Source organism: Jaculus jaculus, chromosome 14 (assembly GCF_020740685.1).
Source record: "Jaculus jaculus isolate mJacJac1 chromosome 14, mJacJac1.mat.Y.cur, whole genome shotgun sequence".
Taxonomy (NCBI): Eukaryota; Metazoa; Chordata; class Mammalia; order Rodentia; family Dipodidae; genus Jaculus; species Jaculus jaculus.
This window is the reverse complement of record NC_059115.1, coordinates 47,344,769-47,488,947: the sequence shown is the minus strand read 5'-3', so window position 1 is coordinate 47,488,947 and position 144,179 is coordinate 47,344,769. Positions and strand designations below refer to the sequence as shown.

Sequence of the window (144,179 nt, the reverse complement as noted above, 5' to 3'; positions counted from 1 at the left end):
TGGCCGTGTCTGACTGCAAGAGAATCTGACAATGGGACAATGACTGGCTGACTGAGATTGGCTGTCCTGCTGACTGACCAGGTATGATTGACAGTGACCGAGTGTCCCTGATTAATGTAGCCAAGACCGGTTATAAGGCAACAGCTAAGTGCCTTCCTGGCTGGGTGTGTTAACGGGCTAACTGGCTGATGTTGGCCAGGCTTCTGACTGACTGACTGACTGACTCATGGTATATATAAGTCGCCATGACTTGCTGTGTGGGCCCTGTGGACCTGGCTGTATCCTGGAGTCTGTCTGAGAGGCAATGACAGACTGACTGACTTTCCTGGCTGACTGCCTCCTGGTTGGCCTTTAAACACAATCCCTACCTTTCCCAGAACCAAGTGGGAGCTGGCCCCACCTGAGGGGACAGAGCTGCTTCTGTGGAAGGAAGAGGGAGGCAGGAGCCACCAGAAAGAGAACTGGATCAGGCCCTGCCCAGGGCTGGGCCCACATGGAAAGTTCTCCACCTCGCCCTCGCAGGGGCTGGGTCGCTGACACATTCTCTGGGCTGTGTTTTTGGCTCCAGTCTTGCAGGGCCTCTGTTTGGGGGCAAAGTGGAGAGGGAGCTGGGGGAACCTATAAAAATCTTGAGCCAATAACTCACCAACAAGACTCCAATTATAGGGGTTTGGGGTGGGGAGTGGGGCAGGCTGGCTGACTGCCGTTTATGGTGCTTGGACTGGAGCCAAATGGTGCCCTTGAAAATCCAGGCCTTGCAATGCAGGGCTGCGGAAGCCTTGGGGAGGTGCAACATGTCAGCCAGGCATGCCTCCGTTGCCATTGCCATTTTATAGCTGAGGAAGCATAGGCCCAAGGCTGCCCTCAAGTTCCCAGAGCTTTGCCAGGGGCCGGGTCTGCCCCTCCAGAGCCCTAGAAAACAATGGCCAGCTCCAGCCCGCTCTGCCTTTCCCCAGAGACACTGGGCGGCAGGCTTTCAGGAGGCAGTTAAACATCTCGAGTAAGTCACCTCACCTGCTAGCCTCAGTTTCTTCATCTTCCAAAGGGTGATTTTTTTTAGGAAGCCATTGGCAGAGACAAGATTACGTATACGGTCTCCTCACTCACAAAAGGGAGCGTCACTTATGATGCTTCTCCCTCCAGCTGGTTGTGAGAAGCAAGCCTAACCCTCAAGCGTGAGCTACTTTTCTTACTGCTTTGGCAGAGGAAGAAGGACTGAATCGGGTTCACAGTTCAGGAGATACAAGCCATGAGAGTGGGAAAAGGGTGTCAGTAGAAGCACAGAGTGACTGGTCACATTGTGGCTATCATCAGGAACAGAGAGATGAATGTGGCTGCCCATCTGGCTTTCTCCTCTTCTCCTTTTTTCCACTCCCTGAGACAAGGTCTCACGTAGCCCAGACTGCCCTGAAACAGGTATGTAGCTGAGGATGACCTTGAACTCCTGATATTCCCACCTCCACCTCCCAAGTGGTGGGATTATAGGCATGGGCCACTGCTCTAGAGAGACCTAATGAAGATCCCATGCAAATGTGGCTGGGAAACTATGGCACTTATCCCCACAGAGCCAGCTGTACAGTCTGGTGACAGTGCCATCAGCCACCCCAGCCGAGCCCTCCCTGGCCACTCTGGGATGCCACCTGGTCCTGCCCTCTGGTGACACCAGATGCCCTGATGCTATAACCACTGGTTCTGGTTGCTGGAAATAGGAAGGAAGGCAAGAGGACATTCTCTGGGGTTCCTTCAGGAAAAGCCAAAGGCCCATGGTCATGAGTAGGCGGGAGTGAAGGAGGAACAGGAAGTGCAAGGTCTCAGACTCTTCAGGCCAGATAGAAAGGTAAGACTTTCCTCAGTAGCTAAGGGGATCTAGGGCATAAGAGGCAGGATTCTACCAGAAAATGCAAGCTTGGGTGTGGGCCTAGAACATTCCCTCCAGCACTAGCACTGCCATATTGCTCTCAGAGGATGTTAGGAAGGTGAGCTCACAGAACCTTCACAGCCAATAGCATGTAACCAACTACAAGACCAGGTCAAAAACCATCCTCTCTAACCCAGGCCCAGAAAGCCAAACGTCACATGTTCTCTCTCATATGTGGATCCTAGCTACAAATGATTGGACTTCTGTGTGAGTAGGAAGAAAACTCAGTAGCAGAGAACAGTAAACTAGAAAGAAGATATAAAGGGAATAGAAAGGGAGGGAGGAGGGACTTAATAGGATGGTATTTATATGTGTAAGTAAAAGAACAGATTAATGGGGGTGAAAAGGCCTAAGTGAGGTCAGGGGAAGATATTGAGTAGAAGAAAGGTGTGGAGGGAGGGCTAATCAAAATCTAAGAGGATATAAATAAGTCATATGGAAACCTACTATTTTGGATGATGGAACATTCAGAAGCCATAGATTGTTACTAGAAAATTTTTGGTGCCAGGGCTGGGATACCTTCCAGTGAGTTGTTGGCCATGGAGGTCCCTGATGCCCTCAAGACATTATAGGCCATTGCCGAGGCCATGTCCTGGTTTCCCACCAGGAATAGATGGTAAGACCCTATTGCTGAAGACTTCATATACTTGTGCTATAAAGTCACTGAGAAATCCTACTGGAACTGAGCTGATAGCCTCTTCCATGTGGGAAAAAACCATTCTGCATGCAGTTCAATGGGAGAGAGAGAAATCACCAGTAAAGATACTCAACAGTGGACACTGCAAACATTAGATTTGGCCAGCCAGGCCAAATGAGCCAATGGGTGCAATAGTGGTGCATCTGTTGTAGGGGAAACCAACCGCCCTCTAATCTGACTGGAGGCCTGCTCCATGGGCGGGAATACATCCCTGATACTGAAAACCTACAACAGGGGTAGTCATGAGCCCTAGGGGTGTAACATCTGCTGGTGTCTGGCTAAATGTATATACTATGCTCACCAAACTGCCCAGTAAGCACTTCTCTTAATGTTCATACCCATATATTAATGCTACTCTCACTTTTGGTGAGAGAATCTTCTCTTTTCAGATGGCAGTGACCTTGGGATGACTCAGAAGGCACCATGGTGCTGAGAAGAAGTCACAGAGGAGTGCTCTGCACTGAAATATATTAATTACACCTTCCATGGCTCAGGATCCATTAAGGAAGAGGTGGTGGAAAGAATGTAAGAGCCAAAGGAAGGATACTCCTTACAACGTGCTCCTCCAGACACAAAATGGCCTGGATATCCATAACCTCACCATGCCTGACACTACCTACACAAGACCATCATAAGAGGAGGAAATGAGGACTGGAGAGATGGCTTAGTGGCTAAGCGCTTGCCTGTGAAGCCTAAGGACCCCGGATCAAGGCTCAATTCCCCAGGACCCATGTGAGCCAGATGCACAGGGGGCTCACACATCTGGGGTTTGTTTGCAGTGACTGTAGGCCCCGGCGTGCCCATTCTCTCTCTATCTCCCTCTTTCTCTCTGTCTGTCACTCTCAAATAAATAAGTAAAAATAAACAAAAAAAATTTTAAAAGAAGAGGAGGAAATAATGATGACATCAAAATAAAAGAGAGACTGATTGAGAGGGGGAGGGGATTAGATGGAGAGTGGAGTTTTAAAGGGGAATGTGGAGGGAAGGAGGGAATTACCATGGGATATTGTTTACAATCATGGAAGTTGTCAATAAAAAAATAAATAAAAATAACATCCTCTCCTGAAATAGCATTGTGAATTCCAGGTCAGCCTGGACTAGAGTGAGACCCTATCTCAAAAAAATCATATATATATATATATATCCTCTACAGCTGGAGAGATGGCTTAGTGGTTATGACTTTTGCCTGCAAAGCCAAAGGACCCAGGTTTGTCAATTCCTAGGACCCTTGTAAGCCAGATGCACAAGGTGGTGTGTGTGTCTGGAGTTTGCAATGGCTGAATGCCCTGGCCTGCCCATATTCACTCTTTCTCTCTCTGTCTCTCTGTCTTTCAAATAAATTTAAAAGGGGGAGGAGGCTGGAGCAATGGCTTAGCTGTTAAGGCACTTGCCTGCAAAGCCAAAAGACCCAGGTTCGACTCCCCAGGACCCACATAAGCCAGATGCACAAGGAGGTGCACGTGTCTGGAGTTCCTTTGCAGTGGCTGGAGGCCCTGGCGTGCCCCTTCACACTCTCTCCCTCTCTCTCTACCTGCATATTTCTATATCTCACTCTCCTCCTTTCATGTTAATAAATAAAAATAATATATTTAAAATAAAAATAAATAAAGTTTAAAACAAATGAGACCATCCTCTAAGTCACAGGCAGGGAATGGCAAGGTCACTTCTGACTCCTTCATTTCACACTAATTTTTTCCTTCCACAAATTCTCACTGAAGACTTGTCTTCTGCACTAGGAGGATGCCACTGGGGAGAGAGCTATGCTCCACCACAGGGGCGGTGTGGCCTGCAGGGGACTCAGAGGCTGGACAGAGCAGGTTAACTGATGACTGGAACTATGACTTTGAGCTAAGGACTTGGCCTCTCTGAGACCCCAGAAGATCAAATCCCAGACCGTGGGAGCCTGAGAACAGGGCAGGAGGCCAGAAGCAGGTGAGTCACAAGGATCGGAGTGATCAGAGGCACTTGGGCATGAGAGTGCCCTGGGCTAGGAAATGAGGCTTGGGCAGAGGCTGGGGCAGGAGAAAGGAACAGAAAAAGATGCCCAGGCCCGTGACTGGTATAGGTGGCAGAGCTGAGGTCCTTAGGCAGCTGATAAACCAGCTGTCTATCTTGCCCCAGTTCTGAGGTTCAGAGCAGAAACTGGTTTCTTGTCTTTTCCAAAGGTTGCCCTCCTCTTGTGCTGGTCTCCTGCTCGCTTCAATATCTGGCTTCCATTGTCTCATTGCCTGCGGTCCCTCTAATCACCTCCCTCCTGCTCCCGAGGACCCTAGGGACTACTGCATTGCTCCCTGATAATCTTCTGGTCGTCAGATCCCTAACACACCTGCCAAGCTGCTCTGGCCTCCGGGCCTTTGCGCCTGTAGTCTCTCCACAATCAAGATTTTTTCATCCAGATATTCACGTAGCTTTCAGGGAGCTACTCAAAAAAGACCCCTTGCCCGTTCCAGTACTCTGTATTCCTCCTGTACTGTCTTCGTTTTCTCTGCTCCACTCATTGCTAACAGGTGTGTGTGTGTTTGCTGATTGTCTGTTTCCCCAATTGCATGATAACTATCCCAAGACTGGGACTTCTGTCACATTCACTTTGTATCCCTATCACCTAGAACAATCTGTAATCCTTGAAAAAATGCAAAATTGATCATGAATAAACAAGTGGGGCCACTGAAGCTCAGAGAAATGTAGTGATTTATCTAAGATCACGCAACTAGTAAGTGACAAAACTCAGCCTTTGAATTCAGGTGACCCTTTTTGGCTCAATGGTATCTGTCAGTTTCTTAAAAATCACTTGTGAGCTGGGTGTGGTGGTGCTATAAGGTCAAGGCCAGCCTCTGAGACTACGTAGTGAATTCCAGGTCAGCCTGGGCTAGAGTGAGACCCTATCTCAAAAAAAAAAAAAAAAAAAAATTACTTGTACAGTCATTAGGTTCTGAGATCCTGTCCTCCAGCAGGCTGCTGTGTGACACGCCCTAAGACTTAACAAGAATAAGGACAGGTCTTGGCTCAGGACTTCAGATGTTACAACACGCCAAGGGTGCTGGGCGCAGGGCCTGCCTGCTTCCCTGGACGTTGCAGGGGCAGTGGCAAACCTCTTTCTCTCCATAGGTCCATCCATCCATGTATCTGTTCACCCATTCACTTATTTCCTGATTTATTTAGGTTTTTCGAGGTAGGGTCTCACTCTGGTCCAGGCTGACCTGGAATAAACTGATGTAGTCTCAGGGTGGCCTTGAACACACAGCCAAATGCTGGGATTAAAGGTGTACACCACCACTCCCGGCTTGTCTATTTATTTTACTTTTTTTGAGACAAGGTCTCAAGGCCCAGATTTTCCTGGAACTCACTATGCAGCTGAGGAGGACCTTGACCTTCGGATCCTGCTGACTCCATCTGCCTCCACCATTACTGCACACTTTTGTTTTTGTTTTTTGTTTCATCTTGGTTTTGGAGGTAGGGTTTCACTCTAGTCCAGGTTTACCTGGAATTCACTGTGTAGTATCATGGTGGCCTCAAATCCATGGCGGCCCTCCTGGGATTAAAGGCATGCGCCACCACGCCTGGCTCACTTCACCTTTGTCTTGCCATCATTTTGTTGAAGTGAGGCACGCCTGGCTCATGGAGAGGAAAGTGGGGTGCAGAGAGAGTCCATCGCCTGCTGAGGCTTTCAGGGTTGTTATTTCCACATCTGTCCCTCAGTGAGTCACAGCCCCAGGGTAGGCCAGTGCTGTCTGAGCTCCCAGCAGTGGCTGCCCGCAGCTATGGCCTGCTGGGCCCACACTGCTTCTACTGCTCTTGGGAAGGACAGAATGGATGAGTTGGAACCACAGAGATGATTTGATTCCTGTGCCAAAAATATTTACCACCAACCCAGACCTTAGGCTAACATTGCCTGTCCTGTCATTTATCCTCTGTCCCACCTCCCAAGGGACCATTTTGTTTGTTTTGATTTTGAGACAGGGTCTCACTTTGAAGCCCAAAAGATAAAGAGGGTTGTCAAGGTGAGCTATTTTTAATTACCTGGGCAAGTCAATAAAAATAAATTTATTTATTTGAGATTGAGAGAGAGAGAGAGAGAGAGAGAGAGAGAGAGAGGGAGAGAATATGGGCATGCCAGGGACTCTTGCCTCTGCAAACAAATTCCAGACATCCGTGCTTTACTGCAGACATTGTGCATCTGGTTTTACATGGGTGCTGGGGAACTGAACCTGGGCCGACAGGCTATGAAAGCAAGCACCTTTAACCACTGAGCCAGCTCACTGGGCTTCCTGGGTGAATCTAAAATGCAGGTGGGCTGCCTATGAGTGGCAGGTGGTTTGGAGGAAGCTCACAGTGTGTCTTCTACCCATGGTGGTGGGTGTGGGGTCTGGATTTCCCTGTGAACAGAACAGCCAACTGTCCCTGTAAAGCAGGAAAGAGGTTTCTGAAAGTTCTTGCTTCATGTGGCTTGAACCACTAGGCCTCTGCCGGTCACTATCAGACATTTTGCGGGAGCTGAGGAGATATCTCAGTCAAACAAGTGTGTGTCACTCAAGTATGAGGACCTGAGTTCAATCTCCAGAATCCATGTGGGAAAAGTAGGACTGGGTTGGTGGGGACAGGACAGGAGGGTCCTGGGGGCTAGCTGGCCAGCCAGTCTAGCCTACATGGCAAGTCTCAGGCCAATGAGAGAAACTGCCTCCAAAAAGGTGGATGGGGGCTGGAGAGATGGCTTAGCGGTTAAGGTGCTTCCCTATGAAGCGCTCTCTCTCTCTATCAAATAAATAAATAAAAATAAAAGACGAACAGCACCTGAGGAACAATACCTGAGGTCACCCGCTAATATTCACATGTACATATGTGCAAATGCATCCTGCACACACAAACACCTGAACATGTAAACATGCATACATGTGTGCATACACACACACACAGAGAGAGAGAGAGAGAGAAAGAAACAGCACGAGGAACATTCCTGATCATAAACCTGAACCCTAGGGCAAGACAACTTCATGCAGGTGTCACGTAAGCCCTGAGATCATGACAGGGCTTTTCACACAGCATTATCACGGCTCCGTGTCTGCCTGACACACGTGGAAAGGTGAGGAGTTCTGACGATGTTGAAGGCCACCCCCACTGTACAGTAAGTTGTCTTTGTGGGAGTTCACAAGATTCCCTGGAAAGCACAGCTACCACATTCACCACAGCGGTCGTATTTCAACTCCCGTGGGGGGGAAGTCTCTGGAAGGACTTTCAGCCTACTCCCTGGGGTCCTCCTCCGCAGGGTGCTGGGCTGCGTGGCCTTAGGCAAGTCATTTGCCCTCATTCCACCTTAGTTCCTTCCCCTACAAAAAGTGGTCATGCTCATCTTCCAGTCCCTGTGAAGTGGTAACACAGCTGTAGCGCCTGGCACTCAATAAACAATGAGTACATGTAGCTCTATATTTACCTTTTACAATCTTGGAGGAGCAAAGATGCATTGAATATTCAGTGGGCTCAGTTGAGCCTTAGAAAATGCACACAAAAAGCACCCCAGGGCAAAGTAAGCCCCTGGCGTACCTAGACCTGGGTAACAAGGGTCTTGGTCCAATGTAGAAGCAAGCTTTTTTTTTTTTTTAATGTTTTATTTATTTAAGACAGGGGAGGGGGAGGCCAACAGAAAGAGAAAATACCGTGGTCCAGATTGCTTCAGGCTCTTTCCAGGGCTCAAGAACCCCACGTTGACCTCAAGTTCATGATGTAGCCAAGGAGGACCGTGAGCTTCTGCCTCCCCCTCTCAGGCGCTGGGCCGACAGGCAGGCACCGCCGCGTCTGGACTGTGCAGTGCTCGAGCTGGGTAGACAGGCAAGCATGCTAGCAATCAAGCCACATCCCCAGCCTGATTGCTGAGCCCCAGCTTCTGGAACGTACCGCAGAGGCCACCACACAGCTGTGCTAAGGGGCAGGAAACTGAGGCTCAGACGTCACATAGCTGCTTTGACTGGATCTGGGTCTTGAACTCAACTGCAATTCCAAAGCATGAGACCCACGGTCCCAAAGAGGCTGTCCCACTCAGTCCCCGATACTGTCCGCCCCAGAGGGTCAAGGGAACTGCATCCTTTATTGGACCCCAGAAAGAACCTCAGCTTCAGGGCCTGCCTGTCCTCCGAGCCCCATAGCTCCTTCCTTCCGCTGGGGATGTTGGCAAAGTGACCACTCCTTTTGGGCCCGATAGCCATGTCTAGGACAGGCATCTAGGAGGAGATACAGACTTTCCATGCCGCCTACTCCCCAGCCCACTGCCCAAACCCAGCATGGGAGCAGGTGTCTTCACTGCAAAGGACCCTGAGCAAGGAGCTGCAGACCCCCCACCTCCATGCCTGACTTGACAGCTTCCCAGCTCAGGACCTGGTCTGTCTGGGCCTCAATAGCAGACCCCATCACACTCCTGCTTAAGGTCTTCTTAAATGGCTTTGCACGCCTCTGGAGAAAGAGGGTCTGTCTTCCTTTAGCCTGTAAGCTCCTGCTTGACCCGATTCACGTCAACTTCATTGGGAACCTGTCTCTCTCTCTCTTTCTCTCTCGCCTACCTCTGCGCCTTTTCACACACTGCCCTTGCCTGGTATGCTCCCCCTACACTCTTCCACAGCCAGCTTGTAACAGGGTGTTCAGTGTTGAGGAAAGTCCTTGATCTCCAAACCCTAGGTTTATTCTAATTTTTTTTTTGTAATTTTAAAAATTTAATTGTAAGAGAGAGAAAGCAAAAATGGGCTCGCCAGGGCCTCTAGCCACTGCAAGTGAACTCCAGGCACATGTACCATCTTGTGCATCTGGCTTATGTGGGTAGTGGGAATTAAACCTGGGTCCTTAGGCTTCATAGGCAAGTGCCTTAACTGCTAAGGCATCTTTCCAGCCCTCATTTCTTTCTTTCTTTCTTTTTTTGTTTTTTGTTTTTTTTCAAGGTAGGGTCTCACTCTAGCCCAGGCTGACCTGGAATTCACTATGGGAATCTCAGAGTGGCCTCAAACTCATGGCGCTCCTCCTACCTGTGCCTCCCAAGTGCGCCCAGCTTTTATTCAATCTTTGATTAAAATTAGAAAGGAGAGCCGGGTGTGGTGGCGCATGCCTTTAATCCCAGCACTCGGGAGGCAGAGGTAGGAGGAGCGCCGTGAGTTCGAGGCCACCCTGAGACTCCATAGTGAATTCCAGGTCAGCCTGGGCTAGAGTGAGACCCTACCTCGAAAACAAGGGCTGGAGGGATGGCTTAGCAGTTAAGGCACTTGCCTGCAAAGCCAAAAGACCCAGGTTCAATTCCCCAGGACCCACGTTAGCCAACTGCAAAAGAGGGCGTACATGTCTGGAGTTCGTTTACAGTGGCTGGAGGCCCTGGCGTGCCCATTCGTGCCCTCTCTCTCTCTCTCTCTCTCTCTCTCTCTCTCTCTCTCTCTCTGCCTCTTTCTCTCTCTGTCACTCTCAAATAAATAAAAATTAAAATTAAAAAAGATTGAATTTTTAAGTCTGAGGATAATTATTAAATTATTAATTATTATATTTATTGAGGAAAGTACAGAGCCAAGGAAAGCTACCTATGTGGCTAGAGATCCCATGTGGAGGGCCTGAAAAAAACTGTGGGAAGAAAAGAGAAAAGGGAAATTCAAAGAGCTTCTGCCATGTGGGAAGCTGGAGGGGATAAAGAGCCCATGTGGAGAGTAAGGGCTAGGGGGCGCTCCCCTCTGCTCTGCCTGGCTAAGCTTGAGCTGTGCCAAGGGGAAACTCACCTGTAGCTTGAAGTTCCCAAGTGGTCAGGCAGCTCAGAGAGCTTGCAAAGGTATTTATAACTTTATGGTAGTGGGCCTTGTCTTCCTGCTCAGGTGGACCACAGGGACGGCTGATCTGTTAGGGGCTGTCTCAGGAAGAGGTTAGCCAAGTTCTGGAGTCTAAGCTTGACCAAACACAGTGTAAAGACCTCCCTCCCAAAAGGGGCCCACCCACGTGACTTGTGGAAAAACAGGCCTAGGGAACTGGGCAAGCGATAAGAATCCAGATCATCCATCCTTTGGTCTGTAGAAAGTACAGATTTTCCCGTCTTTCTTACTTTCAGGGGCCCAATCACTCTAACTGCCTACTCCCTCTCAAGCTGATCTCACCACTCGGGTTCCAGCATGGCGCATATGTCTTCTGAGAGACTTTGGTGGTCCACTCCAATGTAAGTAACCTACCCTCCCCAAGCACATTCCCTGTCCAGCACCCTGTTTTCTCGCTGTCTGTCATGAGTGGACTCTCTTGTTTGATGTCTAGGCCCTCATCAGGACATCCGTGGTGTCATGGGAAACTTGTCCCCCGGGAGGACGCCAATACACGTTCTCACCCCAGACAGGGCTCAGATGACAGCCCAAAGTACAATTGCACCAATACCGGTTTGGAGAACCAATGAGCTTATTGGGGTTACTTACAGAGCAGCGTGAGAGGTTGCTTACAGGAATGCGGAGCCCCCACAGCAGCCATACTACCAAAAACATTCATCCTAGCGCAGATGACAACCTCCCTGTGGCTGCCTGGAGCGCCCTGTTGGGATTATCCTGGGGATGCTCTTCCCTCAGCCTCAGGATGAGGGCTCACCTACGAGCATGCGACCCCTGAAGCAGGGCTTTGGTGGGCCTCTCCGTCTCTTGATCTTCCACCCTCTATACACTTGATCTCTCCCTGAGGCCACGAGACCTCATACAGCTGGCACAGGGGACACCCGAGATCTCAGGTGGGCAGCTGATGACCCTCTCCACGCCTTTCTTTCTATGGGGGAACGTCAACCGGCCCAATTTCAAAAATCTCTCATAAGTTAGTACAGTTCTTAATTAACAAGCTCTGCATTCTAGCTCCTAAAAAAAAAAAATCTACCAAACAATTAAAATGACAGTTGAAGAGCTGGGCACGGTGGCACACACCTTTAGTCTCAGCACTTGGGAGGCAGAGGTAGGGGATCACCATGAGCTCAAGTCCACCCTGAGATGGCATTGTGAATTATTCCAGGTCAGCCAGGACTAGAGCGAGACCCTACCTCCAAAAACAAACAAACAAGCAAAAAACAAACAAACAGAAAATCAGAGCTGGAGAAATGGTTCAGTGGTCAAGGCACTTGCCTACAAAGCCAAAAGACCCAGGTTCAATTCCTCAAGACCCACGTAAGCCAGATGTACAAGGTGGTACATATTTCTGGAGTTTGTTTCCAGTGGCTAGAGAGCCTGCCCACCCATTCTGTCTCTCTCTCTCTCTCTCCAAAAAATCATTTTAAAAAGTCAGATGTGGTGGCACATGCTTTTAATCCCAGAACTTGGGAGGCAGAGGTAGGAGAATTGCCATGTGTTCAAGGCTACCCTGAGACTACATAGTTAATTTCAGGTTAGCCTGGGCTAGAGCAGGACCCTACCTCAAAAAGCCAAACCAATCCCCCCTCCAAAAAGCAAAATACCAAGAACAGTCAGACATGGTGGCACATGCCTTAAATCCCAGCAATTGGGAAACAAAGGTAGGAAGATCACTGTGAAGCTTAAGGCCAGCCTGGGACTACAAAGTGAGTTCAGGTCAGCCTGGACTAGAGTTAAACCCTATCTCAAAAAAGGATATCAGGGCTGGAGAGATTGCTTAGTGGTTAAGGTGCTTGCCTGAAATGCATAAGTACCCAGGCTCAATTCCCCAAGACCCACATAAGCCAGATACACAAGGTGGCATATGTGTCTGGAGTTTGTTTCTCTCTCTCACTCTCTCTATCTGTCTGCCTTTCTCTCTCTCACATACATGCTCTCAAATAAATAATAATAAGAAGAAATCTTTTTTTAAAAAAAGCAAAACAAAAAACAAAAAAAGTTGGGGGACTTGAGAGATGACTCAGTGGTTAAAGGCATTTTCTTGCAAAACCTGGTAGCCAGAGGTTCATTTCTCCAGCATCCACATAAAGCCAGATGCACAAGGTGGTGCATGCACCTGGAGTTCATTTGCAGAAGCAGGACACCATGGTGCATCTATTCTCTTTCTCTCTCTCACAAATTATGTGTATGTGTTTGTTTTGTTTTTACAAAAGAGATGGATGGAACCAGAGGAATAATACCAGAGCTTATTCCCTCACCTACACACACACACACACACACACACACACACACACACACACACACACACATGCACCTGAGCACACACAAACAGGCATTAAAAAAAAAAATGGAGGGATGGAGAGAGGGCTTAGTGGTTAAGGCACTTGCCCACAAATCCAAAGGACCCAGGTTTGATTATCCAGGACCCACTTAAGCCAGAAGCACAAGATGGCCTATGCATCGAGTTCATTTGCAGTGGCTAAAGGCCCTGGCATGCCATTCTCTCTCTCTCTCTCTCTCTCTCTCTCTCACAAAAATTTTTGTAGAATATATTAAAAAGAAAAAGATGGAGAACGAACAAATTAATGCAGTAATGTCTATTAGGTGCCAGAGTTAACCATGTAAACACTTTCCCATTTCATTGTGGAGTGGGTACTATGCTTTCTGGACGAGGTTCTAAACAAGGGAGAAATCCCATTCCAAAGCACATGGAGGCCAGGAGGGCATGTGGAAAGGTACCCAATGCCAGCCAACGCTAAATGGAAGAAGCAGCCATCTTGCGTCCCATTCAGAAGAGCAAGTTCCAATCCCAGAACCTCCAAATTGATTTTATTTGGAAACAGGGTCTTTAGATAGGGAATCATGTTAAAATCAGGGAAGGCATCCATCCACTATGACTGGAGCCTTATAAAAAGGGAGCATTAGCCAGGTGTGATGGCACATGCCTTTAATCCCAGCGCTAGGAGGCAGAGGTAGGTGGATTGCCCTAAATTCAAGGACCCCCCCCCCCGAGACTACATAGTGAATTCCAGGTCATCCTCTAAGAGAGCAAGACCTTACCTCAAAAAAAAAAAAAAAAAAAAAAAAGGACCATTTGTGGGCATAGCGGCGCACTCAGGAGGCAGAGGTAGGAGGATCTTTACGAGTTCGAGGCCAGCCTGAGACTACGTACTGAATTCCAGGTCAGCCTGGGCTAGAACAAGACCCTGCCTAGAAAAAAAAGAAAAAGCAAGGGACATTTAAAGCCCAATGAGGTGATTTATACCTATAATCCCAGCACTTGGGAAGCTGAGGTAGAAGGATAGTCGTGTGTCCGAGGGTAGCCTGGGCTTGAGTGAGTTCCAGGTCAGCTTGAGACCCTGCCTCAGAAAGACAAAAAGGCAGCAGCAACAACAAAAAGTGAGGGAACACTTGGACACGGGAGATGATGGGTGACAATATAGGGACAAGACATCTCATCTATCTCCTGAGCGACAGGAGAGCCCAAGAGGGATCTTTTCCATAGCTCTCAGACTTCAACTTCCACAGCCTGGGGCAAATTATGCCAGCTATTTAAGCCACCCAGGTTTTAGAGTCCTCTTAGCCATTCACATCTGAAAACCTTTTCAACCTCAGATAGGCCGAAGGAGACTCGCCTGAGGCTGCTTTGCGCCCTGGAGGGCAGGTGGCTGCCCCCGGCTGATTCTCAGGCTCCTGGAGTCCTGCTCTGTCCACCAGGGACTCTTGGAAAGCTGAGGTTGAGTCAATCAAAGGGGAATTCAATTATGGCTTGGAGAGGAGTCTATGAGGTCACAGATTAAATGAGGGCAGGGGCAGGGGCCAGGACCTCGCTGTGACACTGGGACTGTAGAGGCTGTATGTTACCTCTAGACAGGGCCCAGCCTGCATGCCACACACAGGGAAATTCAGAGTTAACAAAAGCCACAGAGGGCCTGGGCATGCCTTTCAGTTGATAGAGTGCTGGCCTCGCATGCACTAAACTCTAGGTTCAAACCCCAGCACTTCATAAAAACTGGTGTGGAGCCATTTGCCTATAATTTCAGCACTAGGGAGGCTGACGCGGGGTGGGGGGCGGTGAGGGGCACAGGGGGTGTGAGGGCAAGGGAGTAGGATCAGAAAATCAGGGTCATACCTGGTTACATAGGGAATTTGAGGCCAGGTAAGGTGGTTAATGCCTGTTATCTGAAGGGAAGGGAGATGTGGTGGTTTGATTCAGGTGTCTCCCATAAACTTAGGTGTTCTGAATGCTAGGTTCCCAGCTGATGGAGATTTGGGATTCATACCTTCTGGAGGCGGTGTATTGTTGGGGGTGGGCTTATGGGTGCTAAAACCAGTTTCCTCTTGCCAGTGTTTGACACACTCTCCTATTGCTGTTGTCCACCTGATGTTGGCCAGGGGGTGATGTCCACCCTCTGCTCATGCCATCATTTTCCCTGTCATCGTGAAGCTTCCCCCTTGAGCCTATAAGATAAAATAAACCGTTTTTCTCACAAGCTGCTCTTGGTTGGGTGATTTCTACCAGCAATGCAAGCCTGACTGCACCAAGAGGGGAAAGGAGGAGAGGGATAGAAACAGATTTAGAGAGGGTGCAGTTAGGGTGACTGGACCCTTGAAGGTAAAAAGGGCAGGAAAGTATGCACATACTAGAAATCCAGGATGATCTGACTTATCTCTTGCCTGGTTCTCTAGACCTGTTTATCCGCAAACAACCATCACCCCTCCTAGGAGGGAGGTCTTTCATAGGATTTAAACACTGTGGTTGGTCAAGTTCAGCCCCTGGAACTTGGTGTCAGGGCTAGCCTCTTCCTGAGACAGCCCCTAGCCCTAACCCACCAGCTGTCCCTCGGGTTCCCCTGAGCTGGGACAGCCCACCTCCACTAGAAGGTTATAAATATCTTTGCAAGGGGAGGGCAGGCTCTCTGACTACTTGGGAACTTCTAGCTGTGAGTGAGTTTTTCCCTTGGCTGGGCCTGGGCCACCACGCCACTGTGCCACCATGCTTGGCTCTGGCTTTTTTTTATTCAATTCTTTGATTAAAATTAGAAATGGGGCTGGAGAGATGGCTTAGCGGTTAAGCGCTTGCCTGTGAAGCCTAAGGACCCCGGTTCGAGGCCCGATTCCCCAGGACCCACGTTAGCCAGATGCACAAGAGGGTGCACGCGTCTGGAGTTCGTTTGCAGTGGCTGGAGGCCCTGGTGCGCCCATCCTCTCTCTCTCTATCTGCCTCTTTCTCTCTCTGTCTGTCACTCTCAAATAAATAAATAAAAATGAACAAAAGAATATTAGAAACAAATCTAGGGTTTGGGGTTAAAGGACTTTCCTAGACACAAGATATGCCTATAATCCTACCACTAGGGAGGCTGAGGCAGGAACACTGCCACAAGTTCAAGGCCAGCCTGGGCTACACAGTGAATCTGAGGCCAGCCTGGACTACAGGATAAGAGCCTGCGGGAAAGGGGAGCCTCCCCCATGCTGCCCCTCTCCCTACACACGTGGCAGCCAACACTTTGGGAAGCATGCTGGGACAGACACATACAAATCTACTCATTATTGCCGGGTGTGGTGGTGCATGCCTTTAATCCCAGTACTCGGGAGGCAGAGGTAGGAGGATTGCCGTGAGTTCAAGGCCACCCTAAGACTACAGAGTTAATTCCAGGTCAGCCTGGACCAGAGTGAGACCCTACCTCGAAAAAAAAAAAAAAATCTACTCATTGTTAACAATGCATCGATTTTCTCATCCATCTAGCTGAGGAAGCTCATGTTACACAGACGGGTTAATGGCCAAGCAACTTCCAAAAACCCTTTGCTGGCTGCTTCAGTTTCATTCTGTCTAAGAGGATGCTGTGAACTCCATATCTGGGCACACACACAGACTAGGTCTGGCTTAGTGAAATCACTCCCAGGTTCGGGAGATCCCAGATGCAGCACCCTGGCTTGCAGGACCTCCTGCAAATGAGTGCCAGGCACTTACGTCACTCAATGCAGCAAGATTAACCAAAACCACTTCTAACCCATCCAAGCAGTCCAAAATGAGAGCTTGGTGTCCCCCCCACCACCACCATTTAGATTTAAAAAGAAAGACCATCTTTTCAGCATGTCCTGGTAACAAAAGTGAAAGGTCTCAAATTCTGGGACCACAAGGAGAGACAGCATGCTCAAAGCTACCCCACTAGGTCCTGTTTGCACCCTCCTCCGCAGAAGGTAAATTATTTCTTAGAGAGTAATGTCCAGACCTTGGCCTTAAGGCAACCTGTGAGACCTCGCATTTCCAGGGATAACGGGAAAGGCATGGTGCAGAATGGGCCTCCAGCATCCCTTCGCCTCCAGGGGATCTGCCACCGTTCCCTGCTTGCCCTAGCCCGACTTCTACCTGCCCAGAGTTCAGCACTCAGCAGAGACCTAATTCATTCCTTTTGTTTGTTTGAGCGGCTTATTTTGTGGTCTGGCTATTACAATCAGTGGAGTCCAGCTGAACACATGCCCCAGCAGGTTCTTGAGTGGGAAAGAGGCCAGAGCATCTCAGGGCTTCCTAGGGTCGGTTTAGGATCTCTGTCTAGGAACAGAACTTCCCCTCCTGGGCTTCTATTGCTTGTCTCATTCTACAGACTGTGAAGTGGAGGCTGTGGTGATCAAGCCACTACTCCAAGTCTCGGCTGGGAACAGCAGGTGGGACGCACAGAGGTCACTCACAGTGGCCTGATCCCAGTGTGCTTGTCCAGAGACACCCAAATCAACACTATCATGATGCTGATTTATAATGCATAACTCAGTGACTTCCCAAATCACCATGCAGGATTGCAAAGAAGCACAAAATCTGGACAGTTAAAGGGAGACTTAAAAAAAAAAAACAGTAGATTTGAAGCTGGATGTGGAGCAAAGTATTAGAGTACTTGCCAAGAACCCTTGAGGTACCAGCACTGCAAAATTAATTAATTAATTTAATTTAATAAAAAATAAACTAACTTAAAGCCGGGCGTGGTGGCACACGCCTTTAATCCCAGCACTCGGGAGGCAGAGGTAGGAGGATCGCCCATGAGTTCAAGGCCACCCTAAGACTCCATAGTGAATTTCAGGCCAGCCTGGGCTACAGAGAGACCCTACCTCAAGAAACAAAAACAAAAACAAAATAAAAATAAACTAACTTATATGCAATTCACATAGCATGCAATTCAGTCACTTGAAGTGTATGGCTCAGTGGGGTTTAGTGCAGTCAGAGAAGAACCACCACCACCAAAACCGCTTCAGAGCATCTCCTGAGCCTCATCTAGCTGCCTGCTCTGGATGGACGGCTCATGGCAGTAAAAGTCTGTAACAACATGAGCTTTGTGTCTGCTCTGGGTCTTTCACGTGGGGCATGCTTTCTTCTTGTAAGATAGGTATTGTTTATATTATATATGTGCTCCATGGGCTCCTGCAAATGAATGCCAGACACTTGAGCCACTTACATGGATGGCTTCAGGAATTGAATAGGGGCCAAGAGACCGTGCAAGCAAGTGTGTCTAACTGCTGAGCCATCTCCCCAGCCCTCACTTAGAGCATTTTTAAGGTTCATCCATTCATATTGCAGCATGTTTCAGTACGATGTTCCTTTTGGGGGGGGTGAGTGTTGAGGTAGGGTCTTACTCTAGCTTAGGTGACCTGGAATTCACTATATAGCCTCAGGGTGGCCGCGAACTCATAGCGATCCTCCTACCTCTGCCTCCTGAGTGCTGGGATGAAAGGCATGTGCCACCATGCCTGGTTTTCTTTTTCTTTCTTTTTTTTAAAAATATTTTTATTTATTTGAGACAGAGAGAGAGAATGGGCATGCCAGGGCCCCCAGCCACTGATAATGAACTCCAAGAGGCATGCACCACCACCTTGTGCATCTGGCTTACATGGATCCTGGGGAATCAAAATCTGGGTCCTTAGGCTTCACATGCAAGCGCCTTAACTGCACCAGCCAATATGTTCCTTTTTCGTGTGGACATTGGAAACTGTATGATGTATTGCATTTTATCCACTCATAAGTCAGGAACTATCTGAGTTTTTGCTTGTTAGTTATCATAAACAATGTCTCCATGAGTTTATTTATTATTTATTGGATTTATTTATTTATTATTTTTATTATTTATCTGCAGAGATAGAAAGACAGAGTTAATAGGTGCACTAGGACCTCCATCCAACTGCAAACGAACTCCAGATGCATGCACCTCCCTGTATATCCAGCTCTGTGTGGGTACTGGAGAATGGAACCCTGTCATTGGGTTTTTCAGGCAAATGCCTTAACCACTGAGCAATCTCTCCAACCCCATTTTTTTTAAATAATTTTTTATTAACAACTTCCATGATTGCAAACAATATCCCATGGTAATGCCCTCCCTCCCCCCATTTTCCCCTTTAAAACTCCATTCTCCATCCTATCCCCTCTCCCTCTCAATCAGTCTCTCTTTTATTTTGATGGCATGATCTTTTCCTCCTATTATGATGGTCTTGTATAGGTAGTGTCAGGCACTGTGACAACCCCATTTTTTAAAGATTTATTTATTTGTTAAAGACAGAGAGAGAGTGTGTGAGAATGGGCACACCAGGGCCTCTAGCCACTGAAAACAAACTCCAGACACATGCGCTACCATGTGCATCTGGCTTATGTAGGACCTGGAGAATCGAACCTGGGTCCTTAGGCTTCCTAAGCCATTTCTCCAGCTCCCCATGTTTTTGTTTTTGTTTTTCTTTTTTGCTTGAGTGTGTGATGTGGTGTGGTGCCCCATACACTTGGGATGTCCAGTGCCCCGCTCCACTGGTCTTCTACCCAGTCTTGTTTAGTGCCAGGTCTCCTCACTAGATCTGGGACTCGGGGGGCTCCCATGATTCTTGTTCTGGTCTCCTGTAGGAGTAGGTTACAGGCCACATCCAGCTGCCTACCTGGGGTCTGGAGATTCAAACTTTGGCGGTTTCTGGCATAGGAAGCAAGCTGAATTGCTGAGCCATCTCGCCAGCCGTCCATGAATTTGTTTACTTTGGTGGCCTCAGGCTCTTGGGAAGCCCCTTGCCTCACTCTCCCAAGCGGAAGGACGTCAGGCGTAAGTCACCACCCCTGGCACCCCATGAATACTTATGCAACTTTTTGTTTTCATTTCTCAGGTCATCTAGTAATACTGGTTAGCCCTTTGAGAAATTTTCATGTTATTTTCCAAAAGTGACTACACTGTTTTCTGCTCCATTGCTGATTTCTGCTTGCCAACACTTGTAATTGTCTATCTTTCCTGTAGCACTCTAATGTGTCAAGTACATGTCAATATGGTTTTGACTTGAATTTCTCTGATGGTTCATGATATTGAGCATCTCTTTCATATGATTACTGGCCATTTGTGTATGTTTTTCACAGAAATGTCTGTTCAGGCCACTTGCCAATATTTATTATTATTATTTATTTATTATTTTGGGTTTTCTTGAGGTAGGGTCTCACTCTAGCCCAGGCTGTCCTGGAACTCACTCTTTAATCCCAAGGTGGCCTCCAACTCATAGTGATCCTCCAAGTGTGGGGATTAAAGGTGTGCACTACCACGCCTGGCTTTTGCCATTTTTTTAAATTTAATTTTTAATTGGATTGTCCTTTTTGTTATCAAATTGTAAGAGTTCTATATAAAACCAAGAGGCAGAGGATCTCTCCAAGTTCAAGGCCAGCCTGGTCTTCATAGTGTTTGTTCTGTATGCATATGATATTTAAGTCCTTTCTCAGATAAATTAATTCAAAAATGTTTTCTCCTATTCTGTTGGTTGTCTTTTTACTTTGCTAAAAACTCAAAGTTTCTAATTACTATGTAGTCCTTTGAAACTCAAAAGTTCTTTTTTTATATTTTATTTGTTTGTTTATTTATCTAAGAGAGAGAGAGAGAGAGAGAGAGAGAGAGAGAGAATGGGTGTGCCAGGGCTTCCAGTCACTGCAAAGGAACTCCACACGCATGCACCACCACATGCATCTGGCTTACGTGGGCACTCGGGAATCAAACCTGGGACCTTGGGCTTTTCATGCGAGTGCCTTAACTGCCAAGCCATCTCTCCAGCCACCTCTTTTTCTTCTCCTTCTTCTTCTTTCTTCTTTCTTTCTTTCTTTTTTTTTTTTTTTTTGTATTTCAAAGTTCTTAGTTACTATGAAGTCCAATTTATTAATATTTCTATGGTAGTGTTTGGTGTAACATAAACCATTTCCAACCCAAGGTCCTGAGGATATATCCCTATATTTCTTTTAAAAGTTTTATAATTTTAGCTCTTATATTTAAATTTTTGCTTCATTTTGAATCATTTTGCATATGGTGTGAAATAGGGGTTGATTTTCACTTTTTTTTCTTGCAGAACTTTTTATTTTTCTAGGCAAAATCTTATTTTCTTTTTGTTTTTGTGATGTAGGGTCTCACTGTAGCCCAGGCTGACCTGGAATTCACTATGTTGTCTCAGGTTGGCCTTGAACTCACAGTGATCCTCCTACCTCTGCCTCCTGAGTGCTGAAATTAATGGCATGTGCCACCATGCCCAGCTTAGACATAAATCTTTTAATGATACAAAATAAATTTTGTGACACAAATAACACTTTTGACAATGAAATAAGGATACTTACTGAATGACATGTTACCTTCATTTTTCTCTTCATTGGGGAGTATGAGTAACTAACTTAAAAATAATCATTGTACCTTGTTTTAACAACATTGCACATAAAATTTGAAGCAAGAGAAGCAGAAGTATGTTTACTATATTGAAAACAGGCACATGAGGGTTGGAGAGATGGCATAGCAGTTAAAGCACTTGCCTGCAAAGCCCAAGGACCCCAGTTCAAATCTCCAGGACCCAAGTAAGCCCAATGCACAAGGTGGTACATGCATCTGGAGTTTGTTTGCAGCAGCTGGAAGCCCTGGTGTGTCCATTCTCTTTCTCTCTATCTGTCTTTCACTCTCTCTCTCTCAAATAAATAAGTTAAAAAAAAAAAAACAAACAGACACATGAGTTACTATGACTACTGGTTATCTACTCTGTGCTTGGAACCATTCTGAGAATTTTACTTGTGTCATCTATACATAAAATGCTGTTGTGAGGTAGGTTTCATTTTATTATTATAATCATCTGTTTTAAGATGAGGAAATTAAAGTATAAAGAGATTATATAGTTTGCCCAAGGTCATACAGTTGAGAGTCAAGATAAAGTTGAAATTCAAACCTAGACAGTATGACAAGACATATGAGATTCAATTAAAGGAGAAAGATCAGGAATTAAAACTCTTATAATTTATATAATCATAGATATACAGGATAAAAATCAGTATCACTGTAATCTAAAGTTCATGGTTCTGAACCTCTGTCTTGATATTTGTACCAACAGTTAAGATAATCTTTACAAATGAACGTAGAAACAAATCAAGGATAAGATGTGGAAGAGACAGTCCTCCCATGCTTGCTTAAGGATTTTCTTCTGCATAGAACCATTCATCAGTTAAGTAAGGTCTAAATGTGAGGTTTTGGCTTCATCATCTAACTTCGGTTTTATTCCGAATTATTTTTCCAAACAGGAGAGAAGCTATTTCTTTATACTTACATTTTTTAAAATTTATTTTAATTTTTATTAACATTTTCCATGATTACAAAATATATCCCATGGTAATTCCCTCCCTCCCCACCCCCACACTTTCCCATTTGAAATTCCATTCTCCATCATATTACCTCCCCATTACAATCATTGTAATTACATATATACAATATCAACCTATTAAGTATCCTCCTCCCTTCCTTTCTCTTCCCTTTATGTCTCCTTTTCAACTTACTGGCCTCTGCTACTATATACTTACATTTTTTAAGGTGGGGTATGTAATAAAAGATAAAAGAAATAAAATAAATAAAAGATTCCTAAGAAGTTATTTTTAAGTTTCACATATATGCTTTATATCCCCTTTGGAAGTTCTAACTAGATAATTATCCAAATTTTGAGGACCCATCTAGAACTATTTGTTAAAAAATAAATAAAATCTCTTCCTCTCCCATGTAATTGTCTTGTATCTTTGTTAAAACCAATTGATTGGCTGGAGAGATGGCTCAGCAGTTAAAGGCCCTTGCTTGCAAAGTCTGTTGGCTGGGTTCAATTCCCCAGTTCCCATGCAAAGCCAGACACACACAGGGGTGCGGCAGGAACAGGCAACAGGCCTTGGTGTACCTCTTCTCTCTCTCTCTCAGTTTCCTAACAGTATACACCACCACAAATGGCAATTTTGTATTTATCTCTCTCTCTCAAATAAATAGAAAAAATTTTGACTAAGTACCTGTATTTTTATTTGCTGAATTTTGTACACAAATCATAAGTCAGGTTAAAAAAAACATAAAAAAATAATAATAATTGAGCTGGACGTGGTGGTATATGCCTTTAATCCCAGCACTAGGGAGGTAGAGGTAGGAGGATTGCCATGAGTTTGAGGCCACTCTGAGACTACATAGTGAATTTCAGATCAGCCTGAGCTAGAGTGAGACCCTACCTCAAAAAAAAAGAGCGCTGGAGAGATGGCTTGGTGGTTAAAGGCACTTGCTTCCAAAGCCGGACAGCCTGGGTTCAATTCTCCATTATTCATGTATTGCCAGATATACAAAATGGCACATGCATCTGGAGTGTGTTTGCAGTTGCAGGAGACTCTGGTGCATCCATTTTCACTGTCTCAAATAATTTTTTATTTTTGGTTTTTTGAGATAGGGTCTTGCTCTTGCCCAGGCTGACCTGGAAGTCACTATGTAGTCTCAGGCTGGCCTCAAATTCACAGTGATCCTCCTACGTCTGCCTCCCGAGTGCTTGGATTAAAGGCGTGCATCACCACTCCTAGCTATATGTACCTTTTTCTTTTTTAAAGAGTGAGGTTGTATTTCTGTTCTGTGCTATTGATCAGTGTTTGTCCTCATGGTAGCAGTACAAATATCTTAATGCCCTTGCTCTGTAGTGAGTTTTCTTCTTTTTTACACTTTTATTTGCATATGTTCATGTGTGTGTGTGCGCGTGTGTGCACAAGCACACACGCATGTATATGCCAGAGCCCATGGAGAAGTCAGATGCAGAGTGCTGCTCCTCCCCTTCCAGTTTGCTTGAGACAAGCTTTCTCTTGTTTATGACTGAGGTTCTCCTAACTGTCAGCGCCATGAGTGTCTGTCTTTATGTGGTGCTGGCACTGAACTCTGATGGCAGGTTTGAGGAGCAAGTGCCTTTAACCACTTCGCTGTCTCATTGACCCTTGTAGTAATTATTTATTTATTTATTCATTCATTTATTTATTTTCAAGCAGAGAGAGAAACAGAGAGAAGAGAGACAGAGGAAGAATGAGTGCGCCAGGGCCTCTAGCCACTGCAAATGAACTCCAGATGCATGTACTACTGTGTATCTGGCTTTATGTGGATACTGAGGAATTGAACCTGGGTCATTAGGCTTTGCAGACAAGTGCCTCTCTAGCCCATTGTAGTTTTGTGAATTTTTTTTTAAATCTTTTTTATTTATTTGAGAGAGAGAAAGAGGGAGAGGGAGAGAGAGAATGAGCAAGCTAGAGCCTTTGGCCACTACAGATGAAGTCCAAATGCATGCTCCACCTTATGCATCTGGCTTATGTGGGTCCTGAGGAATGGAACCTTTGGCTTTGCAGGCAAGTGCCTTAACCACTAAGCCACCTCTCCAGCCCTGTAGTTAAATTTTTATTTTATTTTATTTTTTTATGTAGTTACATTTTTAAATCAGGAAGTGTGGATGTTTAATATTAATGTTTTTTTTGCAAGACTATTTTTCATGGGGTGGGGGAGATGACTCAGCAGTTGAAAGAGCCTGCTTGTAAAGCCTGCTGCTGAGGTTCAATTCCCAGGCACCCACGTAAAGCCAGGTGCAAAGTCGAGCACAGGTCTGGCCTTCATCTGCAGTGGCAAAAGACACTGGTGTGCATCACCCACACACTTGTAAGTAAGTAAACAGATGTAAAAGATTATTATTGACCCTTCTGCGTCCCTCATATTCCCATATGACTGTGAGGATGGTTTGTTAGTTTCTGCAGAGAAGTCAGCTGCAGTTGCACAAGGAAGGCTCTGCACACGCAGATCTACAGCTTCCAGAAAACGTGTCAGCTCCCTTCCAGCCACAGGCTTTCAGCTCCATGGACACAGGACGCTTCCCAGGTTTCTAGGCTGTCTTTCGTTTCTTTCAATAATTTTCAGAGCATGGATTATACGTTTCTTTTTCCTATTTTATTTTCATGTAAAGTGACACTGGTTTCTGAGTATCATTTTCAAAGTATTCCCTGAAAGTATGTACAACAGAAACACAATAGAATTTTGCCCATTGATCATCTATCATGCAGTCTTACTGAACTTTCATTAGTACAATAGTTTTGTGTTTTCTTTTTCTTTTTTTTTTTTTTTAGCAGAATGGTTTCAATTTTGTATATGCAAAATGATGTCATCTGGAAATAGAGACAGCCTTACTTCCTCCTCTCTAATCCTCATGCCTTTAATTGCATTTTCTTGCCTAATTCCTGGCAAGAAGCCCAGGACAGAAATGAACAGAAGCAGCAGAAACTGACAACCTTGTCTTGCTTCTGATCTTGTGGGGGAAACATGTTGTCTTTCACCCCAGTGTATGACTTTACCTGTGGGTTTCACAGAGATATCCATCAAGCTAAGGAAGTCCCTTTCTATTTATAGCGCATTGCAAGGAAGGTAAACATTAGTTTTGAAATGAGAATTTAGTACTTTCAGATAAGGATTTTTTTTTTTTTTTTTAAGAAAAACAAAAACCCCACAGGTCTGGGAAAAAGGAGGGGGAGGCAACAAGAAAATATCTGACGAAAACAGATGGGCAGTCACCTGCCTTAAAAAATGCCAAATACTGAGCTAGGTTGGGAAGATCAAGGCCAACTGGCTACTCCAAAGGACCAGCAATCTGTGGGTCACGTAATTATAGAAGTGGAAGTGAAGAATGGGAAGGACTGGCTACAGGTTATTAAAGTAGATGACTTTCAGGTCAATTTCTCCTGCAGCCTGCAGGCACCGGCCCTTCTACTGTGTGCAGGTACACATCACCCCCACCCCAAGAGGCTGGGAAGCCAATGTGTGGGACCCATCTGTCCTGTCCTAGCAGGAGATTGGAAAATGGGGGTTCCCAAAGATGTGTGCATTCCGGGTTCCCCCCAAAAGCCCACTACATCCCCTTGCATGAACTACTCTCGGCTAGGTGTTTCCAGCTTTTTCTATCCTCAACCCTGAAATGGGAGATTTAGAGACACTTAATGTAACAGGGTTTCCCAGAGTCCTGCAACTCCAGACCCTGAATTAGTGTCTGTTTTACCAAAGAAAACAAAACTGAGGATAATTATTAAATTATGACATTTATTCCGGGAAGGACGGAGCCAAGGGAAGGGAAATGGATGCACCCACGTGGTCCGACAGCCCACGTGGGAAGTGAGCGTGAGTCTGAACAATGAAAAGGGACTGAGAGAGGAAAGAGAAGAAAGTGCAGAGGCTCCCGCCATGTAGGGGGCAGGAGGGGGGGAGAGAGCCCATGGGGGTCTCCCTGAGACCAGGGGAGGCTTACCAGAACAGGAACCTGGAAGTTGAGGAGGGATGAACAACCAACAGAGAGGGCCTGCCCACTGCTAAGTGTCTGTTCATAACAGTGTTGTGGTGGGCTCTACGTTCAGGCGGAGGTGAGCCAGAGGGAGGGCTGATTGGTCTGGGCTAGGGTTGGCTCAGGAAGAGGCCAGCCATGAAGCCAAGTTTAAGGCTGAGTTTAACCAACCAGAATTCCAGGAAAAGGGAACTCCTTCCCAGAGAGGAGCTCAGGTTGTTGATGGAAAAAAAAGACTAAGCAAGAGATAAGTAGAGGGCTGGAGAGATGGCTTAGTGGTTAAGTGCTTGCCTGTGAAGGCTAAGGATCCCGGTTCGAGGCTCGATTAGCCAGATGCACAAGGTGGTGCACGCGTCTGGAGTTCGTTTGCAGTGGTACCCATTCTCTCTCTATCTGCCTCTTTCTGTCTGTTGCTCTAAAATAAATAAATAAGCAAGAGAGAGAGAGAGAGAGAGAGAGAGAGAGAGAGAGAGAGAGAGAAGGAGAAGCCAGATTCTTCTCTAGCAAAGTGCAGACTACAGGGCAGGCCCCCAAACATTCCTGCTGTTTCCTTTCAGGACCCAGTCACCATAACTGCCTCCCTGAGAAAAACCTCCAACAGGAAGTAAAACTAGGCACTGTGCAAGGATGGAGAGGAGCCAGGAAAAGAATGTCTCAGATAAATCTTTGACTTCCTCAGGAAAGAGAGAGAACTGGCATGAAAGAGGCAATTACAAAAGAAAGAGGGCTGGAGAGGTGGCTTAGTGCAAAACCAAAGGACCTAAATTCAATTCCCCCGGTCCCGCATTAGCCAGAAGCACAAAGGGGCGCAGGCATCTGGAGTTCGTTTGCAGTGGCTGGAGGCCCTGCCGTGTCCATTCATTCTCTCTCTCCCTCCCTCTTTCTCTATCAAATGAATAAATAAGTTCAATGTTAAAAAAATTTTTTTAAAAAGAGAGATCAAGAAGGAAGGAAGGAAGGAAGGAATAGAGAGATGGCTTAGCAGTTAAGGCACTTGCCTGTGAAGCCTAAGGACCCAGGTTAGATTTCCCAGTACCCAATTAAGCCAGGTGCACACAATTAAGCCAGGTGGCAAATGCATCTGGAGTTTACCATGGCTAGAGGCCCTGGCCCGCCTTTTCTCTCTCTCTCTCTAATAAATAAATCAAATATTTTAAAAAGAAGAAGAAAGAAAGAAAGAGCCAGGCGTGATGGCACATGCCTTTAATCAAGCAATTTGGAGGCAGAGGTAGGAGGATTGCTGTGAGTTTGAGGTCACCCTGAGAATACATACTGAATTCCAAGTCAGCCTGGGCTACAGCGAGACCCTATCTCAAAAAAACCAAAACAAAAAACAAAATTGAGAGAGAGAAAGGGTGAGGAGTGAGGGAAGGAGGGAGAGAGGAAGGGAAAGGAAAAAGCAAGGACAGAAGGTAGATAGGTGCTTGGAAGTTAGAAACATGATGGCAGCTGAGGTACTCCAGAGAACCACAGTAAAATACCGTCATCCCCACATTCTGTGACTAAGCTGAATTTCCACCCCACCCAGATCTTGCTTAGGTCCAAGGACAGGAGGTCAGGAAGCTTCTGGCTTCGGGTTGGGTGTGGCTAACTAACTGGAGACTCTGGCCAGAGATGGGGGAGGGAAGGAGGAGGAGACAGGGCAGGTGCATCCCGTACCTATCCCCCCTCACCCCCACCCCCCCATGTTTCTGCAACACCAAGGCTGCGCGGCTCCTGCCCACCCACTGTTCTGCAGGGGAGCCCCTCCAGGGCTCTAGTAACACCACTTTGTCCCTTTCCTCCGGGACCTGGTGCTGACTATTGCTCCCAATGTGACTGAAGTCACAGGCACCTCTCCATCTGTCGCTCATACTGGTTCCAGTGGCCCCTGACCCCATTTACAGTTTCTTGGGTCAAACTTCTGAGCAAGCAAGCTGCTCCCAAAAGCCAGAGCCCGGATGGGACCTGTGTGTGGTTGCACTGGGGATAAGTATAGAGAACTTGTCAGATTTCGGAGTTCACTATGGAGACCGACGTCTTCTAGGATCTAAGACTGTTGTAATGGGGTCGGGGGAGAGGGAGAAGAGGAAGAGAGAGAGAAAGAGGGTGAGAAAAGGAGGAGGCACATAACTGTAGCAGGAGAGCTGGAAAGAGACCAGGGGCAGGTCAGGGAGGGGGGTTTATGGGAAGAGGTGGTAAAGAAGTGCCCGTGAGGGAGGGGCCTTGGTGGTGTGCACAGGAAGGGCTGCGGAAGTAGCCTTTCCTCCTCTGTGCCCAGAGTCTCAGGGTTAATTAACATGGCCAGGTGGTCGGGGAGCGCTTAGACTCTACCAGAAGTAACCATTAGCTCCAAGAACATGACAAGTTGTCAGGGAAAGAAGTCATCATGATTTCACCACAACGCTCCATCGTGATTCACTGTACGGAGGACCTCCATCCACACTGATCCAAGCACACATGGAGGGCTGGGCAGGGCTTGAGGGGAGTGTCCACCAAGCAAAGGACGGGCTAAGGCCTCCTCTTCCACTATGGAAGGCGGGAGAGCACCAAAGAGGGAAGAGGGCTGGGCCGGTTCTGAAGAGGTGAGGAGAGACAGAATGAATAAAAGGATTTCCTGTGAAGAAAGAAATGGGGGGCTGGAAGGGACCTCCTTCCTCCCTTCCTTCATCTCTCCCTCCCTTCTTCCTCCTTCCCTTTCTTTCCCCTTTTCTTTTTTTCCTTCTCCCTCCCTCTTATTTTCCCTCTCCTTCCCTCCCTTCTCTTCTCTTCTTCCTCTCCCTCTATTTCTTGTTCCTTCTTGTGTTCTCTCTCCCCCTTTTTAATTTTCTTCTTTCTTCTCTTCCCCTCCCATTTCTCTCCCAGACATCATGTCCCAGGCTGGCCTTGAACTCATGATCCTCCTGCTTCCACCTCCTGCACGCTAGGGTTACAGGCGTGTGTACCATACTCCTGGAATTTTCTTGCGGTACTGATCTTCTCTGGACGCTACAGCCTAATTGCCATCAACACCTGGAATTTATGTCGTCACAGTTCTGAGTACTGAAAGTTTGAGGTCAGAGTGTTTCCTCTGAGGTCTCTGTCCTTGCTGTGTCTTTATGTGGTCGCTCCTCCGTCTCTTTTTAAGGACACCTGTCTTATTGGTTTAGGGCCCCACCCTTATAACCCCACTAATCTTTAAACTTTAATTTTTTTCTTTATTTATTTGAGAGAGAGAGAATGGGCGCACCAGGGCCTTCAGCCACTGCAAACAAACTCCAGATGCATGTGCCCCCTTGTGCATCTGGCTTATGTGGGGAATTGAACCTGGGTCCTTTGGCTTTGTAGGCAAGTGCCTTAACCACTAAGCCAACTCTCCAGCCCAACTTTAAATTCTTTAAAGGCCCTGTGTTTGAGGTTAGAGATTTATTATATGAATTTGGTGGCAGGGTGGAGGAAGGTGGGGAGGCACAGTTCAGGGTATAACACTTTGCATGCCTTGTTGATCTGGAAAGTTCTTCACACTCAGCCTGTTGAGCAAAGGTGGGGCCCAGGAGCATTCTGACCAAGGCCAGTGCAAGGGACAGGAAAGGGCCTGTCATGGCTCTACTGTGAGTCCTACCTCTGTCTATCATGACAGATGCTCGTCGAGGGCTCCAGAGGGGGACTAGAGTCCAGCAAAGGTCTTCTGGGACAGAGACCAGTAAGTAGGGGCCTGAAATGTCCTCTTTGCCAGCCTTTTGTGACCTCACCTCTGCTGGCAGTAGTCCTGGGCTGGACTTCCTCATTGTCCCTCAAGGGTTCCAGGAGAAAGCACTGAGAGCCTGTGCCCAAAAGGTATGCAGAGTGGGAGGCCTATTGAGAGGGAGTAGGCAACTCGGGTGACTGGGCCCTACAAGTCAAAAGGCGGGCAGGATGGTCTGCCCTTGCTAGAATTCTCATCTTTTACCTACATCTGTTTTCCCACAAGCAACCTGGGCCCCTCTTGGGAGGGAAGTCTTTGATTTAAACATTGTGGTTGGTCAAGTTCAGCCCCCAGAACTTGGTGTCAGGGCTAGTCTCTTCCTGAAACAGCCCCTAGTCCTAACCTAGCCCTGTCCCTCTGGTTCACCTGAGCCGGGAGACAGCCCACCACCGTAAGGATGTAAATACCTTTGTGAGTGGAGGGTGCACTCTGAGCTGCCTGATCACTTGGGAACTTACAGCTCTAGGCTGAGCCAAGAGGAGGGTCCCCTAGCCCTTACTCTCCCCCTCTCCCAGCTCCCCACAAGGCAGGAGCTCTGTGAACTTTCTTTTCTCTCCTTTCTTGATTTTTTGTTTTTATTTCTGTTATTTTGTTTTGTTTTGTTTTCTGAGGTAGGGTCTTACTCTAGCCCAGGCTGACCTGGAATTCACTATGTAGTCTCAGGCTGGCCTCAAACTCATGTCAATCCTCCTACCTCTGCTAGGATTAAAGATGTGTGCTACCACGCCCAGCTTCTCTTTCTTTCCATGGTTTTCCCAGACCTTCCACGTGGGATCTCTAGCCATGTGGGTGCCTTTCCTTGGCTCTGTACTTCCCCAATAAATATAATAATTTAATAATTATCCTTCTCAGTCTTCCTTTTCATCAAATCTTTGATTAAAAATTAGGGGGAAGCAGGGTATGTTAGCACATACCTTTAATCCCCGCACTCAGGAGGCAGAGGTATGAGGATCGCCCTGAGTTCAAAAAGCTTAAGAGCAAACAAACAAAAAAGTTAGGGGGGAGGTGGAAAAAATAGATATGAACATAGAGTTTAGAGTTCAAGGATTTGCCTGAACCCTGAGCACCCCATTACACCATCACGCTGTCTTTAAATCTAGGGACCAAGGCTTCAGAGTGGCAGAAGGGGAGGTAAATGTGACCATATATGACACACACAGGCCATGGAGGCAGACAGTGGGAGCGAAGAGAAGCACTTAGCCTTCCTTCTCAGCCACAGTGGGAGGCTAACTGTTCTGGGCCCCTCCCCAGGGCTGTAGTCTCTACCACACAAACCCCTAGTAGGACCCTGGTTCCTTCTCCTAGGGACGTAGATGGGACAAGTGAGAATCTCCAGCCTGAGAGAGCAAGGGTGGTGAGGAGGGGCTCTGTCGAAGGCTAAGTGGTGAGAGGGACTGGCTGTTATGGGGGACACAAACTAGGAAATGTGAGCATTGCCAGACAGCTTCCCACATTTTATTTGATTTTTTTGTTTTCTTTGTTTTTCGAGACAGGGTCTCACTCTAGCCCAGGTGGACCTGTAATTCACTATGTAGTTCTCAGGCTGGCCCCAAATTCATGGTGATCCTCCCACCTCTTTAGTGCTGGGATTGAAGGTGTGCACCACCACGGCCAGTTCCCAATTTATTTTATTTTCCATACATTTTATTTTATTTATGTGTCTGTAGCTTTAGTTCTTTTTAAATTTTTTAAGTTTTTATTTATTTATTTGAGAGCGACAGGCACAAAGAGAGGCAGAGAGAGAGAATGGGTGCACCAGGGCCTCCAGCCACTGCAAACAAACTCCAGATGCATGTGCCCCCTTTTGCATCTGGCTAACGTGGGTCCTGGGGAATTGAACCTCAAACTGGGATCCTTAGGCTTCACAGGCAAGTGCTAAGTGCTAAGCTATCTCTTCAGCCCTTTTAGTTTTAATTAATTAATTTTTTATTAATAACTCTCATAATTGTAAGCAATATCCCATGGTAATTCCCTCCTTCCCCCCACTTTCCCCTTTGAAACTCCACTCTCCATCATATCCCCTCCCCTTCTCAATCAGTCTCTCTTCTGTTTTGATATCATTATCTTTTCTTCCTATTATGATGGTCTTGTGTAGGTAGTGTCAGGCACTGTGAGGTCATGGAAATCCAGGCCATTTTGTGTCTGGAGGAGCATGTTGTAAGGAGTCCTACCCTTTCTTTGGCTCTTACATTCTTTCCACCACCTCTTCCTCAATGGACCCTGAGCTATGGAAGGTGTAACTGAGATATTTCAGTGCAGAGCACTCCTCTGCCACTTCTCAGCACCATGATGCCTTCTGAGTTATCCCAAGGTCACTGAGATCTGAAAAGAGAAGGTTCTCTAACCAAGAGTGAGAGTAACATTAATATATGGGTATAAATAGTAAGAGAAGTGCTTACTGGGCAGTTTGGTGAGCATAGTATACATATTTAGCCAGACACCTGCAGACGTTAGACTCTAGAGCTCATGACTACCCCTGTTGTAGGTTTTCAGTATCAAGGATGTATTCCCTCCCAGGGAGCAGGCCTCCAGTCACATTAGAGGACGGTTGGTTTCCCCTATAACAGACATGCCACTATTGCACCTGTTGGCTCATTTGGCCTTGCTGGCCTAATATAAGGCTTGCAGTGTCCACTGCTGGGTATCTTCACTGATGATTTCTCTCTCCCCCATTGAACAGCATGCAGCATAGCTTTTCCCAGCTTTTTGTCAGCTGGTCTACATGGAGGAGGTTTTCACCTCAGCTCCAGCAGAATTTCTCTTTTTTTGTTTGTTTTTGAGATAGGATATCACTCTAGTCTAGGCTGACCTGGAATTCAGTATGTAGTCTCAGGGTGGCCTCGAACTCACAGCAATCCTACCTCTGTCTCCTCAGGGCTGGGATTAAAGGCATGCGTCACCAAGCCCGGCTCCAGCAGAATTTCTCAATGACCTTGCAGCCAATGTTTTGGGGGCATCAGGGACCTCCCTGGCCAACAACTCACTGGAAGCATCAAAAATTTTCTAGTAACAATCTATGTCTCCTGAGTGTTCCATTGTCCACAAAAGTAGGTTTCCATATGACTTACCTCACTTAGGCCTTTTCACACCCATTAATCTGTCCAGTCATTAGCAGCTATCATTATCTGTTCAAGACCTGCACAATATGCTCATCAGTAGGGTCTCGCTCTAGCCCAGGCTGACCTGGAATTCACTATGTAGTCTCAGGGTGGCCTAGAACTCACAGCGATCCTCCTACCTCTGCCTCCTGAGTGCTGGGATTAAAGGCGTGCGCCACCACGCCCAGCTGTAACTTTAGTTTTTAAAAATTGTTTTATTTATTGGCTGTGTGTGTGTGCATGCCATGGCGTGTGTGATCAGATAACTTCAAGGTGTCTGGGCCCCATGTTCTTTGAGACAGAGTCTCTTGCTGCTGCAAAAGAACTGCCAAAGAAACATCAGACTAGCCGGCCCTTAAGCTTTGGATCCCTCTGGCTCCACCTCCCATTGTCATGTTAGCATGCTGGGGTCACAGGTTCATGCGCCATTTTGCATTGGGCTTTGCATGGGTGCTGGGGAACTGAACCCTGGCCATCAGGCTTTATAAGCAAGTGCCTTTAACAACTGAGCCACCTCCCCAGACCTACGTTATTTTTTTTTTTTTTGAGACAGGATATGTGTGTAATCCAAGCTGGCATCAAACTTGTGATCCTCCTGCCTCAGTCTCCTAAGTGCTGGGGCAACAGGCATGTGACACCACATCCAGATCATCCAGATCTCAAGCTTTTCAAAGACCTTCAAAGTGAAGCTCTACCTGCCAATCACCAGAAACTAGCAAACTCATTGGAGGCTGGATGCTCATTCTTGGGATTCAGAAAATAATACCTACCACCACCACCACCATCTGTCCTGCTGAGCATACGGGATGACAGAGCCAAGCAATATCTCTTATGCCCTGTGAGGAATGCCACTGTGCCTTGATGGTCTAGGCAGTGTTCCCACCCCAGGGAGGTCTTGCTCTGAATCTACCCTTATTCACTTGCGGACAGTCTTCAAAACAAGATTTTGTGACTAGTCGCCCTCCCTGGGAATCCCAGATGACAGGCCAAAAACTCAGTCAACATCATAGATGCTTGCAAGATATCATTTATTCTTTTTTAAAAAAGATTTTATTTTCATTTATTATTTGTTAGTGGAAGAGAGAAAGAGAATGGATGTGCCATGACCTGTAGCCACTGCTGACGAACCCCAGATGCATGTGCCACCATGCGCATCTGGCTTACGTGGGACCTGAAGATGGAACCTGGGTCCTTAGGCATGCGCCTTAACCAGTAAGCCATCTCTCCAGGCCTGTCATTTATTCTTCTAAGGGACTTTTGGTTGTTTCCTGTAGAGACAGTCTTATGTAGTCTAGACAGCTTGCTTGCCTTGGACCCCTTGATGCTCCTATCTCCACTGCTTTCACCTGCCCAGCCCCATGTACTGGGATTACAGGCATGCACCACTGCCCCTGACCCAAGGGACAATTTCTGTGGCCTGGTTGACTTTATCAGTATTAGGAACCCCTATTTATTTGCTCACCTGTGTTCTTTCCATCTTCCCACAATGGTCTCGCAACTCCCAGAAATCCTAAGCCTGCTCCTTATAGCTTAGGGTGCTGTATTGCCTTCGGTCACCCAGCCCTTCTTGAGTGTCATGTTTATGTGACCCTCCCATGCACACTTGTTTTCGGGCTGAAGAGATTGCTCAGTGGTTAAGGCACTTGCCTACAAAACGACCTGGGTTTAATTCCCTCAGTACCCACATAAATAAAGCCAGATGCACAAGGTGGTGCATGCATCTGGAGTTTGTTTGTGGTGGCTGGAGATAATTCTCTCTTCTTGCAAATTAAAAAAAAAAAAAAAAGTGTAGGTTGGAGAAGTGGCTTAGTGGTTAAGGAGTTTGCCTGCAAAGCCAAAGGACCCAGATTCAATTCCCCACGTAAGCCAGATGCACAAGAGGGTGCATGCATCTGGAGTTAGTTTGCAGCAGCTAGAGGCCCTAGCATGCCCTTTCTCTCTCTGTCTCCGTGCCTATTTCTCTCTCTCGCTCAGATAAATAAAGAAAAATAAAAAGTAAAGTGTTTTTCCTCTTATTTATGTGGTTACTGCCAGTTTTATAAACTTAAAGATCTAGCGGAGAAAGGAAGTTTTCCTTTCCCTTCCTTACACATTGGCAGGCATAGATCTCCCTCTCCTAAAACTAGGCACCCTGCAGTAGAGATACAAAAGCAGCAGGCATTCTGGAACCTTCTACCCAACCACCCACAGAGACAAACAACAGGGGATTTCTGAGGCCTTGGGTTTTGACACCTTCTTCCAGCAGCACTCTATTAAGACAGCTGTCAGATGTCAGGTCACAGGTGGCCAGGGATTTCCACAGGCACTGAGGTGGATGGTCGTGGGCCAGCGTCTCATCTCACCTGCTGTCGGGGAGAAGTGTCGAGAAGGACTCACTCAAGCAGCAGCATGACGAAGATGAGAGCTCCTCCACGGGCTTAGCTGCCAGCCAGACCATGCAGGGAACTAGTGTTTTTTGAGCTTCTGCCAGGAACCAGGAATGGAGCAGGTCGTAAAGCCTCACAACGGTCTAACTAGTATACAGAGCAACACAGGGGTTCACAGTGGCTCAATGAGCTCCTCAAGGGAAAGAAGCAATCCTATCTGGTGCAACTGCTAGTCCCGTTATAGGTACTCAAGCCTTCCCAAAGTCGTATTAGCTGGTATTCTTTTTAAGTATTCTTATTCATTTATTAGAGAAAGAGAGAGAAAGAATGGGCATGCCAGGGCTTCTGGCCAGTACAAATGAACTCTAGACACATGTGCTACCTTGTGCATCTGGCTTACGTGGGAACTGGAAGATTGAACCTGGATCCTTAAGCTTTGCAGGCAAGCACCTTAACCGTTAAGCCATCTTTCCAGCCCTAGCTGGTAGTTGTGATTAATGTTTTTGAAATGCCAGAGTAAACAAAGTTAAACAGATTTCTTTCTTGCAGGACTTCTCAAAAAAATTTTTTTAAGAGTCTTTTTTTTTTTTCCCCCAGATACTTTATTTACTAGAGACAGAGGGTAAGACAGAGAAAGAATACACACACCAGGGACCGTAGCCACTGCAAATGAACTTCGGATGCATGTACTACTATGTGCATCTGACTTACATGGGATGTGGGGAAAGGAACCTCGGTCCTTAGGTTTCACAGGAAAGTGCCTTAACTGCTAAGCCATCTCTCCAGCCCTCTTAGAACTTTTGATAGAATATTGGTTACTGTTCTAATAAAACTTTGTTTGTACATGCCTAAATTTGATTTTCATACATCACAAATATTATTGGTTTAAGATTGCATTATTGGTTTATTGAGACAGGGTCTTATACAGCTGGCCTTGAACTCACCAAGAAGCAGAGCTCACAGGCTATACAAAAACAGAGAGAGGGGTTCAGACCACAGGCTCCCCTGTGTTTGTGGAGACATAATAAAATAAGCTGTCATAGGATACAAAAGATAGAGTGAGCTGCTGCCCAGCCTCCATGGGAGAACTCTGCTTTAGTGGGCAAGTGTACTCAGTCTCAGTCTGGCCTGAGGGTCACCAATGCCCTGTCCAGCAGTTCTTCAAAGCTGGTGCCATCTCCTGCTGGCTGTTTGCATCTGGCAGCTGCTGGCTGCTCCAGGAAGCATGGGATAGCTGGTAATTCTGGCTCTTATGACCTGTTTTGTCTGTAGGCGTTGTCCCCACTGTCACCATGAGCTAGCTCTGTAAGCTGGAAGTCATCCTGTGGAACTCTGCACTGTCTTAGTGGAGGGTCTTGCCTCTTGGGATGTCTCAAAGTCCTGCATCTTGAAGGTGGCTGTAATTCTAGCCAATGAGAAACACACCTGTGGACCTCTCCAAGAGGGCAGAAAAATCCCTTCAAGTGCAAGGTTGCAGGTAGGCCAAATGTGTCACCCTTGATCCAGGGGCATGCTATAGGAAGTGCAGGGAGGGTTGGAGGCTACTCTGAAGGATGAATAGTTGGGCTGAAAAAAATGATTCTCAGGCTGGAGAGATGTCTCCGTGGTAAGGTGCTTGCCTGCAAAGCCAAAGGACCCAGGTTCGATTCCCCAGGACCCACATTAACCAGATGCACAAGGGAGCACACGCATCTGGAGTTTGTTTGTAGTGGCTGGAGGCTCTGGTGTGCCCATTCTCTCTCTCTCAAATAAATAAAAATTAAATATTAAAAAATGATTCTCATGTAGTGTGGTGGTTTGATTCAGGTGTCCCCCATAAACTTAGGTGTTCTGAATACTAGGTTCCCAGCTGATGGATATTTGGGAATTAACGCCTCCTGGAGGGAGTGTATTGTTGGGGGCGGGTTTATGGGCTTTATAGCCAGTTTCCCCATGCCAGTGTTTGGCACACTCTCCTGTTGCTATGGTCCATCTTATGTTGGCCAGGGGGTGATGTCCACCCTCTGCTCATGTCATCGTTTTCCCCTGCCATCGTGAAGCTTCCCCTCGAGCCTGTAAGCCAAAATAAACCTCTTTTTCCCAGAAGCTGCTCTTGGTTGGGTGATTTCTACCAGCAATGCGAACCGGACTGCAACATGTAGTCTCATGGAGAAGCTGCTGTCTATGAGGGTGTGATGGATAAAATTTAAATTTCTTCCCTGTTCTAGGTTGTGGATTTATGCATGAATGGAGGAAAACCCTATTAAGAATGAAATGGGGTGTTAGGGGTTCAGGAAAGTCTTCGAATACCAAAATGTGGGTTGGTGTTTGCATTTAACCCAAGAATTGGGCAAACCAAACTGAGAAGGATAATTATTACATTATGTTTATTGAGGGAAGTGCAAAATCAAGGGTCTGAGAGACCACGTGGTGGGCCTGGAAGAAACATAAAAAGAGTTAGAGAGGAAAGAAAAGAAAGTAAAAAGAGCTCTTGCCATGTGGAGGGTAGGAGGAGGTGAAGAACCCATGTGGGTTAGGGGGAGACTCACCAGAACTTGGAGGTTCACAAATGATGAACGCGCTGCCAAGAAAGGTTGCCCTTCCCTGGGAAACATTTATAACCTTAAGGTGGAGGCCCTACCTTCTGGCTCAGCTTGACCAATCACGATGGTGGGATTAAATCCTAGCAAAGAAAACCAACCTCCCTCCCTTCCTCCCAGGAGGTGCCCAGGTTGTTTGTGGAAAACCAGATCTATGGAAGTGTTAAGTCAGACCAGACTTTGATCTCTAGCAAAGTGGAGACTGCAAGGATACTTTCAGGGGCCCAGTCACCTCATTGCCTAACAAAGCTACCTGACTCCCTCTGAAGAATGTATGTTCTGCTGGTGGCGCTTTAATCCCAGCACTCAGGAGGCAGAGGTATGAGAATCGCTGTGAGTTTGAGGCCACCCTGAGATTACATAGTGAATGTCCGGTCAGCCTGGACTAGAGTTAGACCCTACCTGGAAAAAAAAAAGAAAAGAATGTATGTGAATGTGTGTTCTGTCTTAGTATAGTCACTTGTAAACCAACAACTAATTCAAGTTAAGCAGTGATGGAAGGTACTCTGTAAATTGCTAATCTCCTCCTGATTCTAGAAGGCTAAAAAATAACATGGACAGTGGAGATGGCCCAGTGGGTAAAGTATTTGCCGCAGAAGCATGAGGACCCAAGTTCAGATCCCCAGCACCCACATGAAATGCTGGGTGTGGCAATAGCCACCTGTAACCCCAGCACCGGAAGACAGAGACAAGAAGAACCCTAGGGTTTACTCACCAGCACTTCAGCACAATCAGTGAGTCCCATGTTCAGTGAGCGACCTCGTCTCAACAAGTGGCGAGCAAGCAAGGAAGCCACCCAATGCCAATCTCTGTTGCATATGCACGTGCTCCGCTGCATGTGTGTGCACACCGACCCCCACCATACCCATGCAAAAAATAATGAGATGGAAGCCGGGCGTGGTGGCGCACACCTTTAATCCCAGCACTCAGGAGGCAGAGGTAGGAGGATTGCCGTGAGTTCGAAGCCACCCTGAGAATACAGAGTAAATTCCAGGTCAACCTGGACTACAGTGAAACCCTACTTTGAAAAACAAACAAACAAACAAAAGACAAATGGAATTAGATCATTATATTAAGGAGAAAGAAGGGAACTAGTAGGGCCAGGGGAGGACGGGACAGAGTTCTACAGAGTGAATATGGTCAAAGTTCATGACATGCTCGAACAAAAGTGTCACTATGAAACCCACTGCTCTGTCCAACTTAGAACACTCACAAAACAATTCAAAACCACAAACCCAAACCCTCACCCTTGACAAGTAATCCAAGAAAGTAGGACAGGGAATTTCCCTGGAAACTCTAGTTTTAATGATAAAAAGTCACAGAAACACAAGCAGCTGTCAAACATACCAATGCAGTCCCTCAATTCACATGTGGCCTTTAACTCACTGCTCCTGCCTCTGGGCCAGGAAAAACAGTAGTTATTAGAAAGCATGATAAACCAATCATAAAATAAACTCTCTTATCACTGGTGTTATCAGTGAAGCATTAGATTGTAACTAGAATGCAAGTGTGAAAAAAAGAATTTTTCTCGTTATTAAAAACACAGGAAAACAGATAACTTCCAGGACATCAGCCATTGACTCTTGGGGTGGGGCTGGGAGCAAGACAGAACACATGCTCCCTGTCCCTTTCAGCAGTGAGGACAGGTGGTCTGGGAGCCTGTCTTGCCCAACGGCACCCAGTCTGGGGAGGTGATGGTTGCTCAGGTCTGTCACTTCCCTACATGACATCCATCCTGTGTTCTGCTGGTAAGAGTGGCTGAGGTAGAGAACTGGTGTGTTGTCACAACCTGGGTAGAGGCTGGTCTGGTCCATTCAGTGACACTCAGGAGAGAGGGTCCTTAGATCTTGAGTTTGGGGCTGCTCTTTAATGTGCAGGGCTCAACACTGGCCTCGCTAGGAACCCAACAGGAAGCTAAGCTGTTGGAAGAGTGAGGTGAGGCACTGGCTTGTTTCTTTTTTTCTGGACTCTTACAAGACTCTCAGGCAGCTTCGGTGGATCTGTAGTTGTGTGTGGCTGCTGTTACTTCAACACTGCTTTGGGTGGGTTTCATTCTGAGCAGCAATAGCAAATGGGTTTTATTTTAAGAAAACATGGGCTGAAACCCCAGCTACTCAGGAGACTGAGGCAGGAGAATGAAGTTTAAGGAAAACTTACAAGACCTGCTCAAACATGAAAAATTAAGAGTTGGGATAATACCTCACTGGTAGAGAATTTATCAGCATGCAAGGCCCTAGGTTGAATCCCTTGAAAATATATAAGCACCCGAAGGGTAGGTCAATTTCAGTGTGTTGTCCATTCCACTACTGTGTGTTTTTCCTGTTTGTGTTGCTGAACCCTCGGGGCTTGGGTACCTTAGACAGCTGGCCCTTGGCCAGTGGACAGATCACCTATATATTTAACTCGAGGGCATGCCTGGGGCCTAATCACATTTCCAGATGTGTTCTATGCTCTTCTAGAAAAATCAGGGCCATTTCTGTAGTACTGTCATCCACTTCCACTGGACAGCCAAATTGTAGCTCCTTTCAGTGATCAGCCAACAGGACTGCCAAAATGTCAATCCTGCCACAAGGACAGTTCTGAAATCTGTCCTTGGTGTGATTTTCAGGGCTCCAAGAAACTGCTGAGATCTGGTGAGATGCCAATAACTTCCCTGTCCAAAGGGCTCCCCTGCCTTGGCTACTTTCTTTCCCATGCCACCCAAGACTTAGGGAGCACAAGCCGGGGCAGCAGCCACCTTACAGTATCACTCTAACCCCACACACCACCTGGCTCGTAGTACACACCTCAGCATGAGGTCACGATGCATGGTTACCGCCATTTAAGTACTTGGACTCAACATTTTTCTTCCCTCAGAGATCCCTGTGCTTCCAAGTGTCACATGGATAGAGAACCCCCCAAGTGCTCCTGGTCCCACCACCAGTGGAGACGCCCCACAAAGGAGACTCAGGCATAAAAGCTGGTAGGGTATCTACATCTAAGGTATTCTATAGGAGATAGTGGCACTATTCTGTGCCCTTCAACCCTTCCAGATCCTTTCCAAAACTTACTGAAGATAAACTTGGGTCACCACATCAATGTAGACAAGAGGGGACCATTTGTTTAGTTCCCTTCTACCGGAACACATTTCTAAGCCACCGTTCTCCACCCTGTTCCTGCAGGGCTAGCTCCAGCAGAGCTGGGCCACCAACAGTCCTGGAGATGAATCCTGGAGGGGCAGGTAAATCTGTCCCTGCTGGAGGTGAGAAGCCAGTCCCAGGGGTGAAGCATACAGGCTAGACACGACGCTTCATCATTCAGGTCAAGGCTGACTTACTGGCCTCTGGCTGCCTTTTGAAGGTTGTTTTACAGTCAACACTGAAGTTATTTCCACTTCTTCCTTCAAGTCTCTGGAACCCGTTGTCAAGGGTGCACAACATGTTTTCTTCTTCCACAATGTGGCCATTCTTTTGTTCTATTCTATCTTCTATGATATGGGGCGCACATACTATGACACCCAAAAGCAACATCAGCTTCTGCAATCCAAGTTCTTGAAAAATGAAATGTGCTTCTTATTAAAACTGTAATCACCATGAATGGGAAAAACAAATCTGGGTTCAAAAAGTAACTCTTTGTCTAAAGGGCTGAAATCCAAGCAACACGAAAATGATTTGCAATTGCAATGTAAATTTTACTATTTTATTTGTGAAAAAACTACAAGCAGAATTCATAAATAGACATTTCTATTTAAAGCAGGAAATGATAAAGTGGCCTCTAATAACATAGTCGTGCACATGCCAGTAACAGGAATATATTAACATCTTTTATTTGCTAGACAAAGCAGTGTCCAATATAAATCTCCCCCAAACATTTAAGACCTGTGAATTTCTGACCAGTTCACAAAACCACCAACTGACACTTTAGCATGAAGAGAAAACAAACCTAACAGACTGCCAGCTCTAAAGACGTTACGGAGCAGAAACTTCCAAAAGCGTTATACAAGCTGTCTTTCTGGGCAAATGGAAAATAGAGCTCGTATAATACATTAACAAAAATTCACAAGATGAGATTATGTTTTGACATACTTAACAAGCATTCTCTATTTGTCTCCAACAAACAAAGCTAAGGAAATAATGTAACCATCTTTACACAGTAAATTAAGGTTACAAGTCATACACAAGAACAGAACTGCTTGCGCATTAAAACTGTTCAGCTCCATTGTCATACTCTAATGTTGGCTCTTAAACCATTTTCGGTTACATACAAGCAAAGGTTACTATATATTCAGCAATTAATAAATCTTCAATAATTTAAGATACGGTAGCTTAAAAAAGTAGACTGAGAATGGTCTTGGTAAGGCAGGTGAAACATCTTAGTGGAACTACGCTCACAGAAGCGTCTACCAATGTTTGTAAATACCCAGATTGAAACTGAAAGGTTTTGATTAAAATATTTATTTTGTGGGTGTCAAGGTGTCCTTAACTTTCTTTTTCAACTGCATGACTCAGGCAGAGTAAGTCAGGTAAGCTGTGTGTGTGCGCGCACACGTACATACGTGCACACGAGTGTGAAAGGCTGTGTACTGAAATGGAAACTTGCAAGTGTGAACACTGTGCTTGTCTTTAACCTGCTTCCTGTGCCACGGATACCAGGTCTTCCTGGTCCTCTCTTCTTAATACACAGCTTCAGAGTCCACACCAGCGCGTGACACGCTGCCTACACTGTACGGCAAACTGCCAAGGCAGGATAGGAATTCCATTTCCACAGCACATGCCTGAGGTGCCATCAACTTGAGGGCTTGAGTGTTCAGCACCACCACCTCTCCACCTCAAGAGTACAGGCCAGCTTGACAGGGCTGTTTCTGGGACTTCTGATTGCTTACATACCTACAGCCCTCTGTTAAGTTGTGGTTGCCACCAAAAGGCAAGTACGCCCCACTTGTTCCAGCGCAGCCCTCCCCTTCCTTCCCCTCTCCCCATTCTTTAATTATCACGGAGGCAAAACTGAAAAACCAAGACACTGGCAATGAGAGAATGAGCAGCCTACGAGTAGCTGGTTCATCAGCTTTTCCCACTAGTCTAGGGGGTCCAATCACTTTACATGAAACTAATTTTGAAAAGTACACAGTGTTTCTAACAAAGTGCATACCAACACTTACTGGTTCAAATAGCAGTGCAACCCACATGAGTTTGGTGGCATTTAAATTTTTTTAAAAAGTTAATTAAAAAACTTAGCAATCCCTTACACCTCTGGAAAATAAATATGGCTGACTAATTAACCCTCCCTGAGACCCTTAATAAAAGGAATATTAAAACTTTAGAAGGAATGTCTTTGCAATACCCCACCGATATTAAAATGTGGATTTTAAAAGTCATAGTCAAATCACTATGTATTATATATTCTGATGCTTACAGAAAGCACCTGATTTCCTTTGGTTCATTATTAAATACTTTAAAAAGGTATTTAAAAAGGTAAGCACAGCTTGCATCCCAGATACAAGCCTAGTTTTAAAAAGAGGGGAACATTGTCCATGCATTTGAGAATAGGACCACAGCAACAAATGGCACTGCTTTATAATCTATACCTTCGAGAACAGAATTTAAGTTATGGTACATTTAACAACTACATAGTTTGAATGTAAATGTGAAAGGAACCTTTCCTGTTGGCTACTCAATTCAAGCTGTTAAGTTTTAACTTGTTGCCTCCACAGATAGAAATTAGTTCGATTATTAAACAAACCAGATTCTTAACACCACATTTTGGTGTTTCATTACATGCCCTCCCGTGAGTTCTTAAAGTATGATCAAATAAAGGAAGGTTAACATCAAGTTCTCATGGCTTGAAATGACTCTGAAGCGCTGTACTACAAACTTGGTAGATGTGAAGGGAAGTCAGATAGAAGAGACCCTGAATCAAAATAAAAGCAAAGCAGAACAAAGTTTTTAATGAGATGGGGTTGAGTCGTGTTCATGGGCTTTGATCTTTTTTTTTTTTTTTTTTTTTTTTTGCAAGATAACAGAGAGAGTAAAAAGAAGAACATTTAGTCAAACTGTCTCTGCCAAGGAGGACAGAGCACCTGGGGTGGGTTCACTTGCCTGGGAAGTCTATGCACTTCCCTAAAACCTAAAAGTCAGCCCAACATTGGAGTCCTTCCCCAGACAGGGAACTGAGAAATGTCTTCAGACACCAAAGACTTCCTTATCAGGCATGGATGTGTGGTGAATAACTTGTTTAGTAAAACGCACCACAGTAGGTTTTAAGAAAGAAAAACAATTTCTCACAACTGCATCGGTAGGGTAAGGGCTCAAAGGGAGAGAGCCTTGTGATTGCAAAAATCATAACTGCAATGTCCCATGGAAAGTGGAAACAAGGTACCTTCCCTGGATAGTGTGGGTTAAAACCATAGCTTTAAACTATTTCAATCCTAAAACTAAACAAGAGCTTCCAGATTTACCTCAGACATGAGCAGAGGTATGGACCACGAATGAAGTTCGAGTTACAGAACACCGTCTTCTCATGAGTGCTTGTGTAAGAACATCAATGTTAACATGTAACCGTAATTTACACCAATGCTTGGCATCCTGGAGCTAGTTATGTTACTGCCGAATGGTCATAGCCCTCCCCAACTAAGCCGCTTGTGATTTGTCTGTTATCCCATCGCTAATGCAGGCTATCTGAAGCAGTCTTTAAATTTTGAGATCACATTGTTTAAAAAATATATTTTTTATATCATCCAGTACTCTTTAGACAGATGAGAGAATCAAGTTCCCACGTGGGTTGGAACACACTTCATGTAAGACTGATTGAATTCAATGTCAGTACTTTCCTAGAAGGGACTGTCCCGGACTGTGACTGTTCCATGTTGTGTTCACTTCACAGTGTATCAAGCACCAGCATTGCCATGGATTGGTTTCAAATAACCCTTTATATATAATTTTATATTTATATATATAGTTATATCAAAACTGATAGTACATAGTGTAACTGGAAGAAAGAACTAAAGAGGATATGCTGAAAGGATGGAGTCTGTGAACACAATAAATAAAAGTTCCCGCCCCCCCCCACCCTACTCCCCTCAACAAAACAATAACAGAAAACCAGTTGTAATGTACATGGAAAATTGTGCACAGCAGATTTTTTTTTTATATAAAAAGTAGATTCAGGAGCACATCCAATTATAAATGATTGTTAGGAAAATCATATAAAACAATGGAATACATAAAAGTGTCAAGAGTAACTGTCAGGGTGCGAAATTCCTTGGTGGCCAGATGCCCACGGCAAGCAGCACTCTCCTGGCAGCATCACTGAGAGGGCGATGTCCACAGAAGACTCCCCAGGGTGCAGCTTGGGCAGGTGGAGGACTTGAATTTCATACCCTGATTCATAGTTTTCACAATTCCATGTGCAATTTCAGAAAGATTCATCATTTACTGCCGACATGTCGCCCTTTGGCGTGGAGGAGCGGGAGGAGCCCTTGTCTGTGCTCTCTGACCCCGAGCTGCTCTGGTTCTGCTGTTCTGACCCTGCACTGGAGGTCACTGTGGAGGAGGAGGTCGAGGAGGAGCGAGTCTTTTCCTTAAAGTCTGTGATAATGACGGTGACATTGCCCACAGTCACTGCCAACTGCTGTGCGGTGCTCCTGTCCACATTTTTCAGCCGGGGCCTGAAACACCATGGGGGAGGGGTGGTGTGTGTGTGGAGCCAATTAGGCAAATTACTCCACATCAACATAAAAGATTTCATAACATTGAGCCCATGGGCCTAAACTGTCTACCACACAAGAAAGGCTGCCTATAAGGAGTACTGACTAGCAGTAACAGACATGATCATCAGCTAGCAAAACTTTTGGACTGCGGGCCACAATTTTTCCTGTTCAGCCACAAGATCATCACCCCTTCTCCCCCCACTGCTCTTAACCTAACATCCCACAGGTGAGCAATCACCCTGGGTACTTCACTATTAAACCACCACAGTAACTTAGCATTTCATTTGGTTTCCAAGTACCTTGAGGTGTGGTTCGTCTCGCTTGTCTTCGTTGTGACGTTGGTAGACTGGAGACTGTTAGCTTCACTGGGAGGATCTTTTAGAATATCAGACTTTGGTCTGAGTGGGCAAGATGGACAGAATAAAAAGTTAATCACCTTAAACCTCCAATTCAAGTGCAAAATAAGACACTGTATTTAGTTACCCAAGGACTTACTTTGTTTTCTTGTTGGTATTTTTCTTGGTAACACTAGGGCTAATTTCCTTGTCTTTCTCAGGTTTTTCTTTGTCTTGCTTTTCGACCTTCTCCTTCTTTTCCTTCTTCGGGGGTGGTGGGGTGGCATACTGCTGTGCCACTTGCTGTGCCACCAGCTGAGAATTGATCCGAGGTTTCCTGAAACAGTCAACAGAGGACACATCATTAGTGGTTTTGTATTTTTTTTTCCTTTTAATTTTGATTTGATCTCCTAAGCTCTTGGGCATTGTAGCATCTTGCAATTCAAAATGAAATTAGTGTTACTTGCACTATATTTCACTGTAGCATGCTGGAATGCATAGAGCCTTTCCTTCTTCTAAGGAGGTACACTGACTCGTGCTGACACACACAGCCCGTGCAACCATACAACAGAACACTTTGTAGAGTGCTGAGAATATGTCTTTTGAGCTGTCAAGATAATACTGACTGACAGCTTTCAAATATTTCTGCTGCAGAGGGTTAATCTCATTTTATTAAATGGACACTGGTAATCCCTTGAAAAGAGAATGAAATTAGTGTGACATTCACTCCTCAATCTAATTATTCTAACTCAGCCTGCTCCCCTGCAGCTCTGTGATTGGCATGGACAATATATACAGGGCAATCAAAGGTAACTGTGGTTCATTCGTCTCTCAAGGGGGTGAGGACTGAAAGTCACTGTGAGAAAACCTTAGACAAATGATACATTCACTATGTCCTCAGCTGTTATATCTGCACCAGTCTCCAACTGACACTGGCTCTCAGCATACACTACTGTGTGTGGCTTCTAAGTGGTGCCAAGCAAGTTCACAATGCAGGACCATACAGAGCCCCAGAGAAGGGAGGAATGCTGAGGCATTGGTTCTACATACAGCCCATTCCTTATCTGTAGGGCTCTGGCCAAGACCCCAGTGGATACCTAGAACCAAGGACAGCCCAAAATGCAAGCACTGTCAAATCGTAACTGATCTGCTAACTGAGATGTCCCCAAGTGATTACAGTTCCTTTTGCTGGACAAAAGGATGATTAGTGATAAAGTCAAAATGGAGTGGAGTGGATGATGGTACACAATTTTTTGACACAACTCAGAAAATGCACAATTTAAAATTCAAATATCTTGGCCATGAAATCGATCAAAGGTACTTGAATGGCCAGGTGCTCATTATCTGTGGAGCCCACAATGTTAGAAGCTGGTGGGAGGCCCAGATAAAGACAAAGGAGGATGTGGACTGAGAAGAGCCCCCCGCACCCCCCCCCCCGCCTTGCTGACTTCCAGGAGTGCTACTCCCATAGGATCAGGGAAACAAAGATGAAGGGACTGAAAGCAGTGGAGAGCGGCCCTTCCTGGCACGTAGTGCTATGACAGAACCGGGGTTAAGGTTGTGGCTGTTCACACTTGAGAACATGGCAGTGGTGTCTGTTTTGGTGTGCAGCTTGAGCTTTAACAGTCTTACGGAGGGAGAACCTAAGATGTTGAGAGACAGGGGTAGCTGTTATACCTCACACATAAACCTTAATGGCCTAAGTGAGATGCTGTGCTGAACAGCATCAGCTCCCAGCAGCTCAAGACTTCCACTTCTCTAGGATGTGTGACTCCTGGCAAGGCCGATCCATGTATCTATTCACATGCTACAGTCAACAGGAGTCTCAATGCTGTCACGATTCTCCAGCACCACATGTTCAAAAAGTAAATAAATGACAGCTCTCAGCCCCTACCATGGAGATTGAAGCTTGTAAAACAAGTGTGGGTGACAGGAATGGTAACGTGTCCCACCATGGTTTGATAAGCCACAATTGAAAAGAAGCTTAGTTGAGGAAAAGAAGCTTAGTTGAGATCTGATTATTAACAAGAAAAATGACTTACCTTCCAATAGCAACATGTTTGAAAAGATTTCTAAATTTTAAATGTCATGTGTACATCCCATAGGACAACTATCTTGTAAACCACTGCTCTGCTCATCCTCAAACAAAACCCTTTCAGCAGATAACAACCTTATAAAACAAACAAACAAAAAACCTGGATCTTCCAACAAGTGCCACAGCACTTCTGAGGATAAGGAACAATTTTAGGACTTAAGGAAACTCACTATTCCAAACACAGTGGTCACTCTCCCACCAAAAAATGGTCCCTGTAAGATACCTTCCACTGAGTTGTTGGCCAGGGAGGCCCCTGTCATTGCCAAGGGCCTTGGTTTCCCATGAGAAAGAGATAGTAAAACCCTATTGCTGAAGACTTCACATGCCTGAGCGGCAAAGTCACTGAGAAATCCAGCTGGAGTTGAGCAGAAGAACTTCTCCCTGTAGCCCAACCAACTGAAAGCTGGAAAAAGCTGCATTTATGGAAGATGGAAGTCATCAGTGGTGAAAACAGTGGACACTGGAAGCCTCAAGTTTGGCCAGATAGGCCAAATGACTGAACAAGAGCAATAGTGGCATGTCTGCTCTAGGGAAAACCAATGGCTCTCTAATTGGACTGAAGGCCCACAATGTGGGAGGGAATACATGCCTAGTACTGAAAACCTAATCAAAAGCCTATGACAAGGGAGGTCATGAGCCTTAAGGGTACAAAGCCTGCTCTTGTCTGGATGAATGTATTTATTACTCTCACCAAATTGCTCTGAAAGCACTACACTTAATGTTCATATTCATATATTAATGCTACTCTTACTTCTGGTTAGAGAAGCTTCTCTTTTCAGATGGTGATGACCACTGGGATGATACCAAAGGCAACACAGTACTGAGAAGAAGGGACGGAGGAGTGCCCAGCACTGAAACACCTCACACCCTCCAAGACTCAGGGTCCATTGTGGAAGAGGTGGCAGAAAGAATGTAAGAGGCAAAGAAAGGGGTACCACTCCTTACTTAAAACTGTCTGGACAGAAATTGGCCTCAATATTCAAGACCTCACAGTGCCTAAGCAATACTTACACAAGACTCTCATGATAGGAGAAAAAGATGATGACATCAAATTAAGACAGAGACTGGGGGGACCTTCCAGTTAAGATGGTGGCGTAGGAACCACACCAAAGCAGCCTAGGAGTGAAAAAGCCAAAAAAATCCAGCAAAATATACACTTCTACTAAAAAGTGAGGTGTATAAGAAATTACCAATGGCAGCAGAGAAGTAGGAGATCTAGAGTACCCAGAGTGTGCACAGGCAGGGAGAAGCGGCTCCAGCAGTGGCGGCACCACCAGGTCCACGGGGCAGCAGCTGCAAGGCTTGGCTAGAGCCAAAGGAAAAGCCAGTTGAGGGGATTTTCCACTCACACCAGGAGATGATCATGAGGTAGAGGATCATATGGACCAGTAGGAGAACTAGAGCCTGCATCCACAGCCAGTGCCAGCACAAGCAAGCACCAGAAACCAGGGGAAGGGAGCTCAAAGCACCCAGCACCAGGAACCAGAGCAGCGATCTAACGACCTAGCCAGCCTACTTGAACCCACAGTGCACCAAAGAAGGACCCAAGCAAGAGTGCAGCATAACTGAGACCAAAATCATCCCAAAAGGTAACTGGGATTATACCAGGTCAGAATCCATCTAATAAACCTGGTATACAGGCCTGAACCAGAAGTGCTAATTGCACCTTACGTTATCAGGATAAATTATATGTCAAACCTGATGGATGGTCGGATTTACCATTCTTAAGCTATATTTTGGGCTTGTTATTTGTTGCTTCTTAATTTATAGTGGCTTTGTTTCCTCTTCTGTTGTACATTAGGGAAGGGTCTCACTTGGTCACAAGCTGACTTGGAACCCTCAATAGACCAAAAATCTTAACCTCCCTGTTGACAGGATTAAGGGTGTGTGGACATCACACACCCTAAGAGACTGATTTTGTTAGACAAACTAGTTGTCATAATTACTATTGCATAATTACTCTGTTTTTCATTGAAAGTGTTCATTGTTTAAATTTTAGAATATGCCTGTATTTTGCTCCACTCAGCCTACTTGAATACTCTCATAGCAGGCAAACCCAACACCTAGGTTCACTTCTGTACATACTCCAAGAGTCTTGAGAGCCACACCTGGCACCTTAAGCTCCTACCCTGAAGATAAATAACATCATATTGATGGATACATTTAATAATACTGCAGCTAACTAGAAAATCTAAGCATTAAATTAATCCAAGATGCAAAAATATATACATTATAAGACAAACACCAAAAATCAAGACAATATAAACCCACCAAAAAGTATTATGCATCATAAATGACCTCCAGTGAGAATGAGTTAGAGGAAATGCCTGAGAAAGATTTCCAAAGAATAATTCTAAATATGCTCAAAGAAGTCAAAGAGGAAATCAAAGGAATGAAAGAGGAAATAAAAGGAACCAAAAAAGACACAGGACACCAATTTAATGAAATAAAGAGGTCAATACAAGACATAAAAACTCTAGAAAATCTCAGTACAATGGATGAAGGAGAGGACATAATATCTAAACTACAGGACCAAGGGCAGATCTAATACAGTCCAATAAAGAGAAATACAAACTACAGGTAAGTATGAATGGGAATTTCAAAATATTCAGGACACTATGAAAAGATCAAACATAAGAACTCAGGGTATAGTAGAAGGGGAAGAATTTCACTCCAAAGGCATAGTAGGCATTTTCAACAAAATCACAGAAGAAAATTTACCCCAAATTGGGAAAGAGGTGCCAATACAGGAATCCTTTAGAACACCAACCAGACAAAACCTGGAAAGAACCTCTCCTTGTCATATTATAATTAAACTACCAAACATACAAACTAAACAAAAATTATTGAAAGCAGTTAAGAGAGAAAAATCATGTTACCTACAAAGGCAAACCCATCAGGATCACAGCAGATTACTCAACACAAGCTTTAAAAGCCATAAGGGCTTGGAGTGATATATTCCAAGTTCTGTCAACCAAGGTTACTTTATTCTGTAAAGCTATCCATTCAAATAGATGAAGAAATAAGGACATTCCACAACAAAAGCAAGCTAAAGGAATATTTGAAGACAAAACCAGCTCTAGAGAAAATACTTGAAAGAATCCTCCATGCAGAAGAGAAAGAAAAGCACACATATAAGGAACCTGGAAAAAAAAAAATAAAGAACCTGGAAAAAACAAACAATACTCAAATACTAGTTAACACAAGAGAGCAAAGGTAAAACCGGAAGAACTACAAAAAAACGGCAAAAATAAATACACGCCTTTCAATAATATCTCTTAATATAAATGGCCTCAATGCCCCAACCAAAAGACATAGGTTTGCAGACTGGGTTAAAAAGCAGGATCCTTCAATTTGTTGCCTCCAAGAAACTTGGGCTGGAGAGATGGCTTAATGGTTAAGGCCTATGCCTGTGAAGCCTAAGGACCCAGGTTTGATTCTCCAGGTCCCACGTAAGCCAGATGCACATGGTGGCTCATGCATCTGGAGTTCATTTGCAGTGGCTAGAGGCCCTGGCATGTCCATTCTCACTTTCTCTATCTCTCTCTCCTTCTTTCTGTCTCTAATAAATAAAAAAGGAACTCACCTTTCTGCAAAGGATGGACACTGTCTTAGGGATAAAGGTTGGAAAATGGTGTTTCAAGCAAATGGGCCTAGAAAACAAGCAGGGGTTGCTATCCTAATATCTGACAAGGAAGTTTCAGTCCAACATTAGTTAGGAAAGATAAGGAAGGTCACTTTATATTGATTAAAAGCACACTGCAACAGGAGGACATTACAATCCTACACATATATGCACCTAACATGGTGGCTCCCAACTTCATCAAACACAGTGATAGTGGGTGACTTCAACACCCCACTCTCATCAATTGACAGGTCATCCCAGGAAAAATAAACAGAGAGGCATCTGGACTAAATGAGGTCACAGAAGGAATGGACTAATAGATATCTACAGGACATTTCATCCAAATGCTGCAAAATATACATTCTTTTCAGCAGCACATGGAACATTCTCTAAAATAGACCATATATTAGGACCCAAAGCAAATCTTAACAAATATAGGAAAATTTAAATAATTCCTTGCATTCTATCTGACCACAATGGAATCAAACTACAAAGCAACAGCAAGAAATGCTATAGAGCATACACAAAATCATGGAAACTATAAACAATACACTACTAAATGATGAATGGGTCAATGAAGAAATCAAGAACAAAATCAAAAAATTCATAGAGTCAAATGATAGTGAGAACAAAACATACCAAAACCTGTGGGACACAATGAAGGCAGTCCTAAGAGGGAGATTTACAGCTTTAAGTGCCTATATTAAGAAATTAGACCCAGCACTTGGGAGGCAAAGGAAGGAGGATCGCCATGAGTTCAAGGCCACCCTGAGACTACAGAGTTAATTCCAGGTCAGCCTGGACCAGAGTGAGACCCTACCTCAAAAAACTAAATAAATAAATAAATAAAATAAAATTAGAAAGGTCTCAAGTAAATGACTTAATGCTTCACCTTAAAGCCTTGGAAAAAGAAGAACAAGGCAAACCTAAAATCAGAAGACGGGAAGAAATATAAAGATTAAGGCAGAAATTAATGAAATAGAAACAAAACAAAACAAAACAAAAAAACCAATCCAAAGAATCAATGAAACAAAGAGTTGGTTCTTTGAAAGGATAAACAAGATTGATAAATCCCTAAGCAAATCTGAGCAAAAGAAAAAAAGAGACACAAATTAATAAAATTAGAGATGAAAAAGGGAACAGCACAACAGATACCACAGAAATTTTAAAAAATCATAGGGAATACTATAAAAACATATACTCCAGTAAGTATGAAAATCTGAAAGAAATGGATGATTTCCTTGATTTATATGACCTACCTATACTATATCAAGATGAGATTAATAACTTAAATAGACCTATAATAAGTATGGAGTTCTAAGCAGTTATCCAAAATCTCCCAACTAAAAAAAGTCCAGGCCCACATGGATTCACTGCTGAATTTTACCAGACCTTCAGAGAAGAACACCATTGCCTCTTAAGCTTTTCCAGGAAATAGAAAAAGAAGGAATTCTACCAAACTCCTTCTATGAAGCCAGCATCACCCTGATACCAAAACCAGGCAAAGATAGAACAAAAAAAGAAAATTACAGACCAATCTCCCTCATGAACATAGATGCAAAAATTCTCAACAAAATATTGGCAAACAGAATACAAGATATCAAAAAGATCATTCACCCTGAGCAAGTAGGCTTTATCCCAGAGATGCAGGGATGGCTCAACATGCACGAATTGATAAATGTAATACATTATATGAATGGACTAAAAGACAAAAATCACATGATCATCTTATTAGATTAAGAACAAGCATTTGACCAAATCCAACATCCCTTTCAAGTCCTACAGAGACTGGGAATAGAAGGCACATATCTCAATATAATAAAGGCTATTTATGACAAGCCCACAGTCAACATTATTACTAAATGGGGAAAAACGAAGCTTTTCCACTAATATCAGGAACAAGATAAGGGTGTCCACTGTCACTTTTCTTTAATATAGTAATGGAAGTCTTACCCATAGCAATCAGGCAAAGAAACACACATAAAAGGGATACAAATTGGAAAGGAAGAGATCAAGTTATCATTATTTGCAGATGACATGATTCTACACATAAAGAACCCTAAAGACTCTACTAAGCAAACTGTTACAGCTCATAAACACCTATAGCCATGTAGCAAGATACAAAATAAATACACAGAAATCAGTAGCTTTCCTATATGATGCTAACAACACACACAGGATGAAATCAGAGAATCACTCCTATTCACAAGTGAATCGAAAATAAGTAAATAAATAAATAAAGTACACCTTGGAATAAACCTAACCCAGGACGTGAAGAATCTCTACAATGAAAATATTGAAACACTCAGGAAATTACAAAAGACACTAGGAAATGGAAAAAACATCCCTTGTTCCTGGATTGGGAGAATCAATATTGTGGAAATGGCAATCTTGCCAAAAACAATGTACACATTTAATGCAATCCCCATCAAAATTCCAACGACATTCTTCACAGAACTAGAAAAAACAATCCAAAAATTCATTTGGAATCACAAAAAACCTCGAATACCTAAAAATACTGAGCAACAAAAATAAGGCTGGTAGTTATCACCATACCTGATTTTAACCTATACAACAGAGCAATAGTAACAAAAACAGCATGGGACTGACCCAGGAGCAGACATGTAGATCAATGGAACAGAATCAAGGACCCAGATGTAAGTCCAGGTAGCTATAGCCAGATGATATTTGATAAAAATGCCAAAAATACTCATTGGAGAAAAGATAGCCTCTTCAGCAAATGGTGCTGGGAAAACTGGGTATGTATCTGCAGAAGGATGAAAATAGATTCTTCTCTCTCTCCATGCACAAGAATTAAGTCCAAATGGATTAAAGACCTTACTTAACATCATACCTGGAACTCTTAAACTGCTAAAGGAAAAAGTAGGGAAACCCCTTCAACATATTGGTCTTGGCAAAGACTTTCTGAATACAACCCCAACTGCTCAGGCAATAAACCCACAGATTAACCACTGGGACCTCATGAAATTACAAAGATTTTGTACAGCAAAGGACACTGTGAATAAAGCAAAGAGGCAACCTACAGATTAATATCTAGGATATACGAAGAACTCAAAAAATTAAATAAGAAATCATCAAGCATCCAATATCTAGCCATGCAAATTGATTACCTGAACCATAGTACTGGAAAGTAGAATAGCATGAAAAACTTAATTTTTCAGACATCACCGTTTTTTGTAATCCACTACTGTATATTTTAGATCTTTTGGTTTAGGTGGGTTTTCTGCTCTGGAGGTATATGCACTGACAAAGCATTTTCCTCCTTTTTTTGCATGTTAATTAGCAATGTGAGCAATATTTCCTACCATACTTCCTTCCCAATATTTTTGAGATGTTTGTATAAAATGGAACTTAAAGTTCACTTATAATTGCATATGAACCACATAGGAGTCCATTTGTTAATAAAAATCTTTTTTAATAGTTAAATGTAGAGGGAAAAAAATTTTTTAATTGGGGGAAAAAAATCAAACAAGCCAATTAAAAATGGGCTATGTAGGGCTGGAGAGATAGATGGCTTAGCAGTTAAGTGCTTGCCTGTGAAGCCTAAGGACCCCGGTTCGAGGCTCAGTTCCCCGGGTCCCACATTAGCCAGATGCACAAGGGGGCGCACGTGTCTGGAGTTCGTTTGCAGAGGCTGGAAGCCCTGGCGCACCCATTCTCTCTCTCTCTCTCTCTCTCTCTGTCTTTCTCTCTGTGTCTGTCACTCTCAAATAAATAAACAAAATTTAAAGAAAAAGGGCTATGTGGGCTGGAGAGATGGCTTAGAGGTTAAGCACTTGCCTGTGAAGCCTAAGAACCCCTGGTTCAAAGCTCGATTCTCCAGGACCCATGTTAGCCAGATGCACAAGGGGCACACGTGTCTGGAGTTCATTTGCATTGGCTGGAGGCCCTGGCATACCCATTCTCCCCCCCCCCCTCTGTCGCTTTCAAATAAATAAAACTAAACAACAAAAAAAAAGGGCTATGGAGCTAAATAGAGTTCTCAAAAGAAGAAATATGGATGGCATATAAGCATCTAAAAAATGTTCTACATCTCTAGTCATCAAGGAAATGCAGATTAAAACTGTCAAGACAGATTACCATCATGAAAACGAATGACCATAAATGCTAGCAAGGATGGTCCAGCCATTGTGGAAATCAGTGTGGAGGTTCCTAAAACAGCTAAAGATTGATCTTCCATATCACCCAGCTATAGCACTCCTAGGCATATATCCTAAGGACTCATCTCATTACCTTAGAGATACTTGCTCAACCATGTTTACTGCCACTCAATTCACAACAGCTGAGATATGGAACCAGCCTAGATATCTCTCAACTGATGAGTGGATAATGAAGATGTGGCACATTTATACAATGGAGTTCTACTCAGCGGTAAAGAAAAATGAAGTTATGAAATTTGCAGAAAAATGGGTGGATCTGGAAAGGATTATACTAAGTGAGGTAACCCAGGCCCAGAAAGCCAAGTGCCACATGTTCTCCCTCACATGTGGATCCTAGCCGCAGATGGGACTTCTGTGTGAGTAGGAAGAAAACTCAGTAGCAAAGGTCAGTAAGCAAGAAAAGAGATATAAAGGGATGAGAAAGGAAGGGAGGGGGTATTTAATAGGATGGTATTATATATGTAAGAAGATGATTAATGGAGGTGAAAAGGCCCAAAGTGAGGTCAGGGGAAGAGATTGAGTAAAGGTGGAGGGAGGGCTAATCAAAATCTAAGAGGATATAAATAAATCCTCCGTTTTTGGACAATGGAACACTCAGGAGCCATAGATTGTTGCTAGACAGTTTTCAGTGCCAGGGACAGGATACCTTCCAGAGAGTTGTTGTCTAGGGAGGTCCCTGGTGCCCCCAAAACATTATGGGCCAATACTTGGACTATAAGGCCACTGAGAAATCCTGCTGGCACTGAGTTGATAACCTCTGCCATGTAGACCAGCTAACAGAACACTGGAAGAAGCCATTCTACATGCAGTTCAAGGGGAGAAAGAGAAATCACCAGGGAAGATACTCAACAGTGGACACTGCAAGCCTTATTTTTGGCCAGCCAGGCCAAATGAGCCAATGGGTGCAATAGTGCCACATCTGTCATGGTGGAAACCAACTGCCCTCTAATTGGACACATCCCTGATACTGAAACGAGCCCCAGGGGTGTAACATCTGCTGCTGTCTGGCTAAATGCATATACTATGTTTATTAAATTGCCCAATAAGCACCTCTCTTAATGTTCACATCCTTATATTAATGCTCCTCTCACTTCTGGTAGAGAATCTTCTCTTTTCAGATGGCAGTGACCTTAGGATGAGTCAGAAGGCATCATGGTGCTAAGAAAAAGTGCCAGGAATGCTCAGTACTGCAATATCTCTATCATACCTTCCAAGGATCAGGGTGTATTGCAGAAGAGGTGGTGGGAAAAATGTGCTCTCCCTAGACACAAAATGGCTTGGGTATCCATGACCTCACAGTGCCTGACACTACCTACACAAGATCATTATAACAGGAGGAAAAGGTCATGACATCAAAATAAAAAAGAGACTGATGGAGAGAGGGAGGGGAAATGATGGAGAATGCAGTTTCAAAGGGGAAAATGGGGGAGGGAGGGCACTGCCATGGGATATTTTTATAATCAAGGGAGCTGTTTATTAAAAAAAACCAAACCAAACCAAACAAAACAATATCAAGCAACAGGCTTCAAGAAGTGGAAATCTGTCCTAGATGTGTTCAAGAAGGAACTGCTGTAAAAGAGAAACTCTTCCTTAGATTCTCATGTTAAATTAGCTAAAGTAGGAATCAACTTGCTAGTACGTTGTGGGACTAACTCTAGTTTCCTCCTGTATGTACTAAAGCTACAAAATACAAAACACTAAATAAAAATACTTGATGCAGTTTGAAAAAATATATATTATTTATTTGGGTGTTGGAGAGATGGCTTGTCTGTGAAGTCTAAGAAACTATGGTGACATCTAATTGGATGTCTGCCCCATATGTAGTCTCTCTTGGCTATATTCTCCTGGCACCTAACTCTCCTGATTCCCAATTTGGTAAGCTTTCCCCCTTACAAGCCTGGCTGAAAAGGAAAAAGGGAATTTCTTCTCATTTGGGCCCTTTCTTGCCTTGATTTTGGCTGCTCTCTCACTTTGATACACATATGATTTTCTACTGAGTATTGAGCCCTTGCTGTCCAGTCTGCTTTGATGTGAAGGTGAGAGCTTGCACTTTCCTGCTATACCTTGTAAATCATTGGCCCGGGTTCTCAGGCTTTGCTCCCACGTGTGTATGTAGGCTTTTCCCCTGCAGGTTTTCCTCTCTCCATTCTCCCCTACCCTTTTCCAGCCAGGCAAGGAGGGAAATTCCTTCTGGCTTGAGAGTTTTTTTAGCCCTCCTTTGGATACCAACTCTCCCCCTAAATAAACCTCCTAATTCATAATTTTAAAAGGGAGGGAGGGAGGGAGGGAGGGAGGGAGGGAGGGAGGGAGGGAGGAGAGAGAGACAGAGAGACAGAGACAGACTAATGAAGACAGGGAGAAGATATGACAGAGAGCAGAGTTACAAAGGGAAAAGGTGGGGGAGGGAAATACCATGGTTTATTGTCTGTAAGTGTAGATGTTGTCAAAAATACACACACACACACACACATACATACATACATATGTATGTATTTTTAAAAATGTCCTTGTAAGAGGCACTGAGCTGAGCACACTCCAGGACAGGCATGCTTTGGAGTCAGATTCAGCAAAGCAGAAAGGGAAGGGGAAGGAGGAAGTCACCTCTATTTTACAAAACAAGACAGGACAAAAGATGAAGCATTTGTCTAAGTTTCAGTTAGGTGCAGAGCTTGGACTGAAACCCAGCTCCACCTGGTTTCTGCATGGATTCCAAAAGCCTTGTTTGCATTTCTGTTAAAATGGGAAGGGTGAAAGAGTGTCAGGACTTGAGCATAAGGTAACTATAGGGATGAACATCTCAGGTTATACACCTTGCCAAGAACCGAAGGCTCCCATTAGCCTTACTACACAGCACTTTGGCAAGAGGACTGCTTGGCTGTTTCTGGTGGAAAAGGGCATGGGGCGTGGGATGGGGAGGAGATGCTTTCCTCTTTCCTTGGAATGTTGTCAGCAGGGAATGACTCCTTACCATGGCAGGTAATACTTCCGCTCAATGAGAACTGACTTCCCACAAACTCATACTGCTTAATGAAGTCTAAGTGTCTGATAACATACAATGTCTGCATGTCCTATAGTCAATCATGATTTCCGACTCTCAAAGTTTAAATAATCATGACATAAACAGCCTTCACAATGCTGAGGAGTATCAATTCAAAGTATGTGGCTTATAGCGTTCATATCTGAACTTCAAAATGAAACCCATCCTCTAACCACCACCCAGTAAAACCCCAACAACCACTTAACCAAAGCTATAATATAGTAAACAGGGGCACTGCTTCCCTCAGAGGTAAGGAGCCCAAGAAGTTCAAGTATTTTATATGTTTCTTATTGGTATTCCAATAGTTTTCAAATTAAAATGTGCTATGAAACTTAAACACCAGGAAAACCATCTATTTATTTGCATTTTAAAATGCAAAAAAAAGGGCAAACTTTATTCCTAAAGAGAAAGTGCCATAAAAAGAAACACGTCTTGCCAACGGTGTGGTGGCACACAACCTTTAATACCAGCACTTGGGAGGCAGTGGTAGGTGGATTGCTGTGAGTTCAAGGATACTCTGGGGCACAGTGAAACCCTACCTAGAAAAGCAAAACAAAACAAAAGAAAAAAGGATAGCTTTAATTTTGTGTGTGGGGGGAGGGGTATTCACAGGCTAGAGGACAAGTTCTGATGTCACATCTCAGGAATGCTATCCACCATTTTTGAGACTGACCTGCAAACCCCTGAGGACCGGTCTTCACCTCCCCAGTGCTGAGATTACACACACTGCCATATCTGACTTTTACATGAATACTGGGTGTCTAACTCAGGTCCTCATGCTTATAAACCAAGAACCATTTCTGCAGCCAGCCTCAATTTTAAAGACACTTCAGAGAGTGTACATGAACACTTCTTTGCATTGCTAGGTTATGTGTGTTTATCCCACTTTGGCAAGACTGTACCTCTAGAAGGAATGTTTTCCTTTTCCTGTGTGCCCGGGAAACCTGTGGTCTTACCCTCATTTCTCAAGTTTCTCTCTATGGCTCTGCTATCACCAGAAGTGACAGGAAGAACCAAGTCTACTTCCTGTGGTCAAGCACCTATAGCAAATAGAATTGTAAGTGATTGTTCATAAAAAACTGGAAATAGTCATTGAAGAATTTTACTCAGACATTCCACCTTTCAACCAGAGTACTACCAAAGCTCTGAAATCAGTCAACCAAACTCCCCCAAATAACAGTTTCTTCACCAAAGCAGCTTACACTGTCCTTGAGTTGTTTGTAAATTGCTCTTACATTCCCTCCCCCCCGCAAAAAAATTTCTTCCTTGCCTTGGCAATGTTAGCTGACAAATTAGCAACTTCTTAGACTGAGTTCTATCCTTGGCATCTATGTGAAAATCCGAGCATGGCTGGTACTTGCCTGTAACCCGAGTCCTGAAGTAGGCATAGACAAGAGAATCACTGGGGCTAGCAGGCTACAGCAATGTGACAGAGACAGCAGCTCTAGGTTCAGTGACAGGCCCCATTCCCCCTCGCACCCCCAGGCTGACTTGGAATTTACTATGTAGTCTCAGGGTGATCCTACCTCTTGCCTGAGTGCTGGGATTAAATGCATGTGCCACCACACCCACGTAAGACTCCTTTTTCTTTTTCTTAAAACAAACAAAAAACCTTTTTTTTTCCTGGGGGTGGGGGTTCTGAGGTAGGGTCTCACTCTAGCCCAGATGGACCTGGAATTCACTAATGTAGTCTCAGGGTGACCCTCCTACCTCTGCCTTCCAAGTGCTGGGATTAAAGGCATGTGCCACAACACCTGGCTTAAAAAAACAACCTTTTAAATGACAGCCTGCTTCCATATAGACAATATATCATAATCACAATTCCTGCCTTTCCCCCTTCCAAACACCTCCTCCACTGACTAATTCCCTTTCCTTCCCAACTAGTCTCTCTCTATTTTGATGTCATCATTTTTTCCCTCCCAGTATGCAGGTCTGTGTAGGCAGCACCAGCCACTGTAAGGTTATGAACCATGGCCACTTTGTGTCTGCAGGAACAGTATTACAAAACACTTCTCCCCTTCCTTTGGCCCTTACATTCTTTCTACTCCCTTGATGGTCTACTCTGGCCTCCACACATGTGCACACACAAGAATACACAGGCACTGGGGAATCAAACCCAAACTGTCAGGCTTTACAACCAAGTGCCTTTAACCACTGAGACATCTCTCCAGCACATAGATAATTTATTTGCTTATTTATTTATTTATTTATTTATTTGAGAGAAAGAAATAAAGAGGCAGATAAGAGAATGGGTGCACCAGGGCTTTTAGCTACTGCAAAGGAACTCCAGATGCATGTGCCACCTTGTGCATCTGGCTCATATGGGTACTGCAGTCCTTAGGCTTCACAGGCAAGTGCCTTAACCACTAAACCACCTTTCCAGCCCCACAAATATATATATATATATATATATATATTTTTTTTTTTTTTTTAAAGGAAAAAGCCACATGTGAAGAGCAGTGCGTCCACTCACAGGGAACTGAGCAGGGCAAGTGTGCGATCAAATATGCTTTTACAAACTTTCACAATTGTATTTCTTTGTACAAGTGCCTTGTTAAAGCCACATAGAAGATAAACATCTTTATTTAAATTAGTATGAATAAGAAAACATTCTAGCTGAGTGTGGTGGTGCATGCCTTTAGTCCCAGCACTGGGGAGGCAGAGGTGGGAGGATCACCGTGAGTTCAAGGGCATCCTGAGATTCCATAGTGAACTTCAGGTCAGCCTGACATAGGGTGAGACCCTACCTCAAAACAAACAAACAAACAAACAAACAAACAAACAAACAAACAAAACACATTCTAGGCTGTAAACAAGCAAACTGACTATATTTTTTTGGATAATTTCTACATTTACCTCCAAGACCGTGAATGTTAAACATGAGTTTGTCCATCCCAAAGGCATGAAACACAGAAGGCTCTCATGACTAATACAACTTGTTTTTTCCACCAATTTAATCCTCTTAGCTCCTGATGCATTATAAGTTTTAGATTCCAATGAACCCTACATGACCTCATGACTTCATTTTAAAGCCAGCTACCATCACACTACAGATCATTTAAAAACTCCTACTGTCCCTTATGTGGAGTCAGGTGCACCAAATGGCACATGCATCTGGAGTTTGTTTGCAGCAACTACAGCCATAGATGCCCAATTCTGTCTCACTTCTCTCTCTGCTTGCAAATAAATAGATAAAAGTATGTTTTTAGGGCTAGAGGGATGGCTTAGCAATCTGCCTGCAAAGCCTAAGGACCCAGGTTCGATTCTCCAGGACCCACGTTAGCCAGATGCACAAGGGGGTGCATGCATCTGGAGTTCATTTGCAGTGGCTGGAGGCTCCAGTGTGCCCATTCTCTCCCTCCCTGCCTCCCTCCTTTTCTGTCAAATAAATGACTAAAATATTTAAAAAATGAGTTTAAAAAAAAAACTAGATCATCCCTATTCTCCTATTACTTCTGCTGTCTTTGCAGTAATGGGGTATAAAAGTGTAGTGTAAAAGAGTAAAGAATTTAGGGTGAAAGTCCCTGGACTATCTAGACCATCCAATGGAGCCTCAGTAAATTACTTTAGAAGAGAATGGCATTACAACCAGTTCAGCTGAAATCAGGATGAAATGAGATAAAACACCTATCAACAGTCACAGTATATATGTAGTAAAAGAATTCCTGGTGAAAACAATACACACATTTCCATGACCCAGCATACAGATGGGCTTGCCTTCCACCGTTGCTCAATTACAGCGAGGCAAAGGGAAAGCCACATATACAGAAGTAGTAGCTTGTCCTGGATCAGGATGTACAAGCCCTTCCTTGCCCATGCACTTCTGAAGCTCACCATGCTGTGCAGTGACAACACATTAGGAGCCCTATCAGCACAGCTGCCAGTTTGCCTGCACATCAAACAGAAGACTCCTGTCTCAAAAACTAGGATGTGGGGCTTAGCAGTTAAGCACTTGCCTGTGAAACCTAAGCATGCCGGTTTGAGGCTCAATTCCCCAGGATCCACATAAACCAGATGCACAAGATGGCACATGCATCTGGAGTTTGCAGTGGCTGGAAGCCCTGTTGTGCCCATTCCCTCTCTGTTGCTCTCAAATAAATCAATAAAAATAATCAAACAAAAAAAGAAAAACTAGGAGGATGTGGGCTGTAGTATGGCTTAGTGGTTAAGGTGCGTGACTGCAAAGCCTAAGGACTCAGGTTCAAATCCCCAGTACCCATGTAAAGCCAGATGTACAAGGCGACACATGTATCTAGAGTTCGTTTGCTGTGGCTAGAGACCCTTGCTGCACCAATCCCCTCCCCCAATACCTATGTATGCCTTCAGGGGAGGCCACCGACTCCAATTGCACACATACACAGCATTACAAACTCATCAGATACCACTTGGTCACAACAGCTGACACTTCCTTTCCATACTGGCAACATGAAGTTCATTCTGCACTTAGGGACTCTAGTCGAGTAGTGTTAGGATCATGTCCCACTTGAAGCAGTCTGAGAACCATAACAACAATGGGTCCTGAAACTCCAGACTAGGGAGAGGACAAATTTCACTCTTCACCTGCCCATCTGAAGGAGAAGTAAAGCTTGCAGGAGCTTCAAGGCCAACTCTGTGGGCCAGTAGCATTCCAGGTGTTTCAAATCCTATGTGGGTGAAAGAGCAGAACCCTAACAGCTTATCCCAGCTTCTGTCGCCATCTTATTGTTACCTCTGGCATTTCTGGCTAGGTTAAATATAGTATGTATGTATGTAGGTATGTTTGTTTGTACGTATGTACGTACAAACACACATTTGTGAGAATGAGAGAGGGAGGGGAGGAAGAGAAAATGAAAATGAATGATAAAATGCCAGGGCCTCTTGCAGCTGCCAACAAACTCCAGACTCATGTGCCACCTTTTTGCTTTATGTGGGCAGTGGGGAATTGAACCTGAACTTTGCAAGCAAGTGCCTTTAGCCACTGAGATACCTCCCAGTCTTTGCCTAGTTTACAAATTCACAAGAAAACAAACACTCTTTTGAAGGCTTAGCCACCTACTATCTGCCACGGCGAAGTGTTATACATTCTGCATGTGTATTGACATATGCTCAATTCCTAAGGGATATATTTATAGACAGAACCAAGACATGCAAAAGGTCCTTGGGGACCTCAATCTTGAAGAGTCTTAGGTATGCTCTTTTGTATAAGAGCCACCCCTGTCACGCAAACTGGGACAGAGGGCTTTAACAGGTAAAATGCCTAAACTGTCTTTTGGAACTCTTAATTCAATAACTGGGTAAGTTACATCATGTCTTCAGACCCATTTCCTCACAGGTAAGATAACAGTGGAGCTGGGGAGATGGCTCAAGGCTTAAGTATGAGGGTCTTTTGGAAAGCCAGAGAAACCAGGTTGGACTGCAAAAACAACCCAGTAAAAAGATGGGTACGGGCATCACACATGTAACCCCCATCTGAGGCTGGGGTCAGGGGAAGATGACAAGGAACCACAGAATCAGAGGTTTGCTGATGCTGATGGACCAATGCTATAATGGATAGAGCACAAAGAAAATACGCAGGTGAGCAGTAAGAGAAGGATACCTGTCATTCTCTTTGGTCCTACACACACACATCACTAACGTTGTTGTAGCTCAGACACTTGTATTCAGTATTTAATAAACATATCTAAATAAAGCATTTGCTGTCAAGAGTATAGGAAGGTTTGGCCAGGAGTGGTGGCGCACGCCTTTAATCCCAGCACTTGGGAGGCAGAGGTAGAAGGACTGCTGTGAGTTTAAGGCCACCCTGAGACACAGAGTGAATTCCAGGTCAGCCTAAGCTAGAGTAAGACCCTACCTCAGAAAGAAAGGAAAAAGAAAGGAAAGAAAGGAAGGAAAGGAAGGAAAGGAAAGGAAAGGAAAGGAAAGGAAAGGAAAGGAAAGGAAAGGAAAGGAAAGGAAAGGAAAGGAAAGGAAAGGAAAGGAGGGAGGAAGGGGGAAGGGAGGGAGGGAGGGAGGAAGGAAGGAAAGAAAGAAAAAAAGAGTATAGGAAGGTTTGGAGTGTACATGGTTGGCAAGCTTGTTCTGAGCAGCCAGATATAAAGGTCACATGTTACAAACATCCCACAGACTAAACAGGGTTAGTTTACTGTGTCCTGGGCATGAACAGTCTCCTTCTCCCCTCAAAAGATGTACAAAAATCATCTTACAAGCCATGTGTAGATGTAGCCTGGATGACATACCTCCATGCTAATACAGTTTCAAATGCAAATAAAATCAATAAATCAAATCTCCCTCCCAAGAAATACATTAAAGCAATCCAATCTGTTGTGCAAATTACTTCATACCTGTCAGAGATCCTATTTTAAAATGTATGTAACCATTTTGAAATTATAGCTCATGTCACAAAATTGAGTACTTATGAAACACACGTGAATCTGTAAATCTTCAAACAAACAAAAAAGCTACGGGAAATTCAAAGAAATTCAATTCCAGGTCCAAGACATATTTAATCAACTACCCTGCCAAGGTGCTGGTTTTCTCATCTGTTAAGAATTGAAAGAAATCTCCACTTTCTACATTTTCCTCAACTCTATTCCTTAAAATAACCCCCAAATGTAGGCTAGAAAACAACTGCAAACAAGCCAATTCATGATCACTCATGTTATCACTGGTAATTTACTTTGTGGTTGGGAAGAACCAACATCACTGGTTAGTATAGTGCAGTGCAGCCTTAGTACAGGCTACTCTGGGCCCATTAATCTCAGTGCAGTGCACTGCAGTTACATTTAGTGGCCTAACATCTATCCATCACTTAACATTTTACATTATAATTAATCACTTTGTGTGTCTCTGTACTAGATTATGAATTTCAACAGCAGGACTGACCTTTTCAATGTTATACTACACTTCCCCAAACTTGCTTCCAAATAACTGGTCCTGAGAATAACTTAGATAACACTTGCTTCAAGAATATATTGATGAGGGGCTGGAAAGATGGCCTAGCAGTTAAGGCATTTGAATGCAAAGCCAAAGGACCTTGGTTCAATTCCCCAGGAGCCACGTAAGCCAGATGCAACAGGGGGCACATGTCTGGAGGCCCTGGCGCACCCATTCTCTCTCTCCCTCTCTTTGCCTCTCTCTCTCTTTTTAATTTAGATTACTTTTTTATTTTATTTTTTACTTTCACAATTTTTATTAACATTTTCCATAATTATAAAAAAAATCCCATGGTAATACCTCCCTGGCCCCTGGCATTTTCCCCTTTGAAATTCCATTCTTCATCATATTACCTCCCCATCTCAATCACTGTATACACATATATACAAGACCAACCTATTAAGTACCCTCCTCCCTTCCTTTCTCTTCCCTTTATATCTCCTTTTTAACTTACTGGCCTCTGCTACTAAGTATTTTCCTTCTCACACAGAAGCCCAATCATCTGTAGCTAGTATCCACATATGAGGGAGAACATGTGGCGCTTGGCTTTCTGGGCCTGGGTTACCTCACTTAGTATAATCCATTCCAGGTGCATCCATTTTTCTGCAAATTTTATAACTTCATTTTTCTTTACCACTGAGTTGAACTCCATTGTATAAATGGGCCACATCTTCATTATCCACTCATCAGTTGAGGGACATCTAGGCTGGTTCCATTTCCCAGCTATTATAAACTGAGCAGCAATAAACATGGTTGAGCACAAACTTCTAAGGAAATGAGATGAGTCCTTAGGAGATATGCCTAGAGTGCTATAGCTGGGTCATATGGAAGATCAATCTTTAGCTGTTTTAGGAACCTCCACAATGATTTCCACAATGGCTGGACCAGACTGCATTCCCACCAGCAGTGTAGAAGGGTTCCTCTTTTTCCACATCCCTGCCAGCATTTATGATCATTTGTTTTCATGATGGTTGCCAATCTGACAGGAGTGAGATGGAATCTCATTGTAGTTTTAATCAGCATTTCCCTGATGACTAGTGACGTAGAACATCTTTTTAGATGCTTATATGTCATTTGTATTTCTTCCTTTGAGAATGCTATTTAGCTCCATAGCCCATTTTTTGATTGGCTTGTTTGATTCCTTATTATTTAACTTTTTGAGTTCTTTGTATATCCTAGATATTAATCCTCTATCAGATATATAGCTAGCAAAGATTTTTCCCATTCTGTAGGTTGCCTCTTTGCTTTTTTCACTGTGTCCTTTGCAGTGCAAAATCTTTGTAATTTCATGGCCTTTCTTTTAAATAAATAAATACAAATAAAGTTTTTTAAAAAAGACACAGATGGGTGTGGTGTGGTGGTGCACTCTTTTAATCCCAGCACTCGGGAGGCAGAGGTGTGAAGACTGCCATGGGTTTGAGGCCAGTCTGAGACCATACAGTGAATTCCAGGTCAGCCTGGGCTAGAAGAAGACCCTAACCTTGGGAGAAAAAATAAATAAATAAATATAAGAATATACAGATGGCCGGGCGTGGTGGCGCACGCCTTTAATCCCAGCACTCGGGAGGCAGAGGTAGGAGGATCGCCGTGAGTTCAAGGCCTGAGACTACAGAGTTAATTCCAGGTCAGCCTGGACCAGAGTAAGACCCTACCTCGGGGGGAAAAAAAAAAAAAGAATATATAAATGCCCTCTGCAGAATATATGCTGATAGCAGATGCTATCCATAACATGGCCTGATACTGCATCAAAAAGCTTCATGTAACTGTTGCCTGGGTCTCCTCTGGGACACAGTGGATCCTCAATGAATATCTTATCAACACTAAGAGAATAAAAAATATATATAAAGCCAGGTATGATGGCACATGCCTTTAATCCCAGCACATGGGAGGCAGAGAGAGGTGGGAGGATTACCATGAGGAGTTTGAGGCACCCTGAGTTACAGTGAAACTATATCTTGAAAAACCAAAAAACAGGGGGCTGGAGAGATGGTTTAGTGGTTAAAGGCACATGTAAAGGCCTGATGGCCTGGGTTCAATTCCCCATGTAAAGGCAGATGCCCTCGGTGGTGCATGCATCTATAGTTCATTTGCAGTGGCACCCATATTCACTCTGCTTCTCTACCTCTCATTCTTTCAAATAAATAAAAAATACTTAAGAAAAAGGCAATGAGTCCTTATTAATTCCCACCTACCTCAAATATGCCAAGTACTCAAACACATTACTACTCCTACTTGCAATAATCCAGGTTCAAAAGGGGAAGGGGTCAATACTCATGGACCAAGGAACCAGGACAAAACCTTTAGGAGTGTAAATCCTTTAGGAGTGCTTGTACTATTTTGTTTCTCTATTAAAGTAAAAAAGATGTACAGGTGTAGTAAAAAATGAGTTCCCAGAGTATGGCACAATTAATAAGCCTGCTGAGTTAATCTTGTTTTATTTATTTATTTATTTATTTGAGAGGGACAGAAAGAGAAAGAGGCAGACAGATAAAGAATGGGCACGCTGGGGCCTCTAGCCACTGCAAAGTAACTCCAGACACATGCACCCCTTGTGCATTTGTCTAATGTGGGTCCTGGGGAATCAAGCCTCGAATTGGGGTCCTTAGGCTTGACAGGCAAGCGCTTAACTGCTAAGCCATCTCTCCAGCCCATGCTGTGTTAATCTTAATGAGTACTGTGGCATCAGGTGGGATTCCCACACCACCAGTATGGTCTTCAATTACACAGATCTATCTAGTTTATAAAAAGAGGTATGTGAATAAGCTGGGTGATCTTACATTGTATATATAAATGTATCTGTGTCTGTGACCATCCAGACACAGGATGGTTTCAACTGGGTTCTCTTCATGCTAAGTATCTTTCTGTGCATCAAGCAGTTCAATAGTTAACTCCTGATATGGTATCTACCAAGGTCAGGATTATATATATTCCACAAAGGACTGAAAGGTCTGGGTGAAAAAATCAAACAAACAAACAAACAAAAACACCTTTTCGCTTTCTCTAAAATTAAGGTACTTTCTGCACATATTTGCTAAAAATTTTATTTGCTAACTTACAAAGGCCAAGTAGAGATTAAAAAAAAAAAAACCAACCCAGAAGTATTAATTTTAATGTTTTATTTCTAAGTAGTTTAGACTCACCATAACTCCTATCTCTTCATGCTGACATTTTGTATGGACATAGCACAATGGCCAAAATAATAATACTAATGCCTGAACAGTACTGGTCACCCAACCACAGACCACTAGTTTCTCACTTGTTCCCCCTTTGTTTCAAGCCCTTACATAACTTTTTTTTTCCCCATTTCTTCATCTTCTGCTAACTGTGAGAGCTTTTCCTAGAGTCTTTCATGGCCTTGACACTTAACTGTTTATTTTTGTGGGATGGGTTTGTGTGTTCTATTTTTATTTATTTGACAGAGAAAGTGGAGGGAGAGAAAATAGGCAAGTCAGGGCCTCCAGCCATTGCAAATGAACTCTACAGACATGTGTCCCCTTGTGCATCTGGCTTACGTGGGTCCTGGGGAATCAAACCTGGGTCCTTTGACTTTGCAAGCAAGCCCCTTAACTGCTAAGCCATTCCTCCAGCCTGTCTGTGAGTTTTATACATGTATGTGCAGATAAATGCACCTTGTACACAGGCCAGGAGGGCGAAGCTCTAAATTTTTTCCTTAGACGGGCAGACCAGCCAGCTCTAGCAATCTTCCTGTATCTGTTACCCTCAGTTTGGCCATGCCTGGTTTTATGTAGGTGCTGGGGACTGAACTCAAGTCCTTGTACTCAAGTAGCATTCTGACACACTCTAGCCCCTAACTGGAATTCTCTTTATTATCAGTATTAATCTGTGGATGTTTAGTTTATCCTTTGGTTTAAAATCTCATACTATTATCATATGTTTCTTCCCTACCACTGTTCCAAGCTTTGGCCATGGGGAACTTCCTTTCTCAGGTTGACAAACCCCATCCTTATCAATGTACTTAGAAGCTTACATTTTTTGGTTTTGGTTTTTCGAGGTAGAGCTTCACTATAGCCCAGGCTGACCTAGAATTCACTATGTAATCTCAAGGTGGCCTTGAATTCATGGCAATTCTCCTACCTCTGCTGCCTATGTTCTGGGATTAAAGGTGTGCACCACCACAATCGGCTAGAAGTTTCATTCTTAAGCACTACATTCAAAATATCATTACAAATCAACCGGGAGGGGGGAGATACTCTTTTTTTAAAGATTTTTATTTATATTTGTTTGAGAGTGACAGAAAGAGAAAGAGGCAGATAGAGAGCGAGAGAGAGAATGGGCATGCCAGGGCCTCCAGCTACTGCAAATGAACTCCAGACACATGTGCCCCCTTGTGCATCTGGCTAACGTGGGTCCTGGGGAATCGAGCCTTGAACCAGGGTCCTTAGGCTTCACAGGCAAGCGCTTAACCGCTACGCCATCTCTCCAGCCCAAAAATACTCTTTTTAAAAATACTTTTTTTGTGTGTGAGCAAGGAAAGAAAATGAATGGGTACACATCAGGGCCTCTTCCACCATAAACCCAATCCAGATGCATGTGTCACTTTGTGCATATGGCTTTATGTGGGTACCAGGGAATCAAACCTGGGCCAGTAGACTTTGCAAGAAAGTGTCTTTAACCACTGAGTCATCTCCACAGCACTAAAAACTAAAATACTCAACTAGTCAGGGTTACAGAGTGATAAAATTATCTCAATTGGCCTTACATTCATCATGGACAGCATTACAGCTTACCAAAAGTAGGCTGATGCCCACACAACTCAGGATTTGAGATGACATGGGAACATTTCCTGAGTTTTAAACTAATTTATATCCCTATTCTAATGCCTTTATGAGCAGAAAACTTCTGTGTTCTAAAGTTGTATTTAGCCATCAAAACATGTGGCCAAAAATAAAAATAGCAAGAAAATTAAGGACTGGTTTCATTAGGATTAATTACTCTCTAAAATATACTGTTTTCTAGAATTCTGGGGGTAGAAAGAGAAAAGACTCAGAAGAAAGCAGTTACTTTGATCAGGAATTAATTCTCAAGAACCAAGACTTAAGCTACCAAAAAAACTAAAACTGATGTGAGAAGAGTTCAAGCCTTCCAGTGCATCTCCCCAGCTCTGTAAGTATAGACTAGTAGTAGGTCTATAACTACTACTGCCTTGCTTACAGGTGACTCCAAACACCTGCCACTCAAACCAAAGCAACAAGGAGAGGGCTACGAACAGCAGTAGGTGCTGCAGTATATGGCTTGCTTAACTCGGTTATTTTATTCTGAAAGGGAAGGGTCCTCCTGTGTTGTCAAGACTAGCCTCTTTAGGTTCAGCCTCCAAGTATCTGGCAATACAGGTAGTTGTCACCATGCCAAGCTGCACATATTTGTTTTGTTTTTTCTTTTTCTTTTCTTGTTTTTAAAATATTTTTTATTTATTAAGTTGAGAGGGACAGAAAGAAGCTGAGAGAGGTACAGATAGAGAGATAATGAGTGTGCCAGGGCCTCTAGCCACTGCAAATGAACTCCATCCAGGCACATGCGCCACCTTGTGTAACTGGCTCACGTGGGTCCTGGGGAATCAAACCTGGGTCCCTTGGCTTTGCAGGCAAGCGCCTTAACTGCTAAACCATTTCTCCAGCCCTAAGTGTACCATTCTTAAAAGTGTAATACAGCCATGCACGGTGGCACACACCTTTAATACCTGCACTCAGGAGGCAGAGATAAGAGTATTGCCATGAGTTCGAGGCCACTCTAAAACTACAGAGTGATTTTCGGGTCAGCTTGAGCTAGTGTGAGACCCTACCTTGATAAAACAAAACAAAACAACAACAACAAAAAAAAGCGTAGCACACACATGCACAGAGTATGGTTAATCTCCACCCCCAAGTATTTGTACCTCCATTCCCAGACACTTCTTTATTCCTCTAGCTCTTATGGAGCTACAGATCTGTTTTTTGACACTGCCAGTTCCCTTTCCTCCAGCTTCATATATAGACTCCTCACATGGGTCTGCTCTACTGAGCTCAGCTTCTGAGGCTCATCCATGGTGCGTGGTGGTGTTTAGTCATTCTCCTGTTGACAGACATCTAGGTTTTCTCCACTTTGCAGCTAACATAATAAAGCTGAGATGAACATCAAGTATAAATCTTTGTGTGGACATATGCTTTCATTTCTCTTGGCTAAAAGATCTATGGCAAGTCTATATTCAACTTTTTAAGAAGCTGCCAAACGCTTTTTCCACGATTATAGCATTTCACATTCTCTCTAGCAAAGTGAGAGCTCTGATGGCATCTATCACGACAGAGGCACTAGAAACTATCTTTACTGGAGCCACTTGTGTGAGTGTACAGTAGCATTCAATGTGCTGTGATTTTCTGTTTGTTTTAAAGACAGTATCTCAAATAGTCTAAAATAACCTCGATTGCTTTAATCCTCCTGCCTCTACACTTCTCAAATGCTAGGAACATAGGCAGAGTCCACCACACCCAGTTTAAATGTGGTTTGAAACTGTAATTCTGAGAGCTTACGACATAGTGTGTCTTTATAATACAGTTTATGTTTCACAGAAGTCCAAAGAGATCAATGTTGACTGCCAAAGCAGGTGATAAACAAGGAGACAGCTATTTTGACTTTTGTGTTTCAGATAAATCCATTTCCAAAGTTAAAGTAAACAAACCGGGAGCCTTCTGAGCTACATGCCTAGAGGATTTAACTCAAGTTCAAGGGCTTATAAATTGTTTTTTTTTAAGGCCCATCTTACTAGAGGAAAGCACCTGTACTTTGAGTTTCACAGCTTTACAAGGACAATTAACCAACCCAGATGAAAAGTGTGTGTACTATAAAAAAAAACATCAGTGAACTGAATGGAACCACAGCAGACAGGTGCCAAGGCTAGAAAGGATGGCTAACACTTGGGGATAGCTAACACTTGGATGGCAGAATAAAACTAGGAAGCAGTCTGGCAAGCTGGAATAATAGATTCAAGATCAGACAACAAGACTTACTAGAGCCGCAATACTTACAGAGAGACCTGCTTGCTCTCTCCCGGCTCTCCTTTCCACCCTTTCCCTCTAGCCCACACCTACCTCTACCTCATGATTCTCCTGCTTCTGCCTCAGACATGCTAAGAAGGCTATAGACATGTGCCAGCAATGTTCTGAAGCTTTCTAGTGGGGGCAGTAATAGGTGCTGAGAAAACAAATGTCTAATCCTAGTTTTCTGTCAACCTGCACATCAATTACAACAACAACCTAAGCCTCTAGCTTCAGCTTCTCATATTTTGGATTGGTAGAGATGTAACTGGGTACATTTCCAGACTGTTAAAATCTTTAAAAAAAAAAAAAAAGGTTTTTTATTTAGCAGGTTATATACTCTTTTATTCCCTTGCCCCACCTCCCATCATCCCGGAGGCTGTCTTCAGTGGGATTATGGTATTCACTGTGGGGTCATGAAGGCCTCAGGGTATATTCCAACCCACTCTGCAGCTCTTACAATCTTTCTGCCAACTTTCCAGGCAATGTTCCCTGAGGGATGGTAGGCATGTTGGCAGTCTGACTCAGTGTCATTAAAATCCTATTCTGGGGCTGGAGAGATGGGTTACCGGTTAAGGTACTTGCTTGCAAAGCCAAAAGACCCAGATAAGCCAGATCCAAGGTGGAACATGCATCTGGAGTTCGTTTGCAGTGGCTGGAGGCCCTGCAATGCCCATTCTCTCTATCTGCTTCTTTCTCTCTAAAATAAATATTAAAAAATCGGTTCAAGGCCACCCTGAGATTATAGTGAGTTCCAGGTCAGCCTGAGCTAGAGTGAAACCCTACCTCGAAAAACGAAATAAATAAAGCAAGTAAATCATAATCTGTAGTTAAGTAGGTACTGAATCAATAAATTCATATTTCTGACTTTAAACAAAAGCTCAAGACTCAATAAAAATGTGTTCATTATTAACTACCAGTCTAATTTTTTGTCTGCATAGCAGAAATAACTCTCTAATATTTCTGAATGACACCCCAACTGATAAGGTTCTGATAAAATCAAGCCAGCAGTCCCACAGTCTTGGGGGTGGGGGAGACATGAAAGAGAGGAATAGGAGCATGTTAAAAATAGAATAGGCAGACTTGGGGAAAGTGTGAATATGTTTTAATTGAAGTAATATAAGAATGTGGCTTCAGTTGTGATTTATAAGCTGCAATAACTTGATTGGATAAGAGGCTGAAGCTAAGATCTTTTTGGTCAACTGGACCATATCTGCAGTACAAACCATGCACAGGTAACACCACTGAGACATCAAAGACCAACAGGAGATGCTACCTTACTTTTGTTCCCTACTAGGGAGAGACCAACCCCGCCCCAAGGTTTCACTCTATCCCAGACTGACCTGGAACTCACTCTGTAGCCCCAGGATGGTCTCAAAAGCTCACTGTGATCCCCAAGATGTGCACCACCATGCCTGGCTTAAGATACTTAAGAACAGACTACAGGCAAAATTGGCCCATTATTGGATGCTGCCAAGAAAATTGAATACAAGCCAGGGGTTATAATAAATAGGATAAGAACCTCAAAATACAATCAAAACTTCATGTAAAAGGGAAAACACATCCAGCTGGTGTGATGAAAATATGGCTAGGGAAGAGAAAAGTTTCCAACAGGAGTACATAAAATTTATAAGGCGGGCTGGAGAGATGGCTTAGCAGTTAAGGCGTTTGCCTGTGTGAAGCCAAAGGACCAAGGTTCAATTCCCCAGGACCCATGTAAGTCAGATGCATAAGAGGGCATATACAATCTGGAGTTTGTTTGAGGTAGCTGGAGGCCCTGGTGCACCCATTCTCTCTCTCTGTGTGTGTCTGTCTCCTCTCTCTCTCTCTCTCTCTCTCTGCTTGCAAATAAATAAAATTTACATGCCTAATTTTAAGACTTAGATTGGGCATAATAGTCATAATCTGACCTTATAGAAACCTTGCTATTCCCTATGTTGTATTTGATGAAGGACTGTGACTAAAGGCTAAGAAGCATGTCATAACACTTGGTTTTGTTCATGCATATTGAACGTGTGTGATGTATGTTTATGTGTGTGTAGGCACAACTATGTGTGCAGGTGGCGGCCAAATTATTTTAGGTGTCCTCAAATCACTTTCCACTTTATTCTTTGGAACTGTCTCTCACTGAACCTGGAGATGATATGGTTAGACTAGCTAACCAGCTTTTCCCTGCAGCCTAACCACTGGGATTACAGGCACTGACTGGGCCACTATGGCCAGCATTTACCTGAGGTTAATGGAACCTGCACCCAGGCCCTCCCAGTGGACTGGAAAGCACTTTAATGACTGAGCTATTGCCCCAGTCCCATAATACCATCTTCTTAAAGGTAACAGGAAAACACCAAAGGTCAAGTTCTACAGCAAATTTGCAGTTTTGTTTCCAACAAACAGTGGCACCATATTTATCGGATCAGAGCCACCTTCTTTTGCTTGTTTCCTATTTATGGTCACTAAAATCCACGTGGTTCTGTATTCCACCTGTGCATCCCCCAAATTAATGAAGTAGTAAGGCTGGGTCCTCTTTGGAGAGGGTAAGGGTCAGAGGCAAGAAGCCAGAGAGTTTGAGGCCAGGATGGGTTATGCCTAGGAGGGAGTGTCAAGTGTTGAAATTTGCATTAATAAGTAAACAGCTAATGAATTTATACATCACACACAGAGTTCCAAAAGTGACAAAGGCGGGACAGCAACTACAGAAGAGGGTAGAATAGAGCGCATAGTCTCTCTCCTTTTATTGTTCCCCCCACCTGTCCCAAGGTAGGGTTTCACCCTAGCCCAGGCTGATATAGAATTTCACTATTTATTCTCAGGGTGGTCTCAAACTCACAGTGACCTTCCTACCTCTGCCTCCCAAGTGCTGGGACTAAAGGTGAGCGCCACCATGACTACATTTTTAAAAAATCATTATTATATCATCCTGATGAATACTTTTTTTAAAAATTATTTATTTATTTATTTGAGAGCGACAGACACAGAGAGAAAGACAGATAGAGGGAGAGAGAGAGAATGGGCGGGCCAGGGCTTCCAGCCTCTGCAAACGAACTCCAGACACGTGCGCCCCCTTGTGCGTCTGGCTAACGTGGGACCTGGGGAACCAAGCCTCGAACCGGGGTCCTTAGGCTTCACAGGCAAGCGCTTAACCATCTCTCCAGCCCCTGATGAATACTTTTCTTTAAAGAGTACACTTTGGTTTACAGAGAACCAGGATTTTGTTGAGAATCTAAGTTTGCCAATGGGTGTGCACATATATTAGTAACAAAAGATAAGTGTGTGACCAAGACTCCTAAAAACTTTTCCCAGTTCACAACAGGATTAGATCCCAACTACCATGTTCATGTTCTAAGCCTTTAGTAATGTCATAGTTTCTTTTTTTTAATGTTTATTTATTTATTTGAAAAGTGACAGACAGAGAAATAGGCAGAGAGAGAGCGTGAGAGAGAATGGGCACGCCAGGGCCTCCAGCCACTGCAAACGAACTCCACATGCATGCAAACCCTTGTGCATCTGGCTAACATGGGTCCTGGAGAATCAAGCCTCAAACCGGGGTCCTTAGGCTTCACAGGCAAGCACTTAACCGCCAAGCCATCTCTCCAGCCCATGGTTTCTTGTTTTGTTTTTTTTTTAATTTTATTTATTTGAGAGCGACAGACACAGAGAGAAAGACAGAGGGAGAGAGAGAGAGAATGGGCACGCCAGGGCTTCCAGCCTCTGCAAACGAATTCCAGACACGTGCGTCCCCTTGTGCATCTGGCTAACGTGGGACCTGGGGAACCGAGCCTCAAACCGGGGTCCTTAGGCTTCACAGGCAAGCGCTTAACCGCTAAGCCATCTCTCCAGCCCAGCCCATGGTTTCTTAATTGTAGTAGATATCAAAGAATCATCTGCATAATGACTTCCCATGCCTACATTCTTTTAAAATTTTTTTTGTTCATTTTTTTTATTTATTTACTTGAGAACGTCAGAGAGAGAAAGAGGTAGATTATGAGAGAGAATGGGCGCGCCAGGGCTTCCAACCACTGCAAATAAACCCCAGATGCGTACGCCCCCTTGTGCATCTGGCTAACGTGGGCCCTGGGGAATCAAGCCTTGAACTGGGGTCCTTAGGTTTCACAGGCAAGCGCTTAACCGCTAAGCCATCTCTCCAGCCCCCCCATGCCTACATTCTAATTCTGATAGTGATGTCAGCAATTTTAACATGTGCCACAATTTCAAAAGCAGAGCAGATGAGAATAGGCAAAAGAGAATGATTTGATCTAGTTCTGTGGAATGACAATTGTCTTGAGTAGTTGCCACTGCAAAATTAATCAACTTTTAAATACTTATGGTAAGTACATGCCTGTAAACTCAAGCTAATCGGGGCTTCCAAGTGAGACCTTGACTACAAAAGCAAGAAGCTAAGGAGCAGGCTCAGTTAATTTGTAAAGTGCTTGCTTTTCAAGCATGAGGATAGAGTTTAATCCCCAATACTCAAGTACAATATGAAGGCATACACCTGTAATCACAGCACTGGGGAGGTAAAGCCAGAAAGATTCCTGGTTCTTGTTCACCAGCCATTCTAGCCTAATTGGTTAGCTCTGGGTCAATGTGAGACCTTACCTCAAAAAGGTGGATGCCATTCCTGGAAGTTAACACCTGAGGCTGTTCTCTGATCTTAGATTTCTTACATTTATTACTACTTACCATAACACTCCAAGATGGTAAAAGTTACGTCTTTCAGTTGTTTTTAAAACCAGTTTTCACTTTAAACCCAAGCCCCTGCCTGTGCAGGATGGTTCACTAAAGATTAGCAACATGGAGTACTGTAGGAGACAAAACTGTTGGATTTGTGACACCTTGAACAACAAACAATCCTCAATGCAAAAATCCTCACTTGGGTCTTCTCAGTCAAGATGCTCTGGAACATGTTCCAGAAGGTACCCATCTTTTACACATTCACCATTTCCTTTAGAACAGGGCTCCTTGTGAAAGCATGAGCAGCTGCATAGTTTGGAAACACCTCAGCATATCCTTCCCTTGACAGAGGTAGACATAAAACAAGGTAGGGCTTTGGTGAGATGTTTCCCACAAAAGGTCACACAGAATTCACACATGTGTGTCAATGTATTGTCTACAAATCAATAGTCCCAGTTAGGCAGGCAGAGCTTGTAAAGGTACTCAAGGCACCTCTCCAAACAAAATCTTTGCAAACTGCCTGATAGCAATTGTCCAACAACCAGTCGCACCTTCTATAGATAAATTATACACCAGTGTTACCCTGCCCCAGGCCCAAGGCAGACATAATAGCACATATGCCTCCAGACAGACTAATAGACTCTGACTGACTAACAGAAACACCCTTAATTGTATTTCCAGATGCACCACCCCACATTGGTCCCTCCAACAAACAATATACCAAGAAGCCAAAAAAAAAAACACATCCAAATAAGTCCTTGATTTCACCTAAATAGATGTGCACACAGCTTCCCTTCAGCTACTTACCAACACCTAACATACTGTGTGTGATACAATCACATCCTAAGCGAGGAGGTGACACACACCTGTAACCCTAGTACTTGAGGCTGATGATGGACAGCTGAGGGTTTGAGGACTTCCTGAACTCTACATGAGATCTTGTCCTATCTGAGCCATGTCACCAGCCCCAATCTTCAGTATTAAATGTAATTTCTTGGACTATTTTTCTATATTTTTCAGTCATTGAGCCAACTGTCCTACCAAGAAATTTACAGTGCTGAATAGCAGTGGAGTAGAATATGGTGGTCGTCAAAGTTTATTGTGCCTACCACATTGCTGAGTCAAGCTGTAGAAATGAATTCCTTTATGTTTAAAATTAAAAGCTTACAATATTAAATAATAATAATAGTAATTAATGACCAAAAGCATTGTTAGGAATGAGATAAAGAGTGAGATAAATCTCAAAAAGGTGGCTCACTACTTGCTTGATGTTCCCGAACAGAGTACTAATACAATTATATCCTTTAGAAATTCAAAACCACAACCCATCCACTCCTTCCAAAGCATACATGCTACCACCAACAACAAAATAGGCGGAAAATGACTTCTGACTAGAATACAAAAGGCAGCGTGGTTTCCTTGGGAATCACTGAGGAGATGGCAGTCACCAGAAGGACCCCCCACAAAGCCAACAAACCAGCCAAGCACCTTAGGTCGGTCAGCAAAGCCAGGAAAAGGCATCTTGAAAAGCAGGAGCCCCATTGTACAATTTACAGCTTCATTAGCAACTGTGCCAGAACTAGCCAATTAAGCCACGTCCAGACACTTGATTCAAAAAATATGACAATGGGGGCTAATGAGATGGCTCAGCAGTTAAGGTTTACCTGCAAAGTCTAACCACTGGGGTTAGATTCCCCAGTACTTTTATAAAGTTAGATACATAGTGGTGCATGCATCTGGAGCTTGTTTGCAATGGCTGGAGGCCCTGGTGTGCCCACTCTCTCCCCGTCTCTCTTCTAACAATCTCTGTTTGCCAATAAATATTTTCAAAAATATGAATAGTGCTTAGTTTTCAATTGTTGGGTTTGGGAGTATTATTACCAACATACCTCCTATGCAAACATACCACCTATAAGCCCATTTATACAGAAGTCATCAAATAATGAATGAAGAGGCAATGTGTAAGTTATACATTCCGATCAGATCAACTCCAAATGAAACAATGGTGAACTTTATGAAGCTACAAATGAACCTCAATGGTCATGTCACTGTGGTTGTTAGGACATTTTACCATTGTATGATCATCACAGTGTGTTTACACAAATCTACATGGTACTGGCTACTACATACCTATACTACATAGACATATCAGTGGGGGATATTATAGTCCACTGCTTGCTTATAGGGCCACAATGAACAAAGTAACTGAGATTAAGTCCAGCATGAGAGAAATGACACAACCAAGATGCAGTAATATGATGTGTGAGGCTGGTGTTACATAACACAGCACTGTTTAGTGTTCCTGTGTATGAGTGCACGTACAGCAGGATATATGCACTTGCATATACTTGCATACACATGTATGCAGGCCAGAAATGGACATCAGGTTAAGTGTCTTCCTCAACCACTCTCCACCTTATTTTTCTGTTTGTTTATTTATGAAAGAGGGGAAGCCACTGCAAACAAAATCCAGACACAGATGCCGCCTTTTGAATCTGGCTTTACATGTATACTGAGTAATCGAACCTGGGTCCTTAGGCTTCACAGGGAAGCACCTTAACTGGGAAGCCATTATTCCAGCTCTTATTTTTTGAGACAAGGTCTTTCTCACTGAATCTGGAGCTTCAAGATTTGGACAGCACTTACTGTCCATAACTGTGGGTGCTACACTTGACATGACTAAAATAATGTTGGCAGTTTGGTTACACAAGCCTTGTACAAACACACATTGTGCTTCCACAATGTGGTGACTATAATATCTCAATGCTACAGGAATTTTTCAGACCCATGATAACATTATGGATCCACCATTGTATTTTTGGCACACTGGTGACCAAAATGTTCTTGTGTAGCAACCTCATTTTCTTGTAACCCAGCTCTGAGCTCACAGTCCCTTTATATATTCAACTACAGTTTGTCAACAATATTTGTTATGTTCTTTTAGACCACGGACCAACAAACTTGTCTGTAGACATGAGACAAAAATTAAGAACACTAAGTAGATAATTATATAGCAAATGTTAAAATATGTAAAAACCACTTGAGCTCTATAAATAAAGGTTATGGGCTATAGCTTGCCTACCAGGGTCTAGACCACAAGAATGTGTCCTCCTAAAGCAAACCTGAAATATTGCACAAGTTACACAGTAAGTACACCTTAATAAAAAAAAAAAAACAAAAAACACAAAAAAACGGTGACAGGGGCTAGGGAGATGGTTCAGCAGATAAAAGGTGTTTGCTTACAAAGCCTGATGGTTCATTTCCCTAGTATCCACATAAAGTCAGATGCACAAAGTGGCACATACATGCAAAGTTCATTTGCAGTGTGGCAGAAGACTCTGGTGTGTATGTGTGCGCTCTCTAATAAATAAAAATATTTTTTAAAAACAGCAATATGGTGGCACACACCTTTAATCCTAGCACTTGGGAGGCAGAGATAGGAGTATTGCCAGGAGTTCGAGGCTACCATGAGACTACAAAGTGAATTCTAGGTCAGCCTGGGCTACAGTGAAACTCTACCTCAAAAAACAAAAGATAGAAAATAAATAAATAATAAAATAAATAAAAAACAGCAATAAAACTTGTAATGAGAATAACTGCTTTCTTTCCATTGTAACAATAATATTGGTATGTACTCGGCAATGGAGCACTAAGAACAAAGATACAACTGTGTCAAAGAGGAAAAATGCAATTTTGCTTCAGACAGGTACTGGAGGGAAGCAGCCTGCTGTGATCCCAATGTTTTTATGATGTATGTTGATGTTGAAATCCTAATCCCTAAAGTGACCATACAAGGCGATGGGTCATGGGAGCACATACCTTGTGAAATTAGTTTTCTCTTACAGAAGACAACTAGAAAAGAAACAATTCTCAAAGTGAAAGCACGAGAAATTGCAGGCTCAACAACTGCCATTATCATCTTTGAATGTACAATTCCACAGGTGGCAAGTTTCCTGCTTTTGTTTAAAGAGCACAGGGTGCATTTGAAGCTTAACTTACTTGGATCTATGGGTGCCTGGAATTAGTTTAATGTGATTAAGTAAATTAGTCCTCATTACAGTAACAATCAAGTGACAGACTTCAACATCTAGTCAAAGGACCTTTGATCAGTCATTGGTTTTCTCTGAGAGTCAGAATTTATGATAGAGCCATAATTTATTACATCTGAATCCTCTGAATGGCAAATATCCAAATGCCTTTAATACTTAATTTGAAAAATGTGAAGGCTGAAAGAATTCTGTCTTAGCACAAACTGGATACTAAGCAGGTGTTCTTACACTAGAGGCAAGAAAGCAAATGGGGGCTGGAGATATGGCTTAACAGTTAAGGCGTTTGCCTACAAAGCCTGGTTCGATTCTCCAGGACTCCCGTAAACCAGATACACACAGGGGACGCATGCATCTGGAGTTCGTTTGCAGTGGATGGAGGCCCTGGCATGCCCATTCTCTCTCCCCCTCCCTCCCTCTTTCTCTCATATACATATCATATATATATATATGAAAAGATATATTATATATATATATATATGTATAGAAAGCAAATGGAAGAATTAGTCTGGAAAATATTTAATTGGCTTTGAGTCTTCTCACATTAGGACAATTCTAAGAAGCCAGTGTAATTATTTTCTAAAGGGAACACCTGTCTCATTGTTTAATTTGCCTTAACATGGCATTTTTTCCTCTGTCCCTAAAATTACAAACCCACTAATGTTGTCAGTAGAACCCCCCCCCCCAATTTACCACCACCATAAAAGCTTCCCATCGCATGACCTTTCAAGTGAAAACATCACTGTGGGCACTTGAAGTTTACAAGGCAGCTACTCAATGACCCTGAATACACCACTAGGAAAGGATGAAGCTCCAATCTTCCAAAGGAGAGCTAGGTGCTCACTGTGATTATATCATCTTCCATTCAACTTCACTACATGGTGTCTTGCTTGGTAGCTAAGAATATTTAGGGAAGACATTTTTCTATAGTGAGGCATCTGCTAAGGATTCAAACTGGATCCTTACAATACAGTATAATAGACATTCAGCAAGAGATTTTTTTGGGGGGGGCGGTATTTTTGAGGCAGGATTTCACTCTAGTCTGGCCTGACCTAGAACTTACACTGTAGTTCCAGGCTGGCCTCCAACTCAGAAATACTCCTACCTCTGCTGGGATTAAAGGCATGTGTCACCATGCCTAACTAGCAACTTTTTAAAAGTTCAGTATTTTAGACGTATTTGCCGTGAAGTTGTGAATGTATGCCAGAGGGCATAGTGATTTTAAAGTCTTAAAACTGAATAAACTATGTACCCCAGGAAAATACGGGTTTTATGTTTTTTTTTTCTACAAAGGACTAAGGGGGAGGAAAGAAGACAAGACTGGCTAGTAAAATTCAGTAACAATAAGCTGGGTGTGGTGGTGCACACCTTTAATTAAACTTGGGAGGCAGGATGGAAAATCGGCATGAGTTTCAAGCCACCCTGAGACTACATAGTGAATTCCAGGTCAGCCTGAGCTAGAGTGAGACCCTACGTCAAAACACCAATGCCCCCTCCCTCAAAAAGTAATAGTAACAGTAAGGATGGGATACTGTCCAGTGAGTTGTTGGCCAGGGAGGTCCCTGGTGCTACAGGCCATTGCTGAGGCTGTTGGGTTTCCCACCAGGAATAGACAGTTAAACCTTACTGCAGAAGATTCCACATACTTGGGCTGCAAAGTCACTGAGAAATTCTGCTGGAGCTGAGCTGAAAACCTCCTCCATGTAGACCAGCTGACAGAAAGCTGGAAACAAAAACTACTATGCTGCATGCAGTTCAAAGGGAGAGAGAGAACTTGCCAGTGAAGATACTCAACAGTGGACACTGCAAACCTTATATATTTGGCCAGCCAGGCCAAATGAGTCAATGAGCGCAACAGTAGCACATCTGTTATGGGGGAAATCAACCGCACTCTAATTGGAATGGAGGCCTGCTCCATGGGAGGGAATACATGCCTGATACTGAAAAACTATGACAGGGTAGTCATGAGTAACGGCTGCTGGTGTCTGGCTAAATGTATAGACTATGTTTATCAAACTGCCCAGTAAGCACTTCTCTTAATGTTCATACTCATATATTAATGTTACTCTCACTTTTGGTTAGAGAACCTTCTCTTTTCAGATCTCAGTGACCTTGGGACAACTCAAAAGGCACCATGGTGCTGAGAAGAAGTGACAGAAGAGTGCTCAGCACTGAAACATGTCTATCACACCTTCGAAAGGCTCAGGGTTCATTGTGGAAGAGATGGTGGAAAGAATGTAAGAGTCAAAGGAAGGGTAGGACTCCTAATAACAGGCTCCTCCAGACACAAAATGGCCTGAATATCCATGACTTCACAGTGCCTGACAGTACCTACAAATGACCATTACAATAGGAAGAAAAGATGATGACATCAAAATAAAAGACAGATTGATAGAGGAAGTGGTATGATGGAGAGTAGAGCTGTGAAGGGAAAAGTGGGGGAGGAGGGAATTACCATTGTTTCATTGTCTATAATTATGGAAGTTGTCAATAACAAATATATAAAAAATTAGTAATAATAAGGGCCGGACAGATGGTTCATAGTTACAGTCACTTATTTGCAGAGCCTGCTGACCTTGGTTTGATTCCCCAGTACCCACAGGTGCGCTGGGTGTAGTAGTGCACAGCTTTAATCCCAGCACTTGAGGGAGAGGTAGGAGGATTGCCGTGAGTTCGAGGCCATCCTGAGACTCCATACTGAATTCAAGGTCAGCCTGGGATAGAGTGAGACCCTACCTCCAAAAACAAACAAACAAACAAACAAAAACCCCACAGGTGCACTAAGTGGTGAATCTGTAGTGTCTGCAGCAGCAGGGGTCTCTGGTGAGCCCACTGCCTCTCTCTCAAAAAGAAATTTTAAATGAAAAAAACGAAGACTAGGATAATGGTTTGTTGCAACTGTTATTACTATTTACTGTCTTGTAACTCTTACATACAGTGGTCTAGCTTTAATTCCTTATACTTACATGATCACCCTTACTTACAATGTTCAGATAACTGTCCTAGTAGTTTATAGATAAATACTCCAAAAGTTCTAGACATTAATTGTACCATTTGCCTAACTCATCAACAAGCACCAGACATAGACAAGCAACTCCCCTAGGCTATATACACTCTTCAAGGTTTAGATTGCCAGCACCTTTTAAACACACATACACACACACACACACACACACACACACACACAAAGAGGAAAATCCTAACTACTTAATTATGTCAATACATTCTGCACAGCAACCATCAGCTATCATTTGTTATCAATTCCTCTAAAAAACTATTCTTTGTAAACACAGCCATTTCTCCTTACAAGTTCTTAGAGGACTCATCACTATTCTTCTAGCAGTATCTTTCACAATGCCATACTAATTTAAGGCCTGCTTTGCCCAGCATCAAAGGTACATCTGAAAGAAACATGGCAATTAATCCTCCCTTTTCCTCCAGTCTCATCCCCCAATCTGACAACCACTATGCTTTCTCATTTCCACACCCAACTCCAAGTGACTCCTACCTAACTGTTCCTGTCCATGATACTTTCTCCATTCTCAGAAGCCTTTGTATTACTACATCATAGTCTGCCCATTTGTTTCTACAGACACATGTAGACTTTCTATCTAGTTACTGTTTGCTTTCAATGAGTCACTCGTTCATTCATTCAGTCATTTATTCAACACACAGTGTAACTCAAGCATTTTGTAGATGCCAGAAATGTAGTGGCACAGAAAAAAAAAGGTGATTTTCTGCACTTAAAGAGGCTTGGTCTGATAAGGAAGCCCAAGAAACAATGACACAAGTAAACAGAAAAAGGCAATGGAGGGAGAATTCCACAAGGCAAGAGAACATCTAAAGAAAACGGTTGTGTTTGGATTAGGGAATGAAGTGTCAAGCAAGCATGGATGGTTTCAGGCAAAGGAAATATGGCCCTGAGGGAGCAAGGAAAATCATACATTGTTGTTTAACAGTAACAGATCAGAGTACCTGAGATACAGACACTAGACACACAGGATGAGGCAGGGATGGAAGGCAGGAAGCCTGACCAGCACGGACATTCATGTGGTCAACTACTGTGAGTCCTCTATACTGTCTACTGCTATAACTAGAAATAAAATTTCTTTTCCACATTAAGGGCTTGTTAAGTGGGCATGTGCTGGAAGACTGAATACAGGCTTTGAAGTTTTGAAAAGGCAGCTTGATTGGCATTCCTGCTAGATCTCAGTGAGAGATTCTCACCAAGCTTTTCACTTATAGAGCAGTGGTCAGCAAGAATGACATCAGATCTGTAAGAGTGACAGTAATCTGACACCAGCAGTCAGGGACCTAACACAAATCTGGAACCAACTGAAAAAGGAAAAGGTATTTTACAAGCAGCTCCCAGGAGATTTGGTTCAGGAAAGTCTGGTAAAGAACCACTTGTCTAACTGAGGAAGTACTCTTCCAAGAAGCTTCTCACAGCCTTTCTTGAGGCACTGGACATTTGACTCCTAAACTAAACTCATGTGTTGGGTCCCCACTCACAGCTCTTTATGCCCTTTCAAACAAGCAAGCTTGTATCAAAACTGCAAGTGTTGTAAAACACACTCAGCCATGTATGGCAGTACTTACTCATGCCTCTAACTCCAGGAGGAATATCACAAGTCTGAGGCTCACCTGGACTACACAGTGAGTTCCAAGTCATGGTGAGCTGCCCAAGGCGGCTAGAGTGAGGGTCTGTTTTTTTAAAAAAAGAAAGAGGAGCTGGGTGTGATAGCACCTTTAATCACAGCACTCAGGAGGCAGAGGTAGGAGGATCACCGTAAGACACCTTGAGACTTCATAGTGAATTCCAGGTCAGCATCCCCAATTCAGGTGGGCCTGCCATGCTGGGCTGGATACTGAAGACTGAAACTCTAGCTAGTGGGCACGAAGGCAAAACTCTGCAAGGTGGTAGACTCAACAAAGCAAGGAGGGGGGAGAGGAGGCTTCCTGCCCCTTCCCCATCACTATCCTCAAAGAAAAGAACACAGAAAGGAAATTCTTCAATTCTTGTTTGCTTGCTGTGTCTCAGAGCAAAAAATGGCTTGAGAATCTGACAGATAAAGAAGCAGTCCCAAGAAATCAGTGGAGGGAAATGTGTTCAAAAGAGCTCCCGAAGTTGCAGGATTATCAGTTTTAAGAATTCTAATGCAAATCAAATATAATCAATTCAAGCTCCAAAAATTGTTTGAATTTAAAAGTAAGTACTTGGCTAAACCTTGTGCTTTGCTATGTAAGAGAATAGCTAGCTGATGCTGCCTAGAGTAATTGCCTACACTCTTAATACTCACTAAATGCACAGTAATGTTTACAAAAATTCAAAAGTAAATGCAGTCGTGTATGATTCTCAATCTCAGTGGCTACTATGGATTGTCTACCTACTGTCATGTGTGCAATGTGCGTGCTTGGTAAAAAATGTTCACATCAAAAGATTTCAACAAGGAAGCAGGACTTTGTTTACCAAAACTCACCTCCAAAGTTCAAGGTGCAATTCAAGTTATCTTTTGTATTTAAAACTCAGTCTATGACAGTTAGCAAGTGACAATGAAAAATAGTCACTGTCTCCAAGAACTCACCCCAAGACAAAACAGGCCCAATGTAAACCATACCATCCTGGCTTAGGGAGGGGGCTCAGTGGGTAAAGAATTGCCCCACTCAAGCCCAGGTACCTGAGTTTGATTCCCAGGCCCCAAACAAATAAAAAGCCAGAAGCCATTGTGGGCTTCTGTATTCCTAAAACACTGATGGCAAGAGCAGCAAAGAACAAGAGCACAGCTATAATACAGACAGCCCGCCTGTAATGTAATGACCAACCTGCAAAGAAAGTTGTTTTGACCTCCACACCACACTGTGGTATATATACGCCCACATTCACACACATAGCAACATGGACATATTATACAGACACAAAAATGAGTCAACAAAAATCATATCATCTTAGAACCATTACAGGAAATCATTTTCCACTTAATAGATTCTCAGATGGAGCTAGGAGGATCACCATGAGTTTGAGGTCACCCTGAGACTACATAGTGAATTCCTGGTCTGCCTGGGCTAGAGTGAAACCCTACTTAAAAAAAAAAAAAAAAAACAGAGGGGAGGGAAGGAGAAGGTATCGCATACTCATGCCAGAACTCAGTACACAAAGCACTTAAGCATCCACAATCCATCTGTGCAAGTCCTGACTGACCAGCAAATGTAGAATGACCAGGGCTTCTTGGTGCTTTGCTAATGTTAGCTGAAGGTTAAACAACTGGCAATGTAACTAAGCTATGTGACACATGTACATTTGTCTCCCTCACACAGATGTCAGATAAAAGTCTTAAAGAAATGAATGAAAAATAATGTCTGCTTAACAAATGCCTTTGGCCTCTCAGCCTGAAATTTATTTCTTTAAATCTGTGAACAAGAATACTTCATCCCACACCTTTTGATGACTTAATTTAAAACATATCTCATTCATTTTTTGGTTGTGCTTAATTCTTCTTAGACAGCAGTTCTCAACAAGGGCCTGGCTAGCCTCAGGTGTGCTGAAAATGCAAGGTTTGTTACTAGTGCTGTTTTTCTTTCCCAAACAGAAAAACAATGACTTCAAAATGTCTTTTGCACAGGAGGTGGAAGGATTGAGTTGGAAGTTAACCTAGGTTACATTAAAAAAAAAAATCCTCTTTGAGAAATCGTACTGTTGACAGTAATTTTATCCTTCTAAATGTGTTCTGTTCAATTGTCACCACTAAGGCCACCATGTTTATATATTAAGGTTTGAACTTAAAAAAACATGTGATAAACAATACAATTCACATTTAGAGGATAGGTGAACGGACAGGACGGTCAAGAGTGATAGCAAGATGACAGTGTTGACAGTAATTGGGGGTAAGGGGAGGGCACTGACTGGTGCTGTAAGGCATTGGAGTCATAGATGCCAGTAGCAAGGCTCGCATGAATAAGTAGAAAAGTGACTCTGCATGGAGTTGCTGTGTGTTAGGAGCATGCTGAAGTGAAACTACTCTTGAAGAAATGGGGCCCCACAGGCAAACATTTAGATGATGAGAATTTGATTTTCGGGTTTTCTGAGTGATTAATATAATGTTATTCACTAAAGAGGAAAGTACTGTTACTGGGTAGAGTTCTTAAGTTTTATTTCCAAAGCATGTAATTTTCCTTGGAACATTCAAAGCTTTCCCAATACAAAATACCAACACTCATTCATCAGATGACCTTTTAAAGACAGGTAACCTGTATTACTAAAGTGTGACCCTTTGCAACAGAAAGAACAATGTTCAACCTCACAGAGCAAACTTATAGGCATTGACTTACTTCGTAACTAACCAGAACAAATCTAAGTATCCATTCAGAGAAGCAAACCCAGCTTTACCTTTTTTCCCACCCAGCCTGTCCAGAAGCCTTCCTATAGGACAACCATCCTTGTTCCTCTGCAACTTGGGTTACCACATGCTGTATTATACTAACTGCCTTCTCTTTATTTTCTAGATTGGGTAATTTCTATCCTCATCTTTTAAATAGGAGCTATAACTAGTCTCTTCATAGTTGCTTTAATACAAATCATCCAAAAAATGCCCTGCACTGGGCCTCACTTATAATGTTCACTCAATAAACGCTAATTATTCCACCTTCCTGCTGTAGACCAAAGTACAGCTCTCCCAAGCTTCGTTTATCACAAACTGTCAAAGTTCAATCCTCATTCCTCAAAAGGAAAAGTTTCTCACAAAGCACTATGGGACAGGTCTAGGGTCTTAAAACCAAGAGTTTCTCAGGTCATACTGGTTTTGTTAGACCTTCATGAGAGGCATTTTTGATTTACTTTTTATAGATCCCAATTTAACCAATATCACTTTGTCAGGCAAGTGTGATGACCACCACACCACAGAAACACCCAGTTATTCCTGTTAATTAGATCACATCTCCTTTCACTGACTCAATAGATCTATCTGTAACACCCCAGACTTTTTAATTTAATCTCTCTGGCTGACAAGATAGGTAGGTAGATCTCAGTAACTCAAATTTCACATGTGTTAGCCTCCTCTATACATCTTTTTTGTTGCATTGGTTATGTGCAACTCTTTTTTTAAAATTTTTTTAAAAATTATTTATTTATTTGAGAGTGACAGAGAGAGAGAGGGAGGGAGGGAGGCAGGCAAAGACAAGCGGGGGGGGGGGGGGGGAGAGGGAGAAGAGAACAGGCACGCCAGAGCATCCAGCCACTGCAAACAAACTCCAGACACGTTTGCCCTCTTGTGCATCTGGCTAATGTGGGTCCTGGAGAATGGAGACTCGAACTGGGATCCTTAGGCTTCACAGGCAAGCGCTTAACTGCTAAGCCATCTCTCCAGCCCCTCATGTGCCACTCTTGATTACATATTCCTAAGAAATTCTCCCAGGGAAAAGTTTTACAAATGAAGCCAAATGGTAGAGACTTTTTATATGTTACCTACTGGCAATGCAAGCAATCTCAATTTAGGTTATCCAAGAGTTCCAAATAATGTCCCTTCTGAAGCTTTATTTATCAAATATCATGCTGGCTTGTTCTCTGTGCCTAATTACACACGTATATCTTAAAGTACTATGATTTCACAACACTAAGAACCCATTTTAAGGTCTTCATGCTCCTCAAGGGCTGTGGTTATGGCTCAAATGGTTTTGACTGTGGAACTACTAAGCCTCCCTCTCTATGTAGGCCAAGGTGTTCTGCTATTTGGTGCACGGATACAGTGCAGTACACATCAATCATAGGATATGAACCCCTCAGCATTCCACCAACATGTATTAAGGTGGAGACAAATCTAACAGTCCCTTCCCTTTCAGTAATAATAGGGATAAGAGAGGCAAAACAATGCTGTCAATATCAAATACTATTCATTCTAGTATTTATTTGCACAGGAAGATGGAGGTAGAGAACAAATATGGCCACACCAGGGCCTCTTGCCACTGCAAATGAAATCTACACATACCATTTTGTGTATCTGGTTTTCCATGGGTACTGGGGAGTTTAACTTGGGCTGGCAGGCTTTATAAGCAAGAACCTTTTGCTGCTGAGCCATCTCCCCAGTCCCAAATGCCTTTTTTTTTTTCCTGGAGGTGGGTCTTGCTCTAGCCCAGAGTTTCCTGGAATTAAATTATGTAGACTTAGACTGGTCTCCAACTCACAGCAATGGTCTTATCCCTTCCTCCCAAGTGCATGTACCACAACCCCTGGCAGAGAGAGAGAATGAGAGAGAGAGAGAGAGAGAGTTAAGGAGGGAGGGAGGGAGAGAGGGGAAGGGAGAGAGAAAAAATGGGAGCACCAGAGCCTTCAGCCACTACAAACTCCAGACACATGGGTCACTTTGTGCATTTGGTTTTATATGTGTACTGTGGAAATCAAACAGGGATCATTAGGCTTTACAGCAAGCACCATAACTGCTGACCCCTCTCTCCAGCCCCCAAATACTATTTTTAAATGTGAAATTTAATAGTTGCAAACCTAGGTATTGTACCATAAAAGAAAGACTACCGCCAGGTGTGGTGGCGCACGCCTTTAATTCCAGCACTCAGGAGGCAGAGGTAGGAGGATTGTGTGAGTTCGAGGCCAGCCTGGGCTACAGTGAGATGCTACATTGAAATACCAAGAAAGGCAACAATCAAACTTTATGCTGGCATATGAATCAGGAAAGGGAAATTACTAAGAAGTCTACAAGTTCACTGATCAGGTAAACAACGGGAACATCGGAAAGAAGGAAAACATACAAAGTGACATATAAATACAAAAGTGTAGTAAAGTCCAAATAATTTGAGCAGCCAAAGAGCGTTACAACCATTACAAGACTCCATGTGTCCATGGTTAGGGGTAACAAGAGCTAAAAACATGTCAGGTGCGTGAGGGGTCAAAGAAAAAGGGTATGTATCTTTGCTGCTAGTTTTATTTTGCTTTTGTGAACTTTTATTTTTATTTTGTGAACTCCTATGAGGACTATTCTATAGAAGTGCACTCTTCCAGGTCCACAAAACAATGCCCTCTCTCCCAAAACACTGAGTGCAAATACTTTCTCAACCCTCCTAAGGACAAAGTAACTGACCACCCAAAATAGAAGTCTTGGAGCACTGGGGCTTAATTCTCTCAGAACAAGTTAAGCAAAAATGCTAGGAAAAACACTGTCTTTGGTTACCTGAGTTATAAAACTTTTGCATGCATGTGTCAGCCTAAGGTTTATTAGTGCTTTTATCTGAAAACCAGTGAGGCTTTGTAAAGAACTTTCACTGTAGTTACATTTTCTTCTTAGAGGTGGGGTACCAAAAAAATGCAGTATTTTCCACAATTTGTAAAATATTTGTAAGTAATTATGCGGTGTATCAGATGACAGTTATCTTTACATATCCATCGAGGACTTGCTCCACATTCCCCCATACATAAAAAGCACAGTATACATACAATGCATTCACATCCTCACCTACTTTAACGTCACTCCTACATTACTAACAATGCAAGTACTACATCAACAGTTGTCACACTGCATTGTCTGAGGAATAATGAAATGGAAAATGCTCCTACAGATGTGGTTCTTCTAACCAATGCTGTCCAGTTAGTTGAATCCCTAACTGCAGACCAGCCTCCCATGGGAGGTGAGAAAGCAGGAGGATCTATGTGAGCCTGAGCTCAGAGTGAAACTGACTCAAAAAAGAAAAAAAACAAAAACAAAACATGAATGGGAGCTAGGGCGGTAGCTTAGTGAGTGGTTGGGTAAAGGCACTTGCTTGCAATTCTGCTGGCCCAGGTTCAGTTCCTGAGCTACCCATGTAAAGTTGGAAGAGTATTCATTTTGAGTGCCAAGAGACCCTGGTGTATACATACACATACAAAATAATTTTTTTAAAAACACCACTATTAAAATCTATAGCATAATGAAAATGCCTTTTCTTCTTAAGCCATGTAAATTCAAACTGGGATTATTCCCTCAGAAGCACACATGTAAATGAGGCCTGAGATACTAACATGTAATTTACAAAATGTCCTCTTAGAGAAGCCCTACAGAAGTTCTAATTCATTTACCTTTAGTTTTTTTTTTTTTAAGATACTACTACAAAAATAGATGTTTATAAAATTGTACCTTTTTGGCACATTAGAGAATAATTCAGCTGATATTCAGTGTCCTGCTCACTAAAACAAAGCAATAAGATAGTAAACAAATTTGAAGGTGTGCTAAATTTCAAAGTCCAGTGTACCTGCTATCCACATTGTTCTAAGTCTACAAGATACACTTCCTGGCTTTCAACTGAAGGAAAATATCAAATAGTGTGGGCATGAAGGGCTGAGCCTTTTCATGTGTTAGAAAATGGCTGGTAGGAGGATGAGATCCAAGTGCCTAGTATATAGCTAACATGCTGCTTTCAATAGACCCATTCACTACATAGAAGCCTTGAAAACCCACACTCAAAAATCTGTTTAAAGCAGACTTCAAGATTACAGATGTTGGGGCTCACAATCCTCTTAGGCTTAGTGGTTGCCTGCAAAGCCTCTAGGGAAAGCATGGCATGAGCAGAGGCTAGACATCACCTCTGCCACAGCAGGTGGAAACAGCAGCAGGGTTAGTGAGCTGAACTAACACTGGCAAACTAGAAGCTAGTAAAACTCAAGGTCCATACCCAGTGACATACCTGCTTCAGCAAGCCTCCCTCTCCTAAATTGCTACCAGCTGGGGTTCAGAAGCACTCAGAACACAGAGTTTATGAGGGACATCTGATTCAAACTACCATACACGCGGTGAATATGATCAAAATGCATGCATCACAGGCATTTACAAACTTTTATTCTGTACAATTAATGCATGCTAATAATGAAGGACAAACCTCCACTAACTCTATGATGCAGGCAGACAAAATGAGGTATCTTCCAAGAAAGCTAATGATTTGAATAGGAAATGTCCTGTAAAAGGGCTGAATTTATCACTTAAACAACTCTCCAAATGGTGTGTACACACCACACCTCTCCTATACAAAGTATTTAAGTGGATTCTCAAATAATGGCATTCCTGATATTTTCCCCACATCACCACCAAGTTTAGATGAGGTTTTACTTTTAAAAACACAGCTTTCAAAGCTGGGCATGGTGGCACACGCCTTTAATCCCAATAGGTGGGAGAGGCAGGTGTGAGAGTTCAAGGCTACCCTGAGACTACATAGTGAATTCCAGGTCAGCCTGTACTAGAGTGAAACCCTATCTTGAAAAACAAACACAAAAAGTATTTTATTTACTCATTTGAGTGCATGCAAGCACATGCATATGGCTTTTGGACACTGCAAATGTTAACTCCAGATGCACACACCACCTTGTGCATCTGGTTTTATGTGGGTACTGGGGAACTGAACCTGGGGGCCAACAGGTTTTCCAAGTAAGTTCCTTTAACCACTAAGTCTTCCCCCAGCTCCATTTACAGCTTTGCAGGCAAACTATGCCTACAAGTTAGGAAATATATTCTTGTGCTATAGTTTGAATGTTTATATTAGTCTTACTAAAAATTCCCAAAGCAGCCAGGTGTGGCGGTCCACGCCTTTAATCTCTGCAGAGGTAGGAGGATTGTGAGTGTTCAAGGCCAATCTGAGAAAAGGCAAATCTGAATTCCAGGTCAGCCTGGACCACAGCAAGACCTTGCCTTGAAAAAAAAAACAAAAACAAAAGCAAACAAAAAATCCCAAAGCAACAAGTTATTGTCTATGGGAGAGACAAGTAACTTGCAAAAGGGCTGAAAGGGCTACCTAAACCCTTCAGGCTCCCTTTTCCCAGCAAGCACACAGTAGCCAGGAAGGAAGCAAAGCATGAGAACACCAAGTCCATACATCATGCCCTGGGCTGAGGTGACTTCAGGCCTCCCAAGGATTTCTGATCGTCATTATCAGAATCACTACTGTGGCATGCTGTCCACTAAAATACTGCTCAAAGGTCAGTGCAAAGAGGTGAATTGGTGCATGAACAGAAGCACTAAGGATTTGGAAAAGGTGATCAAATTGTCTGTAACTTGGTATTTTTTCTAAAATTATCTAACATGATCCTTATACTACCACCAGCTACAAATGCATATGATAAACAGGGTAAGAAATACAACTCTACCACCATAAAGTAACTGTAATGCTTTTTCTCGTTGTTTTTTCAAGGTCTTCATTATGATAGGGGACCCTATCTTAGTTCACTTGAGTTGTTGAACAATGTGTCTTATGACTGAGTACTTTATACATGGAAATTTTTATGGCTCTTTCTGAAGGTTAGAAAGTCCACAATCAAGGAATTAAGAAGTTTGTGTCTAATTACAATGGCACATTTGCAAGATGGGGAAAGAGGTGTGGTGGTGCTTGCCTTTAATCCCAGCACTAGAGAGGTAGCGAGAGGTAGGTGGTGGATGGATCCCTGTAAGTTAGAGACCAGTCTGGGATTAGAGTAAATTCCAGGTCAGCCTGGGCTACAGTGACACCCTAACACACACACACACACACACACACACACACACACACACGGGGGAGGGGGGGAGGGAGGAAAGGAGGGAGGGAGGGAAAGTTCTGCTGGGGCTCACAAGGACATTTAATATTCATAAGTGGATCCTCATGACCTAATCACCTTTCAAAATCTCCACTCCTTGATTGACACCAATCCACTACAGAATAGATGTCAGCACATTAGATAGAGGACAGAGGTTCAGACCACAGCAGATGCTATGGTTGACATCAGTAACTTCAGCTCTTCTACAGACGCTAAGAGGAAGAAACTTAAGTTCTAACTTGCATATCCAGAATATAGAAAGAGCTCTTCACACCTTAACAAAACAATTTGTTAAAGGGGCAAAACACTGGAATCAAAACTTAGCCAAGGGCTACAAATGGCCAGCAAGCTAAAGATGCTAAATATTAGTCATTTAAGAAATACAAATTCAAACCACAAGGTGATTTCACAATACACCCACTCAAAGATTTTAATACAAAGGCAAAGCCAAGAGAGGCTAAAGAAATGGAAACTGGAACCCTGGCACACTGCTGCTGGTGGTTAATATAAAATGGTACAACCACTGTAAAAACAGCAAGCACAGACTTAAAGCTTCTTCTGAAGTTAAACTTGTAACATCTACTCCTTGGTACCTGCTACTTTTGAGAAACACACACACTCCTGGTCCATGATCTTCTATACAAGCTCATGACAGCAATAAATTAAAACAATCCTAAACCAGGCATGTGGTGCTCACCTTTAATCCCAGCACTCAGAAGGCAGAGGTAGGTGAATCACTGAGAGTTCGAGGTCACCCTGAGACTACATAGTGAATTTCCAGGTCAGCCTGGGCTAGAGTGAGACCTTACCTTAAAAAAAAAAAAAAAAAAAAAAAATCCTAAGATCCACAATCTGATGAATAAAGAAAGAAAAAAAAAAACATGATTTATCCATATACTCCATTATCTAGCAGTAAGCAGGAATGACACTCCCAATGCAACAGAAGCAGACACATGGCAAACAGCTAAGTCAGAGGCAGCAGACACAGAAGACATGCATGGCTCAAATCCACTGGCACACTTCTAAGGCGACTAAAAAACAGGTCAACAGTTGCCTGGAAAGGGAAGAGTGATGGCAGACAGACACAAGCTTCTGGGGGTGGGGAGTATGTTTTACAGCAAACTGGATTGAAGTGATGACTGTGGGAACTATTGAATCACTAAAATTCAACTGCTTAATAATGGGTGATTTGATGAACAAGTTACTCACAGAAATCTTGATAAATAAAAATTTTAACAACCTAGTCTAAAATTTTTGATACAGAGTCTAACAATTTTCAAAATATGCTTACATCTCATTTTTCATTTGGTAGTTCATGACGGGTTATGTTTCCAAACATAAGTTATACAGTTAAAGTTAAAAGAAATCCCCAGGGCTAGAGAAATGGCTTAGCGGTTAAGGTGCTCAGTAGTTAAGAACCCAGGTTCAATTCCCCAGTATCCACATAAGCCAGATAAGATAAACGAGTTTGTTTGCAGTGGCTAGAAGCCTTGGCATACCCATTCTCTACCTGCCTCTTTCTCTCTAATAAATAAAAATAATAATTTTAAAAAAGGAAATCCAGATAGTAGCCGTTTCTTGAATAAGGCAAGAGACTTAGAAATGTCTTTTATTTCTTCCCTCCCCCATCCTCCTGCTCTCTTGTTTTTGTTTTCAACAACTCTAGCCCAAGCTGACCAAAATCTCACTCTATAGTCCCAGGCTGGCATTGAACTCAGAGATCTTTCTACCTCAGCCTCCAGAGTGCTGAGATTAAAGGTGTGCGCCACAACGCCTGGCCCGGGCTGGCTCCAGATACATATTCAAGGAATGACTAAAGGCAATGTTGGCTCTGCATTGGATGAAGCAAGAAACTGAATGCAAACCTGGGGTCCTAATTTAAGTAGGATAAAAACCTCAAAGTGGGGCTGGAGAGATGGCTTAGCGGTTAAGCGCTTGCCTGTGAAGCCTAAGGACCCCGGTTCGAGGCTCGGTTCCCCAGGTCCCACGTTAGCCAGATGCACAAAGGGGGCGCACGCGTCTGAAGTTTGTTTGCAGAGGCTGGAAGCCCTGGCGTGCCCATTCTCTCTCCCTCTATCTGTCTTTCTCTCTATGTCTGTCGCTCTCAAATAAATAAATAAAAAATGAACAAAAAAAAATTAAAAAAAACCAAACCTCAAAGTGCAATCAAATCTTCATACAAGGCTGGACAGATGGCTTAGTGGTTAAAGTGCATGCCTGCAAAGCTTAAGAACACAGGTTCAATTCTCCAGGTCCCATGTAAGCCAGATGCACATGGTGGTACATGCATCTGGAGTTCGTTTGCAGTGGCTAGAAGCTCTGGCATGCTCATTCTCTCTCGTTCTGACTGTAGTAAATAAAAATAAAATTTTTTAAAAATTGTTTTAATTCATGCAAAGGGAAACAAGACCAAAAAAGAAACTCCAGCTCACTTGACCAAAGAAACATAAATAGTGCATAAAAGTATATGAAAAGATGTTTGTCATTACTCCCCAAGGAAAGTAAAATGATCATGAATTAGCACTATTAAACTAATAAAGCCTAGATCTAACCTTCAGTATGGAAGGAGATGCAGCCTCAAGTTCATGTAAGTGGAGATGAGGAAACAAAACAGGGCTTTCTGGAAAGATGAAAATACTTTTTCATGGGCTGGAAAGATAGCTTAGCGGTTAGGTGCTTGCCTAAGAATCCTAAGGACCCCAGTTGGAGGCTCGATTCCCCAGGACCCTCGTTAGCCAGATGGGTAACAAAGGGGCACACATGTCTGCAGTTCATGTGCAGTGGCTGGAGGCCCTGGCGTGCCCATTCTCTCCCTCTACCTCCCTCCCCCCTCCCTCACACACTCTCTCTCTCTCTGCCTCTTTCTCTGTCTGTTGCTCTCAAATAAATAAATAAAAATGAACAAAAAAATTAACATACTTTTTCTTCATAAATTCCACTTCATCAAAATTTACAGACTTGTACACCAAAAAGAGTTCAATCTTATACATGAATACCTCAGCAAACCTATTAAAAACTGTCAATTTTAATGTTTTCTATGAAATATTTTAACTCCCATTTTTCTTTTTAAAAACTCTTCCTTGTGCTTCAACATGGCTTTCTGAGAGCTTCATATAGCTGCATCAAGGTAAACAAGGCATGGACGCTGCACATTATCAGGTCATCTGTCTCTGAGGCAGGAGAATGGACATCAACAGATATACTTCAAAGGGAAATAAAAGACATACAAAGCATTTGGCCACTGCCAAAATGCTACAGGTGCCCTGCAATTATCTACAAATAAAGTCATCAAGAAAATAAGCAATATGGAAGTAGTTTAAAGATAAAGGAGCCCTTACAAAGGAAAGGTCCAACATGGATGTGCTACACACGGGAGCTTCACAACCACCTCATGCATACTTCTCATTGGAGGAGATTCGGTATGCAAAGGGAGAAGCAAAGCTAAAATCCTCCACAGCAAACAAGGTTTACCTGCCTAGCTACTTGATGGTTGAGAATAGCAAACCAAACCAAATCACAGGCTGGCTCTGGAATTCTGATTTAGCAGTGTTCATGGACTATAACTAGGAACATCTCAGAAGTGAAAACTACAGGACCATTTTTATTTCATTATGAAATCCACATGTGTTTGCCATAGTTCTAAAAGTAGGGAGAAAAGGAAGGCAGTAAACACAGCATTTGTTTCTGTCTGGCAGAGAAAGGAATCCTAAAACAGAAACACAGAGCATGGAAATAGTCACAGCTCAGCATCTAGAACAATACCTTTAGTTACCTTCCTACTATGTGCTTTGCAGGATAGTGTGTATACCATTATGTGTCAGAGGTCAGCTCCAGATTCAGTTCTATTCATGTGGTCTGTTATCTTAATCAAGACAGTCTCCTTAGCCTCACTGGATTTAAATTTTCTGGTATAAAAGACTTGGATAAACAATCTTTAAGGCTTGTTTAATATATTTATATTTTTATTTGTGTATGGGGAGGCATACCAGGGTCTCTTGCTGAAGCAAATGAAGAGTAGATGTTTCATCATTTTTGGGGTCTGGCTTTTTAGATGAGTGTTAGGGATTGAACCAGTGGTGCAGGCTTTGCAAACAAGTGCCTTTAATCTCCGAACCATCTTCCTAGCCTGCTTTGTGTGTATGTGGGGTGGGAAGCAGGGTCTCACTATAGCCCAGGCTGACCTAAAACTCACTCTGGAGCCCAGGCTAACATCAGATTCATGGAAATCATCTTAATCCTACCTCAGCTTCCCTAGTTCTGGGTTTATAGGCATTAGTCAACCATGCTTGGCTTAAGGTCTGTTTCCTTTTTCTTTCCTTTCCTTTCTTCCTCTCTCCCTTCCCTTTTCTTTTTTCTTTGTGAGAGAGGCAGAGAGAAGATGGGCATGCTAGTGCCCCTAGCCACTGAAACAAACTCCAGATACATGTGCCACCTTGTGCATGTGGCTAATATGGGTACTGTAGAATTGAACCTGGGTCCTTAGGCTCTGTAGGCAAGTACCTTAACTACTGAACTATCTCTCCATCCCCAAGGTCCATTTTCTTAAGGAGATTTTTCCAAGGATGAAGCAGCACACCTTTAATCCCAGCACTCGGGAGGCAGAAGTAGGAGGGTTGCCTTGAGTTTGAGACCACCCTAAGACTGCATAGTGAATTCCAGGTTGGCCTGGGTTGAAGAGAGACCCTACCTGGAAAAACAAAACAAAACAAAACACAAAACAGCAGTAGTATACTCAAAGGGCAATTGAAAGAGTTCTTGCCGCCTTACTTACATATGATGCAGCGTACTTCTTAAACAAAATGGAGATTTAACACTCTTTTTAAAAAATTTTACTTATTTTTATTTGTGACAAATAGGGGGATGGGCACACCAGGGCCTCCAGCCACTGAAAATGAACTCCAGACACATGCGCCACCTTTGTGCATCTGGCTTATGTAGGACCTGGAGAATCAAACTTGGGTCCTTAGGTTCACAGGCAAGCCCCTTTACCATTCATTAAGCCATCTCTAGTCCAACACTCTTTATTTGGTAAATTCCCAATAAGGTACAAGCTTTAGGTAAAAAAGGAAAATGTCACTAAATCAACACCACAAACAAGAAAAGTGCACCAAGGCCCATCATCACTAAGTTTTAAGATCCAGTAATGAGAAAATGTCAAAAAAGCAGGAGGCGTACTTAAGCTCCCTTAGTTACAGAGACACAAGTTAAAAATCACAAGAACATACTATATGCACATCAGAAGCTTAAAATCTGAAAGGCTGGTTATATGAAGTTCAGAGAGGATGTAAAAACTTGGAACTCTCAATACATTACGAGCAGGAATTTAAAATTATAGTGCCACTTTACAAAGTAATGTGGCAGTTTTTCATAAAGTTGAACCTACCCCCAAAATTCTACTTCTAGTTAGTTATCCAAGAGAATGAAAGATGATGTCTGTACAAAGACGTGTTCAGGATATTTCTAAGAGCCAGAAATTGAAGAAGGAAAACAAAAAAAAAGGTCATGGCTTGAGTTCAGCTAGGGGCAAGATATGATCAATGGTGAGTTCCCAGAGAACACTGTAAACATGAATTTTCTTCAGGAGAATGAGGTTAAGAGGAGTGGTGTGAGTTCAAGGCTAGAGTGAGAGACTCTGTCTCAAAACATCTGAAGTGAACTTTCTTACTATGCCAATACTACTTAGCTAAAAAGAATTCAACAAAGATGGTGAAGAATACTGTGCTTTTCTCACAATTGCAGCAATACACTTGACTTGTTACAGACACTAATACTGAAATTACCTATTAGTTTAGACCACAAAATTTCCCTTGAATTAAGTTTTACTGGTTATCATCCTTTAAAATCTGAAGATTAGGGCTGGAGAGATGGCTTAGCAGTTAAGGTGTTTTGCCTACAAAGCCAAAGGATCCCAGTTTGATTCTCTAGGACCCACGTAAACCAGATGCACATGGGGGCACAAAGCATCTGGAGTTTGTTTTCAGTGGCTGGAGGCCCTGGCGCGCCAATTCATTCTCTCTCTCCGTCTTTATCTCTCTCTAATACATAAATAAATAAAACATATTTTTTAAATAGCTAAAAAAAATCTGAAGACTAAGTGGGGCAGGTGGTTCATACCTATAATTCCAGTTTTTAAGAAAGCTCAGGTAGAAGGACTGCCCTGAGTTCAGGCCAGCCTGGGCTACATAGTGAGTTCCAACCAATCTGCTAGAATGAAGTTCTCAAAAAAAAAAAAAAAAAACAAGACTGGACATGGTGGCACATGCCTTTAATCCCAGCGCTTGGGAGGCATAAGTAGGAGGATCACCAGTTTGAGTTTGAGGCCACACTGAGAGTGTATTGTGAATTCCAGGTCAGCCTGGGCTAGAGTGAAACCCTACCTCAAAAAACCACAAACAAGATGAATAAACAAATGAATACTTTCAAAGAGTCAAGTCTACTGTTAATACTGATGAGAATGGCACTCATCTACACAACAAGCATTCCATATTTTAGTATATCAAGAATCTTTCCATTACATTGTATTTCAGAATACTGTATCTTCACTCCTGAGTAATTTATTTTATTTTTATTTATTTACAGGGGAAGGGTGGGGAGGGAGAAAAATGGGCACGCCAGAATCTCTAGCCAATACAATCAAACTCCAGGTGCATACACCACCATGTATGGCTACGTGGGTTCTAGGAAAGTGAACCTGGGTCTTTAGGTTTCACAGGCAAACCACTAAACCATCTCTCTGGCCCCTGAGCAATTTCTATTGGCAACAGATTCCAATATTTTCAGCTGACAATACTACCATTACCATTGTATGCACACAAACACACACCATAAACTCTGACATGCATCTTTTGCCCAACTGCACAACTTTCCCAGAGGCACAGTGGTTTCAGTGTTGACTAGGACGAGATTTACATTCAAACCTGAAGTACAGCTTCATGTATTTTTGAAGGTCACTATGCTATTTCATATATTCAATCCCAAAGTAATTAATTCTCCTACTCTTCTGTATCTTCATACCATATCCTGGTCCAAATGGTTTCCTAAGCACATAGATATATGAAAACAAAGAGAATAACCAACCTCATTTTATCTAAACACCAATGTTACTGAACATAGAGGCATACAGACCTGGTCTGGAAGGGAAAGAAAAAAAAATCATCTTTCCTTGCCAAAAGCATTTGGACAATTCTCAGGTGTTTTGTTGTTGTTGTTTAGTTTGTTTATTTTTTAATTAAAGGAAGGTTTCTGAGGGAAGGGATAGGGAGGGAGGGAGGTGAAAAAAATAACCAAAGGTAATGATGAAAATGAATCTGAGGCTCAGCCAAGGGTATTCCAAACCAGGAAAGTGGAAACTGGTTGCCATTTTGCATTCATCACCTTTAGTATATTTTCCAATGCAAAAGAGTGGCAGAGCTCAAGAAGCCACTGCTTTCCTGTTCTAAACATAGACCATGACAAGAACTAAGAACATGCTTCTTCAGGGCTGGAGAGATGGCTTAGCGGTTAAGCACTTGCCTGTGAAGCCTAAGGACCCCGGTTCGAGGCTCGGTTCCCCAGGTCCCACGTTAGCCAGATGCACAAGGGGGCGCACGTGTCTGGAGTTCGTTTGCAGAGGCTGGAAGCCCTGGCGCGCCCATTCTCTCTCTCTCCCTCTATCTGTCTTTCTCTCTGTATCTGTCGCTCTCAAATAAATACATAAAAAAATTAAAAAAAAAAGAACATGCTTCTTCATATACAATAAATGCCAACTGAGAAGGATCTGCCAAAGTGATGGTAGAACTACACCCTCAAATATAAAACTACAGAAAAATTCTGACTGATCTACACATTACAGATACTCTCACTCTAGCCCATTAGGCCAAAGGTATCAGTGAGGGTGGGAGGATTTGTACATGTGGAGGCCAGAAGACAACCTTGGCTGTTATCCTTAGATACACCATGTACCTCCTTTTTGAGACAAGGTTTCTCACTGACCTGTAGCCCCCCGGTTAAGTTAGACTGGCTTGGCCAGTGATCTCTAAGGACGTACCTATCTTGGGCTCCTCAGTGCTAGGATTACATACCCAGCATGTGCCATGTGCTGGGAACAACAGAACTCAGGTCCTCTTGCTTGCAAGGCAATCATTTTACCAACTGAGCTAACTCCCTGGCAGCAAAAAGGCCTATTCTTTTTTTTTTTTTTTTTTTTTTTTTTTTTTGGTCTTTCGAGGTAGGGTTTCACTCTAGCTCAGGCTCTACTGGAATTCACTATAGTCTCAGGGTGGCCATGAACTCATGGTGATCCTCCTACCTCTGCCTCCCAAGTGCTGGGATTAAGGGCGTGTGCCACCACACCCAGCTAAAAAGGTCTATTCTTTAAGAAAATATGAACACCATAATAGCACTACAAAGTATATCTTATTTTGTCAAAATCACAATTCTGCAATCCAACAGGTTTGCTCAATTAGCAAAAAAAAAAAAAAAAAAAAAAAGTGGAAGTTTTAAAATGAAACACTAGTTCTCTTTTTGAAATTATTTTTATTTCTTTCATTTCAAGGAGAGAGACAATGGGTATACCAGGACCTCTAAACACTGCAAATGAACTCCAAATGCATGTACCACTTTGTGTATCTAGCTTTATGTGGGTAGCGGAGAATTGAACCAAGGCTGTTAGGCTTTGCAGGCAAGCACCTTAACTGCTAAGCCATGTCTCCAGCACTTATTTCTATTTAATATGTGTGTGTGCATGCATGCATGCCTGCATGTCATGGCACACACAGAGGTCAGAGAGCAACCTCCAGGTGTGAAATGCTCCACCTTCTTTGAGGCAGGGTCTCTTACCACCACAAACTGCCACACTGCAAAGGAGTATCACACTAGCTGGCCAGCCTGGTTCCACCACCCACTTTACATCTGCTTTTCTATGGGTGCTGGGGAGTTGAAAACCCAGAGCAACAGACTTTCCAAGTAAGCACCTTAAACCATTGAGCCATCTCCCCAGGCCTAAACTAGTTATTCATATTATCAAAGTTTCAAGGCAGGTGTGGTGGTTCACACTTGCAATCTTGGCACTTAGGAGGCTAAGGAAGGAAGACTGCTAGAGTTTGAAGCGAGCCTGGTCTTCAAAGCTAATCCAGCCTGGACTAGTGAGAGACAATCTCAAAATATATATAATATATAATATATATATATTAGGACTGTAAAGATGGATGGCTCAATGGTTAAAGGTGCTGACAAAGCCTAAAGGTCTGGGTTCAAATCCACAGAACACACAGAAAGCCAGATGTGCAACCTGGATCATGTATCTGGAGTTCATTAGCAGTGGCAAGATGCCTTGGCATACCCATCCCTCCTCCACTTGCAAATAAATAAATAAATAAATAAATAATTTTTTTAGAAGATTACAAAAGTTTTTATATCTACTGAGAAATCAGGGCTAGGGAGTTGGCCCATCCATTAAAGGCACTTGCTTGCAAAGTTGCAGGCTTGGGTTCTAGTTTACAACACCCATGTAAACCCAGATACAAAATGTGATACAAGGATCTGGTGTTTGTCAGCTGTGGCAAGAGACCCAGGTACACATACTATAGGTTCTGCATAAATCTCTACTTACACTGATTATCCTGAACGTTAGTAGTCTGATAACTACACACAAAAAAAATCTTTTTAGTAAAACACACCTATCTATTATTTGCACAAGAAACTCACATTAGATCAGAGTTCTGAAAACATTAGTCAACACTTCAGATGCTTCACTAATAAAACATTACCAAACAGGTGAAAAGGAAAGATCTAAGACTTCACCCTAAAGAGAGAAATGACAGCACCAAAATCACTACTTGCTCCCAAGAGTCTCTGAATAACCCTTTAATGAACTGCAGTGAGAGGAACACAAACCTCCACCACCTTGCCCAAGACTCCTTAAGCCACCTGTGTGGTGAGTCGCTGCTTCTTAAATTTGTATCCAACAAGGAGAGTACAGACCTTCTGAGGGCATTCTTAGGTGCCATCCTGAGAGGGATCACCTCTTTAAAAGTTTCCAAAGAATGCTATTTTGCAATCAATTGCTACCTCACTGTGAACAGAAAGAAGGCATGGACTTGAAAGGGAAGCAAAATCAAGGTAACCTCATCTTGATTGTCACAGAAGCCATATGAAAAGTAAAACTAAAAACAAAAGTGAGGTGTATTATGCGTATGCATGTTCCTAGAGATTAATCCTAGGACTTTGCACAAATGCCCAAGTGCTGAGCTGCATTCTCAGATCTTGCTTTGTCTTCAGGTAAAGTCATCTATGGTATACAAGCTGGTTATAAACTTGATGTAGGCACAGCTAGCCTGGAACTCTCAATTCTCCCACCTCAGCCTACCACATGTACTGGGATTAGAGCAGTGGATTTTTTTTTTTTTTTTTTTTTTGGTTGGTTGTTTATCTGCAAGCAGCAGGTTAGAATGAGCCTGCCAGGGCCTCCTGACAATGGAAACAAACTCCAGACACATTTGCCACTTTGTGCATCTGGTTCTACGTGGGTACTGGGGAATCAAACCCAGGCCATCAAGCTTTGCAAGCAAATCCTTAAAACCTCTAAGCCATCTCTCCAGTCCTAAGAATTTAAAATATCAATTTGTAGAGAACATTAACCAAAAGATGACATAATTATCTTAAAAAAGAAAACAGATGAGAAGAATGGACTGTGCTCTGAAAGGCACAATGTAATACTGCCCAGTAGGGAGCCTGCCTTGAAAGCATTTAACACCCAGATGCAAGCCTGTCTCTGTGGGCTTCACCCTAAATATGGGGCAACAAGTATGAAGAAGAAATTCCAGTACAAATGAGTTTATGCTGTGCTAAAGTGACAGTACAGAGGGCTTCAATGATCAGAAAACCATCAAAGACAGCCTCCCTAAAGAGTTGTCCATGGCTGGGTCCTGGAGCAGAAGCTGGAACTTACCAGGTAGGAATAATGACAAATTTTCAGGCAACTATGCAACTGTTAAGTGGACTGGAGGTGTAGCTCACTGATAAGGAGTTGCCCTGGCATCCACCAAGTCTTGGGTTTGAGCCTCAAGCCCCACCACACACACACAGAGAACTGGTGGCATACATGTTTGGGGAACACTCATTAGTGTGACCAGAAAGTGTATGCTAAGAAGGGCAGGAGCTCCTTGAGCAGTGAGACATTTGGGTAGCAGACAAGTTACATTTTCTCTGTATTTCTTAAGTGATTTCTCAGCAGTATTAAGAGACTAGCTTTGGCAAACCTATTTCAGAATTATTGCAGGGGTACAGATGCCAATCTGGGGACAGATGCTTGCAAGTTACCCTGAAATAAAAAATAAAATGGAACGCTAGGGCATGGTGGTGTAGACCTGTAATCCCAGTACTTAAGAGGCTAAGATGGGAAGATCACCATGAGTTCAAGGTCAGCCTGTCTTAAGGAGAAAAAAAAAAAAGCTAAGAGGACCAACATGAAGATAGGTAGCAGCAACAGGACACTAGAAGATAAAGTGAGTATAATTGTTAACAGTTAGGGATAGTTCTAATATTTACGTAGATGATGATGCCATGCTAAAGAATATGAATAGACAACATCATAAAGCCAGAAAAGACCAAGTCCAGTGCAATGCTACTTCAGAACTTGGAGGAAAAAAGTAGCCTCTAAAGGCCTCATTGCCTCATCTGTAAAGAGGGAATATATTTATGCGTATGTACCATAGCCTTATAAGGATCACATAAGAAAATGCATGCTAGGTGTGCATTTTGATCCCAGCACTCAGGAGGCAGAGGTAGGAGGACTGCTGTGAGTTCGAAGCCACTCTGAGACTACATAGTGAATCCCAGGTCAGCCTGGACTAGTTCAAGATCCCACCTAAAAAAAAAAAAAAAAAAAAAAAAAGGAAAATGCATGAAATGAGCTTAATAGAGGACATACTATATTTATGTTAACTGTCCATTAAATGTTGGCTCCGCTGGTGTGGTGGCGCATTCCTTTAATCCCAGCACTGGGGAGGCAGAGGTAGGAGGATCGTCGTGAGTTTGAGGTCACCCTGCTACTACATAGTGAATTCCAGGTCAGCCTGGGCTACAGTGAGACCCTACCTTGAAAGACCAAAAAAAAAAAAAGAAAAAGAAAAAAAAAATGGTGGCCCCATTAGCACCAGGCGGAGTGCAAGGCCACACTACGCAACCCAAGCTAGCGTCATCATGCCTGGCTATACCCATAAGCCCTTGAGGACCTGTGCCCTGAGGTTCTCAACGAGCCAAGCCCCTTCAGGTTTATATCTCATTTATATAACACTGGTTGCATGCACTCGTGTAACTGTGGATCTTCAACATGCTAAGCAGAAAAAGTACTCAATGCACAATTCTTCTAGCTGAACCATGCTCACTATATAGGAAGGGATCATCATGTTTTGGGAATAAATGTGTTTGTGTCAATTGTTTTCCTTACACAGTTACACAAAGTCTAGTATGGGTCACCTGGACTGTAACCCATACATCCTACTTAAACACACTTGCTCTCTGCATCCATCACACATTCTGATGCTGCTGGTTCAGCATCAGCTTAGGGCCAGTCTACACTGAGCTTAAAATGGGAAAACTAAAGGGAAGGATTGTTAGGCCATTAATGAAAAGGTTTTCTTATTAAAAGCATTATCTGGGGCTGGAGAGATGGCTTAGCAGTTAAGTGCTTGCCTGTGAAGCCTAAGGACCCCGGTTCGAGGCTCGATTCCCCAGGACCCACGTTAGCCAGATGCACAAGGGGTTCGTCTGCAGTGGCTGCGCGTGCTCTCTCTCTCTCTCTCTCTCTCTCTCTCTGTCAAATAAATAAATAAATAAATAACTTTAAAAAAAGCATTATCTGTTGCACAAGGGGGCACATGTGTCTGAAGTTCATATGTAGTGGCTAGAGGCCCTGGCATGCCCATTCTCCCTTTCTCTCTCTCTCTCATAAATAAATAAATTAATTTTTTTTAAAAAAAAAAGCATTATCTGTGACTAAGATAGCCATTTCATTATATATGAAGTCGCCAGGCGTAGTGGTGCACACCTTTAATCCCATCAATGGGGAAGGAGAGGTGAGTTCAAGGCCAGCCAAGGCTTGAGTGAGACCCTATACTGATGGGGCTTGGGGGAGAGCCTCTTACCAGATTTAAAATGCATACTACAACAGGGGACACATAACGTATAATTTGAGTACCAAGCCATCTCATTTTAAATTGCCAAAAATGACAACCCATTTTATACAATATTTTAAAACTGGGAAAAGGCATTAAAATTAGCTAGTTCTTGTCAACTTATGGGAATTTCAAATTTCAACTGTAACCCAAGGTTTTAAATCCCAACCTTACATATACCTGTGTACACACATTAACTCGTGTCTTTATGCACAACATAACTGAAGAATTATCCACAATGAAACTTAAGAAACCTTGAATGCCTGCCTGTAAGCCTAGAACTCAGGGGCCTGAGGCAGAGAAACCCCACAAGGCAGTCTGATCTACAAAGTTCCATGCTGGCCGCTATATGGCGCACCTTGTATCAAAACAAAACACACGCCCACACTTACCATCCCCTCCCCCACGACACACCCAGAGAAAAACAGAAGTCTTGGGCACTGAAACCCTCTTCTAAAATACAATACAAACTCTGAAATATAATTATACTGCAGTAGATTTTACCCACAAAGTTAAATCAGGACAGCGATGTTCCAAGATCTTTACACCCTTAAGTGTAATAAAATCAAAGTGTACACACACACAAGAAATGCAGAATCTCATGTTGCTAGGATTCAACAAGATCAGTAGCTATGAATTTTTGTAGACAATGTGACAAGTACCACATGTAAAGTTTATAGTCCTCAATCTTAAAAATAGTTGTATAGAGAAAAAAGGAGGCTGTTTATTGTCATATATTTTGTCCCATATTACCCAGGAACAGACCACCTAGACAGCCCTGCCCTTCCCCATTTTAACTGAAGGAATGGGCAATGAAGCCAACACACACAGTGGAAAAGAACCTATACAGCCCAGCCCAGCGCCTCACTGCCTGAGCAACACATGCTCCATCTGCTGCCCAGGACACGCGTTTCCTTCAGCATCACCGCCCTGGCAGACACACCTCACAAACTCACTGCTTACTGGTGGGGATCCCAAGGATGACATGCAATGGTCTTTCAAAGAATTGTGCACTTTTCTGACTACGTCAAGGGAGGAACAACACCTCACAGAATTCAATTTTCAGACAGTAAGCAAACACTGCATATTCTCAGCCTATTTTACAGGTGTATCTTTATAAGAGACAGACAGAACTTTATAAAAAGAAACACAGCAACAAGCAAAATGGATCAATAAACACAGGTTGTGTTCACTGTGTGATATTACAGGTGATGTGATGGTTCTACCTATTCCAGGACAATGCTGAACAAGGGAACCAACATCACACTATATTTTCCCTTTTCAATTTACATGGTCCTGACAAAAAAAGATAACATAGTTGCAAAGGAAAGAATGAAGTAAAAATCACTTCAATTATGCTAATTAGTCCATCAATCACCTTTCTTCTGTTCTACTGAACAGAATCCAGAAAGTTACTTTTCTTCAACTGTGAAAGTTGGAATAAAGACTGCCTCTCAGGATTGAGTATTTACATTGGAGGAGAGAAAAAAAAAAAGGTGCTAGAGAGATGATGGGTCAGAGGTTAAAGGAGTCTGCTTGCAAAGCCTGATGCCCAGGGGGTTCAATTCCCCAGACACGCATGTAAAGCCAGACAGAAATTCATGTGCAGCAGCAAGAGACCTTGATACACACGTACTCACACACACACAATTTTTTACAAGACATAAAATTGGCACGCAAAATATAAAGCACTATTCAAACATACATAGTATTTCAAAACATCCTCATCACACTGATGGCCTAAGACTGTTCAAGGGTCTGTTACAGGGTTTGCCCTTTGGGTCAAGTCGTAATTTAGAAGGATCCTAAACCTCAATTTTCAAAACTGAGGGTTATTTCATACACCACCTATATATATTTAATCACTACTGTTTTTTAAAGTCAGTTTAGCTGTTAGAATGCTTAGCCCACTGATCCAAATATATTACGTGTTAGAATCATAACATTACCACATATAACATATTGCTTCCAGCAGGTATTCTGAGTCAAGAACTAGGCTGAGTAACTACATCCATACAGAACCCATGGAGAGACAGTGTCTATCTGTCTAGTTCATTAGAGTAAGTAGAGACCTGGTAACTTGCCCAAAGTCACACAGCTAGCTGAGATCAAACTCTGGCTTGGCTTCCAACTATGCTTCCTCCTTTCCAATATGCAGCTATTGGCCAAGCACTGCACACTTGAATGAACTGCTGTGAAACCAAAGATATACCACATTTGGAAGACTCACTATGAAAGGATGCAAAATATTTCACCAGCATTTTATACTAGCTACATGATCAAATAATAGTATTTTGGAAATAAGCAGTTAAAATAAAACAGTCTTGATTTTACATGGGTCTTTTTTTTTTCTTAATCATTTAATTTTATTTATTTAAGAGACAAAGAAGCAGAGACAGGCAGATAGAGAGAACGGGCACACCAGGGCCTTCTGCCACTAGAAACGAACTCCAGACACATGCACCACCTTGTGTATCTGGCTTACGTGGGTTCTGGAATCAAACCCAGGTTCTTTGGCTTTGCAGACAAGCGCCTTAATGGCTAAGCCATCTCTCCAGCATAGGTCTTTTATAACTTCTTTTCTCCTACTAGAAAATTTAAACTTGGGCTGGGGAGATGCCTCAGCAATGAAAGGCACTTGCAAAGCTGCCAGCCAGAGTTCAATTCCCATTCCCTGGTACCCAAGTAAAGGCAGATGCAAAGTGGCACATGCATGTGGAGTTCGTTTGGAGTAGAAAGTGACCCTGACATATACAGTCTCCTCCTCCAGTCCCCTCCCCTTTCTCTCTGCTTGCTCACTTGTGCCGTCTCTCACTCTCTCTGTTTGCAACAACTAAAATAAAATAGAACCCCCTACACCATTATCCAGAGTGGAATATACACTTGTACATTCTCACCAGCAATGACAAATTCATACCATTTTAGCAACAAAAATATGCTATTATAGCTGTAACATACATAGGTACATACTGAAACCTATTTAGACAATCTGGAAGTTTTTTTTTCCATCTATTTATTTATTTGAGATGAGGTAGAGGGAGATGGAGACAGGGAGAGAGAAAGAGAGCAAACAGGCACACCAGGGCCTTTAGCCACTGCAAACACACTCCAGATGCATTCGCCACCATGTGCCATCTGGCTTACATACGACCTGGAAAATCAAACCTGGGTCCTTAGGCTTTGCAGACAAGCACCTTAACTCCTAGGCCATCTCTCCACCCCATGCCCCCCCTTTTTTGAAGGGGTTTCTCTGTCAGGTAAAAACACTTAAAGTTATAGGCAAGGCAAGACATGTCTGCAAAGCACTCAACAGAACCGAACTTTGTCTGAAGAACTGACAAATGGGGATTATATGAAATTAAAAAATGTCTACACCAGAGCTGGGGAAATGGCTCAGCTGGCCCAGTGGTTAAAAACAGTTGATTACAAAGCCTGCCAGCCAGTGTTCGATTCCCCAGCACCCATGTTAAGCCAGATACAAAGTGGAGCATACATCTGGTATTCATGCACAACAGCATGAGATCCTGGAGCGTGCCCATACGTGCACACCCCCCCCCACATTCATGCAAATAAATAAAAAAAATATAGAATGATGATAATAACATAGTTCAGCAGACTTGACACTGATAAGCAATCAGAAGTCTTTTGCTGTATGATATATAGGAAAAAAAGAAAAAAATTAAAAGTAAAATTGGGCTGGAGTGATGGCTCAGTAGTTAAAGGCACTTGCTTATAAAGCCCGGCAGCCTAAGTTTGATTCCCTAGTACCTATGTAAAGCCAAATGTGCACACATGCGTCTAGAGCTTGTTTGCAGTGGTAGGGGGCCCTGGCGTGGCCATACTACACTCTTCTTTCTTTCTCTTTCTCTGAGTTTCACTCTAGCTAAGGCTGACCTGGAATTCACTATGTAGTCTCAGGGTAGCCGCCAACTCATGGCAATCCTCCTATCTCTGCCTTCCAAGTGCTAATATTAAAGGTGTATGCCACCACACCCAGCTCATATAAATATTTTTAATTAAATAAAGAACTGCAAAAAAAATTAAACACCAAATTATCAAATAATTAGATCAAATAAAGGGGCTAATGAACTGAATAGAGCATTCACAAAAAGCATATAATTGGAGCCAGGGAAAGGTGGCTAGGGAGATGGTTCATTATTTAAAAGAGCTTTCTTGCAAAGCCTGCCTACCTGGGTTCAATTCCCCTCTACGTATGGAAAGCCAGATGTGCAAAAAGGCTCATATGCATCTGGAGTTTGTCTGCAGTGGCAGGCGGCTTGCTCTGCCACACCCACATTCATTCTCTCTCCCACGCCCTGCAAATAAATAACCCAGGCATGGAGCACACGCCTCCCAGCACTCAGGAGGCAGAGGTAGGAGGATGTCATGAGTTCGAGGCCACCCTGAGACTATATAGTGAATGCCAAGTCGGCCTGGGCTAGAGTGAGACCTTACCTCGAAAAACCAAAAAATAACTAAAAAGAAAATAAAGAGAATAATAAGATCCTAGAAGACAGGTAATATAATACATTTAAGAGATGGTTTAGCAGTTAAGGCATATGCCTGCAGAGCCTAAAGATCCAAGTTCTATTCTCCAGGTCCCATGTAAGACAGATGCACAAGGTGGCGCATATGTCTAGAGTTCGTCTGCAGTTGCTAGAGGGCCTGGCATGCCCATTTTCTCTCTCCCTATCTCAAATAAAAATAAACATCTATTTTTAAAAAAAAAAGAAAGAAAGAAAGCAAAAGAGGGGAGCAGCTGGGGAAAGGATAGTAGCCATTAGGGGAAGGAAGAGAATACATAGGGAAAAGCTCATTAGTAAAATGCTTACAGGCATGCATGTACTGGGTTCAATCCCTAGTACCATATAAAACTAGGTATGGTGATACACACTAGTAAAACCAGCTCTTGGGAGGTGGAGGCAGAAAGATCAGGAGTTCAAGGTCTTCCTTGGCTACATAATGTCAGAGTAACCTGGATTAAATGAGACCTTGAGCCAGCACTCAGGAGGCAGAGGTAGGAGGATCACTGAGAGTTTGAGGTCACCCTGAGATGACATAGTGAATTCCAGGTCAGCCTGGGCTAGAGTGAGACCCTACCTTAAAAAAAAAAAAAAGAGAGAGAGAGAGAGAGAAAGAGAGACCTCGGGCTGGAGAGATGGTTTAGTGGCTAAGGCGCTTGCCTGCAAAGCTAAAGGACCCAGTTTCGATTCCCCAGGACCCACATAAGCACATGGTGTATGGAGTTGGTTTGCAGTGGCTGGAGGCCCCGGAGTGCCCATTCTCGCTCGCTCATTCACTCTTTTTCTCACTCTAAAATAAAAAAAAATAAAATATTTAAAAGCAAAAAACAGAGACCTTGTCTCCAAAATAAAAAATGAATGAGTGAATGAATAAATCAGGGACATAGTGTGTCCATCAAATTACCTTGTAACCATGTATGTTTACGGCTTCAGCTGAGAACTACTGTTGGGTCAGAAAAGCCACTTCCTGCAGAGGAGGATGGTTACTCCAGTTCTCCCTGAGAATCTACAGGCAGTTAAAAATGGCTGAATGGGGAAGGGCCATGTTCTTCAATTGTGGAGCTACTAGTAAGTTGCCAGTGCTTGTGAGTAACCCACAAACTCATTAGTTCACAGCACCCCCGAAAGACAAAGTAGGAAGAAGACTATTCTGGGAAAGGATTAGCAGTAGTGGGAGAGGGGCAAGAGAGGGTAATGGATGTGTGTGTGAGAGTATATGAAAATGCTATAATGAAACCCACCTTTATGTATAATATATGCTAGTAAAATTGAAAGTTTTATTTATTTCTGTACCTATTTTACATAACTCTATATCTAAGAATGCCAGCAGAAAAAATTTAGACGCCCTGTCTAAATCAGTAGTTCTGAAGTGTGCTGTTCAGACCGACTAGATAGACGCGCGCTCTTAGGCTCCTCCAGAGCTGCGTCATCAGGCCTGGGGGAGGCACACTGTGCTCAACACATCTTCCAGACAATTCTGATGCTGATGTAGTTTAGGGTCTGATAACCATAAACCTATACAAGTGTAGAATAAAAACAAAATCAGGTTTCCTTGTATACAAAAACTATTCTTTGATGGAAGATTTGGGCAAGACAAATATAGTAAGAATTCAACATTTTGGTTCTTCTATAATGAAAACCCCCAGCGAAAGTGAGGTTTTGCTTTGCTCTCTGTAAATAAAGAATCCTAAAACCATGAAATGTTCATAAAACTTCTACCTTAGAAAACTACAAATTTAACCATACCATATAGCTTTGAAATCAGACCTAATTTTGTTTCAAACCACACAGACCCTGATTTTTCCATTCCCACATGGAATTCACTTTGAAATGTCATTGACACCACTTATTAAAACACAGCACGCCTGGGAAACAGTACTCAAATATTTGTGGTCTAATGAGTAAATAAATTACTCAAAAAAAAATAAAAAGTTTTGCTGGCAATATTAAGAATGTATTTTTGTTTCGTCTGCAAATAACCTGTAATAAATATGTATTGTCTTTGTTTAACAAGACAAGGAGTCAAGGCTCAAATGCACCTCTAATACAACCCACATTAGTCTGTTTAGAGTTCACTAATCTGTACTGATAGTCTCTTTCCTTTCTTCATATAATAAAAGTTTGCAAATAAATTTCAAGTTGCTGAGATAATTACCGTAACTAAATACAGTAGTATAAAACTACAGCTAAACTAACCTAGTAACAAAGTTATATCCACCTGGTAATAGGCCTTGAAGACAAGTTAAGCTTGGCCAATTGACAGTCACCTACCCTTTAGACAACCAATCATGACCCAGGTATTAAGCAAGTATCAGGAGACCCTATTCTTGAAGCCCATCATTGGATTCCCCAAATCTAAATGGTATCTTCCTCATTATTGGCTATCTGAACCACTTAAAAAAAAAAATCCTTTTGTTTATTTTGCATAACTTAGTTAAGAGAATCTTACTTCTTGGGCTAGAGAGATGGCTCAGCAGTTAAGGTGTTTGCCTGAAAAGCCTAACAACCCAGGTTTGGTTCCCCAGTACCCACGAAAACCCAATGCAAAAAGTGGCACATACACCATGGGATATTTTTTTATAATCATGGAAAATGCTAATAAAAATTAAAATAAATAAATAAATAAATAATAAAAACAACAGAAAAAAAAAGTGGCACTTACAACTGTAGTTTGCAGTGACTGGAGGCCATGGCACACCCATATTCCTCCCCTATCCCCCACTCCCCATCTCTCTGCTTGCACATAAATTAAAAAAAAAAGAGTCCTGGGCTGGAGCGATGACTTAGCAGTTAAGCACTTGCTTGTGAAGTCTAAGGACTCCGGTTAGAGGCTCGATTCCCCAGGACCCACGTTAGCCAGATGCGCAAGGGGGGCGCATGCGTCTGGAGTTTGTTTGCAGTGGCTGAAAGCCCTGGCGTGCCCATTCTCTCTTTCTTTCTCTCTGCCTCTTTCTCTGTCTGTTGCTCTCAAATAAATAAATAAAAATGAACAAAATAAAGAAAAAAATATTTTTTAAAAAAAGAGTCCTGCCCGGTGTGGTGGCACACACCTTTAATCCCAGCACTTGGAAGGCTGAGGTAGGAGGATTGCTATGAATTTGAGGCCACCCTGACACTACAGAGTGAATTCCAGGTCAGCCTGGTCTAGAGTGAGACCATACCTCAAAAAAACCAAAAGTCCTAGTTCTTGCTATTCTAGCTCTTCTTGTATAACTCTTATGATAACAAACACTGGGTTTGCAGAAGAATGAAGAGCTAATACAATCTGTCACCAAGTTCATTTTCTCTCTCTAACCACTATGCACTGTTATAAGACCCAATATGGCTTAGATAGGGAGATAGCTCAGGCTTGCTTGTAAAGCCTCCTGGCTCAGACTCAATGCCCCAGCAACCCATGTAAAACAGAATGGCTTTTTTTTTTTTTAAATTCTCCAGGTAGGGTCTCACTCTAGCCCAGGCTGGCCTCGAACTCAACAGCTATCCCTCCTACCTCTACCTCTGAGTGCTGGCATTAAAGGTGTGCACCACCATGCCCAGCTCAGAATGGCTTATCTGAAGCAAGAAGAGACTGAACACAGTACGCACACATGCAATATGGGATGCGAGGGTGATCTGGCTTGGATATCTGTCACCCCGCTGATCACCATGGTTGACTGGGATGATCTGGCTAGCTAGGCTGGTGTTCCCTTCCCCCCTTAGCACCCAAGTATCTATCCTGAAGATGCGAGCTGGTCAAAAGAACACAACTTAAGCAGGGCATGGTGGCTCACGCCTTTAATCCCAGCACTCAGGAGGAGGCAGAGGTAGGAGGATCACAGTGACTTTAAGGCCACCCTAAAACTACACAATAAATGCCAGAGTAAAACCCTACCTCGAAAAACAAAAAAAGAACACAACTTTAACCAAATAGAAAAGTTCTGCCTTCAGTCAAGGGATACAAGTAGCAGCACTCCCCTCCTAGAATCTCCAAACAAACTCTCAAGACCCAATAAACCGATGAGGAAGCCTGCATCCTACACTACCCTTAATTTCTTGCCTTGACTATCAAAATTTCCTATCTAGACAGGCATGGTGGCACATGCCTTTAATCCCAGCACTCTGGAGGCAAAAGTAGGAGGATCACTGTTGAGTTCGAGGCCACCCTGAGACTCCATGGTGAATTCCAGGTCAGCCTGGGCCACAGACCTTACCTCGAAAACCCCCCCCAAAAATTCCTATCTATATTGCTAGTGCTCTTAACTTACAGAGAAAAATACTGTGAAGTCATTTTTTTTTAATTTTTATTTATTTATTTATTTGAGAGCGACAGACACAGAGAGAAAGACAGATAGAGGGAGAGAGAGAATGGGCGTGCCAGGGCTTCCAGCCTCTGCAAACGAACTCCAGACGCGTGCGCCCCCTTGTGCATCTGGCTAACGTGGGACCTGGGGAACCGAGCCTCGAACCGGGGTCCTTAGGCTTCACAGGCAAGTGCTTAACCGCTAAGCCATCTCTCCAGCCCTGAAGTCATTTTTAATAAAAAAAATTTACTTATTAAATGGCAGAATGTAACAGAACATTTCCAACAATACACTCAGTATGTTCTGAAACTGTGTTTAGGTTGCATTAGGTACCAGTTTACAAAGGCACAACTAGTTCCTTATACTCCTTTTGGACTCCTTGAAATTAGTTTTACATCATATAATCAATCCCTTGCTTTTATTACCAAACTTTCCCATTCGACTTCTGACTGCTGAAATTTCCACCAGGGCTAACACAAAGGATAGGATGGTCACTTCTGACAGGTGACATTAGGTGAGTCTGCCCAAGTATTGAAGCACAAAGAGACCATGCAGCTGCCTTTAAACACACTTCTTACTGCCTCCAAACAAGACCTTATTCCTGGTATTTAAGTTCTGGCACCTTTTTAGAAAACAAAACCAGGAAAAATATATTAAGAGACTATTCCTGGGCTGGAGAGATGGCTTAGCGGTTAAGCGCTTGTCTGTGAAGCCTAAGGACCCTGGTTCGAGGCTTGGTTCCCCAGGTCCCATGTTAGCCAGATGCACAAGGGGGCGCACGTGTCTGGAGTTCGTTTGCAGAGGCTGGAAGCCCTGGCGTGCCCATTCTCTCTCCCTCCCTCTATCTGTCTTTCTCTCTGTGTCTGTCGCTCTCAAATAAATAAATAAAAAATGAACAAAAAAATATTTTAAAAAAAAAAGAGAGACTATTCCTATTTTTTTTTTTGCTATATATGAAATTTTTTCTTTTAATGTAAAACTGTCACTGCCACAAAACAGAACAAGTTTCTGATTACTTTACAACAGAGGGCAGGTAGGCAAGGGAGGAAAAAACAGAAGGTGGGAAAAGGTTTGTGTTGAAAGAAGTGTCCAGACCAGGGTCTTCCCTCCCAGCCCATGCTGTCCATCAGCTTGGGGCTGCCACTTTCCCATAAAGTATTCAGTACAAATATATGTGCAAATGATCCCTAGAACCTAAGAAAATTTATCTATCTACCTATTTATTCATTTGGTTGTTTGAGGTAGGGTCTTACTTTAGGCCAGGCTGACTTGGATTTCACTATGTAGTGAACTCACAACAATCCTCCTACCTCTGCCTCCCAACCACTGGGATTAAAGGCATACACCATCATGCCTGGCTTGAAAAAAGAAAATTTTAATGAAACAGTCAAAAGGTTTTTTCATTTCATGCAAAGATTTTAGTTGAAGGGCTTCTGGTCTGGAAAACACCCAAAATTGGTTCATGTACATCCTTGCATTACAGGAGTCTTGGGTAGGCATCCAGACCAGTAGCCTAGGGAAAGGAGTTGGAATGCAGCAAGGGTCCTGATGGCACTTGAGAGAGAGCTTCTAAGCCAAGACCTCATGTGAGACTAATAGTTTTAAGGGTACATTTCATAAAGACAACTTCCACCTAACCCAGTGACACACAAGAAAAACAGACATAATATTTAAAAGAACATTTACTAAAACACTAAACTGGGGATGGTGCTCTAGCATGCACTGGACAATAGTTTTGTTTTTTTGTTTTGTTTCCCCCCTGTGGTAGGGTCTCACTCTAGCTCAGGCTGACCCGCAATTCACTATGTAGTCTCAGGGTGGCCTTGAACTCATGATGATCCTCCTAATTCTGCCTCCCAGAGGGCTGGGACAATAGTTTTTGAGAACCAACACAGCAAACAAAAGAACTGTAGCTGGAATTACTTCTCCCCATCTTCATTTACTCTAAGTAGCAGCATTTTACTGAGCAAATGCTCCCTAACAAATACCAGGCTGTAATAAACACAGGAGGATAAGCCCACACAAACCAATGTCCTGTCCTTCCTTGACCAAGGGGATCACAAGGGCAGACTGAGAGGCCTGAAGTATTATGACCAAGGTGTCATGACTACGGGGTACAAAAAGCTTCCTGGGACACTTAGGGGTACAAAAAGCTTCCTGGGACACTTAAGAGGAAAAGCACATTTCAGTTAGGACTTCAGAAGAAACAAGAGGAAGACCCCATGGAGGTATGAACATGAGACACCATGGTCTCGGCAAACAGCAAGTAGTTTAGTGTAACACACACAGAGTATACAGGCAGACTGGGTAGTGTCCAGCTGATCCAGAAATCCTTAAAAAAAAAAAAAAATACAGGAAAGTACCAAATTACATACTCCTTGTTGTACTCACAACTTGGATTTCACCTTAAAGCAATGAGAACCAGGAAACAATTTTAAGCAGATCTGAAAGTGAGCTACTTATTTTGTAAACTACCAAAGGAACTTTTCAACCTATGTCTTTAAGCTGTTCAAGGGAGAAGCAGCCCAGCAAACAGGTACATTTGTTTGTCCTGCGTGCACACACATGGAGTAATGACTGCTGGTTAGTAGTAATAAAAAGTATCTGGGAATACACAGTCCTGTAATCACAGTGACTAGAAGCCTAAGGAGGATCCTAACTGAAGACTGACTAGCCTGCGCTAGTGTATAGCATAGCATGACCCTGTCTCAAAATCAAGGTGGGAGCCAGGTGTGGTGCCTTTAATGCCAGCACTCTGGAGGCAGAGGTAGGAGGATCGCCAAGAGTTCGAGGCCACCTTGAGACTAGTGAGACCCTACCTCCAAAACCGGTAAAGGAAAGGGTAATGATACAGCTTCTACACATCAGCCTGCACAACAAATGTGCCAAGAATGGTGAGGTCTTCCTTGAGGAAAGCCTGGAGGCTGCATCCACCCTTCTCTTCTCTACTCTACTATAGGTGATCCTCACACCATGCCCACCTGACATGGGCATTACTAGGTACTTTCAGTCACTGGCTATTCTGTGATGCTCTCATCTTTTCAAGAAGTTTGTTAACATCTTTGAAAGCAGGAGTTTGCCGCTTATTTAACCAATGCTTTGAAAAAGAAATGACTGGGAAGGCAGGACAGGCTAGGCATGGTGAAGCATGGCAGTAATTCCAGGCCACAGGAAGCACAAGCAAGAGGACTGTGGCAAGTTCCAGGCCAATTGGACTGCAGTGTGAGACCATGCCTCAAAAACAAATGAAACAAAGGAAGTACCCGATAAACACTTCAACTTATGAGAGGTGAGAATTACCTCCCTTATAAGACCTCTAGAAAGTGTTGCACACACATGTATTCCTTCACATAAGGATGGTGAATTGTGGTGGTCTGAATTAGATGCCTCCCATAAACTCATGTGCTTTGAATGCTTGGTCTCCAACTGTTGGGAAATTTGTGAGGTGGGGCCTTGGAGGAGGTGCGTTGTTGGAGACGGGCTAGGGAGTGTGACAGAAGTGATGTTCAGCTTTTCCCTGCCATCATGAAAACTCTACATCAAAATAAACTCTTTCCTCTCTCATCAGCTGCTTTTGGTTGGGAGTTTTATCCTAGTAAGGGGAAGGTAACCACAACATGCTGCTGTTGGGAAGAGACAGCTGCTATTCATGAGAGTGGAGAGAGGTTCACTCTATGTAGCAGGGTCTGCATGCAAACAGATTAAGCCCTAAGAGTCTTAAAACAGCACTGTTAAAACAAGAACTACACACAGCACAGATGAATACTGAGAACCTAATAAGAGAAAAAGGCCAGACATACAAGTGTCCACACTACAAATAAACTCTTCCCAAAGAGAATTCAAAAGCTACCTCTGTTGTCAGAAGTTGCCATACAGAGGGCAGTGTATAAGCTCTCCATGCAATTTGATGAGGAGTCTGAAATGCCTGTTAAGAATGTGCTTATTCTGCATAAGTTCTTCAAAAGCCTTTAAACTTATGACTTTGCATATATGCATGCTTTGATCCAAAATGGCAAACAGGTAAGATGCACTACTACTTAGAAGGGCATAACAAGGATGCCATAGGAGAAAGGCACAGGTGATGAGCCAAGAGAAAACACTGATCACAGACACTACAAAAAAGATTGGCCTAAAGCCTAAAGGAGGCACTAGGGCCCTACTATTAATATTGTTAGTTATTACAGTAAAATAGTCACTTGAGTAAGTTACCTAAATCTTGACTTTTTTTTCAGCACCCACTCAAGTTCACAGTAAGTATATGCCACATAAGTAAGAAGAAAAGCCAATCACAACCTCCCATCCTCACAGCTAGGAGAATACACTAAGAAGCTAGCTGCTCTCAACTTAGTCTACTTCTACAATCTGTCACCAAATTGAATACTCTGAGCACCAAAGCCACCAATCAACTAAATAACAACCACATGAGCTACATGGCACCTACCAATCTACAGAAAAGATTCTTCCCCAGCTGGAAAACAAGCCATGTTATGGTACTCTAAAAAAGACCAATGTGTATAGTTCTTCATCATGCTCTAAATTCCTCACAGCCATTTACCAATAGCTGAAATTATCTAATTTTTCTGTTCATTTATTTTATCCTCTTCTCCATAGTTATTTCAGGCTCCATGAAAACAGGACCTTGTCTATCTGTACACCACTGTGCACCCAGAGCCCATACAGCTGTGTGCTCAATAAAAACTTGTCAAATGACCACAACTGCCCAGGTAATTTATTCTAAGGTCACCACGGACATATAAGTGCCAGTCAGTACCAATAAATCAGTAATTCCAATCCAAGAGCAAATACAAAATAAATTATCACTCCACTCGGGTAAGAGTGATCTTTAAATGCACCAGATTTTGTACCAGTTCTCAGGTTGGAAGATTTGATGATCTGGAAGATAGACGTTATTTTCAACGTGTGTGTTTTTTATTAGCTTTTTTGTTTATTATTTATTTAAGAGCAACAGAGGCAGATTGAGAGAGAGAGAGAGAGAATGGGCGCACCAGAGCCTCCAGCCCCAGCAAACGAACTCCAGATGCATGTGCCCCCTTGTACATCTGGCTAACATGGGCCCTTGAGAATTGAGCCTCAAACTGGGGTCCTTAGGCTTCACAGGCAAGCACTTAACTGCTAAGCCATCTCTCCAGCCCTTCAATGTATTTTTACAGAGTATTTTATGAAAGTCAAACACTACAATGAAACCAATGTGACTCAAGGTGCAAACCACAGGTGTGGTCACCAGGAAGCAGGTAAGAGGGCCTGGGAGTTTTCATGCCTGAAAGGGAACACCTGATGATGCCTTTTTTGAAGGTCCCAGCATAACTGTGTGGGTTTCCACAAAAACTATATAGTATTTCATGACTCTCCAAGGCATTGAGATGACAGCATATTACCATTATAAAGGAAAGTTCAAAAGTAAAACTGCAAAGAATCATAGTTTTACCCACGAAATAGCTGTTTCCTCAACTCTCCCATCTCAGCAGCCTAAGTACCAACTTTTATAAAGCCAGTTATTTCTCCACAATTGTAGTAGATATCAAAATCCATTTCCTCACTTCTACTATCCACGAAGGTTAACCTTTCTGAGGGCCAATATTTAAATGATCAGGTATTAGTTAAAACATGATGAAAACCAGAAGACATAGTAATGTATCCAAAGCAAAATTTCCAATTTTGTGAGTACAATTTAAACAGTGGCTGGAGGGGGGAAAAAAAGCACCACTAGTAGCAAGGAAATACACACCAGTAAGAATATACAACAACGTCTGGTAGTTTTTATTTTTAAAGGATAATATTGCATGTGAGAAATTCAGGACCACAAAGATTAGTAGCCACGTCTAGGAAATTCATCTGCCCCATACCTCAACAACAACAACAACAAAAAGTTGCATAAACTGGCTCTTTTACAGGCTTTTGTTTTTGCCCCACTTCTTTTAAAAGCCAATATCCTCTTTCTTGCGACTGGCACAGTGAGATGAGAAGTACTACTTCAAGCTACCACACAGGAAAGCGATCATGTTTCTTTCCCACCCACCTACCATCTTAACACAAATGTAAGCTGCTTTACTTTCCACCTTGTAAAGCTTAAGAGTTTATCAGCATGGTGGGGAAGCAACCTTCTCAGTTCATGACTCCTCCAGGCTCTGGTGTCAAAAACTCTGCAATCTATCAAACAACAAGAACTTGGATTATAGTGATTGCTGCTCTTTTAAATAATTTTAAAAACCATTTAAGTGTATTTATGATGGGAAAATGTTATATGAAAAATATGCCCCAATAAGTATTTTTTTAAATAATCAGTAAGGGCTAGAGTGTTAGTTGGGAAAAGAACTGTGAAAGCGGTTCAGAGTCAGGTTTGATGACACATGCCTGTAATGACAGGCTGAAGCAAGAGGTTCACAACTTTAAGACCAGCCTGGACCACACTGTTAGACATAGTCTCAAAATAAAGAACTAGAGACCCAACATATAACTTGGTTACCTCTAAAACACAGACCTCAGCCCTCTAGAACTGTGGGTCCCAGGCTGGCCTGGACAACACACAGTAAGAAGACCCTGCCTAATAAACAAAATTATTAAAGATCTCTAACAGGCCCAACTTCCAAGTATAACGTGTCCACTCCTTTTCCCTCAATGTATGCCTTGGAGTTTTTCTGACTTTCCTTTCATTCTGATCCTACTCCAATCTGAATCACCATCATGATTCCACCTGCAGTCTAAAATAACTACTGTAGCTGGGCATGAGGGACGCCCAGCACTGAGAAGATGGAGGAGGATTGCTATGAACACAAAACCAGCTTAGATTACAGAGAACTCCAGGTCAGCCTGGGCTAAAGTAGGATCTGCCTCAAAGTACAACAAAATAAGCCAAATCGAGTACATTTGGCAGCAGTAGTGAAAGGCTAGCAGTTGATTTGGTAGAAATCAATTATCTTTGTCCACAAGAACTTAAGGGAAGGGGTCCTTTTAATTGATGCCCTAAACCAGTCAGCTCCAATCCCACTTTACATCACCTCTGGCAGAGCCTACAACTTGCATTGTGGTCATCCTTTTGGGTATCTTTCACATTCTGCGAACTTCATAAATGCTCTTTGGCTTACTGGCAGTATTGTTTCCCTACCAAATTCAGGAATATCAACTATATGCACAAAGGTACATAGAGTTCTGTGCCCTCCTGGACTACCAGTAATTCAAAGCCATTTTCCCAGACTGACTAGTTGACAGTGGTGACAGTATGGGGATAAAAAATCAAAAATTCCAAAAATAACTACTGTCTAGCCAACTAGCGACGATATTAAAATACAAAATACCAGCTCAGAGCAACAAAACACAATGTGTGCCAATCAATGAATTATGCCAATATCACAAATTGCTGTCTATTACCCAGCATCCAAAAAGCAAGGAGCAAACCCGGATTGAGCCTCAGTAGTAGAGCTGAATAGTAGGATATTTGCCTACCATTTCTATGGCCCTCAGTTCAATCTCAGTACAACAGAAACACGTTTTCTACTGCCAGCAATACCAAGTATGATTACCACTATCCAAAAGAAGGTATCAAGTGCATAAGGATCTTGGGAGTTACAAAGCAATTCAAGAGTCCAAGGGAAAGTAACACAGTGCCTGTATCCCAGAAAAATCAAGCTGATGCACCAGCTGGGACGGGACCATCATCTGTTATACTCAACTTTCCACATGAAGCCCACCCACAATACACACTCCAACTGAGGACTTCTGAATAGATCTTAAACACTGAAGTACTGAACCACCAAAGTGAAACAAACCTTTGTCCCACAGTATCTCAAAACTTATGAAGTCCTTAGACCTGTGACATGTACTCAAATCCTACTGGCTGCACATCAACAAATGACTAAAAATTCACTCTAACTACATTCATGATGAGCAAATGCTATATAAATTATACCCAAACCACAAAAGCTTTAAAGAATAATCCATCAGCAAAATCAGAGTGTGGATCAGTTCAGGTAGAAAAAGAACTACTTAAAGAGAACCAGCATCAGGTGTGACGGCACATAAATGTCTTCAAATAAAGGACTTGTGCATCTTTAACACGTCCATGGAGTTTTCTAAACACCAAACCTCTATTGTCTATAAGTCTGAAAAGCCTTGAAGTCAAACCTTCCACGCGCTTCAAAAAGTTGATGAAATCAGGCTTTTTCTAACAACTATAGAAACTGAAAAGTATTTCATTATGAGATAAATATTCCCAGCAATAAATCACACGTAAATTTTTGAATGTGGCTTGTTTCTCTTCACCAGTAAGGTTGAAGCTCTTATGAGTTTCCTAGTCATTTACTTGAACATCATCTACAGTAACACTCAAAGCAAAACCACAATAAAGAGGTTTGGCCTCTGAGGGATTCTACATGTAAAAAACATTACTCATAAATAGTATGTAAATAATATACAATCACTCCTGATTTAAGTACCATACAGATCTCTAAATTTTCAAGTCACCTAATGGAATCCCCTAGACAGCAAAACAAAAATCCATGAACCCACTCACAGGAATTTTTTAAATTTTAACTAAAATTTATAATGCAAAAAAAAAAAAAGGAAGACATGACTTTACTTTAAATGTAGCTAGACGTGATGGTGAACACTCAGAATCTCAGCACCGGGAATCTGGGACAAGCCAGACTAGCAGGCTAGCAGACTATACAAGTGAGATCCTATCTTGATGAGAACTACTCACTGGGAAATGTTTTCAGTTCTTCAGTTTTTATTCAAAGGTCTCGTTTCTTAAAAAGAGCTAGTATTCTCAGAACACTTCTACCAGTAATTGGGCCAATTAATTCCAGTTATGTGCTTTTAGGTTGATCCTATTTAATCCCAGGTATAAATAAAGCAATGAAGCTTTAGCAGGACACATTCACCAAAGAACATCCAGCTGCAAGTGGAGTACTACGATGGCCACACTGGGATGCCACCAGCTCGAAAGCAAAACCATGAAATGAGACTTGGCAATCACCTTAAGTCCTGAAGAAGCCACCAAAAACTCTCTTGGTCTCACTGTCACAGATGCTCCAGTGAGCGTTCATTGAAGGACACAGAGAACACTTTCACTTCAAACCAAAGATGACAATATCAGTCTTGACATTTTATCCAAGTCTATTTAAATGTTAAATCCAAAAGCAGTTAACTCATCTGAGAGCACATGCTGCTTACCACTCTCCTCTACAGGAACAGAAACCCTCATCAACATTCTTTCATTATGTGCACCTTTAAACAAATTTCAAAACAGTCTATCCATTTTTACCATCTCCCAGCAGTCCTCCATCATCACTCTACATACAGTGATCCCCGCCCCCCCACTCGCAACAAACACATCAGCATTCTAAAAAATGGACTTTTTCAAACCCCCAACATTTATCTTCAAGTGCGAGAAAATGACATAAATGTCCAACGCAAGGCAGGAAAAGCACTCCTATCCTCACAGTATTACCATACCACCATTTAATATCTCAAAAGAGAAAAATAGCTCAAGATGAAACATTTTGCACATGACAAAAACGAAAAGGGTCTAAAGCCCTCCGATCCACAGTATTATCACCACTACCTTTCTCTTCTAGGGCCAAGACCAGCAAGTGTCTATCTGAAACAAGACGAAAACCTGGGAAAATTCCCTCCCGTAAAAACACAAGGCAGTGCACCCAACTTGAAAGACACACAATCCAAAACACATCATCCACCCTCAAATGCAGAAAAGGCCGTAATCAACAAGTTGCAAAGAGGGCAAGAAAGTGTGGCTCACTACCCACTCCCCCACGTTTAAAAAGAAAAAAGAGCCCTTAACAAAAGGTAACATAGATCTCCAAATACCTAGTGGAGGTGCCTTTCCTCACGTCGCAGATGCTGCATTTAAAGGCTTCGGCGCTGTTTCTGAAGGTGCAGACGCTACAATCCCAAAAGCCTTCGTCTGCGGCAGGTTTCGCTTGTCTCTTCGGCCTTCGGAGGAGTGGGGAATGGTGGTGGGGATGAAGGGGAGGGAAGAGGCAACGGAGAAAAAAGAGGGAGAGACAGCAAAACAGGCGCTGGTGAGCAGGCGTCATTCGCAGGAATCCAATGCTGGAAACTTCTCTGGGGCGACCACCCATCCATCCACCCACAACCCATCACCCATCACCGCCACCGGGTGCGGGGACTCTGGCTCCGGGAGAGGCCAGCGGGGGTCAGGGACAGCGGCTGCTCGCGAACCGGGGGTTCCCGGAGAGAGGGCCGCGGGCGGCGGGCGCAGGAGGCGGGCGGACTTGTGGACTTGAGCGCGGGGCCGGCTGCTTTGGGGGGGGGAGGGCGGACGGGGGGCCCGAGCGAGCGGCGCGGGCCGGATCTGGAGGGGGCGCGCGGGGGCCGCGGCCGGCGGCAGCGGCGGCGGCGGGGGAGTGGGCCGGCTGCTTCCCTCTCCCCTCCCCTGCTCGCGCCCTCCTCCCTCCCTCCCCACCTGGTTAAATCTCCCTTTGTCTGGGAGGAGGAGCGGCGGCGGCGGAGGGCGGCTGACGAGGAGCCGCCATGGCTGCGGCGCGCACGGCCGCCGGCCCCGAGCGGAGCGGAGCGGAGCCGAGCGACACCGCCTCCCGCCGCCGCCCGCCCGCCGCCTCCCCCCGCCCCCGGATCTCCATCTTAGCAGCGCCTCCCCTCCGCGCCGGGTGGCTCCGGGGCCTAGTCGTCGCCGTCCCCGCCCGCTGCCCTCCCCTTCCTTCCCGCCCGCCCGCCCCTCGGCCGCGGGCAGGTACCTGGTCGGGCTCTTCTTGTCGCCCATGGTCATGGATGGGCTGTCCCCCAGCCCCCCCACACCCAAGCCGAAACCGTCGCCGCGCTGACGAGAAACACCGTCCGGGGGGGAGTCGTCGTCGTCGTCGTCGTCGTCCTCGTCGCGGACCGGCCCCCCGCCCGAGTCCGCCTTGCCTTGCCCGGCCCGGCCCTCCGCCCCGCCGATGCCGCCGCCGGGGCACGAGCTCCGGCCGTTCTGCCCTGCGCTGCGCTGCGCTGCCCGGCCGCCGTCGCCGTCGCCGCCGCCGCCGCCGCCGCCGCCGCTGCCAGTCTCCGGACGAGACTAGTCCCCGCCAGCGCCGCCTCCGCCGAGTGACTGACGAGGGGCGGGGCCGGGCGCCGCGCGTCACGCGCCCAGCGGCCAATGGGAACGCGGCGGCCGGCGCCGCGAGGGCGGGGGGGCGGGGCGCGAGGGAGGGCGGGGCGTGGCGTGGCGGACGTGGGTCGGGCTGGCGGTGTGCGTGCCCGGGAGTGTATGTGTGTATGTGAGTGAGTGAGTGAGTGAGTGTGTGTGTGTGTATGTGTGTATGTGTGTGGTGTGTGCGCTGGGAGCGCGCGTGCCTGCCGGTGGCCCCCGCGGCCCGGCTGGGCGCGGAGAGCGTGCGAGCTCGGCGGGGCGCACGTGGCCGCTCTCCGGACGGTTGCTCCGAGCGTCTACCGCCGCCGCCGGGACACCGGCCTCTCTCCCTCACCACTCCCCGCCGGGAGCCGCTCCCGAGAACTAGTTCCACGCAGTTTGCGCGCGCCGCGCCCGCGGGTGGTGCGGGGCGGGCGGGGTGGGGGCTTGGCACAGCCGCGCCGCTGGCTGGCATCGCTTCGAGCCTTGCGATTCCCGGGAGCCCGCAGGGCCTTCCTCGGGCCCGCATCCCCCGGCGCACTTGCGCTCCTCTGCCACGCGGAGCTTTGTAGCGGCTCCTCCCGAAGTCCCAGCTGGCGGGTGACACGCCGGCCCTAGGTCCCCTCCCCGGGCCCCCGGAGCGGGAGGGAACTCTGCAGAAAGGGTGTGGCGTAACGACAAGTCTTTCCCCTCTCCCGCCCCGCAACACTCCGAGGCCGGACCCGAGGTCCAGGACGGTGACTTCGGCTTAGGCTCCCCCACCCCAGCCTAAATAGGGCGTTTCCCTAGGGAAGTTGCTATTCAATCCTGGCGACTACATGCCACCTTTCTAACCTTGGGCCTCCGCCCCTGCCCCTCCAAAATGAACCTCATACCCTTATTCCCATGGTGGTTTGGAAAATTCAGAAGCACAATGGATGGAAAAGCACGAAGATCAGTGCAGCGCCTGGGCCCGACCCTTACACCATTTACCCGGTGTTATGAGAATCTTGCAAGATGGGGAACAAGTAGCATCCCCCCATCTCCAACAGTGCCCTAGACGAATTGACTCCGGACACTCTGTCCTCAGACACTGGGGAGGAGAATGACTGAAGCTCGTTGGGCTAAAAGCTCCTGGTCCGTGCTAGAATGTGGGGGTGGGCATGTGATGCGGAGGGAAGATCGCTGTGGTCTTAGGGCCTAGGGTCCTGTTGACATGCTAATGAAAAGCAGTTCTTCTTATCAAGACTGGCCCGTGGGAGGGAAGTAGACCAGAGCTGGAGATGGGGGTAGCTCTCTGAGACCAGGAACACTGGGAGCAGGATGTCCTAAGATCAGTACAGGGATCAGAAGAAAGAATAAAAGACAGAGACTATGTGACCACGATAAGCTTGATCAGCACTTGATGTCCTCCGCGCAGGCACACCCTGGAGAGCCAGCAACACTGTTTAGCCAGGGTCAGCAACCTCCCAGACCTCTGCCTCGGAGGCTACTTCTGGAGAAGCAGGAAAGGAGGGTGAAAGGGAGGGTGAGCCCTAGGGGCACAGGAGCCAGAGATAGCCAAGGAATGTGCAGGGCCAGCAGCCTTGGCCTCTGGGGTCTGCCTGGCATGCTTCCAACACTCCTTGGTGCATTAAAAATTACCACTGGGGGGAAAAAAATCCCACTGGAGGGCAAAGACTTAATGGTAAAGGACCTGCCTCCCAAACCAAAGGCCCTGGGTTAGATCCCCAGCACTTAGAAAAATAAATAAATAATTCCTTTGGAAGCCTGCCCTCAAGAGAGGGAAGCTGGGTAACTGGAAGCCACAGGTCATGGAAAGGAAACTGACTTGATATAGTTCAGGTAAATTAAAATATCTTGCAGCTCAGGACTTTGGGTCACACTCTTGTATCCACCATCTAGATGAAGGTGTAGAACAATTTAATTTCCCCAATGAACTACCCCCCTTCTCAGGTAACCACTATTTCAACTGTGTTTGTGTGTGTGTGTGTGTGTGTGTGTGTGTGTGTGTGTGTGTAAGTCAGAAGACAACCTCACGTGCAGGTCCTTGCCTTCCACCTTGTTTGAGAGAGGCTCTCTCTGTTCACAGCTCCATTCACCAAGCTATCTGGCCTGCAAATTTATGGGGAGGAGAAGGAGTTTCCTGTCTCCACCTTTCATTTCACTGGGATTACAGATGCCCACCACAGCACCCAGCTTTATGAAGATAGTAGGAGTCTGAACTTAGGTACTTATGCTTACATGGCAATCACTTTATCCAGCCTCCCGACTATTTCGACTGTTTCAATTTCTGTCAGCATGGGTTGTCTGATTATGAACTATCCATGGGTCACATGGGTGGCACTTTGTGTGTGTGTGTGAGGATTGAACCTAGGGCCTTGTGCATTCTTGGCAAGCACTTTACCACTGAGCTATGTCCTCAGACCCTGGCTAGCACTTAATATTCCTGACATTCCTCTGCACTGTTGCCTACATCAGTAGTTCTCATTTTTCTTTGCTTAGTTAAGCCAATGCTGGTCTTGCTACCTAACAGTTACACCATCATTTATCCATGGGACACAGACTTTCTTCAGTATGTCTTCGTGAACCTCTTTCCTGTGTTTCCTTTAAAAAAAAAAAAAAAAAAAAGATAGTTTTAAAGAGTTTTTAAGGAAAGACAGTTTCTTGAATTCAGAGCTGATTTCTAGGAATTTAGGAAACCCACAGGTGCCCAAGCAGTGTGGGTACAGGGGCTCAGATTTCAGTCAGTTGTGAAGGTGAAGAGCTGTTGGGGGGGGGGGGCTCTCCTAATTCCAGAAGCCCATGGGACTGCTGTGGAATTATGCATTCCACAGTGTGCAGGATGGCTGTAGACACAGGGCATTTTGGCTTTGTAGTGGAGAAGTTCAACCTGAGCTGGCTGGCAGACAAGTCTTCCCCCAAGGCATTGCAAGTGTTAGGCAAAGGGATGAGTGAGAAAAGACAGCCTTGCCTCCCTGCCTCAGTTCCTCATCATGACTTTCTAGCCCACATTTCCTTTGATGGAATGGCTCTCCTGCTTTAAAAACAAAAATATTTGAGGGCTGGAGAGATGTCTTAGTGGTTAAGACACTTGCCTGCGAAGCCTTAGGACCCAGGTTCGATTTTCCAGGTCCCACGTAAGCCAGATGCACATGGTGGTACACGCATCTGGAGTTTGTTTGCAGTGGCTAGAGGCCCTGGCACGCCCATTCTCATTCTCTCTCGCTCGCGCGTAAGTAAATAAAGATAAATCTTAAAAAATACTTGAAATCAGCTGGGTGTGGTGGCACATTGCCTTTAATCCCAGCACTCGGAAGGCAGAGGTGGGAGAATCGCCATGAGTTCGAGGCCACCCTGAGACTACATAGTGAATTCCAGGTCAGCCTGAGTTGAGTGAGATTTTACCTCGAAAAGCCAAAAAAGAGAAAAAACCTTGAAATCCATGATTTCAATATAGAAACCCCCCCCCCAAAAAAAAAATACATGGTGTACATGACTCCACAGTACATAGGTCAGGCTGAAACACCACACTTTGACTTCTGAGCCTTCATATATTCCATTATACCCCACCTGGCATCTTTGTTGTTCCCACAACATCTGATTACCTATAAGTCCTCAGGGCCTTTGCACTTGTTATGCACTTTGCCTGAAATGCTCTTTCCCCAGATACCCTCATTATCAACTGACACTATTCCTTCTGGTCTTTACTCAGAAATCATATTCTCAATGAGGTTTTCCTGATAGCCCAATCTAAAAATCTCATATACCAGCCCCAAGCACATGACTGAAGACCCCCTTTCTATTTTCATTTTTTTTCCATCATCAACATACCCTGAAGTTTTCTGGCCTTGTTTAGCAAATCCTTTTCTTTGCAGAATGTTGTATCTTCGACCCCACTAGTATATATCAGGTGCCTGGGACAGTGGCCCTACATGAGTCTGGAGAGCCACTAGGTTCCCTTCCCCTGTCACGGCCTGGAAGATCCTATAGACAAGCTAAGTTTCACTTGCTCTCTTGGAGGCTACATTCTAGTTGCGGGGCCAGATATCCTTGTAATGGATTACAATTGTGACAGTTGCTTCAAAGACAAAATGCATCTGTGAGGTGAGGGCTTGCTTAAGATAGGGAGAGTTCTCTGAGGCTGCCTAGGAGAAAACGTAGAGTGGGCAGGGCTCTGGAGCAGGGCCAGGGCTGAAGGCAAGTGGCTGGGATCTGTCTCAAGAAAAAGGGACAGTGGGAGAGGAGAGCTCCGCATTCATCCCATAGGGTAGGGCAGGCTAAGCTTGTGGGAAGGGATAGAAGGGTCTGGTGGACTCACTAAGAACCTTGCCCATCGGACTGCCTGTAGTCTGCCTTAATAAATGAGGTGCTGGGAGAGGCAGACCCCTGTGGGGAGGGAAGGACCTTTAAAATAACCTGGGAGTTGTATCAGAAGAGTCCCAGGACAGGAAAACATTCTTCTTTTCTTTTGCTTGAGAAAGAAAGAAAGAATGGGGCTAAGGAAATGGTCCCACAGGCAAAGCGCTCACTGTGCAAGCCTGGTAACCAGAGTTTCCATCCCTACAACCCACATAAAGCCAGATGCAGCAGCAGAAGCCTATGTAATCCTAGTGTGCCTGTGGAGACATAGGAGATGGAGACAGGAGAACCCCCAAGAAGCTCACAGGCCAGCCAGCCAGAGCACACAGCAGTAAGCAGGACTCCCAGTCACAAACAATTTCTACACGGGAGCTTGTCCTCTTACCGCCACCCATGTGCTGTGGTGACCATCCACACTCACATGAACACACACAGCAAGAAAAAGAAGAGGGAGAGTGAAAAGCCAGTGGTGCATGCCAAAGGAAGAGCCCGGAAAGCTGTTAACCAGCTTGCCCTTGCCTTTAATTATGCCATGGTTGCTCCTAGGCAGGAAGGGCTGAATGTTCACTGAGGCTGGGACTTGGAATCTGAGGAATAACCTCAGAGGTGACAGGTATATGCCACCATGCCTGCTTGTCCCACTCATTTCTTCTTCACTGGACTGGTGGCAATTGTTATATATGGTAGTGGCTTTTCAGAAAATGCCCTCAGGAGGTCACATCATCAGTGAACAATGCTGTGCTGTTTTCCCCCGCCCTCTCCATCCCTCTCCCAATTTTTTCCTTGAAGTTTTCAGAGTGCCAAGTCTTGATGACTTTAATGAAACTTTTAGAGCTAATGTGATTGAAAGGAAGAGGAAGGAGAAAACAGAATTGCCAGGTGACTGAAAAGCCAGCCAAGAAGGGCAGAGGTTTAGAAAGGTTAAGATCTCAATTGTAATGGCTAACAATTAATGTCCTACTTTGTACAGAATGTTCCTTCTAGGGGTTTCAGAGAGAAAATTGTCTCTTGGAGCAACTAACCACCTGGAGTGTCTTATGAACAAGGGAGAACAGAGCTCAAATCGCTTAAGGACTACAAGTATGCGTTGGTATCACTGGGGGCATCTGTGGCATGATGCTAAAGATAGGATCAACTACTAAAGCAGTCTTCGACCCCACCCCCCATCAGGGGCAGGTGAAGTGTCCCCACCATCTGTGCTGAACCTTAACCACATTTCGCAATGTCACCTGTGCACATGCTCATCAGAGAGGGGAGACATCGATCTGCCTCTTGCCCAGCAGGAAATATCACAAGTCAAAATTCTGTTGGCTTGCATGGCACAACGCTTTCAAAAATTAAACTAGATCATAGATCTAGGAGAAATTTAAAACTTCCAGAAGGCAATATGAAGGTAGGGGATCTGTGTGGCCTTGAGTAAACTAAGATTTCTTAGAATGCAGAAAAGAAAAAAAAAAACAGGTGTAGTTCAGATTTCATCAAAATTAAAGGCTGCTTCTCTTTGAAAGACACTGTTAAGACAATGAAAAGAGAGCTGGGGATGTAGCTCAGCTGGCAGAGTGCTTGCCTAGCATGAACAAAACCGTGAATTTTATCCCCAGGACTGCATAAACTGTGTATGGTGGCACATGCCTATGATTTTAGTACTTGGAAGGTGGATCCATGTGGATCAGAAGCTGAAGGTTTTCTTTGGCTATTTGGGGAGTTCAATGCCAACCTCGAACACATGAAATCCTGTCTTAAAAGAAAGAGGGGGCTAGAGAGATTGCTCAGCAGTTTGGGCACTTGCTTGCAAAGCCTACAGGCCTGGATTCAATTCTCTAGGACACACGGAAAGACAGATGCACAGTGGTGCATGCATCTGGCATTCATATGCAACAGCAGGAGACCCTGGTATGCCCCTTCTCTCTCTGTCTCCCTCTCTCCTCTCTCTGTCTCTCTCTTCCTGCAAAACAAATAAATGAATTTTTAAAAAAGAGGGCTGGAGAGATAGCCCCATGGTTAAAGGCACTTGCTTGCAAAGCCTACCAGCCTGGGGTTCAGTGCCCACTACCTATGTAAAGCCAGATGCACAAAGTAGTTTATGTATCTGGAGTTAGTTTGCAAAAGGCTCTGGAGTGCCCATATTCATTCTCTCTCTTTTCCTCTCTGTTCACGAATAAAGTTTCTAAAAAGATAAGGAAAAAACTGTTTGCAAAACACATATCTGATCAAAGATTCGTAGCCAAACTATACAACTAACTTTTCCTGCACCATAAGACATAAGAAGACGTGCACCCTAATGAGAAGACGAGTAGGAGTTGTGGATGGACATTTGCCAAAAGATACATGGATGGCAAATAAGCACAAACCCTGCTCAAATGTCAACCTTCACTAGGGAACCGCACTTTAAAACCACAGTGAGATACCCTGGTACATTAGCATGGTTTCATTCAAAACATCCGACAATGCCAAGTGCCCTGGAGGATAAGGAACTAGCCTCCTACATTGCGGGTGGGAGTGCAATATGGTGCATTTCCTCTGGCAAAACAGTTTGGCGGTTTCTTATCAAGTAAAACACACACTTACCATATGAGCCAGAAATCCCACTAAGGATTTACCAGAGAAAGGCAAATGTGTGTTCACATGAGAAACCTATACCAGCAACATTTTCATCATCACCAAAATCTGGAAGCAATCCAAATGGCCTGCAGTTGGTGAATGTCTCAACAAATTGTGGTACGTCAACACCACGGAGTACTAGCCAGCAATTAAAAGGACAAACTAGTGCTTCAGGCAACATGGGTAAATAGCAAATGCAGTATGCTAAATGAGTATAGCCAGTCTCTAAAGGTCATGCGCTATATGATTCCACTTGTGTGACCTTCTAGGAAAGGCAAAACCATAGAGATGGAGTACAGATAGGCGTTAAGATGGAGGAGGATGAGATGGCTTAGCAGTTAAGCACTTGCCTATGAAGCCTAAGAACCCCAGTTTGAGGCTCGATTCCCCAGTAGCCACATAAACCAGATGCAGAAGGTGGGACATGCATCTGGAGTTCGTTTGCAGTGGTTGGAGGCTCTGATGTGCCCATTCTCTCTCCTACCCCCAGCCCTCCCCTCCCTGTCTCTCTCAAATAAATAAATAAAAATCACCAAACAACAACAACAACAACAACAAAAAAGCTGGAGGAGGATTGGCTGCGAAGTGAGGATACCAAAAGAGAATATGAGGCAGGGAAGGTAGAGAGAGAATACAGATTGTCTGCCAAGGTGCTTGCAAGACAAAATGCATTCTTCAAATCTCAAACCTGAGCTGGGGGTGGAGGCTCATGCTTGTAACCCCAGCACTCTGAGAGGTTGAGGTAAGCCAATCACCACAAGTTCCCCACTCAGCCTCTACAGCACAAGATTCTCAAAAACACCAACAGATGCATACCTGAGACCTGTACAGTGAGAAGGGATTTCTCTGGGCCGGGGCTGTAGCTGAGTTGACAGAGTGCTTCCCCTAACATACACAAAGCCCTGGATTCCAGCTCCGGCACAACATAAACTGGGTATGGCAATGCATACCTGTAATCTTTGCATTTAGGGAGTGGAGGCAGGATGACCAGAAGTTCTAGATTATTCTTTGCTACATAAGAGGCCAATCTGGGCTAGGGACTGTTTCAAAAAAGAAAGGAGGGGTCGGGGAAGATTGCTCAGTGGTTAAAGGCACCTGCTTGCAAAGGCTTTGGCCTGGGTTCAACTCCCAAGCCACCTACATAAGCAGGACGCAACAAGCAGCAAAAATGGCATTCATTTGCAGCAGGAAGCCCTGGCATGCTCATCCCCATACACACATGTGCAAATAAATAAAAATTTTAACAATAAATAAAAATAACCACAAGAACTAGTGTTTAGTGAGCCCAGCACTGAGTGGGATGATCCAGGCCACCATCCCAGTGACCAAATGTTATAGCAGTTCATCAGCTCACACTATGCACTGGGTCTCAATCTGACCACTTGAAATGATCTCCATTGTGGTCGCTCTGACCCAAGCTCAGATCACCTCTTGGCACTCTGGGCTAGCCTCCCCTCTTTCTTTCTCGCTTGCATATGCTCTACACTGGGAATAGCTCCCCAATCTTGGGGATATGATTTCTCTCTCCATCCCTTTCCCTGCTCATATTGAAACCTTGCTATGTTCTGAACAGCTCTCCGCCCTCCAAAGTCACGTGGTGAGAACTGAGCTCCTAATGCAGTTGTATTGAGAGCGGGGTTGGGAGGTGTCAGAGCATGAACACTGAGTGTTAGTATTGCTGGTTGCTTTAAAGGAGCTCTAGAAGGCCTTGAAGAGATGTAGGTGACTGTGGTTACAACTTCATGGGCACACTCGGAGCCCCGGTACCTCTGACTTGAACAGCAGCCATGTTTGATCATTAGCTTTCTAGTTACCGTGACTATTTAAACATCAGTCGGGGAACCTTTTACAGGTGTCTATGATAAATCACTTTGCCACTCAAAAGTGCTCCAAGGACTTCTTGTGACATATTAAAATGCAGAATCTTGACCCTGGCCCTCCTGGACTACTGTCTTCATGCATTTTCAATTTGTAGCTCAGCTCGAGGCACAAACGCCTTGCTGTTTTCTGCCAAGCGCGGCCCTCCTGCTGCCTTTCTAGGCCCATGACTCCATGTCGCCTGATGTCTTGGTGCCGGCTACATGTCTTCTCTTTAGAGGGAACATCCCTGAAAATATCTTACGCAGCGTGGCCCCAGGTCACCATCATCTTTCAACCTGCTTCATGTTTTCCTTATGTGCTTATCATGACTTCACACCCAACTACTTCCATTTGAATTCCCTTCTTCCTTCTTTCCTCCCACTCTTCCTTTTATTGTGCTGGGGATTGAACAGAAATTAATTGCTATGGGAAGAATGGCTCTCCTGTGTTCAATCCTGTATCTCTAGTGCCTGGACCAATGTAGGAAAAGTTCCTTTGTCCAGTAGGTACTCAGTAATAAATGATGAGAAGAGAGGATTACTTTTTTTTTTTTTTTTTTTTTTTTGGTTTTTCGAGGTAGGGTCTCGCTCTAGTCCAGGTGACCTGGAATTTACTAATGTGATCTCAGGGTGGCCTTGCACTCTTGGCAATCCTCCTACCTCTGCCTCTCAAGTGCTGGGATTAAAGGTGTGCACCACCACACCTGGCTGAGAGAATTACCTTTATATCACTTACCCTCTTAAAAGTCCCAAATAACCCCATGGATTAAGACTTAACATGGGCTGGAGAGATGGCTCAGTGGTTAAAGGTACTTGCTTGCAAAGGCTGAAGGCCTGGGTTCGGTTCCCCAGTACCCACATAAAGCCAGATGCACAAAGTAGCGCTTGTGTCTGGAGTTCCTTTGCAGTAGCCCTAGGCCCTGGAGTACCCATTCTTACTCATTCAAATGCATTCTCTTTCTCTCTTCTTGCACATAAATAAATACGATTTTTTTAAAGACCATTATCTCATTTGACAAATATGTAAACTGAGTCATTGGTGTGACTTGGCCGAAGTTGGATCTTTTGGGTTCAACCTCAGCCTCTGACAGGCCCCTTCATCTTCATCCTTCAGTCTCTCCACTGTGCTGCTTATAGAACGTCACAAGGAGCCAGCTGGCCTTGGAGGGCTCCTAAGGAAGGCAGACGGGAGGGGTAATTCTCAGGGGTCCTTTCTGACAGAGGGTCCTCTTTTTAAATTTTTGGTTGTGTGCGTGTTCATGGGTGTGTGTGTGCGTATGTGCACGCGCGAGCGCGCACACACACACACACAGCTCACTAATTAGGCTAGATTGGCCACTTTATGTTGGTTCTGAGAATCAAACCCAGGTCCTCATGCTTGTGAGGCAAGCACTTTACCAAGAGGACTATCTCCCCAGGCTCCTCTTATAGACATGAAGGTTTTCTGGCTCTGTAAACCCACCTTGTTGGCCTGACGGTCAGTTTTTGCCAGGGCAGACCAGCCAGCTGTTCCAGACCCCAGGGAATAAAGGGGACACTTCAATGCCTTTCTGGTTTGGGCTTGTGATGTGTGGAGAGGACACTGGTGTTCATGCCTACGGTGGCATCATGGTGGCACCTCTCAACTTCATTCAACCTTATCTGTGGAAGCCTTGGGTAGAGAAATAGCTTCTCCAACATCTTATTCTTTTTGTTTGTTTTTGTTTTTGTGTTTTCAAGGTAGGGTTTCATTCTAGCCCAGGCTGACCTGGAATTCACTACATAGTCTCAGGGTGGCCTTGAACTCACCATGATCCTCCTACCTCTGCCTTCCAAGTGCTGGGATTAAAGGCGTGCGCCACCATGCCCTGCTCAACATCTTATTCTTGATACTTGAATCTCCACCCTTAGAATCAGAGTCACAGTACTTTGAGGACCAAGAAGAGTTAAGACCATGTTTTTATGGAGAGAATGGTTAGGGAACAGAGAAGACACAGTGTTGTTAAACACCATGTTGCCCCAATCCTCACAGGACACCCCACCCCGCCCACTCTCCTGTGTGAATAACCACTGTTCTCTTCAGGATGAACACACCTGGAAGAATTTGTGATTTAGCCAGAGGAATTCCTGTCACTGACCTGATTTTGTACCCAGCCTGCTTTTCTGATTGTTTGTTCTCCCTGCCATACCAAAACAGAATCCCTACAAACCGAACATCCTAATAATCATCAATGCAGCTCACTCATCCAAATATCTAATGTCAGGGTCTATTTTCATTGTATGGCACCAAGTCGTGGCCCTTCAAGATCCACATGCCAAAGGCCCCAACAATGCCATGCCAGAATATGACTGTATTTGGAGGTGGAGTATTTAAAGAGGTGACTGAATTAAAATGAGGTCTCCTCATGTCTTTTTAAAACAAAAATCTTGGGCTGGAGAAGATGGCTTAGTGGTTAAGGTGTTTGCCTGCAAAACCAAAGGACCCCAGTTTGATGCCCCAGGACCCACATAAGCCAGATACACAGGAGGCACATGCATCTGGAGTTCATTTTCAGTAGCTGGAGGCCCTAGCATGCCCATCCTCTCCCTCTCACTCTCTCTCTCAAACAAATAAATAGATTTTTAAAAATCTTAGCACATAGCCAGTCCCAGTCCTGGGCTACATAGTGAGACCCTGTCTCAAGAAAACAAATGCAAAACTAACCAAAGAGAAGAAGGGAGAAGGAGGAAGAAGATGAGAAGGAAACTTTTTTTAATTTGGCTTTTTGTGGTAGGGTTTCACTCTAGCCCAGGCTGACCTGGAATTCACTATGTAGTCTCAGAGTGACTTCGAACTCTCAGCAGTCCTCCTACCTCTGCCTTCTGAGTGCTGGGATTAAAGGAATGTGCCACCACACCCAGGGAGGAGCAAACATTTGCACACAAGGAAGTATCTTTGGTGGAATGGTCAAGTGAGGACACTTGCTGCAAGAGGCAGCCATCTGGAAGCCACACCTACTGACACCTTCATTCTGGAAAGCTGTGTGGGAGTCCATTTCTGCTTCTAAGTGTCAAGTTTCTGGCATTTTGTAAAGTAGTCCTAGCAAACCAATGTACATGCCATGAGTCTGGTGTTACCCTCGGGACAGTAATAATTCACATTGATACAGGGTTACTTGGGCAGACACTATGTACTATAGGATTTTTATTTTTATTTATTTATTTTTTGTATTTGTTTTTTGAGGAAAGGTCTCACTCTAGCCTAGGCTGACCTGGAATTCACTATGTAGTCTCAGGGTGGCCTCCTACCCATGGTGGGCCTCCTACCTCTGCCTTCTGAGTGCTGGTATCTCTTGTGGCCTAGGCTAAACTCACTATGTAGCCAAGACTGACCTTGAACTTCTGAACCTCCAGCCTCAGTTTTGATTACAGGCATGCACCATCACATCCATTATATTCAAGGCATTTTAACCCAGTGGATACTAATAATAACCCTTCTTGTGAGACAGGTTCTATTACCGTGACTTTATCATAAATAAGGAAGAAACTAAGGCCAAAATAAAGGGCGGGAGGAAGGGAAGGATGAGGGAGAAAGGGACTTAAATCTCTTGCCCTGAGTCACACATTCAGAAGGTGACTGGGTTGTGGTTTGAACCCTGCAGCCTAGGCGCTGAAGGTGTCTGAAAGTTACCTGGGATCTCATCATAGCTCCGATGAGGAAATGAAGGACTCAAGCTCGTTCCACATCCACTCAGCCAGGGTCTGACCAGACCAGAATTTCAGGTTCTTTGCATACTCATCACACACCAAAGCCCTGGGAGCTCAAGAATGCCACTGGTTAACTGGAGGAAGAAGATAGACCTGACTGGAGGAATGAGAGGAAAAACTCATTCTCTGGGTATACAGGCCCATGTCTGTGACCCCAGCACTTGGGAGGATGAGGCAGGCAGATCACTGTGAATTCAAGGCCAGCCTAGTCTACATAGTGAGTCTGTGGATACAGAGTGAAATTCTGGGCCAGAGTGGAAATTTGTCTCAAAACACCAAACCCAAATAGCAGTGTATTAATCCATGAGACAGGTTTGTAGCAGGAGGGGCATCCGATGTAGGAGTAGAGATGGTCCAATTGACCCACCATCTGAGAAGGTTCAGAACTGCAGGTACTGACCGCAGAGCTTTGAGGAGCGCTTGTCCTTCACCTCCTCTTCAGACCCCCTGTCTGCTGCCCGTCACTGCTACCTCCACCAGACACATAGGGAAATACTGCCCCAGGTCACACCACCAGGAATGCAGGTGGCAGGATTTGTTCAGTTGCCCTCATGGGCCACTCCATTCTTCTATTTTTATTTTCCACAGACATGTTTAAGGTTCCTCCTATATGCCAGATGCCAGCAGCTAGCAATAGCAGAACGAAGAAAAGTGCTAACAGTCCTGGGTGGCTGGAGATCGCATTCTGGGGGAAACAGGCACGTGAGCAGATGAAGACAGGGCTGGTGAGAGGTAATCACTACGCCCTCCAGGTGCTTTTGTCCCCTGGCATGTTCCTCTTCCCCAGGAGATTGCCCTCTGTTCTCTGACTGGAGGGAGAAATTGACAGAATACTAGCAAAAGAAAAAAAAAAAAAAAACCAGAAAAAAATTACTCTTTGCCTCTTGGGTTCCAGGAGTGTAACTGTTCATCATCACTGCAGGGAAAGGAGGTAGGGACACAGGGAAGAAGAAAGGGGAGGAAGGGCTTGTCCTAGACAAAAAAATGACTTCTGGGCGCTGGGGAAAGAAGGAATGCAGGAAGTTCATGCAGCAGGGAGCAGGGAGCCAGCCCCAAAACAGCCTCAGAAGGCAGCAAGTCCAAGGGCAGGAGCTGCCCACTGGGTAGCTGTCCAAAGGCCACCTCCCAGAGATTCCCCAGGCTCCAGCTTGACGTGGGCTCTGCCAAAACACTGCCACACTCCCAGGGGCCAAGAAACACACCGGGAACATCTATCTCTATGGCAACAAGTAATGAACAGATGTCCTGAGACCAGGTAGACACCCCCTCTTTACCCTAAGACTGAATCAGGATCAAAGTCACAAGGAATGTCAAGATGAGTGAGATGGCAGGAGGAAAGGCATTTATGGCACACAGAAACTCTCCTGGGTTGTACCTCACAAAAAGAAAGTGAACGAAGCCGGGTGTGGTGGTGCACACCTTTAATCCCAGCATTCGGGAGGCAGTGGTAAGAGGATCACCGTGAGTTCAAGGCTACCCTGAGACTACATAGTGAATTCCAGGTCAGCTAGAGCTAGACCCTACCTTGAAAAAAAAAAAAAAAAACAAAAACAAAAACGAGAGAGAAAGAGAGAGAGAGAGAGAGAGAGAGAGAGGGAGGGAGGGAGCAAACTTAAAGTTCTAGACAAGGAGAATTTAGGGGACAAAGCATCTGTAATTATTAATGAGATTAAACAGGAAAGTCACCTTCTCACTGCTACAATACAAGAGGTGCCCAGAGGGCAATACCTCACCCACTGAAGGCTCTGACATGTGAGAATGCAGCCTGCTGAACCCAACCAGGAGGGCCCTTCCTCTCTGCAGGGGGTCTGTATCCCCTCAGCTCCCCACATGGCAGGAGCTCCTTGAACGGTTTTTTCATTCTTGTCTTTCCATGGTGGTTCCAGGTCCTCCACGTGGGATCTCTGGCCACATGGGTGCCTTTCCTTGGCTCTGTGCTTCCCTCAATAAATATAGTAATTTAATACTTAAAAAAATAACTGCCTAGGAAAGTCTTTTCAAAGAGTAGCTAACTAAGGCACACAGATACAACTTTAAATTTGGTCCAAGGAGTCCAGGTTTTGTCCTAAGCTGCCACTAAAAATTAGCAATATTGTCGGGCATGGTGGTACATGTCTTTAATCCCAGCACTTGAGAGGCAGAAATAGGAGGATTGCCATGGGTTCGAGGCTACCCTGAGACTGTGTAGTTGATTTCAGGTCAGCTTGGGCCAGAGTGAGACCCTACCTCAAAAAAACAAAATAAAACAAAACAAACCAAAAGTGAATGAGAGCACAGGGCCAGGCAGAGTCACACACAGAGGTGTATCAGGGACAGCAGCCAGGTCACAGGTGGCAGTGCAGAAGGGCAGTCACAGGCACCGCAAGGCCATGAGTGCTGGAAATCAGAACGCGTGTGTGGAGCGGCACAGGGAGGGAGCAGGGCATCCAGTCCGGCCGTGAACATCTTTCCAACCATGGCAACCCAACGGGCTGGATTGCGCCTGGAAGACAATGGTACACCACTCACAGTTGTGATCAGGGCAGGTACAGGGATAACTGGTGAGTTGCGGAACCCAAACAAGGTGCATGATGATCCTGAGGGATGACACCTGAAGTTGTCCTCTCGCCTTCACATGCATAAGTGCCTGCCCACACAAGAGCACACCTGCGTACGTATGCATAAACCAAAGTAAATAACTGAAAGGACAGGGAACGAGTTCATGCTGAAAATCTTCGGGGAGTTGATTCTAGATGGGATTTTAGGGTTAATGCAAAGGGAAGAGTCAGGGGCAATACTCAGATTCCTGACTTAAGCTACTGAGGAGGTCACTAACTGAGACAGAGGCAGAGGAGAAGCTGTTTGGAGGGAAGAGGATGAGATGCACTGTGGATGTGATACATTTGGTCAGGGAGCTGAGGCTGTAGCAGAGCACGTGCCTCGCACAAGAAGACCCAGGGTTTGAAATAAAGGCACAGCAGGGGCACACATGTGCACACACACTCACTCACACTCACAATTTTCATGTGTCACTTAGGATGCGAGTGACAACATAATGAAATGAAACAAGAACCCTAAAAAACCCCCGAGAAAGCGTGTTATTTAATACTCCGGCCATCAAGAACCTAAGTTCCGTTCTTCCCTTGTTTGTGGCAACCTCAGGCTGTTTTCCTCAGAAAGTTCCATGCCTCCAGTTTCACAAAACACACTTCTGAAGAGAAAAGGGATAGATGATCTCTTATGTGTCTCTTTAGGAAGGAGAAAAACTTTTAGTAGTTGTCCCCAGGAATTTTCCCTTCCATATCTTCCTGGCAGAATTGGGTGGCACACGAAGTCCTTAAGGGACTACTGGGCTGGCCAACTGCCAGGACTGTAAGGGCGGAACGGCAGTCCACGTTCCGCCTGTACAAGGTGACTTTAGCACCGGCAGCCACATGCAGACGGGGACACCCTGCAAACAAGGAGATGAGGAGACAGATTTTGGTGGAAGACATCACTCAGAAATCCACCATGAGCAATCTCGGTAGCGAAGCTCTGTAGGGACCCAAGCAGAGAGAAGAAAAAGGACCGGAGTCTCCCTTCTGTTACCAGAGTTGTTAGGGTCAGAGCCAAGACGCCTGTAGTCCTAACAAGCTGGACTTGGGACCCCTCCTGAATAGGCT

General features: G+C 43.9%; 1 protein-coding gene across 1 annotated transcript; it reads right to left on the bottom strand.

Annotated features, from left to right (window-relative positions):
• Nucleotides 1-44,835: 44,835 nt before the first annotated feature.
• LOC101613574 (RING1 and YY1 binding protein) lies at nucleotides 44,836-127,793 on the bottom strand. Its single transcript, XM_045134008.1, has 5 exons — nucleotides 127,638-127,793; nucleotides 126,727-126,852; nucleotides 45,961-46,137; nucleotides 45,765-45,863; nucleotides 44,836-45,423 (listed from the first exon to the last, which is right to left on the bottom strand). Exons 1-5 carry the CDS (start codon nucleotides 127,667-127,669, stop codon nucleotides 45,171-45,173), a joined length of 687 nt encoding a protein of 228 aa, XP_044989943.1. The 5' UTR covers nucleotides 127,670-127,793; the 3' UTR covers nucleotides 44,836-45,170.
• Between the last annotated feature and the right edge of the window lie 16,386 nt (nucleotides 127,794-144,179).

Bases quoted from the DNA above. Each gene is read 5' to 3' on its own strand.
- LOC101613574 (XM_045134008.1), bottom strand. From the start codon at position 127,669: ATGACCATGGGCGACAAGAAGAGCCCGACCAG. The intron at 126,853-127,637 runs GTACCTGCCCGC...ACTCCTCCGAAG, and splicing joins GACAAGAAGAGCCCGACCAG to GCCGAAGAGACAAGCGAAAC. The intron at 46,138-126,726 runs GTATTTGGAGAT...TGACTGTTTCAG, and splicing joins AGGAAAGGCACCTCCACTAG to GAAACCTCGGATCAATTCTC.